The sequence below is a fragment of the Spodoptera frugiperda genome, chromosome 8, assembly GCF_023101765.2.
Source record: "Spodoptera frugiperda isolate SF20-4 chromosome 8, AGI-APGP_CSIRO_Sfru_2.0, whole genome shotgun sequence".
Classification (NCBI taxonomy): domain Eukaryota; kingdom Metazoa; phylum Arthropoda; class Insecta; order Lepidoptera; family Noctuidae; genus Spodoptera; species Spodoptera frugiperda.
The window spans coordinates 9,903,864-10,025,759 of record NC_064219.1 but is presented as its reverse complement, the minus strand read 5'-3'; the positions used below and the strand labels follow the sequence as shown (position 1 = coordinate 10,025,759).

The 121,896-nt window shown below is 36.0% G+C and overlaps 15 protein-coding genes, 1 non-coding gene and 1 pseudogene across 18 annotated transcripts; 9 read left to right on the top strand and 8 right to left on the bottom strand.

Moving 5' to 3' along the window:
• The first annotated feature begins 1,135 nt into the window (after nt 1–1,135).
• LOC118275861 (juvenile hormone esterase-like) lies at nt 1,136–3,453 on the top strand. The gene is made up of 3 exons (XM_035593970.2): nt 1,136–1,327; nt 1,757–3,018; nt 3,155–3,453. The coding sequence occupies exons 1-3, from the start codon at nt 1,136–1,138 to the stop codon at nt 3,348–3,350; spliced, it is 1,650 nt and encodes a 549-aa protein (XP_035449863.2). The 3' UTR covers nt 3,351–3,453.
• A 100-nt stretch (nt 3,454–3,553) lies between these two features.
• Nucleotides 3,554–5,968, top strand: LOC118275841 (cholinesterase 2-like). Its single transcript, XM_035593937.2, has 3 exons — nt 3,554–3,776; nt 3,927–5,188; nt 5,755–5,968. Exons 1-3 carry the CDS (start codon nt 3,603–3,605, stop codon nt 5,966–5,968), a joined length of 1,650 nt encoding a protein of 549 aa, XP_035449830.2. The 5' UTR covers nt 3,554–3,602.
• Nucleotides 5,969–6,540: 572 nt separating this feature from the next.
• Nucleotides 6,541–9,196, top strand: LOC118275481 (esterase FE4-like; annotated as a pseudogene).
• A 312-nt stretch (nt 9,197–9,508) lies between these two features.
• On the top strand, nt 9,509–11,845 carry LOC118275550 (esterase FE4-like). The gene is made up of 3 exons (XM_035593557.2): nt 9,509–9,718; nt 9,855–11,113; nt 11,580–11,845. Exons 1-3 carry the CDS (start codon nt 9,527–9,529, stop codon nt 11,770–11,772), a joined length of 1,644 nt encoding a protein of 547 aa, XP_035449450.2. The 5' UTR covers nt 9,509–9,526; the 3' UTR covers nt 11,773–11,845.
• A 463-nt stretch (nt 11,846–12,308) lies between these two features.
• LOC118275553 (venom carboxylesterase-6-like) lies at nt 12,309–16,858 on the top strand. 3 transcript variants are annotated; one of them, XM_050695397.1, is made up of 4 exons: nt 12,309–12,514; nt 12,590–12,939; nt 15,205–16,113; nt 16,596–16,858. In XM_050695397.1, the coding sequence occupies exons 1-4, from the start codon at nt 12,323–12,325 to the stop codon at nt 16,786–16,788; spliced, it is 1,644 nt and encodes a 547-aa protein (XP_050551354.1). In that variant the 5' UTR covers nt 12,309–12,322; the 3' UTR covers nt 16,789–16,858. The 3 variants fall into 3 exon arrangements, with proteins under 3 accessions (XP_050551354.1, XP_050551355.1, XP_050551353.1); XM_050695398.1 differs by lacking the exon at nt 15,205–16,113 and adding an exon at nt 14,104–14,194 and having other exon boundaries at nt 12,590–13,848; nt 16,687–16,858; XM_050695396.1 differs by lacking the exons at nt 12,309–12,514; nt 12,590–12,939 and adding an exon at nt 14,565–14,776 and having other exon boundaries at nt 14,855–16,113.
• Nucleotides 16,859–17,418: 560 nt separating this feature from the next.
• LOC118275552 (cholinesterase 2-like) lies at nt 17,419–19,656 on the top strand. Its single transcript, XM_050695395.1, has 3 exons — nt 17,419–17,612; nt 17,688–18,949; nt 19,428–19,656. Exons 1-3 carry the CDS (start codon nt 17,421–17,423, stop codon nt 19,618–19,620), a joined length of 1,647 nt encoding a protein of 548 aa, XP_050551352.1. The 5' UTR covers nt 17,419–17,420; the 3' UTR covers nt 19,621–19,656.
• A 252-nt stretch (nt 19,657–19,908) lies between these two features.
• On the top strand, nt 19,909–22,221 carry LOC118275549 (cholinesterase 2-like). Its single transcript, XM_035593554.2, has 3 exons — nt 19,909–20,115; nt 20,214–21,472; nt 21,892–22,221. Exons 1-3 carry the CDS (start codon nt 19,924–19,926, stop codon nt 22,082–22,084), a joined length of 1,644 nt encoding a protein of 547 aa, XP_035449447.2. The 5' UTR covers nt 19,909–19,923; the 3' UTR covers nt 22,085–22,221.
• Nucleotides 22,222–22,420: 199 nt separating this feature from the next.
• LOC118275860 (cholinesterase 2-like) lies at nt 22,421–24,753 on the top strand. The gene is made up of 3 exons (XM_035593968.2): nt 22,421–22,631; nt 22,705–23,966; nt 24,491–24,753. The coding sequence occupies exons 1-3, from the start codon at nt 22,440–22,442 to the stop codon at nt 24,681–24,683; spliced, it is 1,647 nt and encodes a 548-aa protein (XP_035449861.2). The 5' UTR covers nt 22,421–22,439; the 3' UTR covers nt 24,684–24,753.
• Nucleotides 24,754–31,779: 7,026 nt separating this feature from the next.
• Nucleotides 31,780–40,216, bottom strand: LOC118275740 (uncharacterized). Its single transcript, XM_050695669.1, has 6 exons — nt 40,030–40,216; nt 38,470–39,701; nt 37,277–37,463; nt 35,593–35,829; nt 33,925–35,198; nt 31,780–32,174 (listed from the first exon to the last, which is right to left on the bottom strand). Exons 1-6 carry the CDS (start codon nt 40,201–40,203, stop codon nt 32,000–32,002), a joined length of 3,279 nt encoding a protein of 1,092 aa, XP_050551626.1. The 5' UTR covers nt 40,204–40,216; the 3' UTR covers nt 31,780–31,999.
• An 852-nt stretch (nt 40,217–41,068) lies between these two features.
• Nucleotides 41,069–43,803, bottom strand: LOC118275871 (para-nitrobenzyl esterase-like). Its single transcript, XM_035593987.2, has 3 exons — nt 43,491–43,803; nt 41,837–43,080; nt 41,069–41,403 (listed from the first exon to the last, which is right to left on the bottom strand). Exons 1-3 carry the CDS (start codon nt 43,719–43,721, stop codon nt 41,106–41,108), a joined length of 1,773 nt encoding a protein of 590 aa, XP_035449880.2. The 5' UTR covers nt 43,722–43,803; the 3' UTR covers nt 41,069–41,105.
• A 2,863-nt stretch (nt 43,804–46,666) lies between these two features.
• LOC118275928 (uncharacterized) lies at nt 46,667–49,825 on the top strand. The gene is made up of 2 exons (XM_050695410.1): nt 46,667–47,037; nt 48,860–49,825. The coding sequence occupies exons 1-2, from the start codon at nt 46,976–46,978 to the stop codon at nt 49,107–49,109; spliced, it is 312 nt and encodes a 103-aa protein (XP_050551367.1). The 5' UTR covers nt 46,667–46,975; the 3' UTR covers nt 49,110–49,825.
• Nucleotides 49,826–52,404: 2,579 nt separating this feature from the next.
• On the bottom strand, nt 52,405–86,108 carry LOC118275792 (eIF-2-alpha kinase GCN2). The gene is made up of 28 exons (XM_050695411.1): nt 85,867–86,108; nt 84,404–84,570; nt 83,873–84,008; nt 83,294–83,410; nt 82,401–82,537; nt 81,901–82,046; nt 79,431–79,941; nt 78,904–79,026; nt 78,275–78,401; nt 77,778–77,900; nt 76,000–76,237; nt 74,949–75,090; nt 69,296–69,514; nt 68,689–68,840; nt 68,245–68,288; nt 67,659–67,891; nt 66,890–67,154; nt 65,152–65,303; nt 64,693–64,826; nt 64,038–64,217; nt 63,377–63,600; nt 62,784–62,929; nt 62,187–62,355; nt 56,416–56,645; nt 55,921–56,006; nt 55,422–55,558; nt 54,530–54,711; nt 52,405–53,281 (listed from the first exon to the last, which is right to left on the bottom strand). Exons 1-28 carry the CDS (start codon nt 85,918–85,920, stop codon nt 53,134–53,136), a joined length of 4,722 nt encoding a protein of 1,573 aa, XP_050551368.1. The 5' UTR covers nt 85,921–86,108; the 3' UTR covers nt 52,405–53,133.
• On the bottom strand, nt 66,411–66,492 carry Trnas-gcu (transfer RNA serine (anticodon GCU)). Its single transcript has one exon. It is a non-coding gene; the product is annotated as a tRNA-Ser (tRNA).
• A 398-nt stretch (nt 86,109–86,506) lies between the features above and the next one.
• On the bottom strand, nt 86,507–90,550 carry LOC118275643 (uncharacterized). The gene is made up of 5 exons (XM_050695408.1): nt 90,365–90,550; nt 88,354–88,477; nt 87,600–87,870; nt 87,085–87,204; nt 86,507–86,705 (listed from the first exon to the last, which is right to left on the bottom strand). The coding sequence occupies exons 1-5, from the start codon at nt 90,435–90,437 to the stop codon at nt 86,586–86,588; spliced, it is 708 nt and encodes a 235-aa protein (XP_050551365.1). The 5' UTR covers nt 90,438–90,550; the 3' UTR covers nt 86,507–86,585.
• A 953-nt stretch (nt 90,551–91,503) lies between these two features.
• On the bottom strand, nt 91,504–95,143 carry LOC118275665 (uncharacterized). The gene is made up of 5 exons (XM_050695407.1): nt 94,977–95,143; nt 93,816–93,939; nt 92,947–93,220; nt 92,315–92,437; nt 91,504–91,685 (listed from the first exon to the last, which is right to left on the bottom strand). The coding sequence occupies exons 1-5, from the start codon at nt 95,038–95,040 to the stop codon at nt 91,557–91,559; spliced, it is 714 nt and encodes a 237-aa protein (XP_050551364.1). The 5' UTR covers nt 95,041–95,143; the 3' UTR covers nt 91,504–91,556.
• Nucleotides 95,144–112,273: 17,130 nt separating this feature from the next.
• Nucleotides 112,274–114,877, bottom strand: LOC118275535 (esterase FE4-like). Its single transcript, XM_035593531.2, has 3 exons — nt 114,661–114,877; nt 112,902–114,184; nt 112,274–112,499 (listed from the first exon to the last, which is right to left on the bottom strand). The coding sequence occupies exons 1-3, from the start codon at nt 114,832–114,834 to the stop codon at nt 112,286–112,288; spliced, it is 1,671 nt and encodes a 556-aa protein (XP_035449424.2). The 5' UTR covers nt 114,835–114,877; the 3' UTR covers nt 112,274–112,285.
• Nucleotides 114,878–116,717: 1,840 nt separating this feature from the next.
• On the bottom strand, nt 116,718–117,995 carry LOC118275800 (uncharacterized). The gene is made up of 2 exons (XM_050695232.1): nt 117,840–117,995; nt 116,718–116,948 (listed from the first exon to the last, which is right to left on the bottom strand). The coding sequence occupies exons 1-2, from the start codon at nt 117,910–117,912 to the stop codon at nt 116,764–116,766; spliced, it is 258 nt and encodes an 85-aa protein (XP_050551189.1). The 5' UTR covers nt 117,913–117,995; the 3' UTR covers nt 116,718–116,763.
• Nucleotides 117,996–121,896: the final 3,901 nt, after the last annotated feature.

Below are 121,896 nucleotides of genomic sequence, written 5' to 3'. Positions count from 1 at the left end.
TTCAGTATTATTACGAGTACTTGATGTTTTTGTTATGAAAATAATAATAATATAATATTTGATTTAGATTCGGGATTCGTTTGTCGAGGTATTAATTAATTCCATTTGTCGCTAAACGGCTTTCTAATCTTTTGTTTTCACGCCTGTACCTTTTGTACAAGTTTGCTTTACGTTAAACGAGAAGGCGCTTTCTTTTCGATCTCGTTAAACGTAAAAATATACGTACTAAGCCCTCTGATATTTTATGAGTAGAAAGAAAAATCTGTACATTGCTTAAAGTAGACATCCGACTCGATAACTATTGAAAGTTGTTAAAAAATAAACATTAAATCAATCAATAGATTACGTCATAAACATTTTAAAGGTGCCTGCAACACACCTGTGTCTCCTCTGGCGTCCATTGGCGACACTGATCGCTTATCATCAGGTGACCCGTCTGCTCGTTTACCCCCTTATCCATTAAAAAATTAAGTTATCTGAGTCACAGTTAGGTGAGCAAAGAATCTCATGACATTCGTATGAAAAGTAAAAAATAAATCTTAAATATGTCTTTGACATTAAGATTAGATCTGAGATAAGAGATATCAATCATCTGATACACATTACGTATTAATAGTTGCTGACGAGTAACTATGATGTTAGAATTCTTTCAGATAATACATAGTATATACCATATAGGGACATTATGACAAACTTGCGTAATAAATTTCTGTATTTTAATGAGTTTTCATAAGCACTTTTTTCGTAAACCGTATTTTTGCATCGCATTAACAGCCTATTAGTGCCCACTGCTTACCAAAGGCCTCTTCTGAAATGGTAAAGGTTTTGAGCATTAATCACCACGCTTGCTCAATGCCAGTTAGATTTCAAACTTATAATTACAAAGTAAAAGCCCAGGTTTCCTCACGATGATTTCCTTCACTGTTTATCAGTGGAATTTCGTTAATTTCTGTGAAATCCAATGAAAGTACCTAGTAAACAAGTATTGATATTTGCTTACATTCGTGTTTTGATGGTTGCTACTTGACAACCTGATTCTATATTACGTAAACACCAAAATTTATCAATATCAACATTTTATCTTTGCATATCTATCTCATCAAACTCTTAGAAAAATATCTCAGTTGTAGCAGACATGTTGAAAAACTTAGACATGTTGTCTGTGCTACTGTTGGTGTCTTTATGTGGTGTGGTCTTAGGACAATATAGAGTAGACCCCCTAGTTTCAACGAACAGGGGTCTAATTCGGGGTCTACTTTCCAACGAAGGGTACGCCAAGTTCTTGGGTATACCTTATGCTGTGGTTGACAAGAACAATCCTTTTGGGGTAAGTTATATATATTTATTTGTAATTTTTTATCTTGAATATACGCAAAAACATGAATACATATCACATAAACTCGCACCTGTTAGTAGGCTCACTCTTGTAGGCAGACATACAGACGTATAATAGTTACGCAATACTAGCCTAAAAGTTTAGAGTAGTACTCTAGAATTAAAGCCTATTTCACTTAATTAGTCGTGTTGGTCAGTTGACCATTAAATCCTTGAATATATAATATAGTACACTTACACTGTTTTACTTTAACTAAGTTTTTATCATTGTATGCACAGAAAGAGTACAAAGCCACTGTTAACGCTGACAGCTCAGTTTATCTTTGGATGAACTGAACATTGATTAATTACCCACTAGACAGCTTGACTGGAGTTTTCATGCGTAAAAGATAACATAAGTGATCAACTCTTTTGTTTCCAGCCGTCAGTTCCACATCCAGGCTTTGATGAAATCTTCGAAGCATACGAGTCTAACGCATGTCCTCAAATAACCTTTGAGTCACCGATTGGGACCATCGATTGCCTAACCTTAAACGTCTACGTACCAAGTACTGCCACCTCCCAACACCAGTTACCAGTAATGGTATGGATACATGGAGGTTACTTCATCCTCGGCAGTGGAGACTCCGTTGGCAGTCCTGAATTTCTATTGAAAAACGAAGTCATCGTAGTAACAATCAACTTCAGACTTGGTGTTTTCGGCTTCATGTGCCTAGACCACCCAGAAGTTTCTGGAAATCAAGGACTTAAAGACCAAGTCTTAGCTCTGAGGTGGATAAACGAAAATATCGAGGCTTTTGGAGGAGACCCCACACAAATCACTGTGTTTGGTGAAAGTTCAGGTGGAATGTCGATAAATCTTCATCTTCTGTCTTTATACGAACCGCTATTCCAGAAAGCAATTATACAAAGTGGTCCTGCAGTAAGCCCGTGGGTTTTGGGAGAACCTGACAATACAGTGCCTATAAGACTAGCGAGAGGCTTAGGTTTCTTTACCGAAGATATATCTGAAGCTCTTACTTTCCTTTCATCTATTAATCCACATAAATTAGTGGAATTAGCCCACGGGTTAAAGTTGACAAACTTTATGACCCTAGAGAGCACGCCTGTAACGTTGCCTTGTGTTGAAAAGAATATCGAAGGTGTCGAACATTTTATAACAGAATATCCCATGAACATTAAATCGACTAAACTAAGAACTGTACAAGTAATCTTGGGTAACTCTGCCAATGAAATGCATATGGGATACGCCATTAATGAGGTTGAGGGATTTTTGGAGTATAGTCTTAATGTAATTCGGACAGTGTTTGACTTAGGTGACGCTGTAGAAGAAGCCTTAGATGACATCAAACACTTTTATATTGGAGATGAGAAAGCAGGTGAAAGTACTAAGGTTGAAATTACAAACTTAGCATCAGATATTTACTTTAATCACCCTACCGAGAAAATGGCAGACAGGCTTCTGGAAATTGGTGCTAGAACTATATACAGATACATTTTCACCTACAGTGGTGATAGGAACGTGATAAAGTTAAGATTGAACGTGAATGCAACAGGAGCTGTTCGAGCTGATGAACTTGGGTATTTGTTTGATAGCGATGAACTCACTGGTGATATTACTCCTGAGGATCAAATCATGATTGACAGAATAACAATGTTGTGGACTAATTTCGCTAAATATGGGTAAGGATTTTTGTTTGTCTTCTTAATTAAATGTTGAAATTGATGCATTAATAAATTTTGAGAATATATCCTTTAATAAACCTTTATTGTACCAGACATAATGATAGCTATTGTAAACATTATCCATTGTTTTCAGAAACCCAACACCTGCGACTTCAGAGCTGCTTCCAGTTAAATGGGAACCTATAACGATGACTACGCAGCCTTATCTCAATCTAGATTCAGACCTTACTCTTGAAGCCAGACCTTTCCACGCAAGAATGGCTTTCTGGGACATTTTCCGCAAACTGCATAGAAACGAACACAGATGGAACCAAATTTCTGGAATGTAATATCTATAAGGCATTGTTTTTACTAAAAGCAAGCATAATCATGGGTTATTGTTAATTGTTTGTTATTATGAAATTGTTCAAATAAATATTTTTAACCACAAAATGTTTATTCTTATTTGTCTCATAATTAAGCAGTGACTGTTCGCATGCCTTTAATCAATTAAATCTATTATTTTATCTATAGTATCATATCTGTCGGTCCAAGTAACAGTTTAGATCTCAGTTAACTAAAGTCAGTCACGAGATTAAGACATGTGGTCCGTAGTGCTATTGATATGTATGTATGGGTTGGCTCATGGATTTTCTCGTGTGGATCCCCTAGTTTCAACCAGAAGTGGCCTAATCCGTGGACTTCGCATCATTGGAGGGTACGCGCAGTTTCTTGGTATACCCTACGCAGAAGTCGATAGAACTAATCCTTTTGGGGTAAGACTCTTATTTGTGTATTATTCGAACAATTCCAAATTAATTAAGTACGTGATATTATTATAATTATATATTAATGTTTCTCTTTAAGTGTTTTTCTTTTAATGATTTAAATAAAAAAGAAAATTATATTTATTTGTTTCTTTATAGCCGGCGTTTCCGCACCCAGGCTTCGATGATGTCTTTAAAGCATACGAATCCAACATGTGTCCTCAAGTGTCCCACAACGTCTCGGTTGGAACCTTGGATTGCCTCACTTTAAACATTTATGTACCAGACGCTGCCGATTCTCGAAACGGCTTACCAGTGATGGTATGGATACACGGAGGCCATTTCGTTATTGGCAGTGGCGATTCAATTGGCATACCCGAATATTTGTTGGTGGATGATGTCATCGTAATATCAATTAACTACAGACTTGGAGTTTATGGCTTCATGTGCCTGGATATTCCAGAAGTTTCTGGAAATCAAGGACTTAGAGACCAAGTGTTGGCTCTGAGGTGGATCAATGAGAACATTGATTCTTTCGGAGGAGACCCCACAAAAGTCACTATATTTGGTGAAAGTGCTGGTGGAATTTCAGTGAATCTTCATTTACTGTCCTCTTACGAAACTCTTTTCCAAAGAGCAATTATTCAAAGTGGTCCCGCAACACGCCCGTGGGTATTGCAAGATTCTGATAATACTGTGCCCATAAAACTAGCTAGAGCATTACATTTTGCAACGGGTGATATAACTGAAGCTATAATTTTCCTTTCATCCGTGCATCCTAATACACTAGTCAAAACGGCTTATGACTTAAAATTGACTTCGTACGTGACTCTAGAAGACAGGCCTGTCACTCTGCCTTGCATAGAGAATAAAATGGAAGGCGTCGAACATTTCATAACAGCGCATACACTAAATATAGAATCGCTTAAACTTAAAAACATACCAATCATAATAGGTGTGAATAGTAATGAAATGGCTATGGGCTACGTCAAAGCTAGAGATGACTACTTTATGCATTACGATTTTGATTTAATAAATTCCGTTGTTGATTTAACTGATAAATTCGGCGAGGCTATAGACGATATAAGACATTTCTACATTGGTGATGAAAAACCTGGAAACAAAGTTAAAGATGACATACAACATTTCTCTTCTGATGTCTTATTCAATTATCCTACACAAAAAATGGCTCAACGACTGTTGAGACTTGGTGCCAAATCTGTATTTAGATATGTTTTCTCGTACAGCGGTGAGAGAAATATAATGAAAATGAGGTTAAACTTAAATACCACTGGGGCTGTGCATGCTGATGAACTTGGATATTTGTTTGATAGTGATGAAATTAATGGTGACATCACTCCTAGAGATCAACTAATGATTGAACGACTGTCCATGATGTGGACTAACTTCGCTAAATACGGGTAAGACATTTCTTATTTTTTTATTAATTAAGCATATCACTAGCTATCTATACTATCACTAGCTAGCGTTAACATAGCATTTCATTTTTTAATCCCCGAAAAGTCAATTAATCATCAACCAGTTTTGTTGTATATCTTAGGTCCTCCATACTATTACTGAAAATACGAAAACATAAATACGTTTTTGAAAAACTTTGCCTCATACTAGATCTTTATCTTGTATCGTAGATGCATTCATAAACACAATTGCATATACATATACGTCACGTATCTCGATCAGTAATAACATTAACTCGAAACCAGTAGAGCTTATCTCCATTAATGTGCATGAGTCAGCCGTATACAGCCATATTTTTTTAGTAATTGTTTAGTTAATTTAACTTAAAAATCCCAATAGCCTGTGATATGTCTCACAATAGTTGTTATAAAGACAGTAATAATAACATATTACGATCGAAAAGCAAACTTGTTTCGTGTGGAAATCGTTCACAGTCGTCAGCCATTCAGATACTGCACTTAACATGTATAATACCTACCTACATAATAATTATATTTGTTGCTTTCAGAGATCCAACCCCAACAGTTTCAGAGCTACTTCCAGTGAAATGGGCTCCTATATCGAGGACTACACAGCGCTATCTCAATCTAGATTCTGAGCTGACACTCAAAGCTAGACCCTTCCATGCTAGAATGGCTTTCTGGGACGTTTTCCATAAATTGTACGGAAATGAACCCAGAAGGAAGCCTTCGGACGGTGATAGTGGATACTATAAAAAGTAGATAGATTATTATAGATAGATAGAATTGTGATCAAAAATTGTTCTTAATGTTTTAGTTTTTATAACATTATTAAAATAAAGAATTTTGCAAAAAAAAAATATGTTTTCTTATTTTTTTAATGTCGAGTGGTCGTAAGTGCGGCTGCCGAACAAGTTGGTCTCGGGTTCGATTCCCGGGCAGGCAAAATACTGGGGTTTTTTTCTGTTTTTCGAAAATGTGTCCCAGTAATAGCACGGAGTCTAGAATTGTGCCCAGTATTTGTCAACAGGTTCACCCCCTATTACATGGGTCTTATAACACAAACCTCTGCCTACCCCTTAAGAGATAAAAAGGCGTGACGTTGTGTTGTTATTCTTATTTTTTACCAACTTCAACACCACATCTATCAGTGCATAACGTATCAGTATTTATAATAGTAATATTTTGCTTTTTATTTTTTGTTTCTTGAAGTTGATTTTTATTTTAATGTTATAAGTAAAATATGTAGACCCATTTACATCAATCACCTATAATCAATAATATCAGTGTTTTTATCTTTAATCTCATATCTATCGGATTTCAAGACTCAGATCTCAGTTTCGGAAAATTGGTCACAAGATAAAGACATGTGGTCAGTTCTATTGGTGATATCGTTATGTGGGTTGGTCCAAGGACTGTCCCGGGTGGACCCTCTTGTCTCAACCAAGAGTGGTCTAATTCGTGGACTACGCACAGACAGTGGGTACGCACAATTTCTTGGTGTACCTTATGCAGAAGTGAATAAAAGCAATCCATTTGGGGTAAGATTTATTTATTGAATTCAATAGTTTCATATCAAATGTTTATCATTATCAATAAAGCCAAGATTTGTTAGTACTGAATTTTAAAAATCAAGTCATTTATTCCAATTAAACCATAAACACTAAGGTACTTTTGAAACATCAACAAATAAAGAAATAAATAATAGTCTGTCAATCTGTCCGTCTGTGAAGCTAGGTACTCGTTCCAAAGTGTTGTTTCGAATGGAAAAAAAAAACGAGGAAGAAACGTCATTCATTACTCTTTTAAAAATATATATGTTTACAATTTGTCTGATACATTTTTTCATCAATCAGTATTTGTACTGTTTATCTTAAGAAAAAGAGACAAGTAACTTAATAGGCTTATTTACATTGAGTCATGTTTATTTGCAGCCAGCAAGTCCACATCCAGGCTTCAACGATATCTTTGAAGCTTACGAATCAAATGTATGTCCTCAAGTATCCTACAATACTGTGGTTGGGACCATTGACTGTCTCACTTTGAACATCTATGTACCAAGTGCTGCTACTTCCCAAAACCGTTTGCCAGTAATGGTATGGATTCATGGAGGCTACTTTATCGTCGGCAGTGGAGATGCTGTCCGTGTTCCAGAATATTTGCTAAAGAATGACGTCATCGTAGTAACAATTAACTATAGGCTCGGCGCTTACGGCTTCATGTGTTTAGATATTCCAGAAGTTTCTGGTAATCAAGGACTTAAAGACCAAGTATTAGCACTGAGGTGGATCAACGAGAACATTGAAGCTTTTGGAGGAGATGTTAATCAAATTACTGTATTCGGTGAAAGTGCTGGTGGAATGTCAGTGAATCTACACTTACTATCGTCTTACGAACCTCTATTTCAAAGAGCTATCATTCAGAGTGGTCCTGCTGTAAGTCCATGGGTTATGAAAGAAATTGATAACAGTGTGCCCATACAATTAGCTGAAGCATTAAATGTTCTACCAATGATGTATCTGAAGCTATAGCATTTCTTTCAACAATAGAAGCTCACACATTAGTCAAATTGGCTCATGATATAAAATTAACGTTTTTTATGAGTCTAGATAACAGTCCGTCAACTATTCCATGTATTGAAAAGGAAATGGAAGGTGTTGAACATTTTTTGACAAAGTATACAATGGACGTAGAATCGACTAAAGTCAGAAATGTACCAGTGATACTTGGTGTGACTAGCAACGAAATGTTTATGGGCTATGGAACTGCTGATGACGAGTTCTTTAGAAACTTTGATTTTACCGTATTAAACACAGCTCTTGATTTAGGAGATAAATTCGATGAAGCTGTAGAAGATATTAGACATTTCTATATCGGAGATGAAGACACAAGTGAAAATGTTAAAGATGAAATTACAAACTTTGCTTCAGATGTTTTATTTAATCATCCTACAGAAAGAATGGCTAAAAGACTTCTGGAGCTTGGAGCTACATCTGTATATAGATATGTTTTCTCATATAGTGGTGGAAGAAATGTTATAAAAATAAGACTGAACCTGAATGGCACTGGGGCTGTACATGCTGATGAACTTGGATATTTGTTTGACAGTGGTGAACTCACTGGTGATATTACTTCTGAAGATCAACTCATGATAGATAGAATGACAACGATGTGGACCAATTTCGCCAAGTATGGGTAAGATGTTTCTTTTTATATTTCAAGTATTCAAATATAAAATATTGTTAAGTACCACTTGCCTTTTGTAAAATCTTAACTCCTAAATTCGCAAAAAAAATAATAACCTCAAAACAAAATAGTGTAGCAACATGTCAATTGGAAATCTTAAAGAACATTGTCATGTACGATTCGTTGAGATTGCGTTATGAACAGTGTGAATGATCTTTGTAAGTTCTAGAATCAAGATTATAATCATTATTTATTTTTTTCAATAACAAACTATTGTGTTGTCGATTGTTGAACAACATCGTGACTTGAAGTTCTTTTGTACTCAAAGTTTTAAACTTTATCAGATTTATCTCGTTTAGGTAATCGAAATATTTTAAGATATGTGATTTTTTTACTTATAAACTACTACATACATCATCACGTATGTATTATCTCTCTTCAAGAAATATATCTAATGCTCGTTTGTTTCTTCACCAGAGACCCAACGCCGTCAACGTCAGAATTACTTCCCATCAAATGGGAACCTATTACGAAGACCACTCATCCTTACATGAATCTGGATTCAGACCTCACACTTGAAAGTAGACCATTCAACAACAGAATGGCTTTCTGGGATTTATTCCATAAGGTTTATGTAAATCAGCAGCAGACTGAAGTTTCTGGAAAATAAAATGATCGACTTATTGTTATGTGAAAACCTTAAAAACCAGGTTTCGGAAGTACAACTTTGTATTTGTACCAGTACCTGTTTGTTGTACGAGTTCTAATGAGTTGTTAGGTAATTTGAGATGATACTGAACATTTGTAATAATGTAAATAAATGTTTTATTTAGATTAAAATAAATTGTGTATTATGTTTTCACTGCACTCCTCGACTGGCCCTTGATCATATTTTTGACTAGAAGATAAATCCACTGCTAATTTCAGTCTCCATGCACAAAAAGTTTAAAAATGTTATAAAACTTTACATAGACCCTTGAATGGTCACAAGACCTTGGTTTTATTATTAGCTGTTGCTTCATTATATCACTGCTTATCGATAGCCTTTAGATATAGATGTTACTAAGATGTTATTTTATCTTGAATCTTCCTATCTTTGAATTTTCTTTTTAAATCATCTCAGTCTTTGCAATCATGTTGCAACGACTAGACATGTGGTCAGTGGTGCTGTTGGTGTCATTATGTGGTCTGGTCCATGGATTATATCGACTGGACCCTCTTGTGGCTACAAACAAGGGTCTTATCCGAGGTCTTCGGTCTGACGAGGGATACGCCCAGTTTTTGGGTGTTCCTTATGCAGTTGTGGATAAGAACAATCCTTTTGGGGTACGTTTATTCAATATTTATTTAGGTGTATGTCTACATTTATGTCTAGTTCACAATTATTGTAATCCTACTGTAGTTTATTTAACTTCACTTAAAAAGGTAATGATATCATAAATAAAATTTATTTTATGTGCAGCCTTCAACTCCGCACCCAGGCTTCGATGACATCTTCGAAGCTTACGAGACAAACGTGTGCCCTCAGATGTCTAACGATGAAGCCATTGGAACCATTGATTGCCTCACCTTGAACATCTATGTACCAAGTGCTGCTACCACCCAAAACCGCTTACCAGTAATGGTATGGATACACGGAGGAGCTTTTGTTTTTGGCAGCGCAGAAGCTGAAGGAAGTCCTAGATTGTTATTAAAACATGACGTCATCGTAGTATCTTTAAATTATAGACTTGGCGCTTACGGTTTCATGTGTTTGGACATCCCAGAAGTACCAGGCAATCAAGGACTTAAAGATCAAGTGTTAGCTCTGAGGTGGATCAATGAGAACATTGAAGCTTTTGGAGGTGATGCTGGACAAATTACCGTATTCGGTGAAAGTGCTGGTGGAATGTCTGTGAACTTTCATCTGCTATCTCCATATGAGACTTTATTCCAGAGAGCCATAATTCAGAGTGGATCGGTTTCTAGTCCTTGGTTAAAAATGGAGTCAGATAAGACAGTTCCAATCAAATTGGCTGAAGCCTTAGATTTTGAAACTGAAGATACCCTTGAAGCTCTGGAGTATCTTGCATCTGTAGATGTTCATACATTGATCAAGCTTGCTAACGATTTAGGAATAACAAGCTTTACTGAAAGTGATATACCTAGTACTCTGCCGTGTATTGAGAAGGAAATTAATGGCGTCGAAGCGTTCATGACCGATTATCCCATGAACATCAATTCCCCTAAAGTTCGTAATACTCCAATCATCATTGGACACAATAACAACGAGCTACCTTTCCTGTATGAGCGTGCTGATTCAGATTTTTTCTCGAACTATGATTTTAGTTTCATTTCTAACGCTTTTGACTTGGGAGATGATTGGGAGGATGCTGTAAATGATGTGAAGCACTTTTATATGGGAGATGAGCCACTCAATGAAAATGTAGCAAATGAAATTACTGATTTTGGTTCAGACTTTATTTTTAATCATCCGACGCAAAGGATGGCTGAGAGGCTTTTAGACATCGGTGCTAGGACAATTTACCGATATGTTTTCTCATACAGTGGTGGAAGGAATTTGGTAAAAGTTTTATACAACTTGAATTCGACGGGAGCTACCCATGCTGATGAGCTTGGATATCTGTTTGATAATGGAATATTTAGCAAAGACATTGCTCCTGAAGACCAATTAATGATAGACAGGATTACGACTCTTTGGATTAACTTCGTTAAGTATGGGTATGTAGAAGTTTGCTATTTATTATTTAATATAAAGAGTGCCTATTTGTTTTAAATGAATGTATACAACATACTGATATAAAAAAATATATGTTCTAACTTTTCTGTACTACTTTGATGAATAAACAGCCGTGTTGACACTGAAATGCAAAAGATATGTATGTAGACTATTGAAATATACTTGATATTTCACTAGTCAAAGAAACCAATATAACAAATTATGATAGTGTGATTTGACTGTAATGGAAAAGTAAATTGTCCGGTAGTCACACTTGTGGCCACTCGACCAATGAAGCAGATAATTTTGTCATTGCACAATAACAGTAAAACTTGGCTTTTCATCTTTAAAAATATCACTTTTGACGTTTACTGATAAAGTATTGTTGTTTACTTATGATATCTCTTCAATCTTCTGAATTTCGTATAATCACAATATCTCTGACTAGTCATATCTTATTATCTTCAGGGATCCAACACCAACTACTTCGGAGCTGCTTCCAGTAAAGTGGCTGCCTATCACGAAGACCAGCCAGCCTTACTTGAACCTCGACTCAGACCTCACCCTTGAAGCCAGGCCGTTCCACGACAGGATGGCGTTCTGGGATCTCTTCTATAAACTCCACAAAAATCAGCATAAATATGAAGTTTCTGGAAAATAAACAGTAGATAATATAGGGAAATAAATGCGACATGTACTTTTTTGAATTTGATTGAAATAAAATATTGAACTCTTCTGTTATTTTTATTACATTAAAGCAAATTATTCTGTAACACCAATATATTTGTAGGATCACGTTTATCTACACAAATCTATAAAAAATTGGTGTATTTTTTTAAAGGTAAATCACCAAATCGCTTTTTACGTCCGGTGGTTTACTCTGTCAGACTAATCTGACAAAGTAAACCACCTCGCCCTAACTCCTGCTACAACCTGGGCTCACATTATATAGCAAAGTTACCCGTAACCCCAGCAGGCAAAAACTTAACACCAACTTTTAAAAAATTTCAATAACCCGTATACATATATTGTAACGCTGCCTGATTAAAAGGCAGAACCTATGACTTTGGACTTTATTATAAGTAACATAGTAACTGTTTTACTATTTATCAAAAGATTTGAAATATCGGTAATAGCAAGATGATATTTTATCGTGAATCTTACTATCTATAAGTTTATCGCTTTGATAAATCATCTCAGTTGCTACCACTATGTCGCTAGACATAAACATGTGGCCTGTGTTGCTGTTGGTTTCATTATGTGGTCTGGTCCAAGGATTATATCGAGTGGACCCTCTCGTGTCTACAAACAAAGGTCTTATCCGAGGTCTTCAGTCTGAGGAGGGATACGCCCAGTTCCTAGGTATTCCCTATGCAGTGGTGGATAAAAAGAATCCTTTTGGGGTAAGTTCTTAAAACAAAATGCTAAATAAAGAGTGCGAACGTGTAAAAAATACATTATCTCTGTTTATATTACAGCCATCAGTCCCACACCCTGGTTTCGATGACGTTTTCGAAGCATACGAGACAACGATGTGTCCTCAAGTTTACAACAACGTAGCATTTGGAACCATTGATTGCCTCACCTTGAACATCTATGTACCAAGTGCTGCTACTTCTCAAAACCTTTTGCCAGTAATGGTTTCTATACATGGAGGAGCCTTTGTACTTGGCAGTGCTGAAACTGAAGGAAGTCCTACTTTTCTGTTAAAACATAATGTCATAGTTGTAAGGATTAATTATAGACTTGGTGCATATGGTTTCATGTGTTTGGATATCCCAGAAGTACCAGGCAATCAAGGGCTTAAAGATCAAGTGTTAGCTCTGAGGTGGATCAATGAGAACATTGAAGCTTTTGGCGGCGATTCTGGACAAATTACCGTATTCGGTGAAAGTGCTGGTGGAATGTCTGTGAACCTTCATCTGCTGTCTTCATACGAGACTTTGTTCCAGAGAGCCATAATCCAAAGTGGACCAGCTTCTAGTTCTGGATTGCTAATGGATTCAGACAAAACAGTGCCAATTCAATTGGCCAAAGCCTTAGACTTTGAAACTGAAAATACACTTGAAGCTCTGGAGTATCTTGCATTTGTAGATGTTCATACATTGGTTAAACTTGCTCACGATTTAAAAATAACTAGTTTGACAGAAACTAATTTTCCCAGTACTGTGCCCTGTATTGAAAAGAAAATCGAGGGCATCGAATCATTCATGACCGATTACCCAATGAACATAATTTCCCCTAAAGTTCGCAATACTCCGGTTATTATTGGACATGCAAGCAACGAAATGCCTTTCTTATACGGAGTTGCTGATGCAGATTTTTTTTCGAACTATGATTTTAGTTTCATTTCCAACGCTTTTGATTTAAAAGATGATTGGGAGGAGGCTGTAAATTATGTGAAGCGTTTTTATATCGGAGATGAGCAAGTTAATAAAAATTTAGAAACAGAAATTACAGATTTTGCTTCAGACTTCATATTTAACTATCCAACGCAAAGAATGGCTGACAGACTTTTAGAAATCGGTGCTGAAAAAGTCTACCGATACGTTTTCTCATACAGTGGTGGTAGGAATTGGCTAAAAATTGTATACAACTTGAACTCTACGGGAGCTATTCATGGGGACGAAATCGGATATTTGTTTGACCATGAAATATTTAGCAAAGATATTACTCCCGAAGACCAGCTAATGATAGATAGGATAACGACGCTTTGGATCAACTTCGTTAAATATGGGTATGTATACATACATGTAGTGTTAAATATAACAAGTTACACTATGTGACGACGACTAATGTGTATTAAAATGACTGTTTTTCGTTGACTTAGTGAATTCTTAGAGCTATTTGATCAAACATGTCGTATGAAATTTATTGACAAGTTATTGTTGTTTACTTATAATATCTCTTCAATCTTTTCAAATTCATAGAAACCTATATCTAGCTAGACCGAGTTAGTTTCCAATAGAAACCATATTATCATTATCTTTAGGGACCCTACACCAACTACGTCGGAGCTGCTTCCAGTAAAGTGGCAGCCTATCACGAAGACCAGCCAGCCTTACTTGAACCTCGACTCAGACCTTACCCTTGAAGCCAGGCCGTTCCACGACAGGATGGCGTTCTGGGATCTCTTCTACAAACTCTATAGAAATCAGCATAAATATGAAGTTTCTCAGAACTAAGAAATGTTGAATATTACAACAATAAACATGCTATTCATTTCTGCTATACATGTTATTAACTGCTGCACTATGATGATTTAAATTAAAGTTTCATCGTTCGAATCCAAATTTAGTTATCTGTTTCATCAACACTTTCCGGTCATACCTAAAACCAGAAACATTGAGATTTATTTATAGTTATCACTTGACTGTTTATCAATAGACTTGCTACACAGGTATGACTAACATGTTCTTTTATCTTATATCTTACTATATTAAGGGCGATCATTCATCTCAGTTGCCACAACTATGTCGCAAGTTCTAGGCATGTGGACGGTGTCGCTACTATTATTACTATGTAGCCTGGTCCAAGGATCATATCGAGTGGACCCTCTTGTGTCTACAAAAAAAGGCCTCATTCGAGGGCTTCGATCTGATGAAGGGTATGCCCAGTTTCTGGGTGTTCCTTATGCAGTTGTGGATAAAAACAATCCTTTTGGGGTATGTTCTTTAAACAATTACTTCAGATTGATAAAGATAAAAAAAATTACTAAGTTCATGTTATTGTTTTTATTACAGCCATCAGTCCCACATCCCGGCTTCGATAAGATCTTCGAAGCATACGAAACAAATGTATGTCCTCAAGTATACAATGATGTAGTGATGGGAACCATCGATTGCCTCAACATGAACATTTATGTCCCCAGTGCTGCTACCTCTCAAAACCGCTTACCAGTAATGGTCTGGATCCACGGAGGAGCTTTTGTTTTGGGCAACGCTGAAGCTGAAGGAAGTCCTAGATTGTTATTGAAACATGATGTCATCGTAGTATCTTTAAATTATAGACTTGGTGCTTACGGTTTCATGTGTTTGGACATCCCAGAAGTACCAGGCAATCAAGGACTTAAAGACCAAGTGTTAGCTCTGAGGTGGATCAATGAGAACATTGAAGCTTTTGGAGGTGATGCTGGACAAATTACCGTATTCGGTGAAAGTGCTGGTGGAATGTCTGTGAACTTTCATCTGCTATCCCCATATGAGACTTTATTCCAGAGAGCCATAATTCAGAGTGGATCTGTTTCTAGTCCTTGGTTAATAATGGATTCAGATAAGACAGTTCCAATTAAGTTGGCTGAAGCCTTAGATTTTGAAACTGAAGATACACTTGAAGCTCTGGAGTATCTTGCATCTGTAGATGTTCATACATTGATCAAGCTTGCTAACGATTTAGGAATAACAAGCTTCACTGAAAGTGATATACCCAGTACTCTGCCGTGTATTGAGAAGGAAATTGAAGGCACCGAAGCGTTCATGACCGATTATCCTATGAACATAAATTCCCCTAAAGTTCGCAATACTCCAATCATTATTGGACACAATAACAACGAGCTACCTTTCTTGTATGAGCGTGCTGATTCGGAATTTTTCTCGAACTATGATTTTAGTTTCATTTCTAACGCTTTCGACTTAGGAGATGATTGGGAGGATGCTGTAAATGATGTGAAGCACTTTTATATGGGAGATGAGCCACTTAATGAAAATGTGGCAAAGGAAATTACAGATTTTGGTTCAGACTTTATATTTAATCATCCGACGCAAAGAATGGCTGACAGACTCTTAGACATCGGTGCTAGAACAATTTACCGATATGTTTTCTCATACAGTGGTGGCAGGAATTTGGTGAAAGTTTTATACAACTTGAATTCCACCGGAGCTACCCATGCGGATGAGCTTGGATATCTGTTTGATAATGGAATATTTAGCAAAGACATTGCTCCTGAAGACCAGTTAATGATAGACAGGATTACGACTCTTTGGATCAACTTTGTTAAGTATGGGTAGGTAGAAGTTTACTATTTTATTTTTAATCTAAATAGTGCCTATTTGTTTTAAATGAATGTATACGATATACGTAGTATAGTATTGAATGAATGTATACGATATAGTAGTAGTACTTAGATAAAAAGAAAATATTCTCTAATTTTTCTGTACTGACTTGATGATTAAACAGCTGTCTTGTTAGAAAAAGCAAAAATGTATTGTATATTCGACATTTCGACAGTCAACGTAACCAGTATAACATATTATGATAGTGTGATTTGCGTGTAATGGAAAAATAAAGATTGTTCAGGAAACTATGAATTCGATAGGTGTAAGATTTTACATTGCAAAATAATAGTAAAACTTGGCTACTCATCTTCAAAAATAACACTTTTGACGTTTACTGATAAAGTATTGTTGTTTACTTATGACATCTCTTCAATCTTCTGAATTTCGTATAATCACAATATCTCTGACTAGCATATCTTGTTATCTTCAGAGATCCAACACCAACTACATCGGAGCTGCTTCCAGTAAAGTGGCTGCCTATCACGAAGACCAGCCAGCCTTACTTGAACCTCGACTCAGACCTCACCCTTGAAGCCAGGCCGTTCCACGACAGGATGGCGTTCTGGGATCTCTTCTATAAACTCCACAAAAATCAGCATAAATATGAAGTTTCTGGAAAATAAATCGTAGAAAAGATTGGAAAAATATGTTATGTACTTTTTTGAATTTGGCTGAAATAAAATATTGAGCTCTTCTGTTATTTTTATTACATCACGGCAAACTATTATGTAACATCATTATAATTGTAGGATCACCTTTATTTACACAAATCTATCAAAACGGTGTTTTTTTTTAAAATAGAAAACAACGAATCGTTCTTTACGTCCTTTGTCTCACAGACTAAACCACCTCGCCCTAACTTCTGCTTGGAGCAGAAGTTAGGAGCCACAGTATATAGCGACCTTACCCCGCTACCCTTAAAGGTAAAAACTCAATACCTTCTTTAAAACAATTTTAAAATCAATAAATATTATAGCACTGCCTGACTAAAAGGCCGATGTTGTCCGGCAAAGTCAAGTTTATCATTAGTAAAGTAGTAAATTTTATTAATATAACGTCGCTCCACACTAGTATTTTCTCATGTGTCGTGGGTGCGTTAACAAACATACAAGTTCACTTACACATCACTCCCAGACTCGAAACAACAATTTGTGTATCACACAAACAGTTGCTCCGTGCAATCAAATTGTAAGATAATATTTTATCTTGAATCTTACGTTTATCGCCTTGATAAACCATCTCAGTTGCTACCACTATGTCGCTAGATATAAACATGTGGCCTGTGTTGCTTTTGGTCTCATTATGTGGTCTGGTCCAAGGATTATATCGAGTAGACCCTCTCGTGTCTACAAACAAAGGTCTTATCAGAGGTCTTCAGTCTGAGGAGGGATACGCCCAGTTCCTAGGTATTCCCTATGCAGTGGTGGATAGAAAGAATCCTTTTGGGGTAAGTTCTTAAGACAAAATGCTAAATAAAGAGTGCGAACGTGTAAAAAATACATTATCTCTGTTTATATTGCAGCCATCAGTCCCACACCCTAGTTTCGATGACGTTTTCGAAGCATACGAGACAACGATGTGTCCTCAAATCTATAACGACGTAGCATTTGGAACAATTGATTGCCTTACCTTGAACATCTATGTACCAAGTGCTGCTACTTCTCAAAACCTTTTGCCAGTAATGGTTTCTATACATGGAGGAGCCTTTGTACTTGGCAGTGCTGAAACTGAAGGAAGTCCTACTTTTCTGTTGAAACACGATGTCATAGTTGTAAGGATAAATTATAGACTTGGTGTTTACGGTTTCATGTGTTTGGACATCCCAGAAGTACCAGGCAATCAAGGACTTAAGGACCAAGTGTTAGCTCTGAGGTGGGTCAATGAAAACATTGAAGCTTTTGGAGGGGACGCTTCACAGATTACCATTTTTGGTGAAAGTGCCGGTGGAATGTCCGTGAACCTTCATTTACTATCTTCATATGAGAGTTTGTTCCAAAAAGCTATAATTCAGAGTGGTCCTGCATTAAGTCCATGGTTGATTGTGGACCCTGATAAGACGATACCAATCAAATTGGCCAATGCTTTAGATTTCGAAACTGAAGACACACTTGAAGCTCTAGAGTATCTTGCGTCTGTAGATGTTCATACGTTGGCTAAAGTAGCTTACGATTTAAAAATAACTGGTTCTACTGGAACTGACAACCCTGGTACTTTGCCCTGTATAGAAAAAGATATTGAGGGTGTTGAATCTTTTATAACTGATCATCCAATGAACATAAATTCTCCTAAACTCCGCAACACTCCTGTGATTATTGGTCACACAAGCAATGAACTACCGTTCCAATATGGGTTGGCTGATTCAGATTTCTTTGCAAATTACGATTTTGGCTTAATACCTGCCGCTTTTGATTTGGGAAATGATTGGGAGGATGCTGTAAATGACGTACGACACTTTTACATCGGAGATGAACCACTGGATGAAAATGTAGCTGATAAAATAACAGACTTTGCGTCAGATTTCGTATTTAACCATCCTACGCAAAGAATGGCTGAAAGGATATTGGACATCGGTGGTAGAACAGTGTACCGATACGTTTTCTCATATAGTGGTGATAGAAACTTACTAAAGGTGCTGTTTAACTTGGAAGCTCCTGGAGCTATACATGCTGATGAGCTGGGATATTTGTTCGATAATGTTGAATTGTTTGGCGAACAAGTAACACCAGAAGACCAGCTCATGATTGACAGGCTAACGACGCTTTGGACTAACTTTGCTAAGTATGGGTGAGTAGATGATTTTGCTTCATAATTTTTCAATCATCCTAATCATGTGATTTATTGGAAAACTTCAGGTGACGTATGACTTACATTCGTGAAATGATGATTTCGCATTAAATATAGACTCGTGAATGACAGGGGTTATGATCTGTATTTTGTTGTCTTTAAGATATTTTATCGTTATCATATTTACTCTTGTGTATTCTGACAACATATTGTTATTGACTGATCTTATCTGTAAAACGTTTTTTTAAACTTAACTCATACTTACAAAAAGCTACCGATCCAAATATTAAATTAGTGTTTAATACAAGAATAATATGTTGTTTTTATTTTGACAAGGTTTAATTGTGTTTTGGTATTTATAATATAAGTATTTATAATATAGTCTTCGAAAACATACCAAGCATTTGAGTTATAATTATAATAGAAGCCTATAGCAATACTAAACTTAACCATTAACCATTCTTTCTTCAATCTTCAGGGATCCAACACCCACTACGTCGGAGCTGCTTCCAGTAAAGTGGCAGCCTATCACGAAGACCAGTCAGCCTTACTTGAACCTCGACTCAGACCTCACCCTTGAAGCCAGGCCGTTCCACGACAGGATGGCGTTCTGGGATCTCTTCTATAAACTCTATAGAAATCAGCATAAATATGAAGTTTCTCAGAACTAAGAAATGTTGAATATTTGACAACAATAAACATGCTATTCATTTCTGCTATACATGTTATTAACTGCTGTACTATGATGATTTTAAATTTAAGTTTCATCGTTCGAATCCAAATTTCGTTATCTATAATTTCATCAACACTTTCCAGCCATAGCCAAACCCAATACATTGAGATTTATTTTTAGTTATCACTTGACGGATTATCAATAGACTTGCTACACAGGTATGACTAAGATCTTTTTTTTATCTTATATCTTACTATATTAAGGTTTACTGACGCGATTATTCATCTCAGTTGCCACAACTATGTCGCAAGCCCTCAACATGTGGACGGTGGTGCTTCTGGTATTACTATGTGGCCTGGTCCAGGGATTATATCGAGTGGACCCTCTTGTGTCTACAAAAAAAGGCCTCATTCGAGGACTTCGATCTAATGAGGGGTACGCCCAGTTTCTGGGTGTTCCTTATGCAGTTGTGGATAAAAGCAATCCTTTTGGGGTACGTTCTTTAAATTATTTCTTTAAATTGATCATTTTAATTTGACTTTGATCGCGCAAAAAATTACAAAGCTCATATCTTTGATTTTATTATTACAGCCATCAGTCCCACACCCCGGCTTTGATGACATCTTCGAAGCATACGAAACAAAAGTATGTCCTCAAGTATACAATGATGTAGTGATGGGAACCATCGATTGCCTCAATATGAACATTTACGTACCGAGTGCTGCTACCTCCCAAAACCGTTTGCCAGTAATGGTGTGGATACATGGAGGAGGTTTCGTTTTTGGCAGCGCAGAAGCTGAAGGCAGTCCTAGATTATTATTGAAACATGATGTCATCGTCGTAACGATAAATTATAGACTTGGCGCATACGGTTTCATGTGTTTGGACATCCCAGAAGTACCAGGCAATCAAGGACTAAAAGACCAAGTGTTAGCTCTGAGATGGATCAACGAGAACATTGAAGCTTTCGGAGGCGATGCAGGACAAATTACTGTATTCGGTGAAAGTGCCGGTGGAATGTCTGTGAACTTTCATCTGCTATCTCCATATGAGACTTTATTCCAGAGAGCCATAATTCAGAGTGGATCAGTATCTAGTCCTTGGTTAATAATGGATTCAAACCAAACAGTAGCAATCAACTTGGCTAAAGCCTTAGATTTTGAAACCGAAGACACACTTGAAGCTTTAGAGTACCTCGCGTCTGTGGATCCTCAAACGTTGGTCAAACTCGCTCATGATTTGAAAATAACCACTCTTACAGAAAATAGTATTCCCATTACGATGCCTTGCATTGAGAAGGCAATCGAAGGCGTGGAATCTTTTATAACTGATTATCCAATGAACATAAATTCGCCTAAACTCCGCAACACTCGAGTTATTATTGGTCACACAAACAACGAAATGCCGTTCTTATATGGGGATGTTGATGCAGATTTTTTTTCAAACTATGATTTTAGTTTCATTTCTAATGCATTTGATTTAGGAGATGATTGGGAGGATGCGGTAAATGATGTGAAACATTTTTATATTGGAGATGAGCAACTTAGTGCAAATGTTGCAGATGGAATAATTGATTTTGCTTCAGACTTTATGTTTAACCACCCAACACAAAGAATGGCTGAGAGACTATTAGACATTGGTGTTAGAACAGTTTACCGATATGTTTTTTCATACAGTGGTGGGAGAAACTTAATAAAACTTCAAGCCAACTTGAATTGTACTGGAGCTACCCATGCTGATGAGCTTGGATACTTGTTTGATCATGATATGTTTGGCGAAGAAATTACTCCAGAAGACCAGCTAATGATCGACAGAATAACAACGCTTTGGATCAACTTCGTAAAATATGGGTAAGTACACAGTTATTGGTGTAAAAAGCTCAAGAAATCTCAAGATAATTCGGAAAACAATGACTTTGCTTGTACACAATATAGATTATTATCAGATTGCAAAATAGTATGAGTTAGCGTCTTTCCTTCACAGATTTTTATGAGTATGACTATTGTGATTTTCCGATAAACTATTGTTTTTTTATGCAACGTCAACGTTACGTATTTTATTCCCGAAGGGGTAGGCAGAGGTGCACATTATGGCATACGTAATTCCGCTATACAATGTACACCCACTTTCACAATTTATACTGTTATAAGTCCCATGTCATAGTTATGGTTTTTTATGTTATCTATAAAATCTTATGAAATCCGAGTAAGTAATCTTTAAGTAACGCTACATTGCATTATCAAATAAACCAATTCTATGTCATCTTCAGGGATCCAACTCCAACTACGTCGGAGCTGCTTCCAGTAAAGTGGCAGCCTATCACAAAGACCAGCCAGCCTTACTTGAACCTCGACTCAGACCTCACTCTTGAAGCCAGACCGTTCCACGACAGGATGGCGTTCTGGGATCTTTTTTATAAACTCTACAGAAATCGACACAGACTTGAAGTTTCTAGAAAATAAAAGGTCTCAATTTATTTTCCATGTAATTGTGTTTTCATTACTGTTTTATGAAAGTTTATTTTTATTTATCATTATTTTTGTTTTTTAGTTTAATTTCGAAAATAATAAAGAAAACAATTTTAAGTGAAACATGCGTACATTTATTTTCTTCATTGCCTTTTATTTTAATAAATCATCGAAAACTTGATCTTCAATAAGTCTACTCGATTTAACTGTCGATATGGAAACAAGTTTTATTATTAGTTATTGCTTCACTGTTTGTCAACAGATAATTTGAGATATCGAAGTAAAATGTTCTTTTTATCTTAAATCTTCGTATCTTTAAGTGTGATAAATCATCTCAGTTACTGCAAATATGTCGAAAGATATAGACATGTGGTTGGCGGTGCTATTAGTATCACTATGTGGCCTGGTCCAAGGATTATATCGAGTGGATCCTCTCGTGTCCACAAACAAGGGCCTCATCCGAGGTCTTCGATCAGATGAGGGACACGCCAAGTTTTTAGGCGTACCTTATGCGGTGGTTGATAAAAACAATCCTTTTGGGGTAAGTTCTTCTGTGACTTCTTAAGTGATCTTAAATTGACTTTGGAATACAAAATTCATATTTTTGATTACAGCCATCAGTACCGCACCCAGGCTTTGACGATATTTTCGATGCATATGTGTCAAGTGTATGTCCTCAAGTGGCCAATGATGTAGCGATAGGAACTATCGATTGCCTCACCTTGAACATCTATGTACCAAGTGCCGCTACTACACAAAACCGCTTGCCAGTAATGGTATGGATACACGGAGGTGCTTTCGTCACTGGTAGCGCTCAAGCTGAAGGAACCCCTAACTATTTATTGAGGAATGACGTCATTGTAGTAGCAATAAATTACAGACTCGGTGCCTACGGTTTCATGTGTCTGGACATCCCAGAGGTACCAGGCAATCAAGGGCTCAAAGATCAAGTGTTAGCTCTGAGGTGGGTCAATGAAAACATTGAAGCTTTCGGAGGAGACGCTTCACAGATTACCATTTTTGGTGAAAGTGCCGGTGGAATGTCCGTGAACCTTCATTTACTATCTTCATATGAGACGTTGTTCCAAAAAGCTATAATTCAGAGTGGTCCTGCTTTAAGTCCATGGCTGATTGTGGAACCCGATAAAACAATACCAATCAAATTGGCCAATGCTTTAGATTTTGAAACTGAAGACACACTTGAAGCTCTAGAGTATCTTGCGTCTGTAGATGTTCATACGTTGGCTAAAGTAGCTTACGATTTGAAAATAACTGGTTCTACTGGAACTGATAACCCTGGTACCTTGCCTTGTATAGAAAAAGATATCGAGGGTGTTGAATCTTTTATAACTGATCATCCAATGAACATAAATTCCCCTAAACTCCGCAACACTCCTGTGATTATTGGTCACACAAGCAACGAACTACCTTTCCAATATGGGTTGGCTGATTCAGATTTCTTTGCAAATTACGATTTTGGCTTAATATCTGCCGCTTTTGATTTGGGAAATGATTGGGAGGATGCTGTAAATGACGTAAGACACTTTTACATCGGCGATGAGCCACTCGATGAAAATGTAGCTGATAAAATAACAGACTTTGCGTCAGATTTCGTATTTAACCATCCTACGCAAAGAATGGCTGAAAGGATATTGGACATCGGAGGCAGAACAGTGTACCGATACGTTTTCTCATACAGTGGTGACAGGAATTTACTAAAGGTGCTGTTTAACTTGGAAGCTCCTGGAGCTATTCATGCTGATGAGCTGGGATATTTGTTCGATAATGTTGAATTGTTTGGCGAACAAGTAACACCAGAAGACCAGCTCATGATTGACAGGCTAACGACGCTTTGGACTAACTTTGCTAAGTATGGGTGAGTAGATTTTAGTTCATAATCTTTCAATCATCCTAATCATGTGATTTATTGGAAAACTTCAGGTGACGTATGACTTTCATTCGTGAAATGATGATTTTGCATTTAATATAGACTCGTGAATGATAGTGATGATGATCTGTATTTTGTTGTCTTTAAGATATTTTATCGTTATCATATTTACTCTTGTGTATTCTGACAACATATTGTTATTTACTGATCTTATCTGTAAAACATTTTTTTTAAACTTAGTCATCCCGTAGACTATCGTTTCTAGCGGCTTTCATACTAACAAAAATGCTACCGATCCAAATATTAAATTAGTGTTTAATACAAGAAAAATATGTTGTTTTTATTTTGACAAGGTTTAATTGTGTTTTGGTATTTATAATCATTTTTGGTAGCATATATTTTGTATCAGTAAATAGTCTTCGAAAACATACCAAGCATTTGAGTTATAATTATAATAGAAGCCTATAGCAATACTAAACTTAACCATTAACCATTCTTTCTTCAATCTTCAGGGATCCAACACCAACTACATCGGAGCTGCTTCCAGTAAAGTGGCTGCCTGTCTCGAAGACCAGCCAGCCTTACTTGAACCTCGACTCAGACCTCACTCTTGAAGCCAGGCCGTTCCACGACAGGATGGCGTTCTGGGATCTCTTCTATAAACTCTACAGAAATCAACAAAAGTATACAGTTTCTGGAAAATAAGGAACTTTAAAGAAATGTGTTAATGGTGTAAATTAAATTAAATTAAATATTCGTTTATTTCAGACATAAATTTTTTTTGGATTCAGTATTTAATTAAAACAAAAATTTATTTAGTTCTATTATTATTTCTGTCTTGATGACGTTATTTACGAAACTGATAACGATAGAGTGGAGACACGATAAGACACAGACGTAGTTTGTGGAGGTTTCATGCTAGATTTTTTGAGGGAAGAATCATCCATTGCCTTCATCCGCCTTGGGCGAAGCGAGAGGTAGTGTCAGACTGTCACTCCTTCCTACCCCATTGTTCGAGCCGACAATTTTAGAAACTACATATACATCTTAAGTTTTTGTATTTAAGGCTCTCATCAAATTATAATACCTATTTATTCATTTATTTAGACACCAGACAAAATCACCACAAAAACACAGACATTACTAGCAAAGTTTCGTCGCAACATTTAAAGAGTTTGTATGAGAGCCGTAAGTGGTACTAGTGTGCGTAGTCGTAAATCTTAGCGCAGCGGCCTCTAGGTTGGTACAGGGTAACTTACAGTGAAGCTAGCATTGTTTTTCGTTAATCTTTATTCATTAAAATAGTCAAAGTACTTGACATATAAACATCTTTATTAAAATCATAGATCTCGCAAATTTAGATTGCCTATACTATGAACGATATCAATAACAATACAATATAATGGTTATAGGGATGTGCCATAACAGGCGTTGCACCATGGGGGTTCCGGAGCTGGTCTAATTAGAGGATTCGGTGCGCCTTATCGGTACTGAAGGTGGCCACCGGGGTGGTGAAATGCATAATGCAGGTTATAAGCTGATCTGGAAATCATTGGTAAGGTCTATGTTTAGGTTTCTTGTGGTTGAAATGATGATGTTGAGAGTTATTTAGTTTGGATTGTGTTTAATATGGTACCTTTCAAAGTTCCAACTTAAACTGATCAAATTTGGGTCAGTAGGTAAATTAAATATACAGAAATTATGCCAGTAAGTTACCATGTCGCATTAGTTAGCTCCCGACACCGGAAATGATGCCACTGGCGGCCCTCGCCATCTGCCCTGAACGTTTTCCACTAGCACACAGAGACGTATTTGGAATGTTAGTCAGAGTTTATGTGAAGGCGTGATTATATTTAGGTGATTGATATGTTTATTGCTATTGATAGTAAAGGAATTGTTAATGAACGTCTTTGGTAAATGAGTTCAGCCCTGGAATTTTTGTGAAATAATATTTTGAATTTTGAATATAATATTTTATGTATTCTTTGTAACATATAGCCCACAACATTTCGTCGCTACGACTATCTGTTATATAAGAGAGTTTACCATTAAACATCAGTAACTCATCTAAAATCCACTTTATCAATAGTATTTGCGACCTGACTTTTATTAGTTCTATTATTTATTAATTTATTTTACACTTTGTGTACGTCAAAACTATAGTGGACTTAATACAAATTTGGCATTATATCAACCATTATCATTATCTCATTTGTTGAAGGAATACTACATTATGAAGTTGAATAGAAAAGTGTTAGTTTTCCATTACTGTGTAATCTAAGTCCGTCCCTGTTACCTATCTATTTATCGATTCCCGGCCAGCAATCTGATATATTATGCGCTTACATTCGCCTGCGGAATTATCCGCATTCAGCGTCTATTGTTGCACTTTAATCGATTTCATGGAAACCAGGGAGATATGTATAGTATTTATTATCAAGTTTCTATAAACCTACTTATTGGACTTATTTTGAATCAACTGAAATCAGGGTTTACTCACGTAAATTAATGGAGAAAAGCTCTACTAATTTATTGCGTCGTGAAACCTACTGACGTCGCCGCGTCTGCACACGCTGCTCATGATAAAGAGTCGGAACGGAGCGTAGGAACGGGGTGGTTTTTAGTCAGTAAGAATCTGACACTCCCTGTCTCCTCACCCATGGCGGAAGAAGTAATTTGTCGATGATTCTCCCCCCAAAAAAACTAAACGATAATGACGATGATGGCATAATCTGAATCATCCTAGTCTGAATTTTTTAGTAGAAGCATATAATTTGGTTTTATATTTAACATTGCCCCACTCTAGGATTTTCTTCTATGTCGTTTATAAACATAGAAGTTCACATATACATGACACCCAGACACGAAACAACAATTTGTGGATCACACAAAGAATTGATCCATGCGCAATCTAACTCGCGACACGTTGCGCGGCAGCCAGCTGCTCAGCCACCGCGCCAATGTTTTTTATAATGATTTACCCGGAAATCAAGAACGTGATACATTATGCATTGTAGTAGCTGGTAGTTATGAAAACTGTTTTACTGACTATAACATAAAGAATTGTATAAAGCAATAAATCATACAACTAATTTAGAAACGTTAAAGAAAACTGAAGTGAAACTTCACAGTAGGTTTGTAGAAGTTTCAGCGCCCAAGTGCGAAATATGAAACTTACCTATTTTTATTTTATTTTCCATCTCCGAACAAAATGCAAGAACAGTTAGCTGCTAATGAGATAAAACTACGTTTTTTTCGATACTGATATTTTTAATGTTAGTCTAATGACTGCATCTTTAGTTCACTACAAAAATGTAAACACAAAGTATGGTATTGTATCCAGTATATGGCAATAGGCTCACCCCATATTACATGGGACTTATAACACAAATGGTGAAAAGTAGGTATACATTGTACATTGGCATTACGTGCACTTCTGCCTACCTCTTCGTGTACAAAAGACGTGGCAGACGAGAGAAGGTAAGGAATGCTTAAACATCAATGTATTATATATAAAATGTATAAAAAATAACCTCTATTCGCCAGTTATTTATTTTTTGATCACTTTATTTAGGCTAGCTGGCCTTCTCTATCAGTCAACTATAGGGCACTTATCAAATCATTCTTAAGACCTACACGTCTTTTTATTGGCTCCTGCACGCCTCACATCGCAACCTTCACAGAAAAACATCAATATTGTACCAATGAAAAGAAATATAGAATAAAAAAATATTGAACAAAAGAAATTAGTATGCGTTACGCTTTGTGGTTTATAAAAAAGGTACTATTTTCCCAAAGTGACCCCACAGCTGGTGAGCCGCGAACGCCGCCCGACCCGCGAACGACCCGCGACCCGTTCCCAGTCCCCATAAATATTCGTACAGAGTAAAAATGATTGGAATTCCTTTCTATATGCTTACACTAAAATTAAAGCTGTTACACTATTCTAACTGCCTCGTTGATCTAGTGATTGCAAGTACGACTGCTAGGTCAGGGGTTTTGGGTTTGATCGCCGGGTTAGGCAAAGAATGACTGGGCTTTTCTCGGTATAAAAAAACCCATTAATAACACGGTGCCTGGAATTGTGCCTAGTATAGGCTCATCTCCTATTACACGGGCCTTATATCACAAATGGTGAAAAGGGGGTGTACATTGTACAGTGGCATTACGTCCCGTAGTGTGCACCTCTGCCTACTCCTTCGGGGATAAAAGGCGTGACGATACAGTTACTCTATTTTTTACTTTTTGTATGCTGGAACAACAAACTGTAGTCGTGTTTCGAGGACGGGGACGTAGAAGTGTACTTAGTCCCGGGCACAACTCCAAACATTTTAATGAGATTTACAATCTTAAATCATAGGTACATCACGTTAATTATTATGTTATCGGCTTACTTACGTAACTGTTTGACGAGGAACTCAATAATAATACATCTCGTACTTCACTTCATTCAAGTTAACACATAGTTTTAGCCATTTTTTTGTTTTTTTGAGCAGGAAGAAATATTCTTGACTTCTCTCGCCTTGGGTGCGGCGAGAGGGAGTGTCAGACTCTTACTGACTAAAGACCACCCTGTTCCTTCTCTTGCTTTGAGTCCCAGGTAACCTGTTACGTTATCTGCAGATCGGGATGAGTCCTATATAATAGTGATACTATGGAGTAATTGCCATGACCAAAACTTCGAAAGTATTGGCAAAATTTTAAATCCTCCTAATTTCTCAATCTCAATTTTCGTAATAGTTTCTTATTATAATAGTTACTTTATACAACTTCTTCACCAATAAAAACAATCTAATTAACACAAAACTAAATAATCAACAAAAATAGATAATATTTTTAACTTTTCAAACTACACGACACAACAGCTGGAGTTGGTTGGAATATTCGCGTTAATTTATGAGTTGAAGCAGCCACTCCAAACTGCTGCAGCGACGACATGAAATGCTGTTGAGAGCCACGAGCCACGCTTTTACAATTATCGAACAATCCAGAATGAAGTTTAGATAGGTATCTAGTTTTTATTTTATAAAATAATTTGCTTGTAGATGTTTGGTGATATTTTTTTTTTACTTGGGTTTAGAAATTGGGTTTGATTTAGATGTTAAGTGGAGTTTTCTGTCTGGAGCTGCGGACTACCTAGCGGGTTTACCGGGGCTCCGGCTCGAAAAGAAGGAGCATGGTCTAACACTCCCTCTCGCCTCGTCCGAGGCGGGAGATGTCATTGGATGATTTTGCCACCTCAAATAAAAGTGGAGGTTCCTCACATTTCACTAATGCTACTAATCATCGTCTTCATCATAAACCTTTCGATATTTTGCAATTACTGTATCCTTGTGTGTGTAGATATCTTGTTTTGGGGAACACTATCTACATAGACAGGGATCCTCCACTGCCTTGAGGTCTCAGGGCAGGAGAACTGCACTAAGGCATTACACTACATGTATGATGTATACAATATAAATCCAAAATGACTGAAATGAATGTCATCCATTTAGTTTTAGCCACACGCAGTCGATTACGTTGAAAAATCACACGAAACACACCGCTGCACCGGCTCGATCAATTTGACTGATTCTATTTAGTTGCGTTAGTAATTGTCAGCGGGATAAATGAAAGAGGATTGCTGTCCAGCAAAACTAGAGCGATTTACTTGTCTATACTGATATAAACGAATCACAGAAAGTGTATACGCATTTTATTATATGAATGCGAAAGTTTTTAAGTGAGTAACTCAAGCTCAAGTAAAAGGCGTGACGATACTTAATAATATGATTTATCTTTTTAGATAATATTAACAAATGCAAATATGTTTGTAAGTGAGTGTGTATATTTGTTACTCAATTACGTCAAAACGACTGAAGTGGTTGAGTAGAAAACTTAAACGGGAGTAGATTATGTTCTGGAATAATACTTTTTTTTCTAACACAGTCGAAGCCGCCAACAGATTTGTATAGTTCAATAAATATGATTGATTTTTTTTTCATTTATTATTGGACAAGGTTTATATAAAAAAATGAAATAGCATCCATGCAAAGCCAGGCTATTTCACTAGCTAACAAAAAATATAAATAATGCCCTCTTATTTTCCAGCCTACAGATGTACGGGATGTTAAAAAAAATAATATAAAGTTGTTGTGGGTGTAATAAATCACACGAATAAAGTCCCTACCCGTGGCGTTTCTGTCTGATTTTCATGGGGATTAAGGTTAATCCCCATGAAAATACACCTGGTGTCTGCCCTGAGGTAGAATGAGAGGAAAAAATAGCACCATTGAATGATATTTGGCTGTGTGATATTTGGCTATATTGGCTTTCCAAAATGGGGTTATTGAGATGGAGGGTTTTTAATGTAAGAAAGAAAGAAGAAAGAAAGAAAAATCATTTATTCGGCACCGGGCACGATGCACCAAAACAAAACACAAAATAGAAGAAAAAAAAATGGTAAAATTAATTAATACATTTAAAAAAACACAAAAAAATGCACTACTTAATTATATAGAAAAAAAAAAATAAAAATAAAAACACATACAAACACACAACAGATAAAAGAAAAAAAAACAAGGTGGCAACGTGCCCAAGCCAAAAGGGTTGCCACCTCAGTATGAGCTGGGCACCGAAAGTACCCAGCACTGATTTTCAGTTGGCACCCTTTGCAGTGACCCACGGACGGAGACAACGCACAAAACAAAACAAAACACAAGTAATATAGTAAAATAAATTAACAGAATAAATAAACATAAAAATGAGAATATTAAAATAAACATACATACATATATTTTAAAATACATCTATAAATAAATAAAAATAAATGATAACAATTAAAAAGAACATAATAAAAGAAAAACATAATATTGTGGGTAGGTGTGTGATCGTAAGGTCACCCCGCAGCACGACACTTATTTGACTCCTACCCGTAAAAGTCGTAATGTCTTTGCTTGACACAGGAAACGAAATGAGTAGGCAGTACGTATGTACTAAGGGTGCTTTTCCATCACAGATACGCTATACCACCTTGCTGTGGATGTTTGGCTTCCACCATTCATATCGAAACGGGCTCAACTAAGGTATGTTTGTTCTATGAAAGATACGTGCTATTGCTATATTTGCATGCTAGTGCTTTGTATAGTTTCCCTCCTACCGATATATCGTATACTCGAGCTGCGTATCTTCGTCGCACAGCTACTTTACGGCGGCACATGTTACTTGCATCGCTACATAGCTTAGTATCAATGAAAACGGTCTGCTTTTCCACCAATGATGTACTATGGCACATGAAAAAAAATCCTAAATGATATCAAATTAATTAAATTAATAAATTTACCAAAACGAAACAGCATATTCAATCTTTCAATTGACTTCTCACTACCTCTCCGGCCTCCGTTACCAAAAAAATAATTCAAAAGCGAATTCAAAGATACTTTTACAAAACAAACTACGAGACCGTTTCATCTTTATTTATAACTGAAAAAGGCCGTTTTCAGGTGAAGTTTCAGCAAACAGTTTGTTCGCAATTTCGTTTCCATTAGTGGGGGGCGCTTTGTGCTTTTTCAGTGGAGCTGATGGCTTTTTAGATATTTATAGAAAGTTTTTCATTTTCAATCTTTATACTATGGAGGTAAGTTATTTTAGGGCTTTTGCAGTAGTAGTGTGTGATCTTTCTGTGATACGATTCTTATGATGCAAATGATAGAATTTACACATAGTTATATTCCGAGCAGGAATCGAGTCCGTGGGGTGTCTTTTTGAAAATCAGTTTCATGTCCACACCGCTGTGGTTAAAATTATGAAATAAAATAAAAACTTAACACCATTTTATTTTATTTATACACAATTAAATATTAAATAACTTAAGTTACACATTTTTCTACAACATACATAAACTCACCACCCATGCCTCACATAGGGGTAGGCAGAGATAAAGGAACGCCATTTACTACGAATCTTCCAAACCTCTTTCGCTTTTTCATAAGAATCCAACTGTTTTTTCATCACCCAAGTCAACCATTCTGTCTAAATCCAAATCAAATCTGGTATCTTCCATACTGATCGTAGAATTTATTCCAGAATTCCATTCTCTCAGGGAACGGTGTGGTTCCTACGGTTAAGTCTAAGTCTATATCTACATATTTAGGATTAGATTTTGTAGTGGATTCCCATTTGATTGGTAGCAGGTCTGTTTTGTTCGGTGTTGGGTTGCTGAAACGTAAAAGAAAACGTATATATAAATTAAAATGGAAAATGGATTAGCTTAATCACCCTATTAAAATTACTTAGTTTTACTGATGGACAGACTGACAGATTATTTTGTTGATTTTGGATGTGTATATGACATAATTATGTACAACTTCACGCCTTTATTATGTGAAGAATAATTAAAAAAATACGATTGAAGTATTCACCAAAGAGTAAATAGTAAATATATTATAGTAAATGAAGAGTTTTTAAGATAATTATTTATTATGTTACTCAGCCTACTCACGTAATAATTGGACAAGGAACTCGACTAGTAGCAGAGCGACAGTCGCTGCATCGTGTTTCGTGGATAGCTGCTCACGAATATCAGTCTCTCTCTAGCATGGCTTGAAACTAGTCAAGTTCCTTGTAAAATAATTACGCGAGTAAGCCTAAAACATAATTATTAATTTATTATGTCTCACTAAAGTTATATCTATATATTAATACGTGATGCAAAAACTTTGGACCGCTTTTTACGAAAATTGCGCGGATGTAGGAGCATAAAATTTGGTACACTTATAGTTTATGTGTAGGAGAAGTGCCTAACGCTAATATTTTTCAAAAATCATGCTTATAAAGTACATTAAATCAATAAATAAAACATTACACACACATGCATAGTATCTGATCGTATTTGACAATACGTCAAAATCGATAGACATTGCGATGATATTCTCACGTCTCATATGAATAGAGTTTTATAAAAGAGTTTGTTTGAGTTAAATAAAAATTATCCTTGAACGTATGTTAAGTGGTATTGTAAATTAAATCGTATATGGTTGAATTTCGACCACTAGGCGACCACTATACCTAATGCGCTCTAACAAGGTGCGGCTGACAGATTCAGTAACGTTTCGTATCACTCTTGAAAGTTGCTGCGATTTAAAAATTATGCCTTAATATTTTAGCTGTATCACATTCGTATTATGTTAAATCATTCGGATGCGTAGTTAATTAAATTAAAACCAACCGGAATGTTCTAGTATTCAATTAAAATCTAATGAAATGAAAAATAAAGTAAAGTGTTATGCGTATAACGTAAAGCCATAGTCGTGTTTAGTGATGGGATGTACGGCTACGATGGATAGGTAGTCGATGTTTTTTTTAGAATAAAAAACGAAAATCGTGCGTCGTTCAATTATCATTCTTAAAAAACCTTTAATTATGTGGGTAAATCCACTGTAGACGCGGCTCTCTCTGCCCAAACCACAGTGACATTATCTGAGCAGAAATATGTAGTAGGCATTTTTCTAGACATTTCCGGCGCCATTGATAATGCGTGGTGGTACTATTCCAACATATACAAACTAATATATCCTTGTTTTCTTCACGGTTCTGTAAAACTGTAACTCTGAAACACCTCAGGGCTCGGTCATAAAATATTTATTTTGACAAGTATATACACGTAGTTAGACTGCACAACTAAATAACACACACATTTAATAAAAAAATTCAAGAGAATTAAATGTATGCTGCGAGTATCGATAGCAATAAAAAAAGATTTTTCTAATGTCCATCCCTAAAGAGAGACGTCAACGTCATACTGGCATCTGTCAGCCGCACCTTGTTAGAGCGCATTAGGTATAGTTATAATAATTATAGAAGTCAAAAAATGTCTTTTTAAATTTAATACTGTTACATGAACTACAAATCTAAAGTTTAAGGCGTTGCTAATATCGCTTTTATAAATTACGTAACAATTTGAACATACCCATATTTCGCAAAATTGGTCCAAATCGTAATCATTCTGTCAACCATGATTTGATCTTGAGGATTTGTCTTTCCAAATATGTCGTAATAGAACAAATATCCAAGATCATCAGCATGTGTAGCTCCCTCAGCTGTGAAATTTTTCGTCAACTGGACCAAATTTCTACCACCACTGTACGAGAAAATATACCGATACAGCGAACTCGCACCAATATCCAACAAGAATTCCTGAGTTTTTTGCGTTGGATGTGAAAAATAAAAGTCCGACATGAATTTTAATACACCATCTTTAAGAGTATTCAAATTATCGTCTTTTATGTAGAAATCCTTTACGCTTCTCACAGCTTCTTCGGGCACAGGTCCTTTAAAATCAAATCCTAAGGATAAATGTCTACCAAAATCAAATCTTTTATAAAATTCATCATCAGCTGCATGTATGACAACAGCAGCTTCATTACTATTGTCGCCTAGTAAGATAGGGGTCGTTTCTACTTTACTTGACGATACAATATTCCCCATCTTTTCAGTTACAAAATTTTCAACTCCTTCAAACTTTTTCTCAACATATGGTACTGTTTTTGGGTTAATCTCACTTCTCACATTAACCCCATCATGTTGTAAATTGTTAACTGCATTGATAACTACAAGAGGATCGACAGTTGATAGATATTTCACAGCTTCAAGTTTATCTGTTGTATTAAATCCTAATTCTTTAGCTATTCTAATAGGTACTGTATAATCTACTTCACTCAACCAAAATCGGGCGTACACAGTCCCACTTTGTATTATCGCTTTCTCAAATAACTTCTCATAAGGTGAAAGTAGATGGAGATTGATAGAAATGCCACCAGCACTACAACCAAATGCTGTCACATTATTAGGATCACCACCAAACGCTTCTATATTTTCCCTGATCCATCTGAAAGCAAGCACTTGGTCCTTTAGACCCTGGTTGCCAGGTACTTCAGGGATGTCTAGATTCATGAAGCCGTATATACCAAGTCTATAGTTGATTCCTATAACAATGACGTCATGTTTCATGAATTCCTTTGGAGAACTTTTGCCTTTGTCATCAGCACTGCCATCAACGAAGCCACCTCCATGTATCCATACCATGACTGGTAAGAGGTTTTGGGAATTAGCTGTCTTTGGTACGTAGATGTTCATGACGAGGCTATCGAGTGTTCCCACGGCCTCATTGTCTTTTATTTGGGGACACAATTTTGACTCGTTTGCTTTGAAGGTTTCATTGAAGCCTGGGTGTGGTGTTGATGGCTGTAAGTTTAAATAATATAATTATTTATTGAGGTTAATGCATGAGATACAGCTGCAGTTGCATGTGAGTTTTAAAGTTAAGTAGATTTATCTCTAAACTCGTTTTTGCCGGCGACTTCGCTCGCGTTCCCCTGTGATAAAAAGTATCCTATCCCACAAGTCAGCTCATATCTTGTCTGTACATATACCAAATTTCATAAAAATCCGTTGAGTAGTTTCAGCGATTGATTGACAAACGCCCAAACAGACCCACTTTCACATTTATAAATAGAAGCGTGAATAGTTAGATAGTGAGATTTAACACCATTGCGCAATAAAATGTTAATAAATATTGTGCAATGATATTATTAAAGTATCTATCTAAAGCTAATTTTATGTACCCACAGAAACTTACCCCAAAAGGATTGTTCTCATCCACCACAGCATAAGGTACTCCTAAAAACTGAGCATGTCCATCTCCAAACTCCAATCCTTCAATCTCACCAAGTTTTGTTGACACTAACGGGGCCTTAGATACCCCTTGCACAACCCCACATAGCGTTAAAATCATTACTATAACCCACATATTTGAACCTTGCAAAATTTCACAGTAAATTAAGAAATTGGCCAATATTTTTATTAATAGGACTAACTATGATAGAAGATACGAAAAAATCTGTGTTTTGTACCACATTCACTAATCACTAGTTAAATAAATTAAAAGTTAGTTTATGTTATCTGTCAGTTAAGTTTATCAGACACTTATCCAGGACTTTTAAGCCTGGTTTTAAGTAATACGTTGTTACTAATACAGGTGTAAATGTTACTGGTTTGTATTTATGCCGGCTTGTGTTTAAAAAGAGGTTATCTTTTTATCTAGGTGTTGCTATCTCTGTTTTTACTGATAGGCTTGACAAGGATAGCATGATATTACTTTTCAGTCGCGATTATTTGAGTGAGTCTAGTGTTTATTTTTAATTGTTAGGGTTCAGTTGTTGAAGGTATTATATGTAGGTATACGTTTTTAGCTACGTATTGTTTGTCATTCACTTTAGAACTGTTCGTACCTCTTATTACTCCTTATATTACTTATTTAATGAAAAGGCGGAAAATATATTTTCGTCTCGGTGCTCCGGCTGGAAAAGCAAGAGCAGGAACGGGGTGGTTCTTAGTCAGTAAGAGTCTGATACTCTCTCCACTCGACTCTCGCCACGCCTATGGCGGGAGAAGTCATTGGATGATTTTCACCCCTCCAAAAAAATGGTACTAGCAATATACCATTTATATCAGCGAAGCCCATCTGTCATTAATTTGAATAGATAAATCGAAACGTACATTTTTATTGCTACGGAACTCGACTAAACTGTTGCCATGTGATTCACACATAATCAGTACTATGTCATTGACCACGTTAAGTTCTGCTTTTTGTCAAGCAGAGTGATCATCGGCATGTGTTTGTTTACAAGGTCGACTTTGAATAAGTAAATATGTTATGTCAAAGTACTTAAGAATAATTTGATTTTGATTGGTGAAGTATTTTTGATTGTTCGATTTTCGAAATTCTTCTAAGAAGTAAAAAAAAAGTTTGCAGCCTTGATACGTGTGTAGAGTCGACCATGTATTGTGTGAGTGTGGTGAATTAATATTATGCAATATTAAAGGCAAGAGGTTGTCTGCGATCCAGGTTCTTTGCTTAGGATATGTATTGTGAGGTCTTTTGCTTAGGATTTCCCTTCGTGAGAAAAATAAACTACTTAATTTAAACGGTTAGCCATGGTCAACCTGAACACCAAAGGCGTTACAAGTATGTTACCCGCCTTTTGGGGTTAGGAAGTTAAGCGTTGTTGTTGAAGATGGGAATAAAGATGGGTAATTGGGCCTCCGGTAACCTCACTCACACAACAAAATACAACGCAAGCATTTTTTCATCCCGGTTTTCTGCGACGCCGTGGTATTACTCCAGTCGAGCCGGGAATTCGTGCCGAAGCATGGCTCTCCCACACTTTAGAGTATTACATTATATTATCAAAATTCATTAAAAACACAATGACATAATTTTCGCTTATTATTTTAATTGTATGACTAGAATTATCTCTTTATTGTTCCTTGTACCATTTCTGATGTTTTCCATACAGTTTGTAGAATATATCCCAGAATGCCATTCGTGCATGAGCTGGTCTGCTCTTGATGGTGAAGTCGGCATCCATGTCTAGGTACGGCTGTGATGTCTTCGTGATTGGGGTCCAGGTGAATGGTAGCAGGTCCGTGGAAGTCGGCGTTGGGTTTCTAGAATTAAAGATAGGTATAAATTAATATGATCATAATCATTAGGGTATCGTCACGCCTTTTATCCTCGAAGGGGTAGGCAGAGGTGCACATTATGATACTTTTCACAATTTGTGTTATAAGTCCCAGTGTGGGTATATACCAGGCACAATTCCAGACTCCGTGCTACTACTGAGAAACGAGTCCTTATATAATGTTATGTTATCGGTTTACTCAGGTAACTGTTTAACGAGTAACTCGACTAGTTTGAGTAATAAATATGAGCCTATAAGCTTGAAACTATTCGACTTCTTTATCAAACAGTTACGTGAGTACCTAAGCCGATAACATAAAAATTAATTTAGTTTTCAGCATTCATTTTTACACTCAAATTAAACTCTAAGTAGCAATTTTGCCTAACCTCTTAAGAATTTGTAGGCGTGATACTATGTTCAATGATTCTAAGATAAAGTCCCTCTCAACGGGTCCTCGATATCAGATAAGCATGTCATGTTATCAAGTATCGGTGCAGAAGTCATATTTCACGTAGCGTAGACACTCCTGTGTGCCATGAATGATTTCACAATAATCTATTCTCAAGTGATAAGCATAAAGTATTGTTTTGTTTGTTTGTTTCGTGTCAAAATTCGTGACTAGCTACCGTACTCAGAGACATTTAATGATTAATTAACGATTTTGTTTCATAAATAAGTAGATTTTAAGGATTGGATTAAACGACAATAAAATGACTCTGAGTATTGCAGTAAAATTGTCTATCACCGCGGTTCTCGCAGCTCGGAGCGAAATTCAAGCTGCGGTAGCCGCCAAGTCAACACCTCCTGAGGATGCTCCGTGGAGGAGCGAAACATATGTCGAGTGGTATATTGCATGTTATGTGTGTGTTTTATGTTGCACCTCTGCTGCATGAGCATTTATTTGCAGACGGGAGGGCGGTGCTGCACACCGCATGTTAAAAGATACATACAGGAATTAAAACTAAAAATCTTATTGTATTGTTAGTACTCACCCATACTTTGCGAAATTCGTCCACAGGGTTGTAAGTCGAGTTTTAACTGACGCCTTTTCAGTATCCGATTGTTCTTCTGATTTCCCCAAAGTCGAGTCAAATAAATAACCTAATTCATCACCATGGCTTGCTTCACGGTATGAGAAAATAAACCGGTATACCTTGTCTGCACCACTGTCCAAGAGTTTCTCAGCCATCCTCTGTGTTGAATGACCAAAAATTAAATCTGTTCCAAAATCAATCAGTTCTTCCACAACCCTCTGTTCAATCTTTTCATCGCCAAAATAAAAACGTTTCGCATCGTCTATAGCTTCTTCGAAATCACTGTCAACATTAAATCCCATTTCAAATAAGGTCTTTATATCGAACGATTCGAAAAATTTCTCGTCTTGGTAAGCGTACTGGAAATAGAATTCCCTCGCAGTGTTTCCTATGATTATTGGAGTCCTACTCACTTTTGTGGATTTTGTATTCATTGGATGCTCTGTTATAAAATTCTCTACTCCTTCAAATTCCTTCTCAACACACGGTTTGGTGAGAGGTTGATCATTGCCAGATCCACTGGAAATTTTCAAGTCTTTCGCTACTTGCACTAGCAAATGTGGGTCAACGGTGGCAAGATATTTAAGAGCCTCATTTATATCAGAAGTAACAAAACCTAACTCCTCAGCAAGCCTTGAAGGTATAGTATTATTTGATTCTACCATCATCCAGTAACTTAGAGCTGGACCGCTTTGTATAATAGCCTGATCGAACAACTTCTCATTTAACGAGAACAAGTGCATATTAACGGACATACCACCAGCACTTTCACCAAATATGGTGATTTTGTTTGGATCTCCTCCAAACGCGGCTATGTTATCTCGAACCCATCTGAGAGCTAGTGTCTGGTCTTTGAGTCCTTGGTTGCCTGGTACTTCAGGTATGTCGAGGCACATAAAGCCGTAGATACCGAGTCTATAGTTGACAGCTACTACTATGACATCATGTTTGAGTAATGACACAGGTTCCTTGGCTTCGTCTCCATTGCTGCCTCCAATGAAAGCTCCGCCGTGTATCCATACCATTACAGGTAAAAGGTTTCGTGAGTTAGCAGTGCTTGGTACGTAGATATCGACAGTGAGGCAGTCGATAGTACCAACAGCGGCATTGCTGTTGAATTGTGTTTGTGGACATGACTTTGACTCGTATGCTTCAAATGTGTTTTCAAAGCCTTGGTGTGGCACGGAAGGCTGTGTACAAATAAATCGTATTGTTTAATGATAATATTTATATTTAATATCCAGATAATTCTAACATATGTAATTTGGTTTGAGATGTAATTATAATGAGATTTATATTTTAATTTATAGTTATATAAATGATTTTGAAATGAGATTACGTATTTGTTGAATTGCCTTGCATCCAATTTTACAATAATGTAATAACAAATATGTAATAAAAAATAAAAAAAAACATTAAAATATTAAAAATAAAATCATATAAATGAATAATTAGCTACTGTACTAACCAAACACAACACAAAGAACCACAAAGAATATAAAGAAAAAAACAACTTACTCCAAACGGATTATTAGCATCAACAACAGCGTATGGTATTCCTAAAAACTTGGCATATCCATCACCAAACTGTAGCCCTCTAATCAGACCTCCCTTGGTGGACACTAGAGGATCAAGTCTGGACGCTCCAAAGACCAGACCACATAGCGAAACCAACCAGATAGCAGACCACATAGCTAGATCGTGATATACCTACTAGTAGGTGAAGTAAGAATGCCTTCGTATTTATTCAAGAGTTCAAGATGGTATTTCCCATCGCAAGAGTTAAGATAAACGATAAACATGCCATCAATGTCGTTTTGTAGTGTGACGCGGTTCGGGTTTTTTGTGTAAATACAATATCAGTAGGTAAAGTGGCAAATCAAGTCATTTTGACTATAGATTTTACTTTTGTAATTGAGTTTAAAATGTAAGTACGTAGATAGTTTAGTATAGTAGCACTTAATGTCATTCATGGGTGTCACGTGATAAAAAGAAATATCTTAATAGATTCTGCTGTGTTTCACCGTGTGAGTACGTAAACAGAGGGCCAATCTTAATCGTGTCCAACCCTCAGAAAAGGCGATCGACCACACGGTTGATAGTGGTTGGGCGTGCAGCGTATGTAGAATTGCTTCGTGCGGGAGCACGAAGCAATTCTTTGTATGATCCGCAAATTGTTGTTGTATGTGAAATTGTATGTTTGTAAACGCAAAAATGAATATCTCACAACACAAGAGAAAAACCTAGTGTGGAGCGCAAAGTTTAAAAAAAAACTCACTTGAAACACTGGTACCTAATGTGAGTGTCCAGGAGTGGCGTTTATTGCTTACAATTAGCTGATCTACGCACGTGTCCATCTCAAAAAACTACACTCGGAGTCGCGAACTACCTAGCAGGTTTACCGAAGTTTTGGCTCAAGAAGTAGGAGTGGGGACGGGTTGGTTTTAGTCAGTAAGAGTCAGTCACTCCCTCTCGCCTCACCCAAGCTAGCAATTTCATGCTACTTTGAAAGTAAATAAAAATAATCTAGAACTTATTATTTGATTAAAACAAGCAATAAGTTTATTAACATCATGTTTATAACTGTATAATCTTTAATTTTCGTCTTTCATATTAAATATTTGAATTGTATTAAACTGAACATTGGAATTGAAATGTAGATTTTTCAAAGAATTATTTCTGAAAACCAGTGATTGTTCTTTATCCTCGTTTAGGTACCATTTCTGATATTTCCCATATAGTTTGTAGAACAAATCCCAGAAAGCCATAGACCTGTGCTCATGTCTACTTTTCATTTTGAAAACGATGTCAATGTCCAAGTATGGTTGGGTTGTATTCGTTATTGGGGTCCAAACGAACGGTAGAAATATTGAGTGCTCTGGCGACGGGTTCCTAAAAAAGAAAATATCAACATAAAAAGTGAAGACCCTTTTATGAATAGAAAAATGAATAATCTTTACAGATACCCAATTATGATTAGGTATACATATTGGAACATTTATCAATTTCTGCAGATTTTCAATGTTTTTTTCCTGTGTGTATTTCAACTGGGTATGTCTCTCTTATAAACTTAACACAATCATTTGAAATATCAATTTGTAAACCACACAGAGTGGATGCAGGTTGTTTCCAACCGGCCTACCTGGAAGTCATTGGGGGAGGCCTATGTTCAGTAGTGGACGTCTTGTGGCTGATATTATGATGATAATGATGAAACCACACAGAGTTGCCATTCAAGAAGAAAAAAATCACCCAGAAAACAGTTTCGTGCATGCCAGGACTGTATACTTTATGAAACATTTTCAAATCACTGTGAATAACTTACCCATGCTTGACAAAGTTCGTCCAAAGTTTGACCATGCGATGCTTCACTTGTAATCGTTCCTTCCAGAATATTCCACCATCAGTCTTATTAAGTTGTGATACTAGTGAGTCAAATAAATAGGGCAGCTCATCCCCATGACTGGCTTCAAAGAATGAGAAAACATAACGGTATACAGTCTTCGCACCACTTTCCAGAAGTTTTTCAGTCATCCTCTGCGTAGGATGAGCAAAAATAAAATCTGTCACAAAATCTACAAGTTTCGTTGCACCCTCTTTTTCTATACGAGCATCACCAAAATAAAAATGTTTAACTGCAGTCAACGCTTCGTCAAAATCAGCATCTATATTAAAACCTAATTTAAATAGTTTACTTATATCGTATGTTGCGAAAAATTTCTCATCTCGATCATAACATTGAGAATGGTATTCATGTGCGTTATGTCCAATTATTATTGGAATCTCTTTAGCTTTTTCGGATATCATATTCATAGGATGCTCTGTTATAAAGTTCTGGACACCTTCAAACCGTTTCTCTACGCAAGGCTTATTAAATAACTGATCATTTACAAACGCGCTTGTGGTTTTTAAATCATGAGCTACCTTTACAAGAGAATGTGCGTCAATCGATGAGAGATATTTCAAGGCCTTATCCACGTCTGAAGTTGAATAGCCAAGGTATTCAGCTAGTATCAATGGTACAGAACTGTCGGATTCACCCATCATCCAGTAACTTAGAGCTGGACCACTTTGTATGATTGCTTGATCGAATAGCTTTTCGTTTAAGGAAAATAAATGCATGTTCACGGACATACCACCAGCGCCTTGGCCAAAAACGGTTATTTTGTTTTCATCTCCTCCAAATGCTGCAATGTTATCCTTTATCCACCTGAGAGCTAGTGTCTGGTCTTTGAGTCCTTGGTTGCCAGGCACTTCAGGCGTGTCTAGGCACATGAAGCCGTAGATACCAAGTCTATAGTTTACGGCTACTACTATGATGTCATGTTTTAGGAAGGCGGTAGGGTTTCTGGCTTCATCTTCAGCACTTCCCCTCACGAATGCTCCTCCATGTATCCATACCATGACTGGTAAAGGAAGCCTGGAGGCAACACGGTTTTGTGGGACATATATGTTTAAAGTAAGGCATTGAGTGATGCCTATAGGTTTGCCATTTTTCATCTGCGGACATACGATGCCTTCTTTTTCTGCGTAGAACGTTTCTTTAAATGCTGGGTAAGGTGCGGCTGGCTGTAACAATATTTATTCATCGTCAGTTTTTATTTATATTTGCTTTTAAACTGGCGATATTATTGTGTGTTGAAAATATTCGAAATCAAATTGAATGTAGCTTTGTTGCTTCTAAAATTAGAGACATGTTTAGTGATATCACAGCTTAGACTCTCACACACTATATATAAATGTGAAAGTTTGTTTGTACCTCAATCGCGCTGAAGCTCCTAAACTGATTTTGATGAAATTTGGTATACAGACAGGGTAAGAACTGACTTAACAGATAGGATATTTTTTATCCTACGAGAACCAGTGTTAAACCATTGGCACTAATACCTAATAACGTTAAAATCTGTAGTATACCTTATTTTACCTAAAAGTCTTTCTTTGTTTTCAAAACGCCTTATAACAAATAAATAAGTACTTACCCCAAAGGGATTGCTTGCATTCACCAATCCATAAGGCACTCCCATATACCTTTTATAACCATTGGAAACCAATCCAGTAGCGATATATCCATTTTTCGTATAAACCAGACGCTTTAATAAACTTTCAAATTTGCTATCTTCAACGTCATCCCATGGATAAATGAATTCTTTGTATTGAAGAGCAAAACAACCCCATAGGGAAAATAATAGACACCATAACGGTTTTCCCATTGTATGAAAAATAACTAATGTTGTATAGACTATAAGTTGGACTTTCCTAACTGATAATGTAAAGTGAACTGTACAAGTAGTAATTAAAATATTATGCTCTTCAAGAGAGTAGAGTTATGTAGGAAATAATATTATCTAGATATAATCTCGAGGAGGTAGTTGTTTGGAGTATCTAATAGTATAATACCACCTGTGCCAATTTAATAGGAATTTCCATTACACAAATAACCTATCCTTATTTTCAAGATTGTCAAATCTTTTTTGAATTTGTGGTCATCATGAAGCAAGTACAAAGAGGAAATGCCAAATGTAATTCTGCATTGTGACACAAAAAAACGGCGTTGCCCAATTATATTATGAGTAGTAAGGTGCAGAAAACTTATAAATGCTCAGAAAGTGGGATATTAAAATGTGGACAATTGGCAACGTTTTTGTAGTACGGGACCGATACATGTAAAATAGAGAGAGGCGTGGTTTGTAACGTCTCGCGCTCCCCTGTAAACTGTCACGTATTATGCTAAAGAGAAATTCAGTTATGATATCTCCTGTTTGTATTTGCTTCATGATGGTCTTATTATAATACTAGACATTCTAATCGAGTCAATAGAAAAAATAACTGTTGATACATTCGACAAACTACTATCAAAGTTTTAAATCGACACCAGCAATTTATACTACGCTAACTCGAAATTTGGAAAAAACTTTTTTATGCCAAGTTGCTTAAAATGTGGGTTTACATACGACATAAAAAAAATTGAGAAGAAATATGCAAAAATAAGAAAGTTACAAATCTTATAAAACGCTAAGTAAAGGTACTTTTTGAAATCACTCGATTTATATTAGGTACGCCAACTATTATTAGCGGAGTGTGCGCGCGGATCACTTTGGTCAAAGTCTGTGCAACACTGCACTAACTCATAGTTAGCGTAGTTTAGTGCGTTCGTGTGTATACTTGTTCGTTTGTAAAATGAACGACTTAGCGACTTTTACATAGTAAATACTTATGTGTTAACGTATTAATTAGTTTATTAATGGTACGTTGACTATTCTTTTTGTAAGTAAGTACATGTTCTTTATAAAATATTGAAATATGCATCAGAATCAGATGATTGATCATTCACTACGACGTCCCGTACTACACTACGCTAACGTTAGTTAGACGTGTATAAGATGTAACATTTTTTTGATGAATTACGTTTATATACGGCTAACTTGCGCTAAATCAAAAAATATAAATAATTAAGGAAATATAAATATGAGATATTACAATGAATAAATTAAATATTAAGCATACCAAATTCCAAAAAAGTATCTTAATTAATGTAAAAGTTATCACGTTTTTTCCTTTAAACGCCTCTACTGTAAAGTACGCTTTTTGAGTTAGCGCAGTATAAATTGCTGGTGTCGAAATATCAACTCCAAACGATTAACTTTTCGATTCACTGAAATAAACTATCTTTTTATCTAGCTGGGCCGTTTGTTGTCAATTTTATTCTAGAGTACAGATAGACAAATCAATTTGAATGATGGAATATTAATTTAATATTATGATAATGTTACCTCAAGAAGACGCTATAGAAATTATCAGTCTGTTTAAGTACTTGCCAATTCATTGTAAGTGTTTTATAAATAGATGTGTGATTATAATGCTACGCAGCTAGCCATTTGTTTGTGTACCCAGCGACTAGGGTAAACGTTGCATTAAATGTTTAATTGGTTGGAAAATACAATTACATATTATTTATTATGGCTTGCTCACGTAATAATTTCGAGCCGTATTGGGACCCATACGTCACTCATGAATAGCTAGTCCGATATGCTGGAATAGACTGGACCTAGTGGGTTTACCGGGGCTCCGGCTTGAAAGGCAAGAGTAGGAAAATGGGTGGTTTCTATTCAGTAGGAGGATGACTCTCCTTCTCGCCTCGCCCGGGGCGGGAGAATACATTGCATGATTTTACCCCTTCAAAAAAGACTGGAGTAAACTATTAAATAGGAGGATAAACATCAGACGATCCATTGCGCAGCGAGCTAGCATGTGTTATGAACGTGTTTTACTAAAGCGATTTGTATCGACCTATACTTATCTACCCATGTACAATGGTGGTCACATGCGTCTGACCACCCCACTAAGTGAATGTTTGTTTCCACCTGATGACCAATGCCCTATGACCTTGAACTGACGAATGAAGTAGGATAGTGGGTGGTTCCAGTGCCGATGCAGGTAGCCGAACAACATCAAATGCACCACTGACTAAGGGATTACATGTGTTGCGTCACTAAGCTGCGACGTTACCGCTTTTTATTAGATGAGATATTGAGACATTTAAAGATTTTGCTGGGTTCAAGCAATAAAATTTTAAAATGATCAGACGGATCTGTCCTCCACTGTACCTACCTCGCACGATGCAAGCTGCAAAGTTAGCTTCTTCCGTTACATTATATCGTGAGCTTATCGTAATAACTAGAGTAGGGTAAAATACCTAAGTACATAAGTGTAAATAACATGTAAATGTTCAAACATGGCAGAAATCATATTTTATGAAATATCTTTCATCACAATCACGACACATGGATCATCCTGGCTTGGATACCAGAGGCGTGACAAGTGCATTGCCGGCCTTTTGGGGTTAGGAATTTAAGGGTTGTCAAGGAGGAATTGGGAAGATTGGAAAGCGGGGGGGGGGGGGTAGTCAACGCATGCGTTGTTTTACGACGATTATCTGTAAGGCCGTGATGTCACTTCGGTCGAGATGGTCCATTCGTGCCAAAAAATGGCTCTCCCACACTTAAATAAAATTATTATTAATCTTCTACAGTCGACCGCAAAACAGATTGCCTGCACAGAATCTAACTAACTATTGACACGTATTTGATAAGGGCGAAGTTAATTGACAGAATAACAAACCAATAATTAACGTATCAGCGTCAATTAAGATGAACCAATCAGTTCGGTACACTCACACGAGAGGAACGGTCATATTTACTCGTACTTTATTTATTTAAATAAATAATAAATAAATCAATGAACTCGAATACGGCGAGTGATATTATCGTGAATTTTGGGTTGAAAAAGTGTTTTAATTTTGTGATAAATAATACCCTATAGATTATTTATTTCTTAATATTATAAAGATTATTTATAAAACAGTGGTGTTAAAATAAATGTTATAGAAAAGTGCAATCTCGTCTTAAAGAAGATTTACTAAGAAGAGTGTGAACATTGTTTGGATAGAGAAGTTTATTCAATCAGTATGGATCCTGAAAGACAACCATTACTTTCTCAAGGCACAGATTTAAGATGCAGAAGATTTGGGTATGTAAACAGTTGTACATTTTTTATATCTTTAAAATTGCTGTGCCCAAACTGGGTCCATAATTGTTACTTTTACCTTTAAGAACATCTATGTACATACATTGTGGAAAGCAAATAAATGAATATGAATATGAATACATTAAATTACTGCATTGATTAGCTAGCTGAAGTGGCAGTGGGAAGGGCATATAGCGCGGAGAACCGGTGGCCGCTGGGGCAGCAAGGTTCTCGAGTGGAGGCCGTGTACAGGCAAGCGTAGCGTAGGACATTCACCCACAAGGTGGACAAACGACCTGGGGCCTTAGTCTGCTATTACAATTGTGTCAGAATGGTCGATCATTGAGCAGTGCCAAAGGGACAGAGATATGTAGGTTGTATAGCTCCTTCCCTCTTGCACAGCTCAATGATCGACCATTCTGACACAATTGTAATAGCAGACTAAGGCCCCTGATTGTGGTCGGATTGGGGGAGGCCTATGTTCAGTAATGGACGTCATGTGGTTAATATGATGATGATAAGGATTACTGTATGGTTGCGCAGTGGCTGGGCAATCAGCTGCTGCGCTACGTGTCGATTCCATATTCCAAGATATTGTTTGCGTCCAAAACGTAATTAAGTTAGTTATTTTATTTATTTTTAATTAACAACATGATAAGGTTAATTGTAAAAATAATTATATAGATATTATCTAACATGCGTGTTATCAATAGAGATATCGATATTATAACGTAGGTAAATAAAACTACTTCGTTATTAAGTCTGACTGCCAATAGAAAACTGTTGAAGGCAAATCCTCCGCTAACGCCGGTCACCGGTGACCACCACGGCGTTCAATGTGTTAAACACACAAATTGGTCGCAGTTCTAAAATTAATGATCTCCCAGTTTCTGTGTCGCCATTCTACTTAACACACATATTATTTTATTAGATATGTACCTAATTAGTACTTTTGAAACGAGAATTGGTTCCGATTCGTTGCCGATAGTTTACTAAATTAGTGGTTCCCAGCACTTCATTTATTGAAAACTCAAATATCAATTTAACGAGCGATTACAAATTAGGTATTTTGACTCTTAGTGACAGTGTGAAATGATTAATTTAAAACTGATCTTTTGACCCACAAGTGAGAACTAACAAGTTGAGTGATAAACTACAATTATGTAGTTCAGTTCCAGGAAACTTCGACGTTTCTTGGTCTAAAATTAACGCTCTTTATCTATGTATGTATTATTTATTTATCTAATTACATTTTGGTTGTAGTTTCGGGTCAATTAACATTAGGTAGGAAACAATTATTTTACTGAGGAGTTTGTAATTAGTACGATTGGTGCGGAGTGAACAGCTTCTGTATTGCACAATGTATCATATACTTAATTCTCGGGTTAATAATTAAAATAAAATATTGGCGTTGTTGCTGTGCAACCCGCTATCGCACAACGTGTAGAGCGAGTTTTAGATTCCCGCAATTGTCGCATGGAGCAACTCTTTGTGTGATTCGCAAATAGTTTTTTTTATGGTATAAGCCGGTAAACGAGCAGACTGATAACATGATGGTAAACAATTGCCGTTGCCTATGGACACCCGAAACACCAGGGCCGTTGCAAATGCGTTGCTGATCCTTTGGGGGTTAGGAATTTAAGGGTTGTTGGGGGATCGGGGATTGGGATGGGGAAAGGATTACATTGTCAGAAAAGTAATCACGGTAGTCTCCACATTTGTACTTGCTTAGCTTCCATTTATCCAAATCTTTAGATTTATAACAACTTAGTAAGAAACCAATCAAGAAAAAGAAGAATAACAACCTTTTCTTCTTTTGTTTCAGACCACTAACTCAAGAAGAGGTCCAAACAGCGCGCCAGGAGATCACATGGCGAAGAACTCGATTCTTCCTCGTCCTAATGTTCTGGGCCTTAATAGCTATGTTCCTGTCCATCATCACATGTATCCTGGTGACTGCTCCGAAGTGCAACCCCTATGATGCTGTAGGGAATCTACCAGCTGTTCCGCCAGTACACATGACTTTTGCACCCTTGATTTATAGGATGAAAGAGGATAATGTTTATACTTTGTAGAATAGTGGGTGTTTAGGGTAAATAGTTGGTATTATATGTAGATGGATATTTAAGCAAAGCAGGGGGCTTACTCCGGTTCTCGAATCCGAAGTTTCGTTTAATCTTCGGCCGTAGGTTTTATTCATTTACTAATAGAATAACTTGAAATAACGTTTCATTTTTAATTTCATATAAAAATCTTTTTCATTCGTTCATTTTTGTTCACGAAAGTTCGCAATAAATAGAATTGTAGTACCGTATGCAATCCGCGAAGTTTTTTCGTTCGTTCGTTGAATTAGAGTAGGCCCCCAGATGCGAATTAAAGCTAGAGAGCGCCCTAAATAGGCATTTTTAAAGGTTGCTTTTGGGAGACTCGTAATAAGGTTATGAATCAAAGATCTCTGCACGTACATAGTTGGAAAGAGATACACGCAACTGTTGGAATGTATTTGCGTCCCTTTTTAATAATACTCGAGAAAATTCTCTGCTTATATACTGTATTTATTTATATATCGCTCACCTAGTAATATATTGGCACATCTGCAAAAAATGCGAAATTGACTTTATATGGTATACGTGTTTAAAAGTGCATATTAATCTATTTATTACCATATTCATCGAGAGACGTCGTAAAAGTGTCATTATACCATTATTGTAGTTTCCCCCCTCACGCACGTAAAACAACGGTTCATTGGTCAGTAAACTAAAAACTAAACAAGTCAGGTAAACTATGAAAACCGTAAATGTGCCAATATATTACTAGGTGTGCGATATGTCTTATGTATAGAATGGGGAAGACCATAGATTATAGAAGGCATCGATTTATTCCAATAATACCTTTATGTAACATTCTTGTTTCTAAGACGATACAAAGTTCACATGACCAGCTGATGTTTACATGTGTATCCAGAAATAACTCAAGCTTAAAAATAATGATAAAAGAATAATTCTGATACAATACTGATAAGAGCATTGAATTGAATATGAATGAAAAAAATCTTGAACTCATTTAATTTTGTCGTCAAATAAACATTTCATTGCTGGGTGTATGTACACGTGATATTTATTCGTTTAGGTATGTGCCAAATCAGAATATTAGATTTTGCACGCGGCTTCACCCGTCGATAAGATTATTACCTATCTTATTCATTTAATTTTAAGAATAAAATCAAGAATGTTTATTAGCACGAAGAATGGTAATTAGAAGTGCCATTGCAATGTCAAAACGAATCGATAAGTGTTAACGATTGAGAGTATGTATGGAATGTAAAGTCAAACTCAATACACACACAATACGGATGCAATGGGCGCTAGTGTTGCAACTCATGAGTACGAAATTTCTCAATATCAATGTTGATCGATCGGAATTGGATTCAAGAGTAAGTCCCCTGTTCAGCCGTTTTGAGTGATCTGAGTATTTAAGTGTTAACCTTTGTATGTTAGATTTAAGATAATAATTACTTTTAAGTTGTATTAAGACTGAATATTTCCTATAAGATAAAATAAAAACAAGAAGTTTCAAATTAAATCTTTTATTATCCAATTTTAAACCATTATATTTTTTATTAAAAAAAAAACATAATGTTGTGGTATTTTATTTAAAAATATAACATTTTAATTTACAAACTGTGTTTGTATAACTGTAACCTTAGTACGAATTTGCTTTACGTTGAACGAAAACGAAACGAGAGCGCATTCCGCTGATTGGCCACCGTATATAAAGTAACCAATCACAGCGCCGAACAAGATTACTTTACACGTAACACAAACTCGTACTAAGCTTTCTGAAGTCTTTATAGACTATATAATATATGTATGGCTTTTAAAATTAACTGTTAATATACAAAATATTTAATACTTACATTAAATCACATACAAACTTTAAGTTACATAGCATATCGGGTCAATTAATGTACAGACGCTAGCACACATCAATCCATTTTCAACCTTATTACAAACCTACTAGGTTTGAAAGTCTTTTGTACGGCGCGACAAGTAGAATTTTGCCGTACTTAACTCACAATTCTCTTTGATAGTCAGTGACATTTTGATTTGCTAACGTCTGTACCAAAGTATACATATTTACATAATCTTGTTATAACATAACATCACAACTTAATCCTAGAAGGGGTGGGCAGTGTTTATTGTTAATTTTACGTCAGTTATTGGAAGAAGCAGTGGTTGGGGAAAGACCAAAAGGAGTGGAAAGGTACAAGTTTGAAACGGGCGACATAAGGCAGCAGTGGGTGACGTGTTGTCGATTCATGTCGCCACGACAACGAAACACACTGCAGTCAGGATTTTGAACTATAACAGTGGCACTACTGGTTTGCGGTCGGGCCACACTAGAGTCTACCGCTCGACGACGCGTCGCTAGCTTCGTGTCGAGGTAATTTAATAGAAATACATAGAAACCAGTACCCTTAGTACGAGTAAGGTTTACGTTTAATGAAATCGAAACGACAGCACGTTCGCATATAATTGACTTATTGAAATAGAAAGATTCCATTGCTCAGTTTTTCAAAAATGCTCAGAGGACAAACGTTACCATGTTTCAGCGTTCAACGCTATGATTGGGCGGCTCGAATGAATCAACCAATCAGAGCGCCGAACGCGCTATCATGACGATCTCATTAAGCGTAAAATAAACTTAAACTAAGTCTTCTGCAGTGTCACTGCAACACATCATGTCACCCGCTTCCAACTTGTACCTTAATAAATTTCGATGGAGAAACAAATTAATAATAATACCTAACTCACATGTTTAAGGTCATTTTATTAAACATCGCGCGACTTCATAAGTTCATAACTAACTACTTTATGGTATTCATGAATTAAATTCCTTGGGTGATAGGATTAAATCCCTTTGCGGGTCGGATTAAATCCTTATCCCGGATCCATCTACTTAATCCTAAGACCGCGAGCTTAATATTTGACCAACACTGGTATAATATTATATATGTGGTCTAGTGCTATAGTTTGTATATGGGTATATATATATTCTTAATTATTAAACCAAGAAAAAGTAATAAATGTACGTATAGTTTCATAAATGTCAAGATTTTATTTATTTAAATGCATTTACTTATTCACTATTATGTGTGTGTGAGGTATTTTATTTCATATCTTTATTTTTATAATTCAGTTCAAAGACACTATATTTTCTTCCAATAGTTTAACTTTCCCGTAGAAATAAAAACCTTACGTAAAAAGTACGTCACCTGTACCTTAATTACTATGTTATCGGCTTACTCACATATTTTGACGAGGAATTAGCCAAGTTTCAAGCCATGCTAAAGGTAAGACATTATCAGTCGAGTTCCTCGCCAAACAGTTACATGAGTAAGCCGATAAATAATAATTACCGGTACCTTAACACAGAACACCATCTATTATCAATGGGTAGAACTATTACACTTATGAGGTTGGGAGAAAATAATTAACGAGGTGAAAAGTAATTAGGTTTTATCACTTTTTGGGGCCTGTAACACATATTTAGACTAACTTTTTAGCTATTGCAGTTACAGGTTAATATTTTTATTACATAAATCTTAGAATTGAGATACTTTTATCAATATAGGGTGACTGGTAATTAGGGAGCGATATTTAAACACGTGATTGTACTCATGATTACAAACAACTTTCCCAAAGAAACTTTTTTTACGTGAACTTGTATATTTGTAAACGCGTCACGACACCAGAGAAAATTCTAGTGTGGAACAAAGTTTTTGAAAAAAAAAGTTTCTCTGGGAAAGTTAGTTGTAATCATGATTACAATCACGTGTTAAGATATCTTTCACTAATTACCAGTCACCCTATACATATAAAAAGTAGCTAAAATAGCCTGAGATAAAACCAAAGTAAGAGTTACCTAACTACACTACACTGTATATCACACTCCGACAAAACTATACACATAAAAAAACACTTCCATCATCGAAGTTACACAAAATCAAACAATCCGACATTAATTAATTAATTACAACTAAAATATAAACAAAAGTCAATGCAAAAACTTGTAAAAAAGATATACTCTAAAGTAAGGTCACGTGATCAGTCGGCATAGAGAATCGTTTATAGAGTAAAGAGCATAGAGCTGTGTTTCATCTGTGGCCCTACACTGGCTGTTTTGTTTAACTAGTGTTGTTAATTCATGGAGGGCGTCGTCTAATACATCTCGGCGTTTTGGGTACCTGGGGACAAAAAAACAAACATAAGTATATGAAAACTTGACGAATAATAAATTATAAGGAAGATAGTTATCACTGTCATCACGTTGGAGAGCCATGGTTCGGCACGAATGGGCCGGCTCGACCGGAGGGATACCGCGGCCTTTTAGAAAACCGACGTGAAACAACCAACGCGTTGTGTATTTGCAGCGAGAAAGAGTTACCAGAGGCCTCGAGTCACTCTCGCAGAGTGCCAGACATTCACATTTTCGAAAAACTGAGGAATGAAATCTTTGAAAGGAATCTATGTATATCAATTAACCCTTTTTTGAGGGGGAAAAACATTAAATGACTTCTCTCACCTTGGGCGAGATCGAACGAAAGTGAGTGTCAGACTCTTACTAACTTGGTTGGTTCCTACTCCTGCTTTTCGAGCCGGAGCCCCCGTAACCCGCTAGGCAGTCCGCAACTCTGGTTCAATGAGCCCTACCATAACTTAAGACACGTTATGCCCTTTAGTCACCTAAACTATAATATGTAGTTAATAATATAAGAACCAGGGTCAAGAACCAGGTGGTGATAAGATAAAACTTGTTTATTTGCACTGAGAAGGGTTTAAGGTCATCGAATGCATTGATAGTGTCTGTTACTATTGCTATCGCCCTTTTGCAATTATTATATCAGTACCCTTAGTACAAGTTTGCTTTATATTTAACGAGATCGAAGCGAGAGCGCTTTCGGCGCTCTGTATCCTTAAACCGAAACTTTATGCTGTAGGCCTTACGCCGAACTCGCTCTCCTTTCGTATACTTTAAATGTAAAGCAAACTCGTACTAAGGTTCTCAGTTTGACCTGTAAGTATGTATGTATGTTTGTTTTTTGAAACAAGACGGTAATCGAGCAGACGTATTACCTGGTGGTAAGCAATCACCGCCGCCGATGGACACTTGAAACAGCAGAGCCGTTACAAGTGCATTGCCGGCTTTTTGGGAGTTAGGCATTAATTTGTGCGCGATTATCTCGCGTATGACGAAACCGATTTTGATGCGGATTTCAGCTTAGTATTTTTTTGAGTTGGAGGTTTTGGGGATATCACCTGACTTAAAAAATGGCGGTAAGAAAAATTTAAAACCGTTGCCTTCTTAAAAAATATTTTTTTTAAAGAAATGTGCCTATAAACTAGCAGACGGGTCACCTAATGGTAAGCAATCGCCGCCGCCCACGGTCACTTGAAACACCAGAGGCTTTTCCATTTTGTGCAAGAATACTCACGCATCAATAACCGCCATGAAGGCGTGGTGCATGTCGGCTGGGTCGAGCGGCGCGGCCAGCCCCGCGGCCAGCGCCCGCAGCGCGCCCGCCTCCAGGGACACCGCCACCACGTGCACTCGCACCCGGCTGATGCCCGCCTGCAGACCCAGGGACACTAGCGTCGACGTTATTTGGGTGTTTATCTGCGAATTAAATTAAGAAGTTGTTAGACGTTATTGGGTGTTTATCTGCGATTTAAATTAAGAAGTTGTTAGACGTTATTTGGGTGTTTATCTGTGAATTATATTAAAATGTTGTTGTTATTATGTTGTTATGTTGCCACAATATGCATGTACACCTCTGCCCACCCCTTCGGTGATAAAAAGGAGTGACGTTGTGTGTGTGTGTATTATGTTGTTTTTTGGTAAGATCCTTTCTTTATTGTATAAGTATAAATGGTATAGGTACATTTACAGATGTATGAGTTACTAAGACAACTAGGTAATTTAAAAGAAATATAAGATTTCTTTATCTTTGTATAAAAAAAATCTTAAAAGAGAAGGTAAACGTTTGCCCCTTTTTTCACAAAATGTATATGGACGAGAAAGGATCGATGGAACCGTCGATTAAAATTATGGGAAACATTTATTTAATAGTAAATGATATTAAAAACTAATGATGCTAAAGTTAAAATCAAAGTAACTGGCCGTCGTGCAAAGTGTAGCGGGTTTCGCACTGAGCAACTCTATGTATGTTTGTAAACGCACCCACGACACAGGAAAACATCTCAGTCTGAGACAACGTTTAAAAGAAAACTTTTCAAAGACGTCGTCACCTTGTCACTATCAAATAAACAGACACACAAACACACACAGCCGCATCACAATATAAATATGAGAAATGTCCAACTCACCTGGTTCTCACAATGCCTCTTGGAGTTCTTGTTCATCCTGTCTTTGGAGCCGATGCAGAAGCTCACTGAGGTCGTGAAGCCACCGTTTGACTTCTCACACTCCGACCAGCTCAGCGCGCGGTTTGACGTAGTACCAGCTGTGTGATAATAATAGTAATGGTTTTAGTGAATAGCCAGCCACAAAAGGTTTTATAAACCACGAAATAAATGCGTCTCAGGAACATAATAATGGACTGTCTTGGATCGCGCAACTAAATAAATCAGAAGATATCACTAAGAGCAAGGCCTCCATTTGTGCGTTGCGTCGCGTCGTCGTAACAGAACAATGCACGAGATGAAACGTCGCGCGCGACGATGCAACGGTGTAATGGGGCATGTCGTAAAAAATATATGGAAAACGACGATGCAACATAGTCCAACAAACAAGTGGGGCCGCGATTTAAGGGAAAAGAAAATAAAATCATATCGAACATCGAAATGATCATGAATATCAACTTACGTTCAGAATTCCTGACAGTATCGGGACACAGCTTCTGTCTGATGAAGTCCAGGACATCTATGTATGGCACTTTATGTTCTCTTAACCTGGAAAATGGTAGAATGAATTAAATATACTATGGCTTCGTAATTTTTTTTAGATATAGATATTTTTAGATATTTAGATAGTTTTTTTTGAGAGCATTTTAATCTTGAAAGACACGAATAGGCCGGCTCGACTGGAGTGATACCACGTGATGTGAAACAACGCTAGTGTTGTGTTTTGTTGTGTGAGTGAGGTGAGTGAGGAAGATTGGGAAGCGGGGTCCTTCCCAATCTTCTCTATTCCCGATTTCCCAACAATGCTTAACTTCCTAACCCCCAAAAGGCCGGCAACGCACTGGTAACACCTCTAGTATTTCAAGTGTCCATGGACGATGTCGACTGCTTACCATCAGGTGATGCGTCTGCACGTTTACCAGCGTGTTCCATTAAAAAAAAAACAGTAGTAACTTACCTCATCCCATCCCAGCAAGCCAGTCTAACATCAGCATCATCGTGCAGTATGAGCAGTCCGGGCCGCGCCAGGTCGTGTGCGTCGGCCGTGGAGTCATTGGCAGATGGCCACAGCGCGGCGCGCAGGCCGGCGGCCCACAGGTCGCGCGCCAGGCAGGCCCGGCGCCGCGCCGCCTGCCCGTCGCGACCCGACCCCGCCGCGCCCCATACACACACGCAGATTAGACCCATCTAAGGATGGTAAACGGTGATTAGGTATAGAAGTGAATATGGAAATGTGTTTAAAGTTGTTACATATTAGGTAAGTAAATGAAAAAAAATTACTTTTCACATAAATATATTATGTGAAAAGTAATTTTCAAAGAGAAAAAAGTGTAATTGAAAATATATCAGTCTGTAGGTATATCCCGCAATAAGACTATTATACTTGTTGTTGCATTGTCCTCTATGATTAGGAAAACAGTTGTAGTCTCGGCGTTAGTCCGTGGCGTCACACATAATTTTAAAGATTAAAAGCTTAAATTTCTGAACGCAGCCATGCACATTGGCAACACTGCGTCTGCAACACTAATTTCATTCGGATTTTATGTCACGTAACGGCGTCACGTTTTCCCACCTTTTTTACCAATTTTTAGTTAAAATAAGTGTTTCTAAAACTGTAATATGGGAAAGATAAAGTCGGAGTCAAGATCTAAACTGCTGAAGAAATTGAAGAAACTTGAAAAGGAACTTTTGAGCTCCGATTCGAGCGATGATGGTACGAAAATGGCCGGCCTTTCATCTTTTGCAAGTTTGCAATAAAGTTTATAGCTTCGCTATGCAGCAAAACAATTAACGCTACACCGTTTAAAGAACGTGTGTTTTTACTTTTGTGCCTGGGCGTCTTGCGCTTTGCATGTGTATGTAAAGGACGCGGCGACATTTTGCTATTTCATGCGCGATAGATACTTATGTACAAGGAATCGCACGAGCATTTACAAGGCCGGTTATTTTCTAGCAAGAACTGGCCTGACCTGTGGGACGTCCTGCGGGGGCGTACGTGGTCTACAATGGCTAAGTTATCAAATAATCAACCTCTGGGGTGTTCTGTGGGAGCACACGCGGTTGAGTCTTGCTAAGCTATCAAATAATCAACCTCTGGGGTGTTCTGTGGGAGCACACGCGGTTGAGTCTTATATAACCTTCAAGGGAAGTTCTGCGGGAACTTACATGGTTATATTGTGATGTGGCGAAAGCCACATGCTGTACCATAAGCCACATGCTGTACCATAAGCCACATGCTGTACCATAAGCCACATGCTGTACCATAAGTCACATGCTGTACCATAAGCACAGCTTGCATTGTGTTTTACTTCCAGAAACTGGAAAGACACCATTAACATTATCACATTACATGGAGGAAGACATTGAAAATGTCCCTCCGGATAATGAATGCATAGAATTGAGCAATGCTCAACAAAATGATACATATGTACATTGTACAACAAGATGTAAATGTGGAAAATATAGAATCTTTATGAGAATTACCTGAAGCCTTACCACATGAAGAGATGTTGGATCCTCAGGTAATAGACATATAAGGTGTGAAGTCACAGCTGGTGAGAGTAGGAGGAGAGTTACACAAACAAATAGCACAAAGGTGATTGGGGGAATGGCATACTGATGAAAATTCACCGTTCTCCAACATGAAATTAATGGTGCATCTTTTGTTAAACCCGGAGGTAAGCACTACAATCAATGATTAATAATCCCAGAAGTGTGACCAAATGATACAAACAAAACAGAAACAAACCTCAACAGCCTTGGCATGTCTGGGTTCATGTCTTCAAATGTGCATGAGAGATAATTAAGGACATAGATGGATATCATTAGAATACTGAATGATGCTCCAATCCTACTCTGTGACTATAAATTTAGATAGAAAGGGACGTAAGTCCCTCCTGTTATCAGTTATAAATAAAAATGTGAAAGATTTTCTATTGCAATCTGGAACAGAAATCTATCTATTTGGTGAAGATCTAGGAGAAGAGATCAGAACAGCAAGATCAGTCAAGAGATCTGGTCAAGAACTGAGGTGGCTGAAACAAAAAGGTTCACTACAAAGCGAAGTACATGGGTGCCTCAGACAGGTACTCCTAAAATAAATAATAATAAAGCTTTAAACTGGCGGGGTCCTCCTCAGGCAGATGCTAAAAAGAGGGGGGGCCGTCACCCAGAACACCAGCAGCAGTCAGGACCAGGGAGAGCATGAGGAGTCAACCTCAACGCAAATGAACCAACAGGTGAGTAGACTTAACTACCACTTAAATAATTGAAAACTTGATAACTCAGGATCCAATTATTCTCAGTTGGGTTGCGGGATACTCAACCCCTTTGTGTGATAAACCACACCAGAGTTTAACTCAAGATCCAATTATTCTCGGTTGGGTTGCAGGATATTCAATCCTTTTGCATAGTAAACCATACCAGTGTTGTACTCAAAATGATAGGTTTTCTGAACTAGAATCTTTACAGATCACCGCAGAAATTAACCAGTTAAGTACATGCTATGAAAGCAATACAAACTTGCAAACCTGTAAAAAGATTCATTGTGTTCACCTATTTTCCTTGTTAAAAAGAGCAATGGAACTTTTCGTTTTGTTCTAAGTTTAAAGAATTTAAATAATTTTGTTGAAACTGAGTATTTCAAATTGGAAAATACCGAACAGTGTGCAAGTTTTTACAAAAAGATGATGTTCTTGTCATCTTATATCTGAAATATACTTGTTAGTAAGTAAGTATCAACAAGGATAGTGAGAAATATTTAAGATTTATTTTTCAAGGAAAACACTATCAGTTAAATACTTTTGTTTTATTCTTGGGCCTTTGTACGGCTCCATCAACATTCACAAAAATCATGAACCAATGATGGTTTTGTTAAGAGAAAGAGGTTGTATATCAGTTATCTATTTAGATGACTTTTTGTTTTTTAAGTATATGAAACAACTATTTTATTATGTTACATAAACAAAATTTTTATAACAACAGTGTATACAAAACATACAAGCAACTGTGAATTTACTAAAAACATTAGGATTTATAGTTAGCCGAGCAAAGAGAATAGTTAAGTGTGATGTTACAACTGTAACTTTTATTGTTACTATTCAATACTATAGATATGACTCTTAACATTACTGAAAAGGAAAGAAATATATTCTTTTATTGTTTTTTCCAAGCTTATAAAAGAATTACTGTATAAAATTATGATCAAAGTTAGAATTTAGGCTAATTAAAGGCTGAGTCTAGGGCTCACATAAATTCACTGGAATGAATAGCTGCCTTTTTTGTTTTAAAAATGTTTGCTTATAAATGAAGAAATAGTGATAATATTACTGCAGTAACCTATATGTATAAATAGATTAGGAGGAATTTAATATAATTTTTTACATAGGATTTCTAAGAATATTTGGCAATGGTGTGAATTTTAAAAGACTATTGTTTGATGCTAATTACATAAACACTAAAGATAGTGTGATAGCTTTTTTGAGTCTAGAAGGAAGATAGGAAGATAGACATTACAAAATGGGAACTGAGCAATATAAACAATCCAAAGGTTATTGATGAATTTGGTAAATCTTTAATTGATTTATTTGCATCACATACTAATGCAAGGTGTTGCACTTATATGTCATGGCAACCAGACCTAGGAGCTGTTGCAGTTGATGCTTTCACCATTCCTTGGACTAAATACAGCTTATTTTATTTATTATTTCTCCTCCATTCTCTATGGTTCTTAAAACCCTAGAAAATAAATTACAGACAAAGCAACAGGTATAATAGTTGTGCTCCATTGGGTCACTCAGTGGTTATTGTTATTGTTAATAGATTATTGTTAAAGGAACCTGTTATATTTTTACCTTCTAAGTCCTTATCTTGCATAATTCCAGATTGTTACACCCCTTTTATAAGAAAGTGGTATTGATGGTAGAAGCATTATCAGGAAAACATAGAGTTAGGAATTTGTGATGAAGCAGTTCTTGTCTTGATGAATTCAATATCTAAAGATACTTTGAATCATGCAAATCATGCATGCATGTGCATTAGTATCATAGGCTAAGTATTTAAATCCATAAATATAAACATTACTAAGCCTACCATTACTGAAGTTATTCAGTACCGTACTTTGTGATTCAATGAAAGAGTTACAGTTAGTAACATATGGTAATTTGAATTCCGTAAGATTAGCTCTATCATTAGTTATAGGACCACATTTGGATACCGATCATTAGATCAAAAGATTGTTCAAGGGATTTTTTAAATTAAGACCCCCAAACCCAAATATAATAATACTTGGGATATGTCTTTGTAATTGATTATATTGAAAAGAGTTATACTCTAGAGAAAGAATTATCTGCAGATTGTTACCAAGAAAACCTTATTAACGTTGGCCACGGGTTAAAGGGCTCAAACAGTAGCCCTGATTAATATTATTAATATAATGATTAAACAAGACTGTATTAATCAATTCATCAATCTATTTGTATAAGATAGATTGATCAAGACTTTAGGACCAAACAGGGTCAACTTTTTATAACTGATCCTTTTCTTTAATGCTAGGAAAGGAGTATGTCCAGCCACTGCGGTGGTCAACAATTTAAAAGTTACAAAGGGTTTACGTGATTTTAAAAGTACTAGCTTATTTGTATCTACAAAGGAGCCATATAAAGCTGTGTGCTTCAGTACAATCAGCCGTTGGGTCAAAAGAGCCATGGAAGAGAGTGGAATTGACACTAGTGTATTTTCAACACACAGTACCCGACATGCAACAACATTAGCAGTTTTCAGCAAGTGGGGAAATATTGATGAAATACGACGAACGGCTGCTTGCATTGGAGAGTCTTCAATTTTTTGCAAGTTTTTTCATAACAGACCAATAATTAATAAAAGTTTTCTTAGAACCTTTTCTTCAACAATGTGAATGATATTTGGAATTAGTTTGAATTACGCAGTTAATAGATATATAACTGTTCAGTTATATATTTAATTAAGAAGTGTATATTTTTTAAAAAATAACTCTGTTGATTGTTATTTTTAAACAAATGTTTATTGTTTTTACAACTGGTCTTTGAACATCTACAACTGTTTTCCTAATCATAGAGGACAATGCAACAACAAGTATAATTAAATAGTCAAACGAACTTACCTGTAAGTGAAGTTCGACTGTAATTATTCTTGTTGTTGCATTGTCCGAAGATGATTAGTCCCACCCTACCCAGATCCTTCATGTTATATAAATATAAACATGAACCCTATGTTGTAAAACCAATAAATGGCTATGAACTTAATGAAATTAGTGTTGCAGACGCAGTGTTGCCAATGTGCATGGCTGCGTTCAGAAATTTAAGCTTTTAATCTTTAAAATTATGTGTGACGCCACGGACTAACGCCGAGACTACAACTGTTTTCCTAATCATCTTCGGACAATGCAACAACAAGAATAATTACAGTCGAACTTCACTTACAGGTAAGTTCGTTTGACTATTTAATTATATTAAGCAGATAGATAAAATGGAGCAAGTTAAATTTCAATGATTTATTATTTAAAAAGACCAACCAAAAACAATACAAGATCAATATTGATTCGTTATTATATCGTTTTTAACCAGAGCTTATTTCCATACACACAAAAAAAATATGGTTACTCCAGGCTTACAAAGAATATTTACGTACTTATTCGAAATATCTACTTTAAACCAACAACAATAACACACAAAATTCTAAACCAATACATACCTCAACATTAGGCTGTTGGATTGGCGTCTCAGCGTCCATCTTTTTCAATATGGCCGCCATTCTCTCCAAAGACATAGAGAACCCAACTGAACTAGACTTTAGTTCGGTACTGTCATGATCCTTCTCCGTTGATGCTACCTTCCAGAATTCTGCTACCAAGGCATCGTATCTAGAAAGAAAGAAGGAAATAAGAATTTTGGAGATGAATGGTGGCGCTAGTGTAGTTTATAGTCGACTAGGGAGTGCTAAGCTATTAATCATCACGCCTTTTATCGCCGAAGAGGCAGGCAGATAGTGCTAAGCTAACTTTTGGAATTGTACTTAAATTCATAAAAAGAAAGATGCAGATTAAATTTGTAATAAGGATGATGACGGAATTCAAAATCTATTTAGTCTGTCAGTAAGGTAATGAAACAATATTAGAACCAACTTCGTTCCCACTCCTGCTTTTCGAGCCGGAGCCCCGCTAAACCCGCTAGGTAGTCCGTAGCTCCAGATAAAACAAACTTAGTATATTTCTACTCGTAGTCAGACCACTCAAAATAAAATAGGACACCCAAAATCCAGTTAAAATAAAGTAAAATATTCTCAACTCACCTTCCTCCCGCTGCAATAAGATCTCCTGCCCTGTGTTTGGCAGTAACGACTTTATTGTCCGTATTCCTGATGACCGACATTTGCCAGAATATTCCAGAATGCTGCGTCGCATTATAGGCTAGGAACGGAGCTACTGTGATTGGGCACTGTAAAAAAATTATTGCTTGATAAGTGAGATACAAAATTTATTTGGAGTTTTTTTTTATGAAACATTGCACACTAGGATTTTCTTCTGTGTCGTAGGTGCGTTTACAAACATATAAGTTCACATACACATGACATCCAGACCCGAAACAACAATTTGTGGATCACACAGAGTTGCTCCATGCGGGAATCGAACCCGCTACACACTTTGCAGTCAGTCAGGTACTTTTAAACAGTTCAAATACAATCAGAATATGTCTACCCGTAGTGTTTTACGAGAATAAGCTTCTTTTTCTTAAACCCAACTTAATACAGAAGTTACTATAATATCCGACAACCTCAGCCAAACTTATAAATCATACAAACATCATGACTATGGGCCCCGATTTACACCGAAACTAATCGAACCAGCTCGTAAATTGTAAAAGTAAAATAAAGATAATACAAACCTCACAACCCAAAGCCTTAGCGTTTCTATACACAGCCTCCAAATCATGAACAGCTTGCGACACGACTTTGCTCCATTTAGCATGTTTCACATACGGTATGACTAGTTCTCTCACTTCATGTATTGGCACGTCTGCGTCCATTAGACGCAGGAGGTTCGATACATCTTTGTTTGTGATGCAAAGGGATGTTAGGTGGGTTTGTAGTTGTAAGCTGGTTATACGACCTGTGGGAGGAGAATGGAATTCGTTATGTTGATGGTAATTTTGATAGTTATGTCAAATTTGGTGGTGTGGTGTGTGTTTTGTTAGGAATGCAAATTGATTTGGAAAACAGACACAATCTAGATACATTTGCTGTATCGATTTACACTGTAGGAAAATTATATACTGCCAGCCATAGTAAAGCGTATTCACAAATACTAGGACCTAAGACAAATAATTGGATAGATTTCTTAGAAAAAATATCGACCTTTGATACAATTTTTAAATATTTTATTTTAATTTGATGATCTACTTAATTCTCGTTCTTTTCAAGAAATAAGATTAACGTAAAAATTTGTTGACATTATAACGCAGTATTTCATATAAAATTCATAGAAAAGATAGTTTTTAACGTTTCAAAAAAAGTATTATAATTAATTTATTCTTACAGAATACTTACCAAAACTAACATCAACGAGTACAGGGTATATGTCGGCGTGTTTGTCCATGGGCACCCCGCAGGACAGTAGTAGAGTGCGCAGTAACTCCGTGTGGTTCAGCTGTAGAGACACTTTCAGACAACTCTCTGACGCCGCCCGACTGGCCACTACTAGGAGCTCTGAATCCGGCCATAGGGAGTCTGTGATATAATGTAAGAAATAAGTATAAACTAGTTTGTTAACTGGTAAGTGTATGGGTTAAGCCATACCCGAGGTTATTTGAACAAATAATACAACGTCACGCCTTTTATCCCCGAAGGGGTAGGCAGAGGTGCACATTATGGCACGTAATGTCACTATACAATGTACATTCACTTTTCACTATTTGTGTTATAAGTCCCATGTAATAGGGGGTGGGCCTATTGCTATATACTGGGCACAATTCCAGACTCCGTTCTATTACTGTAAAATTTTCGAGAAAACCGAAAAAGACCCAGTAATATATTGCCCGACTCGGGAATCGAACCCGAGCCCCTTGTCTTCGCTGAACGCGCTAAGGGTACAGAGCAAGATATACAGTCATCAGAATCATAACACAAAGCTAAAACAAATGCACTTTGCCTTGTACTACAAAAGTTTATAAATTAATATTGACCAAAATTATAAACCACGTACCAGTCTTCGGCGACACGATATCGAAAGCACACTCGGTTATTTCTCTTGGATGAAACCCTTGCACATGTTTCTCCCTGTAAACTCGATCCACGACGTAACGACGCATGTACTTTGTGCCATTGTATGCTATATGCCTGTTGGAATAAGGGTTATATTAGTTTACATGTATTGTGTAGGTATATGAATTGTTTTATGATCACATCATCACTTCATTATAAAGACTCTTGTTGCTTCTTTTGAACTAGTAAGAATCTTCTGACTTGAACATAAACATCACAGTAAAATAAACCTTATTACTTCTACATAAAGTTCCGAATAACTTAACACAAGCTTCGGGTAAGGTTGTCTCAAGTAATGAGGCTAGAGCTCCATGGAACCTAGATAGAATATTTTGTCATGGAAAAATAAACCCTAATTACTACACAATAAAGTTCAAATTACCAAATCACAAACACTTACCTAGCAAACGGCAGTCTCAAATCATGAGGTAGATGTACGACGGAGCCCGATGACGTCATCACTTTCACGGCGTTGGCATGCTGGTCCCAGGCTGATGCGCGGGGAATTAGTAGGGGAGGGGAGAATTCTGTGGCACCGTGGCTACGGAACACCTGTAAAAGATATTAAAAAATCTAGCTTTAATATACGAATATGAAGAATGAACTACCTCTATCTTTAGGGCCAGCGTCGAGAATCTAGGGTCTGCATAAAGGGTTCCTAATCTTTTGTTGATCAAGAAATATGTTTTTTTTTTTCGAAAGAAGTAAGATGTAAGATGCGTAACAATTGGTGATCCACAGTCTCTGTCTACCTCCATGGGAGACCGGCGTGAGGATATGTGTGTATAACAATATATCAAACATCAGGGTGCTTAGTCTTGAAACCAATCACAATGCAATTTCGATCCAATAAAATCTCATCAATGTCTTTTGACACAACCCCCAATGTTAAGTGTTAAAATAGCATTTATAGTACGGAATATGAAGCCAAACTCAATACCATTTAGTTCATTCAATATCCATGCAATACGAATGAAATGTACGAAACACTCAAGAGTACGAAATTTCACAATATCAATGTCGATCTATCGGAATTGGATTCAAGAGTAAGTCTCCGGATGCATTACGCGCACGTTCTTTAATAAGTCTAGAAACTTGTATACTTCTGCCAACCCCTTTGGTTAATAACAGACTTGATGTTATGTTAAACCAAAAATAACGTATTGGATTTACTGCCTATACTTAAAAAAAGAGAACAGAAGAGATTATACTAGAACGAACGGACGGACGATGGTAAAGATAAAATTTCAAACATTATTTAAATTAAAAAAAAATAAGTAATAAATAACACCATTAGATATTTAAATTAAATTAATCAAAGTCGGTTTTCATATTGAACGACTATTTTCTACGTTGAAAAAACCTTAATAGAACTTTTATCAACTCAATATAAACACGAGACCGCACGCTAAAAACCCGCGGTTATGAATCAATTCATCAACGCGACAAGATCAATTAATTTTTTGATTTTAAATACTTCGTAAATATGTTTTGTAACTTTCGAATATAATTTTATTGAAATTACTTTTCAAACTTTTTTTATTATCAACAAAATAAATAAAACCGTTATTTAACTATAATAACGCAAAATAATACTTAATTAAACATGTGTATCAATAAAAAAAGTAAAAAACAAATTTAACAATTAACAAAAAGAATCGACGAGGATGGGATTCGAACCCACGCGTGCAGAGCACATTGGATTAGCAGTCCAACGCCTTAACCACTCGGCCACCTCGTCATGTCCGATAGACGGCGAAATTAACGACCACACTCGACATTGCTTATATATTATTGAAATTCAGCATTTTACATAATGATTTAAAAATTAATATTTCAAGAATTTGTATTAAAATGTAGATTTTTGCAAAATGTTATGTGTTTTACCGTTGAAAAAATTTAACTAAGTATACATAACTTTGTTATTGACATTTGTTTTGCGTATTTTTATATGTGGTCTATAGTAGCAGAAGAAAATTTTATATGTATCTATCTAAGTGCGAACAGCGCAGTCTTGTTATGTTTAAAATTTTAATCGCACACTCCTGATGAAAATTTCGTAAAAGACAAATCCAAAAACCTTTCACAGCTACGATACACCACTAAAATAAGAAAAAAAAAAACAAGCCAAAACCTACCTTAGTAACAGCATCCTTAATCTGCAACAACAACTCCTGTGGCTTCGTCTTCATGTCATTATGGTAAGTATAGTCCTCGGCAGCCGACGGCCGCTGGTCCAGGCAGGCGGCGACCAGTCGTGTGTACCCTCGCGCCCCCCTGTCGCTCAGTGCGTGGGACAGTAGCCCCGCTAGTGCACCCTCAGGTACGGCCCGAGGTACGTGGGAACTGCCTAATAATTCTGCGCAAGTAGGACGCAAACTTGGTTCGTGGTTTAGTAGCCACCTGAAAGAATGATAGTGGTTAAATTATTGAGAATTCTTTTTTGACGTTGGGTAAAATATCGGATTCTTATAAACATTTCTTTTTTTTACATTTAATGGGTCTACGTTTGGCCGCTATCTCACCTGATGGTAAGTGAGCGAGTTTGTGTGTGTATGTTTGTTACTCAATCATGTCCAAAATGGCTGAAGGGATCAGGATGAAAATCTTAATAGGGGTAGAACACTAAAATGCGCGTGATGCCGCTTTTAAGAACAAGTAGGTACATATAGATCAAATTGAAATATCTTTACTAATTACTAATAATATATACAGCTGAAGTTTGTTTAAAAACACTAATCTCCGGAACTACTGGTCCGATTTGAATAATAATTTTTGTGTTGGATAATGCGTTTATCAAGAAAAGTTATAAAACATCAAAACGAACGCTCCAATCAAAACGGACCAAATAGAGGGGATGGAATCGCGCATAAGTAATTAGTTACTTCATTTTCACTTCAGACTAACCTGATAACATGAATCTGCCTCGCATTCTCCTCTTTTTCGAAACCCTTAGGCATTATAATGTCCTTGCTCCTCAAGTTGGAGAGGACCAGCATCCTCTCCATCCCGGTGTCGAGGGGGGGATGGAACATCTCAAAGAGGATGATGCCCAGCGAGTATATGTCCACCTTCTGGTTGTATATGACTTTGGAACTGGATTGCAGGAGTTCCGGAGCCACGTATAAAGCTGTGCCGATCTGGAAAGTTGGGAAATTATATAATTAGCATTATTTTTGGTTTGCGGTTTGTTGTGGGGATAGGTGGTAGTAATTGCTATGCTAGGGTCAGGTTCGATTTTGTTATAGTGGTTGTCGTTGTCGTGTTGAATCCTGGTTTGTTAGGTATATTTAGAAATAACGGGTAATTTTTTTTTTATGCATTTTCAAAGGTACAATGTGTGCGAGAATCGAACCCGCTACACGTTTCACTTGCAGTCTTTAGCACATGTAAGTGAAACGTGTAGCGTACTTTCTCTTTCGAGAATAAGTATTCTCGAAGAAAATACATTTTACTTTGCGTTATAATATGTATGTAGGTAAAAGTTTCTTACCTGGCCCGTCAGTGATCCACCAATTTCCTCTTGCTTAGCTTTTTCTGAAAAATGAAACATAACATTAACGTTATACATATGAACGCAAATAAAAGAAGTTTATAAGGTGTTTTTCTCTGTATTTTTAACATATTTCATGTATCAGTTAGATCGGGTTTCATTAACCCTAGGGGTAACTTTGACCCAAACTTTTAAAAGGGGGTCAAAGTTACCATCTATGGTCAATAAAACCTGATCGTACGGTATTAACCCATCATGTGCCAGCTCTACGCGAGACACAATGTATTTTCTATATACGATTCAAAAGGTTAAGAGATATACGAAACTATTCGTGGATTGTTAGAAAAAGTGTTGATTTGAAAGATAATTTCACAAAACTTCAGATCATTTTAATCAAATTCAACTATTTCAATGAATAACAATATTATATTAAATTAAACTTACCGTCCACAGGTAAAACAGAGAATGCTTTAGTAGCGAGTCCGAAGTCTCCTATCTTGACATGGTCATTGGAGTCCAAGAATATGTTGACCGGCTTCAGATCTCTATGGATCATGCCTCTTTGGTGCACATGAGCTAGACCTTCCACTATCTCCCTGTAACATAAAAAATAATATATTAAATCATGCACTGCCTATAATTTACGTGGTTTTCATTGATACTTTAATTTTCTAATAATTTCACATCTTAGCAGTTTTATATCGTAAAGAAAGCAATGTTTTTTTTTCTAAACGACTTTATACACAGTAGGATTGTCTCCTATGTCTGTGAGAGCGTTTCCAAACATACAATTTCACATACAAATTACACTCAGACCCGAAACAACAATTTTTAGGTCACAAAGAGTTGCTCCATGCGGAAATCAAACCTGATACACACACATCGTCTCAGCAACTATATCAACACAACGGGCTTAACTACGGCCCCTTCATCGACCTAACCGAACTATTCACTCAAGGTTATTATGTCGTTGTCATCATTACTTACGACTACAGTCAATCTAATAAATGGCAGTGTATCGTGGATTCCACATATATAAAAGGTACCTTACCTAAACAACCTCCACGCTCGAAAATGCTCCTGGTACAACCCACTGTCGATGGCCTGCCGTAGAGTATGTTTCTCACAAAACTCCATCTGTATATAAAGTACTTGTTTCACACGTTCCGATGGCGGCCGCGGCGCGTCTACCTCGTCCTCAGATTCTATAGTCTGCGACACATTGGATTCTTCTTCGAATTCCACGCCGCTACTTGATCCGTCATCAGGCCTGGAAGTTATGGGATTTTGATTAGTATGTGTAAAGGTTTAGGGTTGATTTTGGTTTGGATTTTAGGTATACGGCTTTTGGAGCAAATATATCAATGTTATGTTCAAAGATAATACCACAATATCAATATAATACAACGGTTAGAAGTGTGTGTAATTAAAATTCTTAGATTTTATTACTAACATGAGTAATTTGGTAGTTTCTTCAGAAACAATTAAATGGTTTCAACTATTCAATTTTAAAAATATTAAAAAACTAGCGACCCGCCCCGGCTTCGCACGGGTGCAATGCTGATATACTAAATACGCTACAGAAAAACTGTGAACGTTGTTTATAAAAAAACATAGCGGCCCGCTCCGGCTTTGCACGGGTTTAAAATATGTAACTCACTGAAAAAATGATAAAATCAATCCAGTAGATTTGATTTATTCATTTACTGCCCGTAGCCCGCACGCGTTTTTGGAGTACTTAAAACAATTCCCCTTTCCTTATCTTTGGAATATCTTTTATACACAATTATAGGCACGCTGCCGCCGCGCCGCGTCGCCGTAAACGCTACGTACCGCAATTTTTAAATCTGTACATCTTCAAAAATATTGATTTAAATCAGATGCTGTAAAAGGCCAAATAGATCTATATTAAATCAACAATGTATTTAAGGTATTTAATTGGATAAGGATTAATGCTGTATTGGTTAAAATCGCTTCGAATATTAGTCATTATTTGTCGTAAAAAGTAAATGACAAAAAAATGTTATTGTGGGATATCCATAAGAGATAGACATATACCATCGCGGAGTTTTCTGTAGACCTTTTCATTGTGTACAATACTTAGTACATTATTTTGATAAATCTCGTAGGATTCAGCCTGCGTTTGCAATGTAAGCGGAAAAAATGTAATTATTTGCGACATCACATTAGAAACCTCAAAAATAACAGTATTTGTCCACTATTTAATGGATGATATTATACATAAAAACCTTCCTCATGAGTTACTCTCTCTATTAAAAACATCAAAATCCGTTGCGTAGTTTTAAAGATTTAAGCGTTCATAGGGACATACAACACACATGACAGAAAAAGCGACTTTGTTTTATACTATGTAGTGATAGTGATGATAATCACACTTTCATACAAAAATTTGATGATCTACTTAATTTTACTAGTAGGAAAGTAGGGTCTAATAAATGCGTCTTAAAAATTATAAGGATCACAATTAATTGGCTAAACCTTGATTAACAGCATGACATTACGGCGTGTTTATGAATAATAAACACATTATAAGATCTGTCTAAAGACTGGATAAAATATAGCTAATAACTCCTGCGAAAACAAAATCCACCATAATTTTACTAAGTTTTTGTTGAATCTGATATTGAATTATAACGTTAAACACTTACTCCCAAAATCCGTGTACACTCATTTTGATTCACAAATTAAAAATATCACAAAGTATACTAAAAATCACACTGACTTATTTACAAGTAAGTTTAAGAATTTATCTCAAAAATCGTACACAATTTAATATATTTCACGCACTATACTGAAAAGCACACCGATCGAATATAAACGTATTTAAATTCGTATTCTCAAGAGCGCTCTCCGAAACACAACCTCACTGTACCAAAGCTACATAAATAATAGACTACATAAATAGAAGTGATATTACAGATAAATCTATAGAATATGTACTAGAGTTATGTGCTACTGAATTGCCTAAGGAAAATTTATTAATCATAACTATGTATTGGAATAGAAGAGAGGAAGAAGTTTTCTATCAGCAACTTAAACTAATTCTAAATTATTTAAATAACAAATGTTCTAAACTAAATATAATTATAGGAGGCGACTTCAACATTAATATACTAATAGAAAACCTGAAATCGAATCAATTCATTAACTTAATGCAAGAATATAAATTTGCCCAACACATAAAAAGCGCGACGCGTATAACGCCAAATACAACTACATGTTTAGATTTAATCTTTACAAATTTTAAGTTTAAAAATATGTGTGCAACTGTAGAGGAGCTAGGTTTTTCAGACCATAATAGTACCATTTTACATTTAAATTTACCCGAACAAACTAAGAAAGTAGCCTGGTCCGTAAAGAAAAGATTTTACAATCACACAAATATCTTAAAATTTAAATCGGAATTAAAAGATATAAATTGGAATGAAATAATTATAACTGGAAAAGACATAAACAGTAACTATGAAGCTTTCAATAACATACTTATTAAAATACTGAACGAAACTATACCACTAAAAAAAGTAAAGCTAAAACTAAAATATAAAAAATACTGGCTCACTGTAGGCATAAAAACATCGTGTAAAAATAAAAGACTCTTAAAAATAATAACAACTAAAACAAAAAATGATATATTGACAAAATATTATAAAAAATATGAAAAAACTCTAAAGAAAACAGTATCTACAGCAAAAAAACTACACTTTAAAAATAAAATGATGCAATCTAACAATAAAGTAAAAACTATGTGGGGAATTATCAATGAACGCACAAATAAAAAAATACCAAGTGATAAATGTAACATTAACCTTCAAACACATAATGGTGTAACCTCTGAACCTAAAGAGGTAGCAAATATATTTAATAATTTTTTTGCTTCTATCGGAGAAACTAAGAAAAACCCAACTGACAAATTGAAAACAGCTACTTTAATGAACACTACGGAGAATATAATCTTCCTCAGTCCAATAGATCCTTATGAGGTGAACAAATTAATAAAAAATTTAAAAAATAAAACTAGTCACGGAATTGATGAACTACCACCCGCATTACTAAGAAAATGTGCAGATGAATTAACCTTGCCATTTTATAAACTATTACACCAATCATTCGAAGAAGGTACATTTCCCAATCTTTTAAAAATAGCTCTTATAAAACCAATTCATAAAAAGAATTCTAAAACCGACCCGAATAATTATCGCCCTATTGCCCTCTTACCGACAGCTTCAAAAATATTTGAAAAAGCGATGTGTAACAGAGTTTATGCGTTTTGTGAAAAATATAATATATTTAATGACTGCCAAAACGGTTTCCGTAGAAACCGTTCCACAATTTTGGCCGTTTATAAATACATACAAAAAGCTCTGGACACCTTAAATGATAAAAAATACGCGATAGGACTTCTACTGGATATGACGAAAGCATACGACAAAGTGCAGTTTGACATCTTATTAAAAAAGCTTTACAATGTAGGACTCCGCGGTAAATGCCATGACTGGTTTGTATCTTATTTAAAACACAGGGAACAAATAGTAGAAATAGAGCATTACAATATCAACAAAAATGAAATAGAATTAATTAGATCAGACAACAACCAAATCTCCGCGTCAATACCACAGGGAAGCGTAATAGGATGTTTCCTATTTCTAATTTATATAAATGACCTTCCTAATAATATTAACGAGTCATGTGTTCTATTCGCAGACGACATATCTATACTGACGTCGTGTGAAAATAATGCAAATATAAATGATAAATTAAGTTCCATATTAGATACAACAATAAATTGGATGACAGATCATAACTTAGAAATTAACTTCAGCAAAACCAAAATAATTCCATTTTACCCTCGCCAAAAACTACCGATAAATATTAACTTTACATTTAGAAATAATGAATTGGAAATAGTCGATACATTCACTCTACTAGGCCTAAACATTGACACACACATTAATTGGAAGTCACACGTCCAGAAAATAAGATCAAAATTATCCAAATTTGCTTACGCCCTCCGAGAAATAAAAAAAACTACAGACCTTAAAACTGCACTAACAACATATTACGCATATGCTTACGCTTGGCTCAAATATGGTGTTATTCTATGGGGAAACAGTACTGACGCACCCACGCTATTTACCCTGCAAAAAAAACTAATTAGAATATTAGTAAATATTGAAGACACCGACAGTTGCAAACCTCACTTTCAGGAACTCAAAATCTTATCCCTACCCTGCCTTTATATATTTGAAATTTGTAAGTTTGTGCGTATGTACCCAGAATTATTTACAAAAAGAGAGGACATACAAACAAAAATTTGTTTAAAGCATAAAAATAGGCTAAATCTACCAACGTCACGTATAAAAATGCACTCTGATAGTACTCTTGTCATGTCCATAAAAATATACAATAAACTACCGGAAAAAATAAAAAATTTAAATAAAAATTCAATTTTTATCAATAAACTAAAAGATTTCCTTATAAGCAAATGTTACTATAGTATAAACGAATACCTAAATGAGAAATAAAAGCTATATACCTACTATTACTAATCTACATACATACTTATATTAAAAAATAAAAAATTACAAACCATCCCATTAGAAAACCTAATATAAAATAAAGAAAATTACGAAATAAATAAACAAAATAATAATTATATATAAAAAAAAAAACTCCAAATTACTAATTACTTAACTAATAATACATAGAATATAAACACAGTGCTCTTCCTCCTCTCTCCTACTAGGTATTATTTTGCTGTGCCCGACAGGGTCCATAATTGTGACTAATATCTATATACTAACAACCTGTAATACATTATGGCAAGCAATAAAGAATTGAGAATTGAGAATTGAATTGAGAAGCTAGGCAAGGACTGACCAACCTATCGCATTTCTTCTACTTCAAAACTTTTAAAAACATTGTACCTATTGTTTTCGAAGCTTACAATAGATAAAGGATTTTTAACCGAACGCAGATAACGATAAGGATCCTTTTCTTTTAACGGTATTATGTGTAAAGATAAAATTTCTTTTGTTTTGTGTTTGTGAGACATGTTTTTTTTTTATAAATGGCCTTTTGTCGGCTTGCTTTTGTATTGTTTTGAGAATTAAAATTGACACACGGTTCACCACAAATTGTCATTTTTATGTGTTTTAGAACTACTGCCTGATAGCATGTGATTTTTTTAAATGAACAATATGTATGGTTTTATTTTAATAGTGAAAGGTACTACTTTAGATAGTTGTTGTTCATGTATTTGGCATCACAAATACGTGTTATATTTCTTTAAGGTGTCCTTATACATATCGATGGTTGAAAGCCTAATTGATCGAAGCAACATTTTTTTCGAATATTGAGTTACATCAGTCGATGGAGAACAATTTAGTGATTCCTAATATGTATACCTACATATAAATAAATATCGTAAAAAAATATCTCTTAGATCGATTAGCCTCTCAACCGTCGATATTTCATTTAGTTTTCAGTAGTCAAAAGTTCAGTATAATTACTGAGTCACAGTTCAGAATTTTACAACGAATATCGAGGATTTGTTTTTAAAAACCTAGGAACAACTTATTTAAAGCATTCTCTTAATAATTACAACATAAGAATCGACTACTATAATCACACCATAATACACCCTATCTCAACTACATAAACAACATATTCAAAAAACATCTCACCTCATAATATTGAACCAGGGATCCGGTTCATCATCATCATCCTCCTCATCCTCACTGTCTGATGATGAGTTCGTGTTCTGTACAGGAATCTCTGACATTGACCATTCCACCTTCACATCTTGGCCTAGTTTGGCTACAACGCCTGGAAAGTTATATAAAAACGTTTTTAGTGTTGCGCAAAAACTTGTGGTGTTTGCGCTAAATTTTTGCGCATGTCAAGTCAAAGTTAAATTATTTATTCCAATTAAACTATAAATAGTAAGGTATTTTTGAAACGTTAACAAATAAATGAATAAATAATAGTCTGTCCGTCAGTGAAGGTAGGTGCTCGTTCTAAAGTGTAGTTTTGAATGGAGAATAACGAGCAAGAAACTCCATTACAAACTCAATAACTCTATGTTAAAATGATGATTGCGCTTAATACTATGTACTACATACGATAGCTACAGATATCACGACCAAGCATCTAAGTTATAATGGATTTTAGATTGGCATGCGCAGTAAAAACTGATGAATATTTTCCTACCTAAACTTCGACTTAGAGTAAGACCTGTATTTAAAAAGAGCTCATATTAATAAAAAACAAGAGATATTATACAACAAAATGCGATTATGATATTTAATATCAAAAACATCGAAACGAAAGAAGACAAAGTGACAAAGGCTCGTCAGCTGGTAGTGCGTAGCGTTTGATAGTGGTATTTTTGTTGAAAAATATAATAGCACTTATTATTCGTAGCTAATCGAATAGGGGCTCAAACCCGAGATTTCAAGATCAAGCCCAATAACTAAACATTTTTTTTAAATAATGTTTGCCCACACTAGATTTTTTTCCTGTCTTTTAGATGCGTCTACAAGAGTTGTTCCGTGCGGGAATCGAACCCGCTACCACCGCCACGCCAACTATCCGCAGTCACTAAACTAATCGGATAGGGGCTCGAACCCCACATCGGCAGTCCAATAACAAAACAATTTAGATAAAACAATCACTTTAAGAAGTTATTTAAGCTTCCATCATACTATATCAAAACCAAACATTCCCAAAACTCACCTTGTAAACTATCAACTCTCTTTTTAACATCTTCTATCTCTATCTCTTCACTAACGTCGTCCTCTTCTACCGCAACACTAGACTCGATCCACGCGTTAAAATATCTAACCACATTCTCATGGTTAAGTCTAGATAGTAACTTAACTTCTCTAGTTATCTTCTTATTTAACTGAACGCTTTCAGGGTTAAGTTTAATGCGTTTGATCGCGTAGAAACCGCCGTCTAGTTTGTTTTTAACCTGTAATTAACTGTTAATATTTGAAAACTGATTGGGGTTGTTTTTGGCTTAGTTTATAATAAATTATCAACTTGTGTTATTTACTCGATACTGTACAAAAAAAAAAGATGCAAGAAGTTTTCTTTTTCTAGTAAAATTGTTGTAAAATAAACTTTATTAGCAGATTATAAAGTTGAAAATTGAATGTGATAATATTCAGAACTGATTCCAATTGTATTTCAAATTAATTTTCTTGCTCCTGACTCCTTTATTTTCTTTTTCACAATTACTACAGGTCGGTACTATAAATATTATTCTATTCTAAATTTGACTTTTGGCAAACACTAAAAGAACAATAGAATGACGTCACATAAGGTAACCTAACCAAATAAGGCCTACCTTATTTTTATTACCGCCTAGCTCGTAGGTTTAAAATGACAATGGGCTGATAATTTCAAAATCTTATATTTATTTATTAAACTTTGTAATAATGGAATCAAAATGGCTTTAGAAACAAAAATTACAATTTTGTAAACACAAATAACTAAAGTGTCACTTTGGCCTTATTGGGAACCCTATGTCTTAATAAGGCCTCAATAAAAACTAGTAAGTATTCAACTTCTTAATTATAACAAAACTTTGTCAATGCTTATAATAAATGTAATGAGATCTTATTAATGAATTTTGGTCATTATACATCAGGCTAAACGAGTTTCGCATCATGTAATACCCAAGTAACATCTTTGAAGTCATCGGCACCCCAGCATCAGTTAAACGAATGAGAATAACTTCTTGTTCTGTAGCCAATTTAGCGTAGCTTTCTTGTAGTGGAAACCACTCTTTAGATGATGCGTACTTCTTTGGAAGTTATATCTGGCTGCAGCAGCCTACCGGGTAAAACAGGGTGCATATTTGCATAAAATTCGAAGGGTGAATAGATACTATGAAGAATTTCACGATATCCATTCACCCCTTTTTCTGTATCTCTATTCACCCCGTTTACCCCTTTCTACCATTTTAACAGCGTTTTCCATCTTTTGCAAAATCCATTGGCTTTCTTTTTGACAGAAGCTGGTGATCCGTTTTCTATGAAATGACTGAAAAACAACTATGCCGTAATAAGGCCTACACGTTTTTTTTGTAGGCTTTATTAGGGCATGGCACATAGGTAAACAAAACAACGATTATATGAAATACACCGATATTATAGCTATTTCACTAATGTGAGGAGATGGCTAAATGTATAATTGTCATACAGACAAAACACGGCACGTCGTATACTGATAAATATAAAAATACTAACAGTTTACGCTACTCGAATTTTATAAAAACTAAAGTGCGCTCCACGGGTTGCTTGCTGTGCTCAAATTAGTTAAGTAATGTGCATGCACACTTCTACAAACTTTGGCGACCATTTGACATCGGGAAGAGGGAAATTTTCAAAATAGGCTTTATTGGGGCATAGGCCTTATTTGGTTAGGTTACTATATAACAAACTAAAATACTTTTTTAGCATGGGTATTAAACACCACGGTATAAAACAAAACGTATTAGCATGTACCTTCAGTACATCGCCGAAAGCTCCGCTGCCTAGCCACGTAAGGACTTCAAACTCGGCGTGAAGACGCGAATGCCCGTTCGTCATTGGACTGGTATGGTGGATCTTCTTTACAGCTTCATCGTCCTGAAATGTTTAAAAATTACTTTTTAAAAAGGCTATGTATGCCTAATTCTCGTTTGAAAAGTCTATATTTAGTTCTTACTTCAACAATTAAACATGTTTGTACTTTAAAATATTGTTGAACTAGCTGACCCGGAAAACTTGTCCGTCAGTCCGTCCGTCAGTGAAGCTAGGCGCTCGTTCCAAAGTGTTGCTTCGAATGGAGAAGAACGAACAAGAAACTCCATCGTAACTCCATCGATTTTTAGCGAGACTAACAAACAGCAATCGATTTTTATTATATAGAGATTTACAATGATAGATACAATACCTTGAACATATCATTCAACAGAACACCTTACAACACTACAGATAAGGTTGAAATTACAATGACTGACCTCAGAGCCACTTCCTTCATGATTCTGCTCTTTACTGCTTGGCACTTTGGAAGGAGCATCGACCATGAACACGTGGTTTAAGAGCTGTTCCGCTGACCATTGAGATTGTTCGTCTTCTGTTAGACATCTGTCGAATAATAAAAGAGCAAATTGTATTAAGTATACATTAATGCACTTGAGCAAATTTTAAGAATAATAAACTCAAAATGCTAATAAAAATATATATGCGCAAAACTTTGAAAAAGCCTACCAACGGCAAGTACCAATGTGACTTTTTCGTACTTTTGAAGATTATTCAGACACCACTGACAAACGGTGAAAGAAAACATCTTAGAAATATGGGGCTTATAATTTCTAATTATAAGTTTGAAATCGCCAACACGCATTGAGCTAGCGTGGTGATTAATGCTTAAACCTTCTTTCTGTGAGAGGCCTTTGGTCAGCAGTGGCCACCTATAGGCTGTTGATGTGATATGGAAACTTTAAGCGCAAAAATCACTTTAGCGCAATCAGTTGCGCAAATGAGAAACTCGTTGCGCATGTTACTTAAGATACATTACTTGAGGTCTAGATTCGAACAAATAATTTAATTAATTATTTTATGTTTAGATTTAGCTACAAAATGTTACCTGGCAAAGAAATCCTTAGCAGAACTAGGCAGGTCGGGCGGTATTTCCATGTAGGTTCGCTCTTGTGACACTATTGACAGTAGTAACAGCCCAGTAGCATAAATATCTTGCGCTGCTGTATGCCTTAAACATATAGATACTATCTTAAATATAGTTGCATATTTTCTATATACATATTACAAACAAAAGACTCATATGAAAAAGAAAAAAACCAGAGGGGTAACTTCATCACCTGCTATTTTATCATCTTGATATTTGGATGAGTTTCAGAGAGTGCGCAAAACATTTTATACTATAACTAGCTCCCCGCCCCGGCTTTGCATGGGTGCAATGGTGATATATTATCCATGTATTATACATATAAACCTTCCTCTTGACTCACTCATCCGTTGCGTAGTTTTAAAGATTTAAGCATACAAAGGGTCATAGGGACCATGGCTATAATGGCTATAATGGACCGAAAATTGACGATGGATCTGATCTGATGACGAAGAGAAAGAAAGAACATGATCATACCTTCATCTTACCTGTCACAAAACGTATCACCGTCGAGCATCTCAGCGAGTCTCACATCAAGACCAATGCCCACCAACTTGACCCCACCAAAGTCGTCCAAATACACATTTTGTCCCCTCACATCTTTATGCACGATTCCTACACTATGGAGCTCCTTCAACGCCCCTAAGACCCCCAAACCAACATGCCTTAACAGTTTTAACCCTTCATAGCGATCACTAAACACACTGAGTCTACTTTTAACACTTTTCAACGCACTGCCTAAGACGAATTTTCTGAATAAGTATATGTATTGTTTTGCTGTCCGTTTGTTCGCGTCTTTTATAGTTTCCATGGCTATGTAGGGGGTTATAGAAGGGTGGTTCAGTCGAGACATGGCTTTCAGATCTTGTTGTATGGAGGTCAGTTGTCGAGTCCGCACTTGAAAGTCGTTGGCGGGCGGCGCGATCCATTTTTTTGCGATTAGTCGCTCCCCTTCGTCGTCGATCGCTAAGTAAGTTGTCGCGCCGTTGGAGGAGTGGCCTGTGGAGAAAATTATGTTATGTTAACGAAAGATATATTATATATACACGTATATGTATCCTTGACTTCATTTGGGCAAAAGATGAAAATACCTAAAAATTACTTTAAGTTAAATTTCGTTATTTTCAATTATTGTCAAATTTAATTAAAGTGGGACAAATCTCTGTCTAAAAATGGACGGTACCTTGCGAGATGCACGAGACTGCTTAACTAAGGGATTTTTGTTTAATATTAGAAGAGACGACTGGTAGTATCTTTCATTTCATATTTGATAGTTCTGTACGTCAAAGTAGAAGTATTAAAGCTCTTTATGCTGAAGATTATTTGTGTACAAATCTTCGATCAACAATACCAACTAGATAACGGGCCACGTACAAAATCAAAGCCAAATGGTGTCCGCGTGAATTTATACCTACTAGTGGTCGCCTAGTGGTCGAAATTCGACCATATACGATTTAATTTACAATACCACTTTCCATACGTTCAAGGATAATTTTTATTTAACAAATTGCTATTAGTTTTGTGAAATTCAAATTAATATATTCCGGCGGATCATGAATAACCAAACCTCCTTCAATGAGAAACCTCTTTTCATATGAGACGTGAGAATATCATTGCAATGTCTATCAACTTTGACGTTTTGTCAAATACGATACTATGCATGGTAGTGTGTGTAATGTTTTATTTATTGATTTAATGTACTTTATAAGCATTATTTTTGAAAAATATTAGCATTTTTCACTTCTCCTACCCATAAACTATAAGTGTACCAAATTTTATGCTCCTACGTCCGCGCAATTTTCGTAAAAAGGTTCCGAAAGTTTTTGCATCACGTATTAATATATAGATATAGCTGCATTTGTTTTTAACGTACTAAGAGAAAAGTTTTAAAACAGTTTTAAGTCTAACCTAATTTCAACCATCGCACCTAGTAATAAAGTCACAAATTTTCAAAATATTATCTTACACTTACTATCTTTCGTAACAAAAGCAATAAACCTATTCTGTCACTTAGAAATGAAAAGACATAACTCAAATAACATTAAGTGTAAAACCAACTTTAAGCAGTAACAAATAAAGTACGATTTCCTGTCACGGCCTTGTGAGCTACAGCGTTTTGTTTCGTGTCAGTTTGCTTTGTCGAATATTACTACAGGAGGTATGGAGTCGCGTTCAACACTAAAAGAATTTATAATATGAACGTAAAAGTTTAGTTAAAATTATGTATGTTGTTATGTTAGGCACTGCTGTTTTAACCAATCGACGGCGGTTAGTATTTCCGGATATATCCGATTTATCAAAGTGATCTGAACATATGACCGAATTCTTAGCTGGCTTATAAAAGTTATCTTCTCTTTCTCTGGCGACAATCGAGACCCATTCTGCACACGTAAACGGATTGCTAGGAAAACTAAAAAAAAAGAAATAAGTAACTATCTAATGAGAGTCCAAAAAACAGACACAAAAGTAGCATTAACCTATTTAAAGGTTCTAGTAACAAATTATTTTAAATTATTATCTACAACATAAATCTACTCCATGCGTCTACTGTTCTGTTACACAAACGTTTGGCCACGTATTGGCCGATCTTGGCCAAACGTTTGTAGCGGTGATTTAAAATCGGTAATTTTGTTCATAATTAAATATTATTTGTTAGTTTAAAAATTATAATATAACTTAATTTATATGTTCTTACCGAAAGTAAGACACCCCGGCCGATGAATTTGCGGGCATTATTTTTGCAACTCTTGAATACACATTGCGGCATTGTGAAACGTGTTTACATTGGCCGTGTTACAAGTGAACTAAACAAAATAAGAGCTCACGTCTCAAGTGAGCTGTTATTTATCGAGACGTATTTTTTGCGCCGACCCGATATCTAGTTGGTATTGTTGATCGAAGGTAAAAATAAACCTTTTATAATATTTTTAAATAAACCTTTTATAATACTATACATACCTAAACAGTTTCCAATATAAACCTTCCTATTATTTCTCTGAGTAATCCTAATGACTTGTACGCCTCTGTTCTTGCACGTGCACGGTATGTCCACCGTTTTGGTTCGCACTGGTTTCTTCACCGGAGACATCTTGTCGTCGGCGTAACTAGAAAAAAATATATAATTATGATAATACAACCTTTCAAGGATAAATCAGAGTGGTATAAGCCGGTAAACGAGCAGACGGATCACTCGAAACACCAGAGGCGTTACAAGTGCCTTGCCGGCCTTTTGGGGGTTAGGAATTTAAGGATTGTTGGGAATTGGGGATTGGGAAGGGGGGGGGATTAGTTCTCCGGTAATCACAACGCAAGCGTTGTTTTACGTCAGTTTTCTTTGAGGCCGTGGTATCACTCCGGTCGAGCCGGCCCATTCTGGTCGAAGCATAGGTCTCCCACACTTATAAGGTATAAAAGGGGTAAACTGATATTGAGAAAACATAATAATGTTGTATACTTACTATACAAGTTCAGGAGCGTCTCCCTGTCCGTCTATGCTATCATTGTCCTGACTAATGCTAGACCTATGAACACGCTGCCGGCCCGCACAACGCAATATTTCTTGCCTTTTCTGAATTTCATCTTTCATTTTTTGTCGCTGAAGAGAGAGAAGAAACAGTATTATTACTAGATTTGTCAAAAACTGCCGGACAAGGGTAATCGGGTTCGATTCCGGGCAATGTATTACCGGGCTTTTTTCGGTATTTCGAAAATTCACTTCTGCCTACCCCTTCGGGGATAAAAGGCGTGACGTATGCTTGTCTAGTTACCCTTTCAGGAGCTAAACATTGTAATATTATGAATAGAATACCTGAAGTAGGTAATCAATTTCTTTTGAGACATTTGACACATTTATTGATTTCTACCAATCGTATTGATAAGCACACCGAAGTTAAATCAATAAGTTACAGTTATGTTAATGTGTGCTAAGTTTGCATTAATAAAATAAAATATACTTCTTACTTTTCGAAGATAGAAAATCTGGTGTAATATATATATGTAATATTTCTTTATTCTCGGTAATACCATGATGTCCGGTATTATTCCCGTTGTATGAAAATAGGATGTTATACATGACACGGGACTCAGAACACAACTGGTGAAAAGTGTGTGCTAGGTTGAAAATGTGCACCTTTGTCTAGACATTCGGTGATCAAAAAAGGCGTGACGGTCAGTGATTTCATAATTGTGTATTTATAGTGGTAAAATCATAAATTTCTATAGTGTAGCTAATACCTACCATTGGCCTTACGTTTAAAATAATCGAAACAAGAGCGCGTTCGGCGCTCTGGTTGGTCGGCTCGAATAAACCAACCAATCAGAGCGCCACTTTTACGCAAGTTACAGTACATACCTCTTCATTTTCCTTAACTTTCAGATCGTGCAGTTTCAGCTGTTCCTGTTCAGTCTTTTGCTGTAACATTTCATCGTAGAACGACAGTGTCGGCTTGTTGTGGTCATGGAGAAATTGCTGAAAAATAACATTTTCAAATAAGACTAGATTAATTTTGGTAATTGGAACCTTATGCAGAGGTGATTAGGTTTATTGTCCTGTTTTATTGTGATTTTAATGCTGACTTTGAGGAGTTTTTTTGCATAACTCATTGAAATCTCTTGACAGTCTACAATGACCACGAGTATAATCTCCATGCTTGCCACGGGTGTAGGACTATACTATTAAGAGTGCTGCAGTTTAGCCTCTATCAGCTCGTCAGTATCAGACACAAGGTGTATTTTCTACACAGGTGCTAATTATGTAAAGCTAAGGATTTTTTTCTGCTTGTTTGTCACGCTAATCTTCGGAACTACTGACAACTATGATTTGAATAATTATTTTTAACTTGGATATAAATAAAACATCACGATACGATCAATAGGAGCCGAGCAGAGGGGGTGATACCGCGAAAAAGTAGCCAATAAATAAATAAATTACCTGAGCATGTTGAGCTAGTTGAAATATACAGACTTCTCCCGTCAGTTTAGTCGCTAGAGTTTCTAATTCAGACAACAACTGCGTACCATTCTCGGTGGATAGACCTCTCATCTTGTGTATAGCTATGCTAAGGGGCCTGCAATATTAGATTAGAGATTTTTAAATAAATTTATGGATAAATACATATTATGTACAATGGCATATCACATGCGTTTGACCACCACTAAGTTGAACGTGACCACTGATGAAATCAGCTTTCAGACCTGGCCCATGACGAATGGAGCGGGTTGGTGGGCGGTGCCAGCGCGGGCACGGGTGGTCGAACAACATCAAACGCACCGCTGACTAAGGAATTACACGTGCTGCGTCACTAATCTGCGACGTTACTTACGCTTTCTTATTAGATGAAACATTTATGGGGTATAGGTTAAAAGTTTTTGTTGGATTCAAGCAATAAAATTTTAAAATTTACAAGCGGATCTGTCCTCCACTGTACATAGTAATTGCAATGAAATGAAATTTAATACTTACTTATCAGGATAGTTGGGACAGCATTTGAAATGTAACGTAACAGAGCAATGTATGCCTTTGATGTCTGAATTGTGTAAGGGATTCAACGTAAGCATCAGATCTATAGGTCTCCATATCTTCCATGCTACTGCTTCACGGTTATCCACAACCGCATCACCGTAAATAGCCTGTAAAGTTAATAAGGTTTTTATGCAAATCCTTTATTTGTTTTTCTTTTTATTCCTATTAAGTCATAAGTAAGGGGTGGTAAGGGTGAAGGCAACCAACGGCAAAAACCAATGCAACTTTTTCCGAGTTATAGTTATCTTAAAATCTCTAAGTAAATTATCTTATTTAAAGTACATACGATAATTAATTTATTATAATTTATAATTTAAAGATAATTTACATATACACCACTGAAATTGGTGAAGAAAAACATTTTAATTTCCTTAAGATGTTTTCCTGGACTTGTTTCGCCAATTAGCAATTTATATTTTGTTTACTTATTTCTGATTAGACACCAGCACTGTGCTTTTCTAAAATTTAAGTTGTGACAAACAAACAGTTAGTCCTAATAATATTATAAATGTGAAAGTTTGTATGTTTGTTATTTCTACACTTCGAAACACATGTAGAGATTGGAATGAAATTAGGAACAGAGGTAGAGCTTCCAGACCATATGATCTGGAATAACACATAGGTTACTTTCTATCCCACGGCAACACTGGCAGAAGCTAGTATAACATATTTTCTTAATAATAATAATATATGTCTGTTAAACAACAACTTTATTATACTTTACATGCCAAGCAAGCCTCATATTGAAATGCAGCCCAATTTAATTTTTTTATGAATACCCTGACATTGACCAATTTTAATCTACCTTCTTTTTGTAAATGTATATTGGTATAAAATCTTGTAGCAGTATTTAGGGTGGATAGTTTCTTTATTTTAATACTATTTTACCATTGAGATAAGGGTTTAATGCAAAAAACCATTTATTTCACCATTTTTTGCAATTCAATTGTAAATTTTTATAACTGTGTCTTATTAGCACATTTTTAAGGTAGGCATTAAAAAAGTATGATTGAAAAAAAATAAGAATTAAAAGTGTAAGTATAGATATTTAATTTTCATAGACATTTATTAACAAAATTTAATGTTATATGCAGGCAGCATAACAATAAAAGTGTGATTAATTTACAAGCATAAAAAACTACTATGTAACAGACAATAGGCTATAAAGCAATAATAGAAAAAAATATAAACATAGTCTGCAGGTATAAAAATAGTTTCCCTGGCCTAATTCTAATTCCCGCCACGAAAAAAAAAATAATAAAACGAACATTTAAAAGTTTATGGAACGAAACCAATATTACATTTAAACTAAAAAAAAACGTAAAAGATGTCTTTGGCAAACTTTTAATTCTTTGCATCATCAGTTAATGTTTTATTTACATTATAATATATAAAATAATAACCTGTAAAGCTTCAAATTCGTTGTCCTGTCGTTCCTCGTTAGTTTCGTCACTCATTTTGTCGACACAAAATGTACATGATAATGGGAAATATATGTAGCACTCACTGGCCGATAACACGAAAACGTGTAAAATAAAGTGCTTTACCAGCAAAAATCATCCGCAATAGTTTGATACGGGAAACAAACCGCTAACAAAACAAATTATAAGCAGCGACATTGACATTACAGCTGTCAGTGATGACATTGACAGTTATTGTTCGTCCAGAAATTGTAACGTTCCGTTTCATTTTATAGATAAAAAACATAGAATCAAAACTTAATAAAATAAGTTATAAATAAATTACAGACAATTATGTGATTGAAATATAGTTACAATGCTTTTAACCTTTTATTAACTAGACGCATTAATAATGTATTAACTCTTGATATTCAGAATTCAGTTACAATCTATACGCCATAATGAATATTCGCGCGCCTGTTCGCGAGTTGGTAATGGCTATATTATAACAAATCATAATAATTTTTGAAAACTGATAAAAATATCGGATTGATACCTAGGTACAATGAATATAGGTAAGAAGTTGGACCTTGGTAGAAAATTAGGAGTTGAACTTAAGTAAAAGAAAAATAAAACAATAAGATAATCTTAATACGTTATTTAATTAGTCTTTAAATGATAATTATTTTTACACATTTTTGTTCTCTTTTCTTTGCGTTGTTTTAACAATGGCTGTAGCAGACTTCTGGGAACGGCACCTTATTTGCAATAACATCTAACATGATTGGTGATAGAGTATTCGCCCATGTCCTAACACCGTCTGCGTTATTGTAGGGAAAGAACTGAAACAGATTAAAAAATAAATTAATGTGACTAACGCGACGCACGTTTAGAAAATGTCCGTGTCAATGAACCTAATGTTTTTTTATAATTTTTCTGGTTATTTTTTAAAAATAAATATGAACCTAACTGACCTCTTTGACGTAAAAATCAAGACGTCACAGCACATAAATTATTAGGTCTTACAAAAATTCATAGAATCTATTGTTTTAGAAGATTTACAAAAAAGATCTGATTTAATCGTTCGAGTGACTGAATGCGGATCCACATGAGTCACAATGTGTTTTCCATAATTATTGGTGTCTTATACACAAGAGGTTAATTTGACTATTTGTCGGGTATCTACTCATTTCTTTTCAATCGACTAATAATAGTACTTACATGTCTCGAAAGAACTTGAGATATATTAGTATCTGGCCTGTACGACATATAAACTAGTCCACCAGATGCTTCCGATGTCAAGGAAAGGGTTATTTCCTTAGTGTTCAAATTTTTCATAATCTGAAACATGGGTTAAAATGAATGCAGAATAAGTTGACTGCACCGTGTAAATAATGTTACGTCGTAAAATTATAAAACTATATCTATACTAATACTATAATATTATAAAGCTGAAGAGTTTGTTTGTTTGTTTGAACGCGCTTATCTCTAGAACTACTGGCCCGATTTAAATAATATGTACTATATAATATCATAAAGCTGAAGAGTTTGTTTGTTTGTTTGAACGTTTATCTCCAGAACTACTGGCCCGATTTAAATAATTATTTTTGTGTTGAATAGTGCATTTATCGAGGAAGGCTATAGGCTATAAAACATCACGCTATGACCAATAGGAGCCATGCAGAGCGGGTGAAACCGCGTGGAAGTATAATGAATAAAGAATAATCCCAACTTACTGATATAAGCCATCTAATGCTACCATGGTTGAAGTCACCAGTGAAATGATGCGGTTCCCCTTCCGTGGGCTTGTAAAGCACATCATAGCCAAGTCTTGTGTCGAGAAGGTTCAAATTCCCATGGACTGTAGCTGTTGGTGAAGAGACACCATCAACGGTGTTTGTTCCGACAGTTTGCCTCATGTTTGTAACGCTGATATGCTGAATTGAGACCAAAAAGCCGTTGTAGTAATCGACTGTACCTAGTACTTGAAATCTGTACATCGTTGTGCTGGAAATTGAATGGGGATTGATTAGGAAGTTGTAGAATGGACAAAGAAAATGGAGATGTTGGCAGGTTAGTATTTGCTTTCAGGTTTCTCGTTGTATATTATTTTCATCAAAGATTATTGTCTTTACATAATTCTATATTTCGTTAACAGTTAAGTATATTCTACATGGTATGAATCAAACCTATGTGTAATAATTTGCCTCTGTCAACCGCATTTTACTCAAATCGAGATGCATTCCTAAAGAGATCTAGCCATGGGGCCCAGTAGGGCTGATCCCCGATCTGGAGCTGCGGACCACCTACCAGATTTATCGGGGCTCTAGCTCGAAAGCAGGAATAGGAACGAGGTGGTGATTAGTCAGTAAGAGTCTGACACTCCATCTCGCCTCGCCCAATACGGAAGAAGTCATTGGATGATTTTCCCTCCCTCAATAGAACTAATTCCAGGACTAAAAGTTTCCAAGTACATTTGAAAGACCTTACTTGATATTTTGGGTGATATTCGTCAACTTTAGGGTGCTGAATCCTCTTCGTTCTAATTCAAAAATAGTTTCTTGCATTACTTCTGTGAAAAACTTGTCATGGTTGACGACGTGTGCCCTCTGTACTGTAATTGTAAAGAGAAATGAAATTAATTTCTCCTTCTTCGTCTTAGGTTACTTTTTCTTTTTAAAATCTAATTATACTATCAAATTCATTGATCTGTCTTCTCTCCATGTTTGTCACTTTTAATAATTAAACAAAATCAACAACAATAAAATTGTTTTAAAGAAATGGTAAAAAGTGGTTTTAAAAAAGACAATCGGGAGATTTGACCTCAAATAAAAAAGTAAGACTGTAATAAAGGTGATGGTACCAGGTCTTAATCAAACATTCAACCGCGATTATATAAAAAAGAAATAATTCAAAACAACATTAAAGAAGAGAAAGAAAAACAGTTTATTTGCACAACGAAACAAGAAAATTATTTAAAAAGTAAATAAATAAGCAACAGAGCAAAGAACGGCCAGTGCTCAACTAAAATACTGTGGCCCGAACACGATGGATCGAGTTACGGCGCTCATTTTCAGCACTAGCCATAGAAGAGATTTTCCTAAACAATCAAGTACCGGTAAACTATGGCAACTTTACCAGACCCTTGGCAACTTTACCATACTATAGGTATTCGGTATAAACTCATTTATCTAAAAATCTACCCACTCGAATTCTGTTTTGTAATAGTAGTATTTTTTAGACTTTAAAAGGAAATATTTACTATATTTTGCGTAGACGTAAGACTGCTATTATGCCAGTAATGGCCGTTACAGTGTAGTGCGTGAAAATGTGCTAAAAGTCAGTAGTTCCTAAATTGTGCTCACAGAGCCTAAATTATTTGTCACAGGTGAGTGAAATTTTGATCTTGTATGTATAATATAGTTGGGATTACTGTTGTAATGTCAGCAATTGCTTTTTCTTTAATTTATTGATAAATAATCGCTTCGGTAATGTTGACACAGGTTAGGTAAAGTTGCCACGGCCTGCTTTGTGGCAACTTTACCTACAGTTAGGGTTGGCAATAAATGTTTTTTTCCTTGTTTGTGTGTTTGTAACCATTTTCGAATACCTAAATTTCCCAGCATAATAGTGAATATCCTGGATGATAAGTTATAATGTATTTAATAATACCTTTTGTTTTAGAGCCAAAATGGCTCACATGAAACAAAACCGCAGAAAACTCGGAGCTAGACAATATAAAAAGTATACGAAAGTAATGTTAAAATTAGCTATGGAGATAGTGAAGTCAAAAAATTAAAAAGTCAAAAGATTAAACATTATTTTGTAGCCTTTTTTTACAATTTTAAACATAAATACTTAAAATTTTAGAACTTAATTTAGTTTAAAAGGGAACAATATTTTTGTCAGATATTTATGCTTTTTTTTACTTTAGGTTTAAGGTTTATAATTTTTTTTTTAAATATACATGTCTAAAAAAAAGAAATTTTTTGACAACCCCGAGCGTAACAAATTATTTGTATGTAAATTACGATGAAACCCGTGGCAACTATACCTACTGTCTGTGTAGCCGTTATCTTTATAGATTTCCTCATATTGTTTGCATTATAATACGAAGAGGTCCTAGATGAAGCCCTCTGTACCTCAACAACTCTTTAATATGCAATACACGATGAATACGGCGCGTAGGTAAAGTTGCCAAAAATTTGGTATCTTTACCCATGTTGTTTTTTCTTTACTACAGCTAAAGTAAGCGTTTGTATATAATGACGCTTACAGTAAAGTGAGCCAGATAGACTACAATTCTAAATATATAGTTTTGGTTTCTATGCGTCTTATGGTTAAAAATATATTTCGATTTTTGTTCCAAAATATGGTAAAGTTGCCATGTTTTACGGTACTTAGTTAAATTTGCATCAATCAAACAAAAAACTAAATAGTACCTAACTATCAGTACCAACATAAATAGATACAATCATAAACTCGGTACAAGCGTACTTACACAAAGTCTGTCCAGAAGCGAACGCTACACACAAAACTAAAAATACAAAACCACTTTCCATTTTCGCAAACATTGAAGAAATTAAACAATACACTGAAGAAAGAAACCGAGTAGCCGGAGCCACAAATCAGAAAGTTAATAAAACCTATAAATCAATCAGGTAATCCATTATTAATGATAGTCGACGATAATAAACCTCTATTTACATTATCAAGATTGATTATTTTTCCAATATTACAGTTACATTGTATTATATGTATCCTTTTGACATTGATTAACCAGATTTAATCGTTAGTAATTACGTCTGTATTTTCTATCTAATCTTCGAGACATTTCTCGATTAACATCGTCTAGATGCATGTTCAGTTATCGATTACTAGCTACTTATTGATCGGCTCTTCTTGGTCACGAACGTGATGTTTTATACTAGCAAACCCGGCGAACTCCGTTTCGCCATCAACAGATTCCCAGGCTTCCTGATTTCTCTAAAAAAATCTCAAATTTGCTTTGCTATAAACCTCATAGAGCCCGAGACCTTTCCAACGAATGCAAAACCGTGGAAATCGGTTCGTGTGTTCTGAAGTTATAGCGTCAGGAAGGAAAACCCGACTTATTTTTATATAATAGAAGTAACCTTCCTAAATAAATGCACTACCCAACACAAAAATTATTATTGAAATTGGACCAGTAGTTCCGCAGTTTAGCGCGTTCAAACAAACAAACTCTTCAGCTTCACCTATAATTATATAGTAGTGTAGATGTTTCGATACTTAAATTGTCTTAATTTTTAAATGCTTTATAATATTAGAATAGATTCTGATTGATTTCGTAATTTATTTGCTTAAGATTTTGTCTTACGTCTTCGTCTTTGTCATTCATTGCCATTTTGCCATGTCTTCCATCTTTTTGCTAGTTACTATTGAGCTCATAGGTAAGATAATATCTGTTAAGGACATTGGTATATTGTTGTTCATTATTTAATCGTTCTGAAACTATCTTCCGTTCTGAGCCAAGAGCTTTTCTACTTTTTCTTAACGGAAAAAGTTTTTAAAATATTTTGCTTAACTACAATGCTTTACATTAGGGACAAAGAAGTCATATTATTATTATATTCGACGGGTAAATAAAAATACAGACAGTTCTATTTTAAAAATAATTATTTTTATTTATTTTGTTGGTTCAGTGTTCCTATTCACGTAGCACAATTATAACAGAATTGTGGAAAAGGTATTTCTTCTGTGACCAGCTTAAGAGTGATCGGCTGAAACACTTCAGGGCCCCATGCAACCATTGCTGTTGGGATGTCCGTATTGGGATCAAACTGTAAATAAAGTAAAATTAATTTATCATCATCATCGTCATCAGCAGCCTGTAACTGTGCCACACCGTAAGAAAACGACTCTTCTCACACGGAGAAGAGTAATTAGCATCAATTACGGGCTGACGACATCGCTTACTTTACTACGGAGCTACAGAGAATGGTTATGTGCAAAAATCAATCATTTGAATGAATTGCACCATTTTCAGTGCTGCGGTGCCGGTGGGTCTATCAGGCATGTCAAGGGTTAATTACCGGGCTTACTCAAAATGTCATTTTGGAGTCCATCGTCCACAAAAAGTTGAATGCAAAAAAGAATAAGAAATAAGTTGGGTATATTGTGGATTTGGTGACTAAACGTGAAGTTTTAAGATATTATTATAAAGAAAGGGGAAAATAAATTAAATATAACTAGCAAACCAGACGAACTTTGTTTCGCCACCAATGATTTTCTTGCTTTTCTCTCGCTTTTTCCTAATTTTTCTTTGCTATAAACCTCACGGAGCCCGAGACCTTTCCAACGAATGCAAAACCGTGGAAATCGGTTCGTGCGTTCTGGAGTTATAGCGTCAGGAAGGAAAACCCGGCTTATTTTTATATAAATAGATAAGTGATTATTAAAATATTCTTACCACGTGTGTTAAGATGTCTGTCAAACTATCTTGGGGCTTGAATGATGGTAAGCGGTTGGTTACTCTTGTGACCGTTCCTAGCACTGTTACGTCGTTCGTACCCCTATACGCATCATGGATTATCTGTAAAAACAGTTTGAAGTCGGTTAATATACCTACTAAAGCCTGCTCGTAAGTATAACAATCACTTTTCTGGAAACCACATCCAAATCGATTCGGCCAATCGTGAGATAATCGCGTACAAACATTTTAGGACTTCGGTATAATACAAACATGAGCTAGACTTATAGCCTGTCTCAACAAACTAACTGTAGATAAAATTGGCTACTAGAGATGGAACTTTGAAAAATATTTCTGCATAGAGAACTCTGTGCAAAATGTCTGCATATGGGACTAACTTTAAAATTCTATCTCAGCAGGTAAATCTTTTTTTTTTAATTAATTAAACGAAACATACACTTTCACATGCACATGTCACCCAGACCCGAAACAACAATTTGTGGATCACACAAAAAGTTGCTCCGTGCGGGAATCGGCGATTGCTCAGCTCCCGCGCCAACCGTGCAGTCAAAAATCTATTCAAAATCTATTGTATACGTTAATAAGACTGATTATTAAAAAACAAGACTTACAGAAAACGCGTAAGTAATCATTGGATGGACGAACGTTATAGAGTGATGGTATGGTTCGCTGTCACCGTCGAGTTCGGTGGTGACGTCATAGCCAATGGCCACTTCATGCATCCTCAGCGTCCCTCTGACGGTCACTGTTGTTTGGTCCGCAGCGGCGCTGTATGCCCAAACTTGTTGGACGGTATCTCGTCTAATGTCCACATGCTGGACAGAATTCACGAAACCATTGCGGTACGTCAATTTTCCAACCACAGGAGCGGTTAGGAGGGATTCGCTGCAAACCAGAAAGATGTTAAGAAATCAGAACTGACTGGAAGTATTTATACATAACTGTTTTAAGAATAGTTTGCAAAAGATAATTTAATTATTATTTAGGACCATCTTTTTCTTAAGTAAAAGGTAAAGGCGTTTCGTTTTTTGGTGGTTCATGTTCATGCATAGTGTCGAATGTCAAACCTTTGTATTTATAATAATCTAGTGAAAAGTTTCTTTTTCGAAGTAAAGATTGTATGTGAAAGAGGACTAACAAGAATGTGGTTGTCATGGTGATAATGAAAACAAGAAAAAGAAATAAGAAATAAGAATATTAGAAAAGGATAGAGAGAAGTTGAAGAAAACAAACATATTAGGACTTATTGTTTATTTCGAATTTGTTGATCACACAAACGGGGAGTGATGTGTATGTGAATTTTCATATTTTAAAGCGCACCCACGACTCAGTAGAAACCCTAGTATTCCCAACATTAATTGTTTTGTAAAAAGAAGAGACATATTGTATTGCATTGATTAGAAGTAGCTTGTGATAAAGACAAGGAGAAGAATAAGAACTATGTAATAGAAAGAAGAATACTTTCACAGCAAATACTTACTTCACATGTTGAACAAAATCAGGTAGTTTGAGGCTGTGCCATCCTCTCTCCTCTATAGTGTTCACTGTCTTGGTTATAACATCGATGGCATAGCTCGTATGGTCGACAAGGCGGACTCGATTTACTAGAAAAAAAAAAACGTGTCTCGTTAAGTGTCCAATTTTGGAAGGGGTTATGACTTTATGGAATAACCGCTCTTTTAGTTTAAGCATAAGAGTCATTACACATATAAACGGCACGGTACGGCTTCGGCACAGCGATTTTTTTTAAACAATATAAAAAGTTTGTAGCGCGCTTCAAGCGCGTGGACGGTGCGCTTACGGCTTTTTTGGTATTGACGTTGCAAAATATACCATATGACATAAGATTTAATATTCACATTTAAATGACAACTTAATCACTGGGTTGGAGCGGTGCCGTTTTTTAATGTGATATGTCCCTAATTGTCGAAATAGTAATTTTTTAATCTGAGCATATTTTTCATAATAAAAATATTAATTTGGGCACTATATCACCGGTCATACCTATTATTATCACCGACCGACCGTTCCGTCCAATGACCGATACCAATGCATAGATTTACCTAGCTTATCTTTTGCTAGTCTATTTTACGAGTCTTATTTTAAAACTAGTGATAGCCCAGAGGTTAAAAACGCCCGCTTCCCATGCATGAAGGTGCGGGTTTGAAACGGCCAGAACCAATGGGAATTTTACCAAATATTTAAAAAAAATGCAGTGACCACTTACAGGCTGACGTTGATATTAAAAATATTATTTTATTGTCATTAAAGTTTGAGATGCTAAAATATTTGTAGGAGCTTGCAGTGGGCTCTGATAAACCTAAACTTTTTAAATTGCAATCGTCAACCTACCTGCGAATTGTGCCTTATTTCGTCTGCGAAGTAGACGAGACCTTTAATACAGTAATGGACTGCTTCGATCAGTTGAAGATGAAAGGCCAAAATGGATAAAGTCAAAGTCAAAGAATTTCATCATCATCAATAGCCTGTAAGTGGCCATTTGATTGTTGATCAAAGAATTTATTAAACAGTCTATTCGTCAATGAAGCTGGGTGCTTGTTCTAAAGTGTAGATTCCTATGGAGAAGAACGAGCAAGAAACTCCATAGTTACTTTAAAAAAATATAAGTACAAATACTTACTAACTTGCGACTGGACTGTAACACCAAAACACGATAAAACAAAAACTATGTTAAACAACTTCATTGCGATAGAATAAAATAAATACAAATTAAACGAAATCCTAACTGACTTTGACGAAACGTTTCTACTAAAATGATTGGATATCTCAAAGTTATTGTGATTAGATAGTTTTTAATTATTGATGATTAAGATATTAAAAATTAACGACCTGATGACTTTTGTAGATATTGTTTTAGTACTTACGTCGCAGATGTGCATATCTGATTGTATAGTTAATCGTTACTTACCCTTTATATGTAACTAGTTACTGCCCGCGGCTTCCCCCGTGTTCCCATAAAATAAAAAGTAATATAGTATAATGTAGACAGAGAGATATAAAAGAATAGATTGCACAGTTGGTGCTTCGGCTAGGTCGTAACGGTTGCGGGTTTGATTTCCGCACGGAGTAATTTTTTGTCACTAATTGTTGTTCCAGGTCTGAGTGTGATGTGTATATGTAAAATCGTATGTTTATAAACGCACCCACGACATAGGAGAAAATTCTAGTGTAGTAGTGTGTAGTATTTTAATTAATTTAATTAGCTAAAGAAAAAAGAAATAGGATAAAGAGTAGTACTTTTTGTGGGAAAGAGTAACACTCGAACAGTTACAGCAACGACATCGATGAATGCGTAACCGTGTCAAAATAAATTCAAAAAGACCTACATATCAAAAATTAGAACAAAATGAAAAATCCTTTAATTATCTTGGAAAAGCAGATATATCGTATATAAAGCCGACAATACACACAATCCATTTAGATTATGCTGTCAAAGGCGGCCCTCTTTCTGCGTGACATGTGTCCGGTCACCTGTCAAAATGTGTCGATTCGGTTTGGACCTCTGTCAAGTGTTGTGTCACGTCAAGTCGAGGAGTATGGTCTAAGGTAGAAGTTGTAGCGTTTTGTAGATGCTTTTATTATTTGATTAAAGTATAGGGAGAATGTGATAATGTTGCTCCTGTAGATATTATGGCCCTCATCGATATTTCTGCTACAGAATCACGCTATTTGGACAGACAGACAGAATCACGCTATCTTGTGAAACATTTTTCGAGAAGCATTAATGATCATGTCGATTTTATGTTGTGTATAGGTTAATAAGTTTAGTTTAAGGTCTTAGCTGTTAGATTATGGTGAACCCTGTAGTGATAATTTAAGGTTTTAAATAAATAAAATGTTTTATGTATTTTCACACCGCCTCGCGTTGAATTCGCGCGTCATTGCTTCATAATCGCGTTCGCTTCTACATCACTCACGCAGGATTTCGCGTAAACGAGGATAGCAGGCTAGGTCATTCTAAGAGAGAGTTCTTTGATCATCAATGTACGTATTTTAGCCAATAGTTATAATGATAAAACATTCAACATTTCTGTACTTTGGACCACAAAACAAACGCACCACCTGAGCCAATCGGAATACTAATGAAGTTTTTGTGTTACCCTTAAATTATGGAGGACTTAAATTAGACGGGTTCGCGAAATTAAATTAAAATTTAATTGACTAGCTTATTCTGGAAAGTAGAACATTCCCAAAAATCTAGGAACTAAATAATTGAAATTAATACATAATATGGATTCGAGATTTTCTGATTTCGAAATTCCCTGTTAAAATACCTACCTACTGCTACGAATTTTTTGCCTGACAAGATCAATCTGATTTAAGCTAAACACTTATATACCACAGATGTTTCGATTATAAAAACTGAAAAGTAAAAATAGATTTAGTCTGTCAGTTAGGCATTGAAAAAATGTTAGACACCTATTTTTTTATTTCGTCAATTATATGATAACAACACTTAGATAAAACGAATCAAAGTTTAGGAGATATGTGCCTAGAAGTGACGTTATGCGATATTTCAAATCGATATATCTTCGAAAGTACCTATTTGATTGTGAAAATAAAAAAAATACGTGTCTAATATTTTAAATTAATCTACAAGACGGACATTAAAATAAAAATTAGTCATCTACCCTATTCTAAGTATTATTTAACCAATTCAAAGGTCAACTTATTCCTTTAGTACGGTATATAAATTAAAGGTTTGATGCAGGTTTAATGTAATAATTAAAAGGGCAGTGACTCATTTCAAAGCCAAACTCAATTTTATTTCAATAAAAACAAAATAAAATGCTAAAAGGTTCATAAAATTTACATTACTCGTCTAGACTGTAATAAAATAAGAAACCAAAAGCCTAAACAAGCAATGTCCTCTCCACTTATCGTTACAAATGAAATGCTTGGCGATAACATTTTAATGTTTTTTTGTCTAAAACTAGACAGGCATTTGACTGCGATCTCACCTGATGGTAAGTGACGATGCGGTCAAAGATGGAACATGTCTGGCTAGAAACACCGTATTCACTCTGGCCCTGAAGAGGGGACTGCTGGCCTATACTACACGGTTGACGCGATTGATAGGCAACTGGCTGCCGTGCAACGGGTAGCAGGTTCGCTTCCTGCTCGAAGAAAAGAGTTTCTTCAAATTTGGATCACACAACTGTGTGAATTTGTATGTTTTTACCCACGACACAGGATCAAGTCCAAAAATTTTGAAAAAGCCTTTACATTGCTGTGGCACAATTACAGGTCGCCGTTGATGATTATAATGACTACCAAAATACTACTGAAAAGGACATCAAACAAATTTGATCAAAGAAAAATATTCAAATGCATTCCTAAAATCTATCCATCGATCGACCCATAGTTCATAGTTACAACGTCGAGTTTCGTTTAGCACGGGACTCCCATGATTTATAGGAGCTCACACAATCCTGATGAACAGAAAGAACTTGGTGATATATCGCCAAACATGGTGAAATATTATGACACTGTGTGACGTCATTGGTGATGCATTTGGACACTGGGTGATATGGGGCCTAGGTTTGGTCGGAAACTAACATTTAAATTGGTTGTGGTCTGTGTTTTCGTTGGATTTGTATAGTTTTAAGGGGGATTGTCATCCAATTACTTCTCCTGTATAGGTTGAGGCGAGAGGGAGTGTCAGACTCTTACTGACTAAAACCCACCTCGTTTCTACTAATGCTAAGTGGAAGCCCCGGTAACCTGCTAGGTAATCCGCAACGGATTTGTATAGATAGATTTAATACTTTTTTGCTGGTATAGAAGTGCATGCAATTTTTTATGGCATAATGTGGCAAAATAGAAAATTTAGGTGGTTTGAATATAATTGGTGAACTGAATGACTGTGATTATTTGCCTATACATCTGTTTTCCGATCACTGGTATATATTTGACTAAATATGATAAAACCAACTTATCTAACAAATCGACATTACATTCGAATCCTAGTGTAATGTCATGTTATTTAGATAGAGATTGCTTGTTCCAAATACTTCGTCATAGTTCTGCTTATAATATGGATGTTTGATAAGAAATAATTGAGCTTTTTGAGTGTTGAGTGCACTGATACGGTTTATATGTTTTATTTGTTTAGGCGTATGTAATTAGGATAAGGACTAAAAGGCTATAAAATTATTTATCTAGTTTGTTTCCATTGATGATATTTCTATAAGTAATGTTGATTGTGAGATGTTGTGGTGGAGGTTTAAAACGCTCCTTGTGCATGAGTGCGCGATTTCGAAACCTACCAACGGCAAGTACCAATGTGACTTTTTCCGTGTTATATGTACTTTCTAAGATTATTGATTAAGAGACACCACTGACAAACAGTGAAGGAAAACATCGTGAGAAAACATGGCTTATAATTTCAAATTATAAGTTTGAAATCGTCAACCTGTATTGAGCAAGCCTGATGATTAATGCTCAAAATCTTCTCCGTGCCGTAATGTGCATCTTTGCCTACCCCTTAGAGGATATAAGGCGTAACGATACAAAAAATACGCATAAGGACTTTTTTAAACCTTATACATATATGAATTCTCAACAAACGATATCTAGATACCTACTTCCAATAAAACGAATTAATACAGAAACCACAATCCACACTTCAACGAATGCAATAATGAGGGTCGTGCCATAAATATTTATTCAAAATTTTCTCTTTACACATTAAAATATTACATAAACATAATATTCAACAATTTCAATATTCATATTGGAATTAAATCGTACAATGGATTTATTTATTCTGCAAGTTTTAACGTAGATATTGTCAATAAAGCGTGCAGTGTGCATGGTAATAATATCCTCGGGGCATATTAATTTTGTGGACCGTTCTGTTACTGCGATTTATATTTTGTTTCGTAAGTAGGTACTGTTAGGTCGAAACTGCGCACTATCTAGGGGGTTTACCGGGTATCCGGCTAGAAAAGCAGGAGTAGGAATGGTTTTTAATCAGTAAGAGACTGACGCTCCCTTTGACTTCTCCCGGAAAACAAATGAAGTTACGTCTAAAACGGGCACAGAACTTGGAGACTAGCTCTTTACGTCTTGAAATAGTCTCAGATTGGATAGTGTTAAAATGTATAAATGAATTAATTGACAAACTCGAAACGTAAACGAAATAACACCAAACAGATCAATATCCCCAAAAATCTTAAATCACTCCCTCAACAATCAGACCAAGAGATTGTTAGAACTAGCCCAGACAGACAGACAGACAGTCGGATCATAAATATGTATGGGGCTGGCCGCAGTCTCCCGATTAATTGAACATAGATCTATTGAGTAGGGGAGTGATTGTACTGTCCTGTGAGGTGTTCAAGTTTAATATGTTTGCTATAGTTAAGGATAGACGAGGTTATAGTGTACTGTATCATCACGTATTTTATCCCAGAAGGGGTAGGCAGAAGTGCACATTACAGCACGTAATGCCACTGTACAATGTACAGCCCCTTTTCACCGTTTACGTGAGAAGCCCCATGTAATAGGGGCTGCACATGTAACGGGCATAGTTTCAGACTCCGTGGTACTACTAAGAAATTTTTGATAAACCGAAAAATAAGCGCAGCAATACTGTGCCGGACCCTGGAATCGAACCAGGAACTTCTTGCCAGGTCGCACTTGCGACCACTCGCCAACGGGGTAGGTCATAGTGTCTTAGGCATTAGTTACTTGTCTATGGAGTTGAATAAGTATGTGTTTGAGACGTGATAAAATTTACGACAAGCGCCGAAATGATTAAATATGATGCGTCAAATTCGTTTTTTTTTTTCGGTATTTTTTTTTGCTTTAGTTGGTTTCTGCTGTCGATCATAATTAGCGTTTTATGACATACTGATCTAAATTTAGACTAATAAATAAAATTGGAATGTCTGTTTGTAATATTGAAATAAATACATAGAAAATGAATTAATTTGCACCGTTACAAGTTATTGCAGGCAAAAAAGGAAATTATTAAAAAAATATATAAATAATCTACTGTGCGCTTTAAGATTGAAATCTAAAATTTTATTTCTACTACAAAACCGTTTACTTTTTCATTAAATCTACAGTAAAAAGGAACATACAGTTGGAATATCCTTTGATACCTTTAAAGACTACTTTTGTGAAGGCACTGCAAAACTTTTCTCTTTTAAACATGTTTTTTTTTTCAAGTGTAGCACTTGGCCCTTTGAGAAGCAAAGCGTATGCTTTCGAAAAAAAGTTGTCTGTGCTTAGCTTAGGTATTTTTTTAATTGAGATTTCAGCGGTTAGTTTGTACTGAGTATGTTAATTGAGGGGCTTAAAGATTTGTTCGTGTGTTTAAGTAGATTTTTCTGTTTGGATTCTGTTGGTTGCGTCGTTTGTTAATGCGATTACTGAAGAGGATTTGGTTCGTGGGGAAAATGTTAATGTTATAAGATTAAGTATTCGATTATAAAAAGCATTTAATACAATGTGTCTAAAGTAAGAATTGTTTGTTTCATTAGACTCATCAACTGTTATGATCAATGATATTTATGTTATTTTTAGCCGTGATCATTCCACTGCATGGCAAAGGCCCTCTATCCACTCCTCTCTGTGCAAAGCTTTCTACAGTCAATCCTTATCATAGGCGTCAAGCTTGTCCCGCCATCTCTTTCTAGGTCTACCACATTGTCTATTTACGTTGAGTGTGCTCTAAGGACGTATAATATTCGACGAAAACTAGATTTAGTAAATTCAAAATGCTTTTAAGTTATACTTTACATTCGTCTTAAATTCAATATAAAGTAGCCAGCAGTCACAAACTATGAACCAATCAAACACTCCCTCAACATTTTTAAAATAATAAAAATTTTCATTCATCTTACAAACAACTTCACACAAAATAATAAAAACAAACTTAATTCATCTTATTAATAACTTTTAAGCGTTTCGCCTTTTGACATAACTTCGAAACACTGTGAAAACATCTGATAGCCCCTTCTATTTTTCTTTCATTTCTGCCAACAAGCCTCGCACTGTAGGGGGAAATAGTGTGAAGTCAAAATAAAATAAAATAAAAGCACACCGGAGTTGGTGCATTGCGATCGTCTAGACGCTCCTGACATCTGCTGTGAAAGTTTTCACGGCGTCCCGTTAAGGGTGAAAGATTAGGGTTGGGTGTTGATTTAAATGGTAAGTTGATGGTACTGGGAATTGTCGTGGCAGTTTACAATATAAGTGTGGGAGAGCCATGCTTCGGAACGAATGGGCCGGCTCAACCGGAGTGATACCATCACTTCACAGAAAACCGACGTAAAACAATGCTTGTGGTGTGTTTCATTGTGAGAGTGAGGTTACCGGAGGCCCAATCCCCCTTCCCAATCTTCCCCATCCGAGATTCCCGAACAACAACCCTTAAATTCCTAACTCCCAAAAAGCCGGCAATGCACTTTTTAACGCCTCTGGTGTTTCAAGTGTCCATGGGCGGCGGCGATTGCTTACCGTTTAGGTAATACGTCTGCTCGATTAACGGCTTGTTTCATAAAAAAAACTTACGTGGCAGTTTACAAAATTAAATTAAATTTTTAATTTATTTTCTTCTTTTGCTGACTGAAAGAGATGTTAGTCTCATGACAACATGTAATATGATTTTGAGCGAGCTATACGGAAACCAAAGAAAACCTACTCACTATTATACCTACCCACTATTTTCGATTCAGGATTGTGATATTCCTATAGATAGTATGAACGAGTGAGTCCAGCTTTCTACCTCAGTGAGCTAGCGACTAAATCCAGTCTGCATAGATAAAAGTCTAATCCGGCGACATAAACGCGTCTGCCGGCACCACCACGGGCATTCAATAACTAATGAATATTCACACGTTGCGACAGAACGACTTTTTATTGAAACCTGACGATTATCCGTTTATGCAGAACAGTGTCGCATATTGAACATATTTTAATAAATTCACGAAAATCGAAGTTTATTTGTGGATCTGCAGGTGAATTTAACGTGTAAAATGTATTTTTATACCAGCTGTACGTGAAAATAACACATTTTCTTCATTAGTTATTTTTCTGTCTTTATACCTATTTAAAATAATAGCTCACCTATACTGCTTCAACAATTTTTCGATATTTCAATAATACTTTACCCAACTCTGGCTCAAACTTAATATATCGAACAGTGTAACACACAAGCAAAGAAACTCATTTCTACTAATCATCCCTGTTGCTACGTCTCGTAGTAGATGTCGTAGCGCCGTAGCAAAACACCGTAGCCATGTCGTAGCAACGTAGCAACAAAATCAATAATGTCAACACACAGCGAACTCTTTATTACTGTTTTAATTAAATGATATCAAAGTGAACCGACGATGTATTTTATAAGCAATTTTGACAAGAAGATAAAATTAATTTCGTTCTATTTTTGACTTTAAGGTAATATTTTGTGAAGCGATATTTGTTTGGCGTACGTGTGTTTATGTTTTTGGATGTCAACATCATTAAGAGCCATCATGCTATCAAAAGTCCATAGATGGACTATTATGCGTGTCTTGGAATTAAGAGAATTCAATATGATCACACTTGGCGAGTGGGTTGGTACATATCTCAGGTTTATTTGATCGCAATACTGATAGTTTTGATCAGGCTTACCTATAGGCTAGGCTTACCTAGAATAGGCTATAGACATGATGCAAGTACAAAGAGGAGATGCCATAATGTAATTGTACACTGTGAGAAAACGAATAGGCCCTAACCAATGGTAAGTGAAAAGGTAAATAGGTTATAAGCGCTCAGAAAGTGGCACGTTAAATTGTGGACAATTGGTAACGTGTTTGTAGTATTAGGACTGCATGATGGTAAATAGAGAGGGGCGTGGTTTGTAACGTCCCGTGCTACCCGTAAAGTGTTACGTATGTTAAAGGGAAATCTAGTTATAACATCTCCTCTTTGTATTTGCTTCATGATGAGCGAGCACAGTTTTTAAAGTTCATGTTTATTAGAGTCCACTGCTGTCCAGTTTCTGTCAAATGTATAAGCCCTTAGTTGGCTCTGATGACACCCACGAGGAGATTATAGGTGGTGACAAAGATTTTCTCCTTTGCCATAACCACACGAATTTTAAACGACCTTTAAAAATAATGTTCTTATAATGAAAATCCATGTAAATACACAAGGGACCTCCATTTTACAGTATCACCTGTCTCCAGTAATTACACCAGAACAGCGTTGTGACTGCTTAATTAAATTCTTATTAATGAAACAAGAGGGCGCTGTTATTAAATTTTGTTTTAAAGTTTTAATTTTGAGGCTGTATTTTGGTTTATTTTGAGGTCTTTTGAGTTTTTGGTGGGTAACTGGGTAACCAAGTTATTTGGTAGATGGAGCAGATATTTTGTATGCTTACTTCTTGTCTATGATAAGATAAAGGTAATAATAATGCTATCGCGATATGTCTAAATATCGAAATTACAATCTTTTTTCAAATAGTATTGAAGCTACGGCCTCTATATGACTACAGTTTTTTTTTAAATCGTAATACATTATTAGACAGTTTACTCAATGCAACAAAGCGTATACTTAGTTTTTATTAAATAAGCGTGTTGCCTATATTTTTTCGAAAATTACTTACTTATATACCTTCCCAAATCAACCCTTATCACCTTCATATTCTTTCACTCAGTAACAAATTCAATAAAAACAACGACCAATACCAGAACGACCCTGTATACACCATTCTCCCCAATAAAACTAGAACGACCCTGTTTATACCACTCTCCCCAATAAAATCAATACGGAACAATTAATGTCAATAATTTCAAAATCGGGGTGACAATGAGAAAAATCTCAAGTGCCATTATAGGACATACTTTATGCTCCTGACAGTTTGGTAATTGAAAGGTTTTTAAGAGACCCTCAATCAAGGGCCCATTGTCGAAGGGTTATTTAATTTTCAATTCTATTGTCATGATTATTTGTGAAGTGGATTAGTAATTGAATTATTTGGAAATAGGTGTTTGGGTGTAGGATAGTTTGAGGGGTGATGGTGGATTTTTTTGAGGTGTTATAAGATTTATTTTCGTATTATATTCTTTAAAGAAGACAGTACGATTGGTGTAGTCGCTGGGTGAGTTTGATTGTCTCGGTGGACAAAACGTGTTAAATGATTGAAAAAAGTGTCGTGGATGGTATATAGCAGTCGCTTAACATAAAATACTGACGTTAAACATGTGTTCAGCAATAATCAAGTGTTTGTGTGAGACAAATAAACCATACGCCAGCCCATCGCCTGCTTCTATACAATGTGATAAGGTTGAGACTTCTAACCCGTTAAGGCTGAGTACTACATCTAATTTAATCGACAAGGAATACTGTTCTCATCTTTGGGCGAGAGCACCCCAGTACCAGCTTCATCCTCTGGACCGCGTTCAGATTGTTGAGTGTCGGGATGTTTCAAACCGACTTGACACTTTGGCAATGCGTAGAGATGTAGGTTAGTTGTGCATTCTCTATCGGGTAGTGCTGAAGAATAATTATTTGGGTTAATACCTGCCACGTCTTTCATTGACCTATACGACAGCACTTCCATCCTCATCATATATGTAGATGGTTGGCAGGCCACAATCGTTTTCAATAAAACGTATTTGAAATATTACGACATTTTTACATCTTGCTTGAATTTATTTAATATACAGTTTTCATGTAACAGTTTAGCTCATCAGACTTCATTGCTGCTTTCATTAGGCACCTTGTTTTCTGCTATATCATTGATGCAGGCAACAAAAAAGTAGTAAACTCTCCTAATTTTATACACCTCACTTCACTTCAGTGTACCTTCACACAGAATTACGAAACAAAATTATAATTTCTTGGTGGTAATTAAAATTTTACAACCGCAGCAAAATTTTAATATTAAAAAGGCAGTACCTAATTTCCCCGACGTCGCTCGTTTTGTAAACTCCTTGTTTCTTATCTGTAATAGTATTCGTTAGACAACATTAAACAATGTTTGCTCCTGGCGTTGCTTCCCTACGTAGATTACACAGGGGTAAACCAGATTAAAAAGAATGCTGCACGCCCCTTGTGCAGTGGAAGATTATTCCACTTGGAATCAGAGGATAATCCCCATTATTATATTAGTAATCTTATCTGTATTAAAACAAGGTTCATTTTTATTTTTGACACCTATACTGAAAGGGATAAAACTTTCCCTGTCTCTCGTTATGTACCTATTGATGTTCGTGTTCAAAGGCTATGATCGAATAAATTTCAACCCAAATTTGATCCCGGTAAAATCAAATACAAACATGACATTTACGTGTAAAACACAAAACCCCTTTTAAAATTTACGTTAAATTATAATAAAATACATTAGAGGCGCGAGTCTAAAAGCCCCAATATGAACTCACCCCCGACTTAAGGGGGTGTTTCGATCGAAGATGGCGCGCTGTTTTAATAAACGGAAAACTGATTTATAGCTGGGAAATAGGAATTTTCCGGTGGCACAACCTCTATGTTGTGGTGATATTGATAATTGCACAGTCATCCGCGGCAAAGTCGAAAGGGGGAGTCGCGGGCGTCGAAAAACGATTTTTTTTTTTCGAAAAAAGATTTATGGCAACGTCGACAGGGTTTTTTAAAAGAATTCTACCGAAGATTAAACGTGACTTATTGCTATCAGATTTTTTGTGTAAACTTTTATTTAGGGAAGTGCTGTAGCTGATTTTTTCCCGTTCAAAATTAATGTCGCCGCGTTCGAGATGGGGGTGAAGCTGTAAAACTTGGAAATTGTATAAAATATGTTTGTAGGGTATTGTAAATTGAAACACTAATAACTAGTAATTTGTTCATTGTTACTGTGAAATGTGTTTTTTGATCCCTGACTTAATATCATCAAATACTGTGGTAGTCATTTTAGACTCCAGAGCTATGGACAGCGGGTTACTGGGGCTCCGGCTTGAAAAGCAGGAGTAGAAACGTGGTGATTTTTAGTTAGTCAGAGTTCTCGCATCCATACAGTACACTAGTAAAATTACCTACTATTTTATAAATTTTGACATAGTAAATTCGTTCTAAATGCCCTTCCTCTCACTTAAAAATTTTATAATTAGCTATGCCCGATAAGGTCCGTAATTGTGACTTAATATTGTATTTCCACCACCTATGTACATTATGTATGCAATAAATACTTGAATACTAGATCAAAGAGATTAGAGGCTAGTCAGATTAGGCTCTACCTACGAGATAGTAATTCCATAACAGTGTAATTTGTCGGTCTGTCTGTCTGTTGAAGCGGTATGGATAGTTGTGTCGCTGGATGAATGCGTTCGAACTGAGTTTGCATTGCGATACGCTAGCGGAATGTGCTAGGAAGACTCTGGATACAGGTTGTTTGAAAAATTGTACTAGCTTTATAATATTAGTATAGATTTAAAACCTACGTACTTATTATTTCTATAGCTGCAAACTGCTTAGCGGGTTTACCGGGGCTTCAGCTGGAAATGCAGGAGTAGGAGCAAAGTGGTTCTTAGTAAGTAAGAGTCTGACATGCCCTTTCGTCTCGCCTATGGCAGGAGAAGGCATCGGATGATTTTCTCCACTTAAAAAAGTACTCTTATTATTTTTCATTTAGTAAAGACGATTGGAAGTATTTGGGGGAAGCTTATGTTCAGCAGTGGATGTCTTGTGGCTAATATGATGATGGAGGACGATTTACAAGACATGGTAGTTTCATGTTTAATTTACTATATTTTGCAGTGAATGTTAATATGTTCATAATCAGGTAAGGTTTCTAAGAAAAAAACACACTCTCTTCTACCGGAGTTCTATATGATAAAGGTAAACTGAACATAAATTGCTATGTATTTTTCTGAGTTAAATATTTTTCTACAGCAAAGAATCAAAGCCTTTCGTTTTGCTATGAGCAAATAGTATTAATGAAACACTGATTTTATTTGAATTTATTTATTCATTTTGCAAGTCTTCTGGGAACCTTTCCCAGCCCAGTGACAGTGATACGGACGAGTACTTTGATGCCCACTGGATGGAAGTCCAATTTTTTTTAACTGTTTTAGTTTTAGTTTATTTTAAGATGTGCATATTTATTTACTTTCATTTCATTTTATAAGCTTTGGCAAAAGTCATTTCGACGAAATTTTCTCAGTAAAAATATTGTGTAGGTACATTCTATCATCATACGTATTATCATCCTATATTTAGTCAGTGGAGGTCAGTTTAGAATTGGTATGACCGCGGATGTCAACATGTCGCAACCGACTGCGGCTAGACGCCATTCATTTTCTGACATACCAGTAACTGGTACTGTAGCAATGACATACTCATATTTTTCCATTTTTTGCTATCCATATTTTTGGTCTACTACATTCCTTTTGTTTTGTTTGTTTAAAAACGAGTTTTGCGTTTTTTGACTTTATATTTTATTGCGTGAGTAAGTAAAAATAACGAATGGAGCTTCTTCCTCGTTCTAATCCATTCGAAACTACACTTTGACACGAGCACCTAGCTTCACTGTTGGACTGACTGACAGACTATTATTTACTTCTTTATTTGTCGATATTTCAAAAGTCCTATTTAATTCCTATTAATGGTTTTATTGGTATAAATCATGTAACATAGAAATAGTTAATAACACAATTCTCAAACCGAATATCCAGATTCAGGCAACAAGACACTCTAAATAGCCACAAAATAAATAAAGCCAATATTAAAACCACCCTCTATACAAAGCAAGACCGTCAGTATTGGATGTCGAGCTATCCAAGGATGACGGCATGCGGCAACCGATCGCTATGAATGACGTCACTACTTGCACTTAATTAAGTGACGGAAACACACTAAGTTAGTGTTCGGTTCAACGTTATGATAAAACATGGAAAATTAGTTCAGGCTGAGGTTGGATGGTGTTGTTTGAAATGAGGTTGTGTGCAATGAACAGCTGTAGTTCAGTTCAATTCAATTTAATTAAGCTACTCATATTATAAACTAGTAGGCAACTGACTTTGTACATTATGGAAGCAATAAATACTTGAATACTAGTCCAAGTTCCAGGATTGAAAACCTGAAACTTGTATCATCAGCTTAAATATGGTCTGCAGTTCTGACTTATTCATCTAATCGTTCAAATACTCAAACGCCACAAACTTCAAGTCGCTTTCAAAAATAGTTATGTCAGCTATAAATGCTTTATAAAATTCATCTACAGCACAATATTTAAATACGACTTAAATTGAGTAGCTTTTCAGTATTCGAGGGCATGATCATCAATTTACATGTGTATGTCGCGGCATGAATTCAGTTTTGATTATGAATTAGCTCAAAGCACGATTCCGTGCCGTCGGCCGTCGCACCGTGTCCATGACACATCATCTCAGCAACGGTGTCAACATGACGGACTCAACAACGCCCTCTTCAGTGACCTAACCGAACTATTGACATTAAACGATAAGTCAATAATAGGCGGCAGTGTATCGTACTCAGGAACAATAGCAATTGTTACTTAAGTATCCTCACGCCTTTTATACCAGTAGGGGTAGGCAGAGGTGCACATTACAGCACGTAATGCCACTGTACAATGGCAACACCCAGTTGAATACCATTGATGTTATAAGTCCCATCTAATAGGGGCCGAGTATATTGCCATATACTGGGCACAATTCCAGACTCCGTGCTACTACTGAGAAATATTCGATAAACCGAAAAAAGCCCAGCAATACTTTGCCCGACCCCTTGAAAAATAAGAATCTACTAATTTCTCTACGCTTTTAAATAAACTTCACAAGTCACACAGAACCATCTTCAAATAAATGAAACAACCAAACATATTATACCGTACCTTGAGAAAAAATCGGATATTAACTCACAATAAGTTTGACGTCATCCATATACCGTGCGCACCATTCAAACAGCCCTCTCCCCTGAGAATCATGACTTTGACGCTTATAAATTGACATTACTTATCTCACCGTCACCTGTGTCACTGAGCGAAACATAAATATACTTTTAAATCGAAGCAAACACGGAAAATTAAACCTTAAACTTTCTACAACAGGGTACAATTCACCCTGTCGCCGAATGTTGACAAAAGTTAGACGTGTTTGCCGGTTGTTAAGAGTCTGTTTAATGTTTAGAAAGTTAATACTTTGTATTCGATAAAGATTTTCATATTTACTTCGTGTCGTGTGTCAGTTTGTTCGTGTAAAGTATCGCTTACTATGTGTCTTCCGTCTGTATGTCGTTTACTGAGACTGTGTGACATATAAGAAGGAGATTTCATTACAATGTTGTACTGTGGACTGAGTAGATGTGTACAAGGAGTGAGAGATTGTATTAAAATACTATGTTGTGTTAGTAAGTTTTGGTGTTTGTGTGTTTTGTCGCGGATTTCATCCTCGAAGGGGTAGGCAGAGGTGCATATTACAACACGCAAAGCCGCTATACAATCTACACTTACTTTTCAGCATTTCTGTTACCTATAAATACCATGATAACTCATAAACTTTGATTCGTTTTATCTAAGTCAAATTGTTATCTTATATGACAAAATAAAACAAACGTGTAATAGTTTTTTATTACCTAACGGATTAAATATATTTTTAATCCATACGTCATCATCCCTATTGTTTATGCATGAAGGATAAAATTTCAAGGTGCACTTGATACTTGGAAAACTTCAACCCCCAGAACTGATTAAACCCCACCTGATCTTTTTATATTAGAAGCCGTATCTTAGGCGACAGCTGTGATATCAGGTAAAGTATAAAATCTCCCTTGATTAAAGAAAGGGCTTTAAAATTAATCAAATATTTTTCCTTTTGTGATTGGAACCATTTTCAAATATGATTCTTATTACTTCTATCTATCTATAGCCTTTTTTGTGAGAGGAAAATCTTCCAATAACTTCTCTTCCTTTGCAAGGCGATAGGAAGAACGGAAACATGTAACCAAGAATTGTATCTAAATCTGATTGAAAAAGAGTAACCTATTGAGTTTCTTGCTCGTTCTTCTCCATAGGAATCTGCACTTTGGAACGAGCAAATAGAATAATAATATTATTATAATTGCTTTGACGATCAAAAGTCCTTTCCTGGTACTAAACTATTTGAAATAAATAATTTTTGACTTTGACTTTGAAGTTTCAGACTCTTACTGACTAAAAACCACCCCGTTCCTACTCCTGCTTTTTCAGCCAGAACCTCGGTAACCCACTAGGCAGTCCGCAGTTCATTAAAATATAACCGATGCTCATGTACACATTACATTACATATGATTACTAAATCTTCAGGTCCACAAAAGTAAACCCTATCTACCTACATATACCCCACCTTCTTGCCTAAACAGTCGTACCAATAAAACCAAAGTCTTCAACTCACTTGGTAGCAGTTTCCAACCGCTTATCCGGCTCAACACTTCATCGTGTTTATAGTAAAAATTCCCATCACGCCCCACGTGTCCTGTGACCCTGCAAATTTTTGGAATACAGAGTACTCCCTTCCGTAGGGAATTCGAGCAAAAAGTTCAATAGCACGTGCATCATTTGGAATCGTTCAAATATTTGCAACTAGGAAGGGGAACGGCTGTTTAGAGGTGTCAGTCACACCGGTGCTGTTTTAAGTTGGGAGATGATAGCGGATTCTGTTTTTAGATGGTTAAATTATTATTATTTAAGAAACACCGTTTTTGTTTATATAATTACTTTAGTAAAACATACTAAATTAATTCTATTATGTGGTTCAGTAGCAACGCGACAGTTACCGTGTCTTGTGTCTTGGAATGCTGCTCATGAATGAGCGTCTAGCATGGCTTGAAACTAGTCGATTTCTTCGTCAAATAGTTACGTGAGTAAGCCGAAAGACATAATAATTATAATCATTCTTGTTTAATTCATAAGTAAAGTTAAGGTTGTGTACCAATTCAGCCAAAGTAATATGGCGTTTTATTAGCGAGAATCAAAATATACTCACCACCTATCACCTTGTATAATATGTATACTGGAAAGTAGGTTTATTGGATTACCGGAACAACTACGAGTTATTTATGGTTTACGATAATACTCAATTTAGAACCAAAAAATAAGATATCAATATGCTAAGTAAGCTAAGAATTTTCTAACAAAAACGTTTGTCAGTTTATGAATTGTACCAAAACGAAATCGCAGGAACCTGCACCGGGGGTTAATATTGCTAGAAAAATGTATGGTTTAGAATTTTCTTTATAAAAACCCATCGATTCTGAAGGGGTGGCTCCCAAACTGTGAGGCGTTGAAAAATGATGATCATTCCTTTTGATATGAAGAAAGCGTAAAATATATTTTGAACTCTTTTTATTTTTGTTTCCGAAGATGTGCAGAGGGTCGCACACAATGTTGGTATATCATTAGATGCAATTTGTCAAGAAAATAAACCTTTGCGGACGTTGTGTTGACAAGTTGACACTTTTAAGGGTATATAAATAGAAGGGATTTTATTTTGAACTTTTAAATCTGTTTGAATAATAGCTTTTTAAAGATTTATGGTTATTTTGGAGTAGGGGATTTGAACAGATATTTGTTTTTGGTTACGATCAAGATTTTATTTTGTTTACAATTGAGAAGTGTCATTCAGTCACGAAAATGTTATTTAATGATTCATTTTAAATAATTCATTGTAAATAACGCTTAAACCAAAGTTGCTTTTTTTAATGGGACAAGCCCGCCACAACCTCCTATACCGCTGCAACTCTTGTAAGCCAGGATTTACAATAGATACAACCATGTAAACACCAGGACACTGAAGTTCGGCGCGTTCCAAGGACATGTATGACTGTCTTGGATCCCGCGACGAAATAAATCAGAAGATACTATTAGAGAAGAAAAAAAACCTGTGTTGCTTAATAATTTTTTCAACTAGGATTCTGTAGTATTTTAAAATCGAAATAAAACCCTATGATAATGTAGAATTTCATTTTTTATTGGCTTTTGTCGGTTTCTTTGACTCTATAGGCTTAGGATGCCAGTAGAACTTTTCATACACTTCATCCCAAAACTTAAATTCATTTGCAAACAAATCTTTCTTCGTTTCCAAATTATTTCCTATCTCCATGTACCCTTGCTTGTCATTCGTATACTGCGGCCATTTTGCCTCGATTAGTAAGCTTTCGTAGGCTGTTGGGTTTCTGTAAAAAAAACATTTTATTGGTTAGTTGTATTTATTCAGATTTGTAGGAATAAAATTGTAGAGATTGTCTAAAACAGGTCTATTTAATCTGATATGTACTTTACGAGGTGTTAGAATATGTAGAGACGTAGTAATAGAAAATATTTCATTATTATTATTCATGATTGATTTTGAAATCTATATTGATGTAGGGGGGGGGGGTTAGTCTTTTTTGTAAACCAATGATATTTGCAGTGCTACAACGACAATCTTGAATGATAAAACGCTGTATATATTTCATGACTTGAGAATTATAACCACTATAACACGTTCTACTAGAACTATATTGTATGTGATCGCGACTTTTGGTCCAAAGTGAAATCATATTATTTAAAGCGAAATAGATTAAGAATGCACTTACTCATATTTAACAAAATCACTCCACATAGTAGTCATTCGGTCTCTTGTGTCCAAATCATCATATTCAAGAGTAAAGTCAAAGAAGTCCAACAAATAAGAAGTTTGATCTCTATGACTGGCACCTTTAATTCTATCCATAAAATAGTGCTTGAAACTTAACTTCCCAACGTAAGAGAATTCATAGAGAAAGACAGGTTTTTTAGATTTCATAGCGTGTAGTTTCGCTGACTTTATTATACCATACTTAAACATTGAGTCAGAAAAGTAATCAATGTACCCTTGTACTGTATCATGAGTAACTTCTTCGCCTTTAAAGTAATACTTCTTCACCTTATTAATAAAATCATCCCTTGATTTATCATTATCAAAAGCCAAATCAGCTGGAAGGAAATCAGCGAATTTCTCATTCATTAAATCACTCCATTCATCAAATTTCATCGTTCTACTTATACCTTCCATATTAGAGAATCCAGTCAGCACTGGTATTTTCTCATAATCTCCTTTATGAAATATAATCAAAGGCGACTCAGTGAGTATGGGTTCAGCGTTTCCAATAACATTCTCAATGCACGGTGCCAAACCAAACGTCGAGTTGGTTAGGTAGAAATTCTTACTTTTAAAGGCCAAATCTTTGATCGGTGCGTTTAATAAGAATTCGTTCAAATCATCAATTTTCTCTGTGTTGTTATAACCAATAGATATTGCTAAATTCTTGGCTGTATTGATCGGATCCCTGTTCACTGCGAAGGGGGATAACGCCGAACCACTTTCGAGTATTAGTTTGTCAATCAAACCGTTTGTTGCTTTGGACAGTGCGAGTATTTCAGCCATACTTGCTCCTACACTGAAGCCAGCGAGCGTTACTTTTTTTGGATCTCCGCCAAATTTACTTATGTATTTATTTATGAATTTCAAGGCAGCTAGTTGGTCCTTTAGTGCCGCATTGCCTGGTATTTCTTCTGTTCCTAGACAGGCGAATCCTTTGAACCCAAGTCTGTAGTTGAAGCTAACTACTAAGATATCATGGCGAGCTAGGAAGTTGAACTTGGCCATGTTTCCACTGCCTCCAGAGTATGCTCCACTGTGAATGTAGACTAGAACTGGTACTAAATTATCTTCACTGGCTACTTTTGGTACGAAGAGGTTCATAGTTAAGCAGTCTTCCACACCATCTAGAAGGATTTCTTCATCTGAGTCATCATCTAGAAGGTAGATTTGTTCACATGATATGTACTGCTCATTTGCGTCTTTTATACCTTCCCATGGTTTTACTGGAAGTGGTGCCTGGAAAGGTATTGTGTGAAAATTAAACACACTTGTTTACCAAATAAAATACCAGCTGGCAGAGATTACAAATACGTGTGCAAGTATTTAGATGTCACTGCAGAACTTTATTAGATTGGTTAGGCAGTGCACTTGGTTAACTACCTATATAATTTTAATTTAAATAGTTAAGTTCAACTGTAAATAAACAATGACCATTTAGAAAACAACTCGGAATGTTTTCATTGCATTTCTTCTTCTGCTTGGCAACAAATATAAACACATACATAACCTCACGCCTGTGTCCGATAGAGGTAGGCAGAGGAAATGGAAAGCCAATTGCTACAAATCATACATACATTTTCGCTTCATCAACAGTCATCAGTCTTTTCATGCATGCTTGTCGGTTAATGGGGTACTTTTAATTTACCAGATTGGCTACATAAATAATACGAACACCTCATAACAAAAACATGTACAATGTACATTGTACATACCTTAAATTTATCCCTTCCAGTCGGAGCTGTAGCGTATGGAACTCCATAAAACTCATAGAAATCACCTTGCCAATACTTCTCCCCTCTCAAATCACCTATATCTAAACTAACTATCTTCACATCTTTAGCAGAAACATTAACTATTAATAAAATAAATACTAAAAACCGAAACATGTCTACCACGATTGAAGAATTTTTAAAATACTTATCAATTTAGTTCGGCATTATGATTATAAAGCGATAATCGATTACATAAATTCGGTTATTGATTAACGATGCCTGTGATTTTTTGATAATAAACCTTGACACACAAATTATCGGTTGAAAGTTATTTGCTATAGACTTATCTAGAAATTATTTTTAATTGACTACGTGGCTAGCGTAGTTGATATAGTATTTAGATTTTTTTAAATACACTAGGAATTTCTCCTGTGTCGTGGGTGCGTTTACGTAAAGTTCACATAAAAATGATACCCAGACCCGAAATAACTATTTGTGGATCACACAAATCATCGCCACCCAAGGACACTCGCAACACAAAAGGTGTCACAGGTGCGTTGCCGGCCTTTTAAAAAGAAATACGCTCTTTTCTTGAAGGTTTGAATTATTTTAATAGTTAAAAAGTTTCTTTAATATGATCTTAAAGATGCATTTGCAATCAGTTTAAAACACCAATAAACTTCAGCATTACCAACATGCACCTTTTGTCTTATGATAAGTACCAAAGTTTAAAATTTCTTTACTAAAAGTACTCTGTCGCGAACTGAACAACAAAAATAGGAATACTTTGGCCACGGAAATCGCAAAGCCATGCAGCAAAATATATTATCATAAGATATCCTATACGAGAACATTTCTTGCGTCCGGTGGCCAAGAGTTGTTGAGAAGCCATTTAGATGTCACGATTTTTATTCGGAAAATAAACGTCCATGTTACTTGAATTGATTTATTAGTAAAATTGTCTTTTTTCAGTTTCGACCTGATAGATCAGAATGATTAAGATTAATACTTTAAACCTTCTTCGTGTGAGAAGAGGCCGTTGTTCAGCAGTGGCCACTTATAGACTGAAGATGATGATAACAAAACTGCATGTTGGTTGTTCCTCAAAATAATAATTAATGTTGTTTTGTTACTCAAATATTATAATTAAAAAACTATATAAGTTGGCAGTTATTTTTGGAATACTACACCCTATAATCCAGGCATATGTGGGTATAGTTGCTTTAACTTGCGATTTGAAATCTTGAATCGTTGAATCTCTTAAGTATCTATACCGTACTGTTCTATCAACAAAAACAAAATACACGCTGACTGCTTGAAAAGAATCCCTCGTCAATCGTATCGTTATCGTATCGTCTCCTATAAAAGCATCTCCAGCCACCTACTTATGCTGAATATATTCGTTTTAGTAGGTTTCTGTGTAGACCTGCATAAAATATGGTATTCGCGCGCACTTCGAGTGTTAGATATTATTTGTGTGTTGTGGACGTTTAGCGCCGGCTTCGTATCAGACGGAACATTCTAGAAAATTCGGGAAATACGCCGTGTTCCCTGTCATTTGGAAGTCGGAACATTCTTTCAAGTTTGCGTCCCTGGTAGACGTTTTGGATATGTGAAGCGATTTGGTTGGATTTTTTTTTGATGTGAATAAGTATTTTTTTATATATATAATTGTACACACTTTCTACAAATTGGAATGAACTGCTAGTTTCACTGACGGACAATTTGACAGATTGATGGACAATTTAACTTCATTTTGACGTTTCAAGAGTGCCTAATTTAGGATTAATTGAAATAAATGCTTTGACTTTTGTTTTTTTTTGACCTTTCATTTTGAGTAGCACGTATGCACGTCAATGGGGAGTTCAATTCTTGGGTAAGAAAATCAGTCCTGGTTGTCATACGCATTTGTGATTGCATTATTTTGAGAAATGGAGCAGTTTAATTAAGTAAGTAATTGATTAATCGGCTAAATTATTATAACTAACAATTTTCCATTAAAGGACAGATAGTCACTGTATATTTTTGAAGGGTTATAGGTAATTGAAACCAATGCCTTCATTAGATTTTAAACTTTATTAACAACAAAATAAATGTCTTTATCTAGCAATCAGCAAGTTTGACGCATTTCCCAGTCTTGGTGTTTCTAACTGTAGGTGTGTCGCAGAAACATTGAGGGATGTCACAGGGTCCAGGGAAGTCCATATCGTGGACTTTAGGGTTGTCACAAGACGGTTCAGCCATTTGTGGGCAGTAGAGGACTGAATGCTCGCCCTTGGCGCATTTAGCTGTAAGAAGGAAAATTGAGATTTAAAAAAATCAATCGATAGCAGATCAACTTACTTTCAACTTTATATCAATATGATAAAGTTGTTAATGGAATACTCGTAAAGAAAAGGGCCAGGCTAGTACTACTTGGTGTCTCATTATTTCTGCCTTCTCCAATAAGAAACGGCTTGATACATAAATCTTCAATTAGTCAAGTCAAAATTAAAGATGTTGAGCATTTCCAATTAAGTATACAAAATTACCAAATTAGTGCAACATATTATAAGTAGTAAGTAATCATGTAACTAATAAACAAAAGAAGAAATTGCTTAATTAGTCGTGAAATTTGTGTAAAATATTATACTTAATTACTTGGCTAGTATTTTGTTGTTTGTAGCATACAGTTTGTGACACATTATTTAATCATAACTTCGTCCCTGCAAAAGTTTGTTTGTTTAGATGTTTGGTTGTTTGTCCGTGAATCACGCTGAAACTACTGAACGGATTTTGATAAAATTTGGTATACGGTATGAGCTGACTTGGATGATTGATAGGATACTTTTTATCCCACGGGAACGCGGGCGAAGCCGCTGGCAGAAGCTTGTACTACATAAGTGCTTCTCGACAAGCGAAACAAAGCTTGCGTTGTGTTTCGTTGTGTAAGCAAAGTTACCGGAGGCCTAATTAAACCCCTTCCCAATTCCCGATTCCCTAACAACCCACAAATTTCTAAACCCCAAAAGGCCGGCAACGCACTTGTAACATCTCTGGTGTTTCGTGTGTGCATGGTCGGTCGCAACTGCTTACAATTGGGTGGCCTGTCTGCTCATTTACTGGCTTATACAATAAAAAAGCAGATAAATAAACAAACATACAAACTTTCCTATTTATAATATTAGTAGGATACATACCAATAGGAATTCCTTGTCCCTGCACCATCATCACGCTCACAGCGACCACACACAAAACAAACACAGTCTTCATATTGCAGCTCTTCACTTGTTCAAGATCAACTCAGTACTATAGTATTTGTTAGTAAATAATTACTTTATATACTAGTTGTAGCATTCGTAGGGGAAAAACATAGCATAATATTATGTGTATTATGAGGAAATCATGCTTGTGTATTGCTTTGTCTGTTTGTTTACACAACTGTATATGAGGTCTTTGATACAATCACCGGGTTAAGCGAAATGTGAGAATAGGTTCTCGTCACGCCTTTTATCCCCGAAGGGGTAGGCAGAGGTGCACACTACGTAAAGCCGCTATACCACGTACACCTACTTTTCACCATTTGTTTTATAATTTCCATGTAATTGGGGGTGAGCTTATTGCCATGTACTGGGCACAATACCAGACTTCGTGCTTTTAATGAGACATTTACGAGAAACTGAAAAAAACCTCAATAATACTTTGCCCGACCCGGGGATTGAACCCGAGACCTCTTGGCAGTCGTACTTACAACCGCGAGGCAGTCAGTCAGTCGAACATTAAAAAATTCAACCATAATTAAGTTTCAATGTCAAATCACACACGATGACATGAATGACGATATTTATTGCGTCATAAAAATTTATGACTCTGTCATCAAATCAAGAAATTAACATTTTCTCAGTGGTTACGGGGATTAACTATATCCGATGTTATTGTTTTAAATCGTGATGATTTTCCTTATAGATTGGATAACGTAATATTGCATATTTATTTATTTATCCTTAAGGAGACTGGTCAGATTTTCAGGTAGGATACAAAAATTAGAAATTTTTCACAGAATTTGGAGTTAGTGCCCGATGTACAATATGGTTGGTACTTAATAAAACAAGCAAAATTGGACGTTTACTTTTATGTGTACTTCTGGTTATTAATTTGCTAAAGATAGGGTGTGAAGTTATTTAAAAAAAACATTAGATATTATTTTTTATTAATCCTTATTGATATGATATGGTTCGCAAGATCTTCTACATCTATACCAGTCATCGATTTCTTACTAATAATTCTTACTACCGGAGGACTACCTACCGGGTTACCGGGGCTCCGGCTCGAACAGCAGGCGTAGGGACAGGGTGGTTTTTATACAGTAAGAATCTCACATCAATCCTCAACCCTGGGTAAGGTAAACCCTGGGTAAGGGTTGAGGATTCGTGAAAAGTCATTGAATGATGTTCCCCCCTCAAAAAAGAAGGTACATTAAATACACTTCCCTAAATAACAAACTACTGCCTGAAACGTAAAACTATATGACTAAAGAGAGTACTTGTTTTTGGAAACAGTGGCGAAACTTCAGCGGTTTCACAGTGGTAGTGAATTCAGAAACTCTGAAGCCTTTATAACAGATTTCCGTGGGTACAATACACTGTGCTAAACGAAATAGTTGTTCTCAAGTAAGGAGTTGTTCATCAGATGTTTTTGGCTGTTGTTTTGCGTGATAGTTGTTGTTGTATGATTGTGTTGTTCGTTTATTGATGAAGAGTTGAATATAGATTTTTGTGATCGAATGGTTGAGCTGGACTTTTGTCTGAAAACTTACAGACAAAAGTCCACTAGTTTTTTTTGGAGAGAGATAAATTTTTCATCGACTTTTCCCGCCTTGAGCGACAGACTCTTACCGACTAAAAACCACCCTGTTCCTACTCCAGCTTTTCGAGCTGGAGCCCCGTTCACCGGCTAGACCCCGTTCACCGGTAGACCGCAGCTCCGGGTATTCTCTACCAGTTCTGTTAATCTCAGGATGATGCAGAGAAGTGTTACAGTTTTTATCCGCAACTTCGTCCACGTGGTTTAATTTACTTTTTTTATGCTATCTATTCTATATTTATTTTATAAGCAATTTCGCTTTTAATAAATATTAGTAAGGATGTAGTTACTATCAGTCTTTTGTCAGAAAATAAAAATCGAATCAAATCAATACTCAAATCGAAAAATTCATCCACGATTTCTCAATACAATAATTCCATCGTCAAAAAACCCAATATACCTTGGGAATCAAAGTGAATGATTACAGTAATTAAAATCGAATTGCCGAGCTGTTACAAGGGTAATTAAAAAATATAACCCAATGTTAGGTCGAAATTTATCCCAGCGTTGGCTAATTGGTCGAAACTGTGATTTCCCGTAGGACGATCCGGTGTAAGTGAGGAGCTGAAGGTTGGAAGGTTGGGCCAAATTAAGAAATTTTGTATGTGGTGTTGTAGGTACACCCTAGGCGTTCTTGAGGTTAATTTAATTAAGTGAGTTGATATTTAATTAAAGTAACAATTTTGCCATGTAGTAGGTATGTGGTAAGTATTTAAATAGGTAATGTAAAAGTACATGACTAATTTTTAGTTTAATGTCCGTCTTGTAGATTATTTTAAAATATACTAAAATGGCCACCTATTTTTTTTGTATGTACATTTTATTGTTAGATATGACGTATTTGCTTTCACTCCGAAACTTTTATTTTTTTATCTAAGTATTGTTATATTATATGACAAAATAAAAAAAAAAATAGGTTTCTTATCTATTATATAAAAATAAGTCGGGTTTTTCTTCCTGACGCTATAACTCCAGAACGCACGAACCGATTTCCACGGTTTTGCATTCGTTGGAAAGGTCTTGGGCTCCGTGAGGTTTATAGCAAAAAACCGAAGAAAATCAATAAAATAGCCCGTCTGGTGGCGAAACGGAGTTCGCCGGGTTTTGCTAGTATTTTATAAGTTTTTAAACTGACATGGTCACTAACACTAGTATTAGAACTTATTACGGGATATTTACCATGTTTATTATTTTTGATGAGTTTCCGATATTTCGGCACTGTTGCAAGCGCCATGATCACGGATTAACTGGAGTAAATGCGGGTGGGTGTTTACGAGCAGACAAATCGGTCTACCCGCTTTCTCGTTCGTTTCTTGCTGACACTGTTAATACCACTACCATTGTCTCTTGCAACTCGGTTCAACTAAGTTCAATAAAGTGGACTGTAGTTGTGACAAATCATATATCGGTCAGACTAAGCGTACTGTGGCTTGTAGAATTTCTGAGCATATTAGAGCGGTGAAAAACAATGACGCACAAAAATCCGCTATAGCTCAACACATCTTGGCGGCTGGATCAAACCACTGGATTGAGCTACATAACCCACAAGTTATCTGGACAGAACGCCACTATATACCTAGACTTTTTTTTTTTTTTTTAATGGGACAAGCCCGCCACAACCTCCCATACCGCTGCAACTCCTGTAAGCCAGGATCTACAGTAGATACAACCATGAAAACACCGGAACACTGAAGTCCGGCGCGTCCCAGGGAAATGAATGACTGTCTTGGATCCCGCAACGAAATAAATCAGAAGATATTATTAGAGGAGAAGAAAAGAAAACGATAGTTTCCACTTCCCTCGGTGAATTTAATGCAGGAGACAGAATGACTTAAGCCTTAAGGCACAAAGAGACTCCACAACTGGGAGAAGCCCAGTCGCCAAGCACCACGGAAATTTGACTTAAAACTAAGTGGGTCCTATGTGTGAGCTGTTATACTTGCTTCCAATAATAGGTATGGCAAAAACGCCTAAACGCACGGAAATTCGTTCTAGACTTCCGTATAATAGACTACACCTGATGAAACAGTTAAATTATCCAACATAGTGTTACGCTCAAAATCCCAGAGACCACACTAGAGTATGTGATGGGCGGATTACACCTGATGAAACAATTAAATTATCCAACATAGCGTTACGCTCAGATTGCCAGAGACCACACTCCCAGAGTATGTGATGCAACTCATGTTGCAACTCCGCTGTCGAACATTGGCACCATGGTGAATCAACGAGTTTAAATGAGAACAATTTGCTTTTAAAGTTGCCATGGCCAGTAAGAAACTGGGCAACACAGTGATCCACCTCCAGCCATGTCCTCTCCAGTCGCTCATGCACGGATGGAAAGAACTGGTAAAGGTGACGGCCCTTGGTAGAAGATTCCCATCTGCACTGCCA

Coding starts and splice junctions, on each gene's coding strand:
- LOC118275861 (XM_035593970.2), top strand. CDS start 1,136: ATGTTGAAAAACTTAGACATGTTGTCTGTGCTACTGTTGGTGTCTTTA. Junction 1,328..1,756: donor ACAAGAACAATCCTTTTGGG/GTAAGTTATATA, acceptor TTTTGTTTCCAG/CCGTCAGTTCCACATCCAGG. Junction 3,019..3,154: donor ACTAATTTCGCTAAATATGG/GTAAGGATTTTT, acceptor CATTGTTTTCAG/AAACCCAACACCTGCGACTT.
- LOC118275841 (XM_035593937.2), top strand. CDS start 3,603: ATGTGGTCCGTAGTGCTATTGATATGTATGTATGGGTTGGCTCATGGA. Junction 3,777..3,926: donor ATAGAACTAATCCTTTTGGG/GTAAGACTCTTA, acceptor GTTTCTTTATAG/CCGGCGTTTCCGCACCCAGG. Junction 5,189..5,754: donor ACTAACTTCGCTAAATACGG/GTAAGACATTTC, acceptor TGTTGCTTTCAG/AGATCCAACCCCAACAGTTT.
- LOC118275550 (XM_035593557.2), top strand. CDS start 9,527: ATGTTGCAACGACTAGACATGTGGTCAGTGGTGCTGTTGGTGTCATTA. Junction 9,719..9,854: donor ATAAGAACAATCCTTTTGGG/GTACGTTTATTC, acceptor TTTTATGTGCAG/CCTTCAACTCCGCACCCAGG. Junction 11,114..11,579: donor ATTAACTTCGTTAAGTATGG/GTATGTAGAAGT, acceptor TATTATCTTCAG/GGATCCAACACCAACTACTT.
- LOC118275553 (XM_050695397.1), top strand. CDS start 12,323: ATGTCGCTAGACATAAACATGTGGCCTGTGTTGCTGTTGGTTTCATTA. Junction 12,515..12,589: donor ATAAAAAGAATCCTTTTGGG/GTAAGTTCTTAA, acceptor TTTATATTACAG/CCATCAGTCCCACACCCTGG. Junction 16,114..16,595: donor ATCAACTTTGTTAAGTATGG/GTAGGTAGAAGT, acceptor TGTTATCTTCAG/AGATCCAACACCAACTACAT.
- LOC118275552 (XM_050695395.1), top strand. CDS start 17,421: ATGTCGCTAGATATAAACATGTGGCCTGTGTTGCTTTTGGTCTCATTA. Junction 17,613..17,687: donor ATAGAAAGAATCCTTTTGGG/GTAAGTTCTTAA, acceptor TTTATATTGCAG/CCATCAGTCCCACACCCTAG. Junction 18,950..19,427: donor ACTAACTTTGCTAAGTATGG/GTGAGTAGATGA, acceptor TTCAATCTTCAG/GGATCCAACACCCACTACGT.
- LOC118275549 (XM_035593554.2), top strand. CDS start 19,924: ATGTCGCAAGCCCTCAACATGTGGACGGTGGTGCTTCTGGTATTACTA. Junction 20,116..20,213: donor ATAAAAGCAATCCTTTTGGG/GTACGTTCTTTA, acceptor TTATTATTACAG/CCATCAGTCCCACACCCCGG. Junction 21,473..21,891: donor ATCAACTTCGTAAAATATGG/GTAAGTACACAG, acceptor TGTCATCTTCAG/GGATCCAACTCCAACTACGT.
- LOC118275860 (XM_035593968.2), top strand. CDS start 22,440: ATGTCGAAAGATATAGACATGTGGTTGGCGGTGCTATTAGTATCACTA. Junction 22,632..22,704: donor ATAAAAACAATCCTTTTGGG/GTAAGTTCTTCT, acceptor TTTTGATTACAG/CCATCAGTACCGCACCCAGG. Junction 23,967..24,490: donor ACTAACTTTGCTAAGTATGG/GTGAGTAGATTT, acceptor TTCAATCTTCAG/GGATCCAACACCAACTACAT.
- LOC118275740 (XM_050695669.1), bottom strand. CDS start 40,203: ATGTGGTCTGCTATCTGGTTGGTTTCGCTATGTGGTCTGGTCTTTGGA. Junction 39,702..40,029: donor ATGCTAATAATCCGTTTGGA/GTAAGTTGTTTT, acceptor ATTTGTACACAG/CCTTCCGTGCCACACCAAGG. Junction 32,175..33,924: donor ACCAATTTTGCGAAATATGG/GTATGTTCAAAT, acceptor TTTACGTTTCAG/CAACCCAACACCGAACAAAA.
- LOC118275871 (XM_035593987.2), bottom strand. CDS start 43,721: ATGGGAAAACCGTTATGGTGTCTATTATTTTCCCTATGGGGTTGTTTT. Junction 43,081..43,490: donor ATGCAAGCAATCCCTTTGGG/GTAAGTACTTAT, acceptor ATATTGTTACAG/CCAGCCGCACCTTACCCAGC. Junction 41,404..41,836: donor ACGAACTTTGTCAAGCATGG/GTAAGTTATTCA, acceptor TTTCTTTTTTAG/GAACCCGTCGCCAGAGCACT.
- LOC118275928 (XM_050695410.1), top strand. CDS start 46,976: ATGGATCCTGAAAGACAACCATTACTTTCTCAAGGCACAGATTTAAGA. Junction 47,038..48,859: donor TTAAGATGCAGAAGATTTGG/GTATGTAAACAG, acceptor CTTTTGTTTCAG/ACCACTAACTCAAGAAGAGG.
- LOC118275792 (XM_050695411.1), bottom strand. CDS start 85,920: ATGAGTGACGAAACTAACGAGGAACGACAGGACAACGAATTTGAAGCT. Junction 67,155..67,658: donor AGGCAGATTCATGTTATCAG/GTTAGTCTGAAG, acceptor TCATTCTTTCAG/GTGGCTACTAAACCACGAAC. Junction 56,646..62,186: donor TCCAACAGCCTAATGTTGAG/GTATGTATTGGT, acceptor TACCATCCTTAG/ATGGGTCTAATCTGCGTGTG.
- LOC118275643 (XM_050695408.1), bottom strand. CDS start 90,437: ATGTTTGCGAAAATGGAAAGTGGTTTTGTATTTTTAGTTTTGTGTGTA. Junction 87,871..88,353: donor AATATCACCCAAAATATCAA/GTAAGGTCTTTC, acceptor TTCAATTTCCAG/CACAACGATGTACAGATTTC. Junction 86,706..87,084: donor CTCAAGTTCTTTCGAGACAT/GTAAGTACTATT, acceptor AATCTGTTTCAG/TTCTTTCCCTACAATAACGC.
- LOC118275665 (XM_050695407.1), bottom strand. CDS start 95,040: ATGAAGTTGTTTAACATAGTTTTTGTTTTATCGTGTTTTGGTGTTACA. Junction 93,221..93,815: donor GATTTTGTTCAACATGTGAA/GTAAGTATTTGC, acceptor TCTGGTTTGCAG/CGAATCCCTCCTAACCGCTC. Junction 91,686..92,314: donor CAGACATCTTAACACACGTG/GTAAGAATATTT, acceptor CTTTATTTACAG/TTTGATCCCAATACGGACAT.
- LOC118275535 (XM_035593531.2), bottom strand. CDS start 114,834: ATGTTTCGGTTTTTAGTATTTATTTTATTAATAGTTAATGTTTCTGCT. Junction 114,185..114,660: donor CTGGAAGGGATAAATTTAAG/GTATGTACAATG, acceptor ATACCTTTCCAG/GCACCACTTCCAGTAAAACC. Junction 112,500..112,901: donor AGTGATTTTGTTAAATATGA/GTAAGTGCATTC, acceptor TTTTTTTTACAG/AAACCCAACAGCCTACGAAA.
- LOC118275800 (XM_050695232.1), bottom strand. CDS start 117,912: ATGAAGACTGTGTTTGTTTTGTGTGTGGTCGCTGTGAGCGTGATGATG. Junction 116,949..117,839: donor GGGACAAGGAATTCCTATTG/GTATGTATCCTA, acceptor TCCTTCTTACAG/CTAAATGCGCCAAGGGCGAG.